The sequence below is a fragment of the Chiloscyllium plagiosum genome, chromosome 11 (genome assembly GCF_004010195.1).
Source record: "Chiloscyllium plagiosum isolate BGI_BamShark_2017 chromosome 11, ASM401019v2, whole genome shotgun sequence".
Classification (NCBI taxonomy): domain Eukaryota; kingdom Metazoa; phylum Chordata; class Chondrichthyes; order Orectolobiformes; family Hemiscylliidae; genus Chiloscyllium; species Chiloscyllium plagiosum.
This window is the reverse complement of record NC_057720.1, coordinates 41,360,220-41,487,219: the sequence shown is the minus strand read 5'-3', so window position 1 is coordinate 41,487,219 and position 127,000 is coordinate 41,360,220. Positions and strand designations below refer to the sequence as shown.

The window sequence follows — 127,000 nt, the reverse complement described above, 5'->3', positions numbered from 1 at the left end:
AATCTTCTTCCCGATCTCTCTGCCCCCAACCCCTCTCCGGCCTATCAGCCTCACCTTAACCTCCTTCCACCCATCGCATTCCCCACACCCCTCCCCCAAGTCCCTCCTCCCAACTTTTATCTTAGCCTGCTTGGCACACCCTCCTCATTCCTGAAGAAGGGCTTATGCTCGAAACGTCGATTCTCCTGCTCCTTGGATGCTGCCTGACCTGCTGCGCTTTTCCAAAAAGTCTCTGGCTATCATCTCTATCTGTACCTCTCATTATCTTGTATACCTCAATTAGGTCCCCTGTCTTCCTTATTTTTTCCAAGAGCTCAGTCAACCTCTCTTCACAAAATAAGCCCTCCATTCCAGGCAGCATCCTGGTAAACCTCCTCTGAACCCTCTCCAAAGCATCCACATATTTCCTATAATAGGGCGACCAGAACTGGACTCAGTATTCCAAGTGTGGTCTAACCAATGTTTTATAGAGCTGCAACAAGACCTCACAGCTCTTAAACTCAATCCCCCTGTTAATGAAGGCCAAAACACCATATGCTTTCTTAACAACCCTGTCCACCTGGGATCTATGTACCTGCACACCAAGATCCCGCTGTTCCTCCACACTGCCAAGAATCCTGTCTTTAATCCTGTACTCAACTTTCAAGTTTGACCTTCCAAAATGCATCACTTCGCATTATCCAGGTTGAACGCCATCTGCCACCTCTCAGCCCATCTCTGCATCCTATCAATGTCACGCTGCAGCCTACAACAGTCCTCTATGCTGTCAATGACACCTCCAACCTTTGTGTCGTCTGCAAACTTGCTAACCCATCCTTCAATCTCCTCATCCAAGTCATTAATAAAAATTACAAAGAGTAGAGGCCCAAGAACAGAGCCCTGTGGAACACCACTCACCACTGACTTCCAGTCAGAATACTTCCTTCCACTACCACTCGCTGTCTTCTGCCGACCAGCCAATTCTGTATCCAGACAGCTAAATTTCCCTGTATCCCATTCCTCCTGACCTTCTGAACGAGCCTACCATGGGGAACCTTATCAAATGTCTTGCTGAAGTCCATATACACCACATCCACTGCTCGACCCTCATCAACTTGTCTAGTAACATCCTCAAAGAACTCAATAAGATTTGTGAGGCATGACCTGCCCCTCACAAAGCCGTGCTGACTGCATTTAATCAAGCCATGCTCTTCCAGATGGTCATAAACCCTATCCCTCAGAATCCTTTCTAACACCGTGCAGATGACAGACGTGAGACTGACTGGTCTGTAATTGCCAGGGATTTCCCTTTTTCCTTTCTTGAAGAGAGGAATTACATTTGCCTCCTCCAGTCCTCAGTTATAACTCCGGTGGAGAGCGAGGGTGCAAAGATCTTTGCAAGCGGCAAAGCAATCACATTTCTCGCTTCCCAAAGCAGCCGAGGACAAATCTGGTCCGGGCCTGGTGACTTGTCAATCTTAATGTTTGTCAAAATTTTTAGCACATCAGCTTCCTCAATCTCTATCCGTTCCAGCATGCACACCTGCTCCTCAATGGTTTTATTCACTACAAAGTCCTTTTCTTTTGTAAAGACAGAAGCAAAAAACTCATTTAGGGCTTCCCCTACCTCCTCAGACACTATACACAAGTTCCCTATGCTATCCCTGATCGGCCCTACTCTTTCTTTGATCAAAGTTTGGGAGAAGATTTGTAGCTCGGGTGCTCGTTGTCATGGTTCTGTTCGCCGAGCTGGGAATTTGTGTTGCAGACGTTTTGTCCCCTGTCTAGGTGACATCCTCAGTGCTTGGGAGCCTCCTGTGAAGCACTTCTGTGATGTTTCCTCTGGCATTTATAGTGGTTTGTCCCTGCCGCTTCCGGTTGTCAGTTCCAGCTGTCCGCTGCAGTGGCCGGTATATTGGGTCCAGGTCGATGTGTTTGTTGATAGAATCTGTGGATGAGTGCCATGCCTCTCGGAATTCCCTGGCTGTTCTCTGTTTGGCTTGTCCTATAATAGTTCTTTGATCATTCTCTTATTCCTCACATACGTGTAAAATGCCTTTGGATTCTCCCTAATCTTTTCTGCCAAGCCTTTTTCTTGCCTCCTCCTGGCTCTCCTCGGACCATTTTTGAACTTCTTCCTCACCTGGCTGTAATCTTCTAGAGCTGAGCAAGACCCTTGCTTCCTCCACCTTACGTAAACTGCCTTCTTTCTTTTGACGAGAAGATCCTCCGCTCTCGTCATCCAAGGTTCCTTTATCTTACCCCTTCTTGCCTGTCTCAGAGGAATACATTTATGCATTCACTCGCAACAACTGTTCCTTAAACAGTCTCCACATGTCTATAGTGCCCTTTTCATGGAGCAATTGCTTCCAGTCCATGCTTGCCAACTCACGTCTGATAGCATCATAGTTTCCTTTTCCCCAATTAAATATCCTCCCATTGTAGCTATGTAGCTATGTAGAATGTGAGGCAGTTGTGGTCACTATCACCAAAATGCTCTCCCATCGCAAGATCTGACACCTGCCCGGCTCATTGCCGAGCACCAAATCCAAAATGGCCTCTCCCCTCATCAGCCTGTCAACGTACTGAGTTAGGAAACTCTCCTGAACACACTTTACAAAAACAGCTCCTTCCAAACCATCTGCTCGAAGGAGGTTCTAATCAATATTGGAAAAGTTAAACTCACCCATTACAACAACCCTACTACATTCACACTTTTCCAAAATCTGCTGACCTATGCTTTCTTCAATCTCCCTGCTGCTATGGGGGGCGGGGGGGGGGGGGCTATAGTAAACCCCTAATGAGGTGACTGCTCCCTTACTGTTCCTAATTTCCACCCATACTGACTCAGTAGGCAGACCCTCCTCAACAATGGTAACTGCTGTAGCTGTGATACCCTCTCTGATTAGCAGTGCTACAGCCCCTCCTCTTTTTTCCCACCTCCCTATTCGTTTTAAATGTTCTAAACCCTGGAACATCCAGCAACCATTCCTGCCCCTGAGAAACCCAAGTCTCTGTTATGGCCACAACATCATAGCACCAGGTACTGATCCATGCTCTAAGCTCATCACTTTTATTCCTGATACTCCTTGCATTAAAGCAAACACACTTTAACTGATCCCTTGGTTCTTTCCCAGGAAATTCCTTCCCACTGGCTGCGCTACCTCTTGCTATTGCCTCATCTCCATCAACTCTCACCACTGATATATAGCTCAGGTTCCCACCCCCCTGCCATACTAGTTTAAACTTTCACGCAGCTTTGTCAAGGTTACTGTGGGTCACCCACCATATATAATGAGGCTCCACGCAAGAGTCTGGAGAGTCTTGTTTTAACCCTGGGGTCAGCGCTTCTGCAGTACGTAGATAATTGCTTAATAGCAGCACCAATAGAGGAACAATGTGAGAAAGATACCCTTGCGTTGCTCTGCCATTTGGCTAGGGAAGGGTACAAAGCTAGTCTCGCAAATCTACAATTTGTGCTCCAACAAGTGAAGCTCTTAGGTCACTTAATATCTGAACAAGGGAAGGCCATTGGTCAGGACAGAGTTCAAGCAATCCAGCAAATTCCAAAGCCTCACATGAAGAAACAATTGCTATCCTTTTTGGGCATGTGCTCCTACTGGAGAATGTTTATCCCACATTACGCAACCCTTGAGGCACCCCTAAATGACATAGCCCATGGCAAAGGGTTGCAGAGCCGGAGTCTGCTGCAGTGGACCCCAGAAGCTGAGGATGCCTTTGTTGAATTGAAAAGGCGCTCCAAACTACAGCTACACTGGGGATTCCAAATCCAAACAAACCTTTTGTACAAACAGTAGATGAAAAGTCTGGGTGCATGACATCTGTGCTGTTGCAGGATCATGGGGGAAAATTGAGGCCGGTAGCTTATTTTTCGGCTAAACTAGACCCCTTAGCGGCAGGATTGCCTAAATGCCTGCGAGCCTTGGCCGCAGCTGAAAAGGCTATTGTAGCGTCCAGGGCTACAGTCGGCTATGGTGAATTAACCCTACTGGTCCCACATTTGGTATCCTTACTGCTTTCAAACAGAAGACAGCACACATGTCGACAGCACATTGGCTCAGATGTAATAGTGTTATTGGAGATGCCTAACATTACAATAAAGCGATGTAACGACCTTAACCCTGCTAGCCTTCTCCCCACAGAAGGAGACGGAGACCCACATGACTGTGTCGCTGTAACTAATGAAATTTGTAGCCCTAGACCAGACTTGCAGGATTCACCACTTAAGAATCCATATGGAGTTTTTTGTGGATGGGTCAGCATTCAGGAGCAAGGAGACAGGCCAGAATTGCGTTGGGTATGCTGTAGTAACTACCCACGAGGTAGTCAGAGCGGGATCACTCCCTTCTCATCTGTCAGCACAAGCAGCGGAGCTGATTGCCTTGACTGAGGCATGTAAATTGGCTAAGGGAAAGACAGTGAATATTTACACTGATAGCAGATACGCATTCAGGGTTGTGCATGATTTTGGAACCCTGTGGAAACACAGGGGCTTCTTGACTTCCACGGGAAAGCCCATCACACACCGTGGCCTGATTTCTGACCTCCTGGAAGCGGTCCTATTACCTAAATCAATCGCTGTGTGTAAATGTGAAGCCCACACAAAAAAAACGATTCAGTTTCTCAAGGCAATGCAAAGGCAGATGCAGCGGCAAGGACGGCAGCCCAGCAGCCGCCAAGTGACCAAATGGATATGTTTTCCAAATGTTTGGAAGCGTTCCCCATGTCCAAACAGGATGCCAGTGCAGTAGCGAAGGCTTTGCTAACTGAAATAATTCCGAGATCGGGCATCCCTGAGAGGTTTAGTAGCGACAATGGGACACCATTTGTCAATAATGCCCTACAGCAGATTAGTGATTACTTGGGAATAAACATGAGACAACACTCTGCCTACCACCCAGCGAGTGGTGGGGCAGTGGAAAGAGAGAATGGTACCCTAAAAAATAAATTGACAAAATGCTGTGAGGAAGTAGGGGTGACATGGACAAAGGCACTTCCAATTGTGCTAATGTATATGAGATCTCGAAGGAGATTGATTTTTAAAATTTTAAATCTAATATACATAAAGCATGCGATTAGCCATATCAGAAACTGGGTAAAATCATTAAATTATGTGGTCACATTTGGAACAATAGAACTTGAGTTCGACAGTGCATTCCTTCCATCTTGATCATAACAGCCATCAATTTGAACACTGCAAACAAACAAGAAGCTGATACTGAACAGATCATTGAACAGAACAGTCTCAATCAAAGTACAAAACAAGTTTAAGTATAGACTAAGACACTGAGGATGACCCCTTTCTCTTTCTCAAAATAATGGCACGATCTATTACATGCACCTAAGAGACCAGATAGGATCTCAGTTTAACATCTCATCCAACACAAGTAAATGATTAAATGCATTTATTTAGTTGCTGTCTTTCATGTAAAAAGATGGTAGCAGGTTTTTCTCTTATTGCCTAAGGGTGCAGAATCACACCGATGGAATTTATAGCAGCAAATTGAGCACAGAGGATTGTGTGCCTGTAACATAGACCATCCAATTAAATAAATAAGAGGAGAATTCTCTCATCCATTCTTACTCTATGGGCTCTTTCCATGATCACCATCTTCAGCCATGCACTGTATAAAGAAAATGTGCTGCATATAGATTAAATGATTTCAGAGCTCAGTCTTCTTTCTGTGTTACTTTGCTTTGAAGTCTGCTGCAGTCTTGTAGGCTCAGAAAATACTATGACGTGATGTTTAGGTGATGTGAAAGTTTAGAACTTGACCTTCAAAGATTCTTTTTATTATGTTATAAATTTAAGGATTTTTCTCTTCCAATGGTTTTAAAAGAAAAAGCAAATCGCTTACTATAAAGTTTAGTCACTATATGGTATGATAAGACTGAATAAACTACTGCATAGATACATAATTCTTTTATCTCAGTTTTATGCATCTTCCAAGGCTAATTAATTGACACTACAAGTATAGTTTTCTACTCACTCGAGTCCCACATGATGAAGTTGATTGTGAATGCCACTATTGTTCACATCCAAAAACTGAAAAAAAGCACTGAAATTAGTGTAATCTCAATGGTTATTTCCAGCAATGCAGTGGCCTTGAAGCAAAAGGATCCAGTGTGACACACCTTCCCATATATCCTGTATCTTGTTTTGTGTCGGTGAAAAACATCAAGAATAATTCTTCAAAGATTGTTCTGATAAGGCCAGGGAGCAACTGATTGAGTAACCTGTATTCTAAGTTGCTCATAAATAATCATCATAAATAAATGTTGCTATTTTAACAATGTCGAGCTAAGGTGAAGTACCACCTTTTCTTACATATCATTGCTAGCTGCCAGGAAGTTATCATGACCTGCATAAAACCCCATTCTAAAGAACTGGGAACCTAAGAGTTTGGATCCTTTTTGATCTGACTTACTGACAGATATTCCAGGAGTTGACTCTGTCTTGTCTACTTGCCAGGAATTTAATACTGCCAATATACTAGCAGCCTATCATGGAAATGTTGGCCATTTAAATGTGCAGCATTTTCTGTTCATCTGCTGTACCTTTTTTTAATGATGATTGACGTTTGAGTAATACTGTAGAATCACAAACAAAAAAAAAGTGCATTTGATGTTGTCATGGCTGTGCCAGTTTTTTGAAAGAGTTATTTAATTAATGCTGCTCTCTTGCACTTTTCCCATAGCCCCGTTTCTCAATTTCAGGTAGGTACCCAACAAATTTTCAAAAGTTGCTATTGAATCTGCTTTCAGGCAATTCAGCATAAGTTATTATAATACACTGCACCTAAAAATAAAATATCATCATCTCTCCTCCACCACTCCACCATTTGCTAAAACGGTGTGCTCTTAATTACTGATCCCCCTTACAGTGGAACCAGTTGCTGGCTAACTTGATCACAAATCCTCAAAACTTTGAATACTTTTATTAAATATCCCCTTAGCCTGCTTTGCTCTAAGAAGACTATTTTAAATGATGCAGCATGAAAATTGCATCTGGCTGAAGACTACTAGCTATACGTTATTGGTCTAAAAACTGGATTGTAATGTACCTCATTTACATTTTCCTAGTCATTTTGGACTCAGTGGTTCAGGGCTATGCTGTTCTTTCATTTCAAGGCAACGTTTCTGTAATGCTGAGCATCAGGATCTCATATTCTGAATGTGTTGCTCTTTTAGATTATGTTCCAACAGTTGGTTATAAATGCAGTGTCCACTTAACACTGTGTATAACTAAGGTCATGGCAACTTGAGGTTTTACTGAATACTGCACAGGATAAATCTTTTCTTTGTGGTTTAAAATTTGCAGGAGGGTTTACCCTGTTTCATAACACATTTGGGGGCTTATGTCCGTGATTTGAAGTGGTTTAGATAGATTTGAATAGATTTGGGGGTACGAAAAATCCCAACAGATTTAGAAATAAAAGCAAATTACTGTGGATGCTGGAATCTTTGACATCTCCGATCAGCTTTGACAAAGGGTCAGTTAGACTCGAAACGTCAGCTCTTTTCTCTCCTTACAGATGTTGTCAGACTTGCTGAGATTGTCCAGCATTTTCTGTTTTTTGCCAACAGATCTAAACACTTGCAGATTAGTGTCCTAGATCTTTAAATAAAATGTAGATGAGGCAATGTGTTTAATTTCAGTGACTTGTGGTTGGTTAAATTAAAAGTGAGAGAAATGGCTCTTAAAATTGCTAAAGAGGTTCTGGGATTTGACGACTATTCTTAAATTTACCAAGAAAGTTTAGAAGGAAAGAAAAAGGCCATACTTTTGGAATTAGCAAGTAAGTTAGATTTGGGTTTCACCAAGGACAAAAGTAAAGCTGAAATTGTAAAGGTGTTACTCAAACACTTAGGTGTGTCAGAGAAACAGACAAGTGCTGTAGAGGTAGAAAAACTTAAATTACAATTGCTGAAAATTGAGTTAGAAGGCAAACAAAGGGAGAGAGGGAAAGACAGAGAGAAGAAAGACAGAGAGAAGGTTCTTAGCTGAGCAAAGAGAGATAGAGAGAGAAGAAAGGGAGAGAGAAAGAGAGAGAATTTGAACTTGAGAAATTGCAACTTAGTCAGCAAAGCCAAATTAACAGGATGGAGATTAAAAGAGAAGGTAGTGATATATATAAATATGTCAAAACTCTGCCACATTTTGATGAGAGAGATGTTGAAGCCTTCTTTATTTCATTTGAAAAATTGGCTAAGTAGATGGAGTGGTCCAAGGATTTATAGGTAATGCTAGTTCAGACTAAACTGGTAGGCAGAGCGAGTGACATATTTGCCCCGTTGTCAGATGAGGGGGTCAAGAGATTATGAAGAGGTTAAACAGGCTATTTTAAGTGCTTATGAATTGGTACCAGAAGCATATAGCGGTTCAGAAACACAAGAAAGGAACTAGGTCAGACTTATGTTAAGTTCGAAAGAATTAAACATGGTCATTTTGATCAATGGGTGCATGCTTTGAAAATAGATAGGACATTTGAGGATCTAAGAGAGATTATTCTGCTGGATGACTTTAAAAACTCACTTCCAGAAATGGTAAGAATTCACATGGAGGAACAGAAAATTCAAGAAGTGAGAAGGACAGCAGAATAATCAGATGAGTACATGTTGGTGCATAAGACCAGCTACTGGCCAGAATTTCGTCCTGTGAGGGATAGAAGTTGGGAGAAGGGGTGATCCAATACAACTGTACCAAGAGTAGAGAGCACTGGTAAGATTTTACCACTGGATAAAAAAGAAGCCCAAGAGGGTGGAAAGGAGGTGAAAGGCCTCAGGTGTTTCCACTGTGGTAAAGAGGGACACGTAAAGAGACAGTGCTGGTCATTAAAGAAAGGCACTGTGGGAAAAGATATGGTAAAAGAAGCTAAGCCAATGGCATTAGTGAAGGTAGTAAAGGAGACCCCAAGAAGAGCCGAGGAGCTGCAGGTAATTGCACAGCCTAGGCAGGGGCTGGGTATGGAGTAAGTACCCGACCTCTGCAAAGAATTCATCTCTGTGAGTAAAGTTTACTTAGAAAGAACAGGGGGAGAAGGACAAGAAGTTATAATTTTGAGAGATATAGGATCTAACCATACGCTGATAGTAAGGGGTGAGCGAATATAAACTCTTTCTGATCTGTTACCCGAGTGTGTGGCAATTTGTGGGATAGATGGACAGAAATTTAGCGTTCCCCTATGTAAGATCGGATGGGAGTGCCAACTCAAGACTGGGGAAATTACAATGGGAGTGATTGACAGTATAAGTTCCAGGAATTCAGTTTGTTCTTGGGAATGACTTGGCAGGATCCAAGGTGGGAGTGACACCCCTTGTTGTGGAGAAGTCCAAGGAAGACCAAGAAACTGAGGAGTTAAAACAGAAACATCCTGGTATTTTCCCAGACTGTGTGGCAACCAGATCCCACTACCATAAGTCACAGCACGAAGCGAAAAGTAAAGAGAAAGATGAAAGAGTTGAGATTCAGTTAGTGGACACCCTGTTTGACATAATGGTGCAGGAAAAGCCTGAACAGACAGAGGGTCAGACAGAAGTGTTTAGTCTTGAAGGGCTAAGAGACTTGCAGCAGCAAGACAAGACGATAAAAGATATATCTGTGGATGCGTACTCAGAAAAGGAGGCAGAGAATATTCCGGAGGGTTATTATTTAAAAGACAGAATCCTAAGGCAGAAATGGAGACCACGGCAGGTTAGTGCAGAGGAGAAATGGCTGAAGTGCACCAGATTGTGTTGCCGGTAGCATACAGACAGGAAATGTTACGGGTAGCAGATGAACTACCTGTAGGAGGTCACCTTGGGGTACGAAAGACTCAGGCTAAGGTACAAAAACATTTTTATTGGCCTCGAATGCACAAGATGTGGTTAACTTTTGCCATACGTGCCATATATGCCAAATGGTAGGTAAGCCATGAGCGGTAATAAACTTTGTTGCCAATTCCCACATTTGAAGAACCTTTCATGCAGGTTATAATTGATTGTGTGAGCCCCCTCCTGAGAACTAAAAGTGGGAACCAGTACTTGTTAACCATGATGGATGTGTCTACCAGATTTCCAGATGCAACTCCATTATAGAGTATCAAGGCAAAGAGGCTAGTAGAAGAGTTAGTAGCTTTCCTCACACAGTATGGGCTACCCAGAGAGATTCAGTCGGACTCAGGGTCAAATTTTACTGCTAGGCTGTTTAAGGAGGTTATGGATAGCCCTTTAAATCCAGTGCGTATCATCCTGAGTCCCAGTGAGCTTTAAAAAGGTGGCATCAGACTTTGAAGACCATGTTGAGAGCATACTGTCAGGATTACCTAGTGATTGGGATAAAGGTATCCCATTCGTATTGTTTGCCATTAGAGATGCCCCAAATGAATCACTCAGTTTACTCCCTTTGCGTTAATATTTGGTCATGAAGTGAAAGGCCCTTTGAAATTAATTAAAGAAAAATTGACAGGACCAAAGTTGGAGATCTCGCACTTAGACTATATATCGGAGGGGAGGGAGAGATTAAACTGAGTAGGTGAGTTAGCTAAACAGCACCTAAAGAGGGCACAATGTAGAATGAAGCAGGTGGCAGATAAAAGCTCTGAGACTCAGATGTTTTCCCAAGGAGATAACATGTTAGTACTGTTATGAGTGATGGGAGATCCCTTCAAAGCCAGGTTTAGTCGTCCCTATCAAATTAAGAAAAAGTTGAGTCAGGTGAACTATCTAGTAAAGATACCAGATAAAAAAGGTATCAGGTATGTCATATGAACATATTGAAATGGAATTACACTAGAGAGAAAGAATTGGAGAAACAGGTGTTAGTTACTACCCTGCAGAGTGAGGAATCAAATTCAAATGATATGGATTTTGAGGTGCCTCAAAATAGATTTAAAAAAAAAGAAATCCTTGATAAGTGGGATAGATTAGTAAGTTATCTGTCTCAGGAGCATGGAACACAGTTGAAAGATTTGTTACTACAACAGTGCAAGAACGTATGTAAGAATCAGGTCGGGAGAACTAATGCTATTGTACATAAAGTAGAAGTAGGAAATACTGCTCTGATAAAACAACACCACAATCGGCTTAATCCTTTCAAGGCCAGACAGGTCCAGATGGAGGCGGAGGACATGCTTGACGAGAACATCATTGGACAAGCTAAAGCAAGTGGTGTTCGCCGATCGTCTTAGTTCCCAAACCAGTCGGAATTCAATGATTTGTGGACTATTGGAAGGTCAACACCATTACAACATTGGACTTATATCCAATTCCTAGATTGGAGGACTGTATTGAGAAAGTTGGACTTAATGCGTGGTTACTGGCAGGTACCTTTATGAGAGACAGTGGAGAAAAGTTTTTCATTTGTAACCCCAAATGGGCTATATCAGTTTAAAGTGATGCCCTTTGGAATAAAAAACGCACTCGCCACATTCCAAAGACTCATGAACAGAGTTGTGGCTGGGTTAACAAACTGTGCAGTCTGTTTGGACGATGTAGTGATCTTTAGTCAGTCCTGGAAAGATCACATGGTATAGTTGGCAGAGTTCTTTGAACGCCTATGAGAAGCAAAACTGGTGATAAACTTAAATAAAACTGAATTCGCGAAAGCAGAGGTGACGTTCTTAGGACATAAAATCGGACATAGAAGGTTGACCCCACGGAACGCAAAGATGAAAGCCATCGAGGAATTTCCACGACCAACCTCTAAGAAAGAAGTGCTTTGATTCTTAGGACTCAGCGGATCCTATCGGAAGTTTGTTCCAAACTTCAGCAGTGTAGTGGTACCATTAACCAATTTGCTGAACAATAACACAAAGTTTCAGTGGACAGAACCATACCAGGAGGCATTTGACCATTTGAAATCAATATTAACCACCAAATCAGTTTTAGGTACACCAAACTTTTCAAAACCTTTTAAAGTAGTCATCGATGCTAGTGACATTAGAGTTGGAGCTGTACTCCTACAGGAAGATGAGGATGGGATTGAACTGCCAGTTGGTTACTTATCGAAGAAGATCAACATCCAGCAAAGAAAATACTCCACAATTGAAAAGGAACTATTGAGTTTGGTATTGCCCTTACAACATTTTAATGTGTATGCCACGAACAGTATGTCGGAGACAGTTGTGTACCCTGATCACAATCCACTTACATTCTTAGAACCTTTTAAAGATAAGAACATGAGACTAAAGAGTTGGAGTCTAATGTTACAGACTTCTAATTTAAAAACCATACATGATGTGGGTTGGAAGAATGTAATCACAAATGCGTTATCATGGATTTAACTGATAGTGTTCAGATGACATTTGTCTTTATTTAATGTGAGACATATACAGGTATATGGGAAAACATTAAGGTGAACTTATATTAAAGTTATCTGTGGAAATGTGTTTTAAAAGCAGAGGAAAAAGTGAAGCTGTCTTTTCATTATGATGGTTCATTTTTTCTTAACGGGGAGCTGTTATGAAGATGTGGCTGTTCTTTAAGAGTTAAAAGCAGCAGAACTACCGGACATAGCACCAAGTGTTCTTAATAAGGCAACAATGTCACACTTGATCAAACAACTCAATTAACTCGTTGCCTGAAGACAAAAACACATTCAAATTCGGATAATCAGTTAATTATACCCCATAAAATATCAAGCTCCAATCCAGTTTGAATTTAGTATATTGACGATCTTAAAAGCCAATGACACAATCCGATGCTTTGGGGGTATCGGACCGGGGAGAATTGAACAGTTGAGAGGAGAACTGACAAACCGGGCGGCACGGTGGCACAGTGGTTAGCACTGCTGCCTCGCAGCGCCAGAGACCCGGGTTCAATTCCCGACTCAGGCGACTGACTGTGTGGAGTTTGCACGTTCTCCCCGTGTCTGCGTGGGTTTCCTCCGGGGGCTCCGGTTTCCTCCCACAGTCCAAAGATGTGCAAGTCAGGTGAATTGGCCATGCTAAATTGCCCGTAGTGTTAGGTAGAGGGGTAGATGTAGGGGTATGGGTGGGTTACGCTTCGGCGGGTCGGTGTGGACTTGTTGGGCCGAAGGGCCTGTTTCCACAATGTAAGTAATCTAATCTAATCTAATCTAAACAGCCTGCCTGAAAATAGCTCTCTTAAAAGTACCTTTTCAATCAGTAACCTGTGATGCAGAAATTCCTAAGAAGAAAAGAAGACACAGGAAGCTCTGAAGAGAAGAACAAAAGCTACCTGGTTTTGAGATAAGAATTGTGATTTTTAAAATCTCAATTGGGAGTTTTATTGGACTAGTATTATAGAAGGGAAGGTAAAAGATAGTTGAGAGGAAGATATTATAAATAGTGGTTAGTTAATTATTCTCCATTATTTTGGGAAAAGATCTGCCCCTGCCTATCCACACTAGGCCCACACAGGACATAGGAAAGCAAACTTGACCAAACTATACCAGAAACACCCAAAATGCCTCAGCAGGGACCAAACAGGCTGACAAGTGAAACCAGACAGCATTCACAGACAAGGGAATACACTTCCCAAAACACACTAACAATACCAGGTCAACACAGCTGTCCCAAAACCCTGAGGGCAGTCTCATAACACAACAATGCCAAAGCCACACAAAGAACAGGTCAGACAGAGAGGCACCACCAAGGACATTGCTCCCAGGACAGGACAATGGAAGCACCTTACTGGTTCAAATGAGACCTTCTCACCTATGTGCAAAGAGAATTGGAATCTCCTGACCCATTGATACTGTCAGGATGTTGCATTGTATAGGGAATTGTTTTTCAATTATCATCATTGTAACTAGATTACTCCATTTCCAAATACATTGTACCTTTCCCCATTTTAATTAACCTTATTGTACAAGATTCCTATAAAACCTGGCTTCATCCTCAGCTCGAGGAAGAGAATTCACAGCTACCTGGACAGACTGTCTGTGCTTTTTCAGCTTAGTCAATTTCTGTTCCGCGATATCGCGTACTAATAAACTGTTTGTCAATTTCACTTCGAAGTGTGCTTTGTGATCTCTAATTTATTGGGCTATTTTTTCCGACAGCTATACTTTAAGAAATAAAGTTGTTTAATGTTTACTTTAAATAGTTCTTGACCACTCAAATTTTTACAGATTACTGCATGGGATAAATCTTTTCTGTGCTGCTAGTTTTAAATTTTGCAGGAAGGTTTACCCCATGTCGTAACAGATCCCTTTTAAATCTTTCCTTCTCCCCCTTTTATGTCTTGGAGGGCAAAAAGGGGTCATGTGATGGCTTTGGCAAGTAGAGTTAAGGAGAATTCAAAGGGATTTTATAAATGCATTAAGGACAAAAGGGTAACTCGGGAGAGAACAGGGCTTCTCAAAGAACAGCAAGGTAGTCTATATGTGGAGCCACAAGAGATGGGGGAAGATACTAAATGAGTACTTTGCATCAGTGTTTACTGTGGAGATGACATGGAAGATATAGAATGTGGGGAAATAGATGGTGACATCTTGAAAAATGTCCATATTACAGAGGAGAGAATGTCTTGGAATGCATAAAAGTGGATCAATCCCCAGGACCTGATCAGGGGTACCGTAGAACTCTGTGGGAAGCTAGGGAGGTGATTGCTGGGCCTCTTGCTGAGATATATTTATCATCAATAGTCACAGGTGAGGTGCCAGAAGACAGGAGGTTGTCTAACATGGTGCCACTATTTAAGAAAAGTGGTAAGGAAAAGCCAGGGAACTATAGACCGGTGGTGGGCAAATTGTTGGAAGGAATCCTGAGGGATAGGATTTACATGTATTTGCAAAGGCAAGGATTGATTAGGGATACTCAACATGGCTTTGTGCATGGGAAATCATGCCTCATGAACTTGATTGAGTTTTTTGTTACTTCTTCAAAGGATTGATGAGGGCAGAGCAGTGTACGTGATCTATATGGACTTCAGTAAGGTGTTCAACAAGGTTCCTCATGGGAGACAGGTTAGCAAGGTTAGGTCTCATGGAATATAGGGAGAACTAGCCACTTGAATACAAAACTGGCTGGAAGGTAGAAGTCAGAGGGTGGTGGTGGAGGTTTGCTTTTCAGACTGGAGGCCTGTGACCAGTGGTGTGCCACAAGGATCAGTGCTGGGTCCACTTCTTTTCGTCCTATTTATATAAATGATTTTGATGTGAACATAGTAGATTATAGTTAGTAAGTTTGCAGATGACACCAAAATTGGAGGTGTAATGGACAGTGAAGAAGGTTACATCAGAGTACAACAGGATCTTGATCAGATGGGCCAATGGACTGACAAGTGGCAGATGAAGTTTAATTTAGATAAATGTGAGGTGCTGCATTTTGGAAAAGCAAATCTTAGCAGGACTTATACACTTAATGGTAAGGTCCTAGGGAGTGTTGCTGAACAAAGAGACCTTGGAGTGCAGGTTCATAGCTCCTTGAAAGTGGATGATGAAGATGGAGTTTGGTATGCTTTCCTTTATTGATCAGAGCACTGAATATAGGAGTTGGGAGGTCATGTTGCGGCTATACAGCACATTAGTTAGGCCACTTTTGGAATATTCATTATTTAGATGAGGGAACTAAATGTACTGTAGCCAAATTTGCAAATGACATAAAAGTAATGGGCAGGCAAGTGATAAGGGTGACACAAAGAGTTTGCAAAGGGTTATAGATATATTAAGTGATTGTGCAAAACCTTGGCAGAGAGAATATAATGTGAGAGAATGTGAGGTCCTACTACACCAAATGGACATCAGTGATTCAGGAAGGCAGCTCGCTACCACCTTCTCAAGAGTGATAAGGAACAAGCAATAAATGCTGGCTCAATGCCCACATCACATGAGTAAGTAGGAAAACATTATTTCAGAGACAGGGTAATAACAGAAATGAAAATGTGTTGCTGGAAAAGCGCCGCAGGTCAGGCAGCATCCAAGGAGCAAGTGAATTGACGTTTCAGGCATGAGCCCTTCTTCAGGAATCTTCAGGATCTTCAGGAGCAGGAATCTCCTGCTCCTTGGATGCTGCCTGACCTGCTGAGCTTTTCCAGCAACACATTTTCAGCTCTGATCTCCAGCATCTGCAGTCCTCACTTTCTCCTAATAGCAGAAACGTAAAAGGTGAACAATAATTAAATAGTACAATTACTATTAGTTTTTCATGTTTTTATTCATTGTTCCAAATTAATCGTAGGACCATTATTGGCTATAATTTGACAGGCAGCTTTGTTCAATTCTCCCAGATAATGTAGTCCTGCCACCTACTAATACTACTAAACGTAATCTGCTTGCAATCCTTTTCAACAGAGATTGCAACTGGGATAATATTCATTTTATCCTAAGCATTATCAAGGAAGTGAAGAGGCCACTTTCAATTCTTTTAACATAATATATAATTTCCAACACTAACAGGAACTCAGTAATGCAGCTCTAAAGATAACTTTGGCAGTGAATATTTAGTCTGCTACACTGAGGCATCCTTTCTGTCTTGTACATCAGGGTGACAAAGTGACAAAGCTCAATGGTGCAATATTTCTATTAGATTGTACCTTTGACAAAAATAAGTGGATGAAAAAAGGGGTATTAGTAGAAAAGAGCAGAAAGATTAGTAGAAAAGATCAGAAAAAAACTTTGAGGCCAAGTCTCAATAGCAAAGCTGAGAACAGAAATATATACAACCTCATATATTAAAATAAAGTCAGCCAAATGTAACCCCTTAGTGTCTGGCTCTGCACTCATTGACCTAATCTTTCCCTCTTTCTATGTGGTGGTTCCCTGTCACAGGATTCTGGGAAGAAGAAAGTTGCTGGTCTTTGACTGAGGGTATGTGTAATGTTCGTGGAGACCATGATTTTTGGAAAAGCACAAAGTACTGGAAAAACTCAATAGGTCTGGCAGCATCTGTGAAGAAAGAAACAGAGTTAACATTTTGAGTCTGATATGACTTCTTCAGAAAGAGAAATAGTGATGTAAAGTAGGTGTAAATTAAGGTTTGGAAGGGTGAAAATGAGTCCTCTCAGAGAGCAAAGTAGATAAGACACGACTATGGAGATGGGGATGGGTTTGGGAGAACTTAAGTAAAATGGAGGGCAAATGTCATGAGACTCAAGTAGAAAGATAAGCAGCAGATTAGCATGTTTGCAGGGTTTCAGTTCGAGGCAGGCTAGGAATGAAGCAAAAATGAATGATAACTTAGGGCATATTACTAGAGATGCTGAAAATCATGAGGATAAGAAAATTAGCATTAAACCGCTTTATCTAAATGCTCGTTGTATTCGTAACAAAGCAGATGAATTAACGGCACAAATCATTGTGAATGATTATGATGTAGTAGGCATCACAGAGACATGGTTGCAGGGTGTTCAGGATTGGCAGTTAAACTTTCAAGGATTTACAACTTATTGAAAAGACAGGGAGATGGTCAGAGGGGGTGGGGTTGCCTCGTTAGTTAAGAATAAGACTAAATCTATGGCACTGAATGACATAGGGCCAGATGCTGTTGAATCTGTGTTGGTGGAGTTGAGGAACCACAAAGGCAAAAAAAAAACCATAATGGGAATTATGTGCAGACCACCCAGCAGTGGTCAGGACCAGGGACGCATGATGTACCAGGAAATGGATAGGGCATGTCTGAAAGGCAAGGTCACAGTTATCATGGGGTCTTCATTATGCAGGTGGACTGGGTGAATAATGTTGCTGATGGATCCAAAGAAAGGGAATTCATGGAATGCTTACACGGATGGCTTTTTGAAACAGATTGTAATGGAGCCCACAAAGGAGCAGGCTATCTAGACTTAGTTCTATGTACAGTAATGAGTCAGACTTTATAAAACATCTTTAAGTAAGGGGACACTTAGGAGGCAGCGATCATAATATGGTAGAGTTCAATTTACAGTTTCACAGAGAGAAGGCAAAATCAGATGTAATGGTGTTACAGTTAAATAAAGGTATTACAGGGGCATGAGAGAGGAACTGACGAAAATCGACTGGAAGCAGAGTCTAGTGGGGAAGACAGTAGAGCAACAATGTAATTGAGGACAGAGTACAGAGGTTCGTCCCAAAGAAAAGAAAGATTATCCAGGGAGGGGTTAGACAGCCATGGCCGATGAAGGAAATCAGGAAATGTATCAAAGAGAAGGAGAGAGTCTATAAAGTGGCCAAGAGCACTGGGAAATCAGAAGATTGGGAAGACTACAAAAACAAACAGAGGATAACAAAGAAAGAAATAAGGAAGAAGAGGATCAAATATGAAGATAAGCTAGCCAGTAATATTAGAAATGACAGTAAAGGCCTCTTTCAATACATAAGAAACAGACGAGAGGCAAAAGTAGACATTGGGCCGCTCCAAATTGATGCTGGAAGGCTAATGCTGGGAGATAAGAAAATAGCTAAAGAACTGAATAAGTACTTTGTGTCAGTCTTCACAGGGGAAGACATGAGTAATATCCCAACAACTAAGGAGAGTCAAGGGAGAGAGTTGAGAATGGTAGCCGTTACAAAAGAGAAAGTGCTAGAAAAGCTAAAAGGTCTAAAAATTGATAAATCTCCTGGCCCCGATAGGCTACATCCTAGAGTTCTGAGAGAGGTGGTTGAGAAAATAATGAAGGCGCTGACTGTGATCTTTCAAAAATCACTGGAGTCAGAGAAAGTTCCAGATGATTGGAAGATCACTGTTGTAAACCCCTTGTTCAAGAAAGGATCAAGACAAAAGATGGAAAATTATAGGCCAATTAGCATAACCTCGGTTGTAGGTAAAATTCTAGAACCCATCATTAAGGATGAGATTTCTAAATTCTTGGAAGTGCAGGGTTGGATTAGAACAAGTCAGCATGGATTTAGTAAGGGGAGGTTGTGCCTGACAAACCTGTTGCTATCCATGGCTTTACAACGTTTTGCAGCTATGCACTCTCATTCAGTGGTATCAATTGCTTTTTTAAGCAATTACTTTTTTTGTAACCAGATGTGTGTAGATTGAAAAGTTGAAATAAAAATGTATGAAGATAACTGGCAGGATTTAATCCAGCACACTATGATGGGAATCATGGTGGCTAGGCCGACTCAGTCTGGGGGAGGCCCTGCATTTGTCTCCTAGCAGCAGCAAAAACCACCCCCAAGGAAGTTTGAGGATGGAAAGGGCTGTTGCAGGATTCTTGGCAGCAGTGGCAGGATGTTGACCCAGCTCTTTAATCAGGCCAAATTAATAGCCATTATCCTGAGCTCACTATAATTCAGTGGTGACTCAGGCATTACATGGTAGTGGTGTGGCTTTTTTCACACTTCCCGTAGGCTGTGCAAAAAACTCTGTGCCTGATTGAGGGACCCTGCATTACGAGGTGCAGGCTCCCAATAATCATCCTTCTGCCTACGCTTTTGACGTACCTGTCACCTCCCCCCATCTTCTGTAACACACATCCCGCCTTTGCTCATTTTTAGCTGGAACCCTTCAGTGATGCTGGGTCTCTGATAGTGAATTGCCAGCAGTTGCCATCATTGCCAGTGGCTGACAGCAATATGGGGCTGTAGCCTCAGATTGCCTTGCAGCTCTGTGGGTAAGCAAATTGTATGCTGTCTCTGAGCGCTGACTCCTGGCTGAAGGGTGCAGTAACATCAGACTACCCAATGTGGAACTGACTGAGTATTCCTACTGGTTCTCCTACTAGTCGGTGATATCCCCATTTGGCCAATTCAACCCAAAATACATGTGAAAAGAGAAATGAAAGGTGGCATGACTGGACAAGAGATGAGAGGGACCTAAATCAACAGAGTGGAAAAAAAAAGACAAAATAATGGCCATGAGTGCAGAGAACAGTCAAAATGCATACATGAATGGGGAATTCATGACAGTCAGAGAGATGTATAGCACGGAAACAGACCCTTCGGTCCAACTCAACCATGCCGACCAGAAACCCCAACCTAATCTACTACCATTTGCCAGCACTTAGCCCATATCCCTCAAAATCGTATTCATATACCCATCCAGATGCCTTTTAAATCTTGCAATTGTACCTACCTCCACCACTTTCTCTGGCAGCTCATTCCATATATGCACCACCCTCTGCGTGAAAAGTTTGCCCCTTAGGTCCCTTTTATATCTTTCCCCTCTCACCCTAAACACACACCCTCTAGTTCTGGACTCCCCAACTCCAGGGAAAAGACTTTGTCTATTTATCCTGTCCGTGCCCATCATGATTTTGTAAACCTCTATTAGGTCACCTCCCAGCCTTCGACATTCCAGGTAAAACATGCAAAAGCCTATTCAGCTCTCACTTCTGCTCAAATCCTCCAACCCTGGCAACATCCTTGTAAATCTTTTCTGAATCTTGTCAAGTTTCACAACATCCTTCCAATAGGAAGAAGACCAGAATTGCACGCAATATTCCAACAGTGGTCTAACCAATGTCCGATACAGCTGCAACATGATCTCCCAACTCCTGTACTCAATGCTCTGACTAATAAAGCAAAGCATACCAAACGCCTTCTTCACTATCCTATCTACCTGCGATTCCACTTTCAAGGAGCTATGAACCTGCACTCCAAGGTCTCTTTGTTCAGCAACACTACCGAGGACCTTATCATTAAGTGTATAAGTCCTGCTAAGATTTGCTTTCCCAAAATACAGCACCTCGCATTTTTCTAAATTAAACTCCATCTGCCACTCTTCAGCCCATTGGCCCATCTGATTAAGATCCTGTTGTAATCTGAGGTAATTTTCTTCACTGTCCACTACACCTTCAATTTTGATGTCATCTGCAAACTTACTAACTATACCTCCTATGTTCACATCCAAATCATTTATGTAAATGATGAAAAGTAATGGACCCAAACACCGATCCTTGTGACATTCCACTGGTCACAGGCCTCCAGTCTGAAAAACAACCCTCCACCATCACCCTCTGTCTTCTACCTTTGAGCCAGTTCTGTATCCAAATGGCTAGTTCTCCCTGTAACCCATGAGATCTAATTTTGCTAACCAGTCTCCCATGGGGAACATTGCCGAACGTCCATATAGCTCATGTCCACTGCTCTGCCCTCATCAAACCTCTTTGTTGCTCCTTCAAAAACTCAATCAAGTTTGTGAGACATGATTTTCCACGCACAAAGCCATGTTGACTATCCCTAATCAGTCTTTGCCTTTCCAAATACATGTACATCCTGTCCCTTAGGATGCCCTCCAACAATTTACCCACCAGCAATGTCAGGCTCACTAGTCTATAGTTCCTTGGCTTGTCCTTACCATCTTTCTTAAAGAGTGGCACCACGTTAGCCAACCTCCAGTCTTCCGGCACCTCACCTGTGACTATCAATGATACAAATATCTCAGTAAGAGGCCCAACAATCACTTGCCTAGCTTCCCACAGAGTTCTAGGGTATACCTGATCAGGTCCTGGGGATTTATCCACCGTTATGTGTTTCAAGACATCTAGCACTTCCTCCTCTGTAACATGGACATTTTTCAAGATGTCACTATCTATTTTCCTGCATTCTACATCTTCCATGTCCTTTTCCACAGTGAATACTGATGCAAAATATTTGTTTAGTATCTGCCCCATCTCCTGCAGCTCCACACAAAGGCAGCCTTGCTGATCTTTGAGGAGCCCTATTCTTTCCCGAGTTACCCATTTGTCCTTAACGTATTTGTAAAAACCCTTCTTCACGATCCTATCGTCCTGCCACTCTACTTCAAGGTGCTATGAACCTGCACTCCAAGGTCTCTTTGTTCAGCAACACTACCTAGGACCTTACCATTAAGTGTATAAGTTCTGCTAAGATTTGCTTTCCCAAAATGCAGCACCTCGCATTTATCTAAATTAAATTCCATCTGCCACTCTTCAGCCCATTGGCCTATCTGATCAAGATTCCGTTGTAATGTGAGGTAATCTTCTTCGCTGTCCACTACACCTCCAATTTTGGTGTTGTCTGCAAACTTATTAACTATACCTCTTATGTTCACATCCAAATCATTTATATAAATGACAAAAAGTAGTGGACCAGCACCAATCCTTGTGGCACTCCACTGGTCACAGGCCTCCAGTCTGAAAAACAACCCTCCACCACCATCACCCTCTGACAGGAAAGAACAAAAGGATAAATTTGTAGTCGGCTAGAAGGTGAGAAACTTTGTACATCTAAAATGTTGAGTATTTCCAGTAATTTGCGCTTTTATTTCAGATTTACAACATGTTATTTTGTTTTTGAATTTCTCTCCCCTGCCATGATTTAGCTCACTTCTCAAAATATAATATATTCAAAAAGTGTCATTATGACTAATTAGTCACTTAACCAATCAAATTTCTGCTGCCCAGATATTGTGATGTCATGTAGTTAGCAAGTTTACTGATTAAAGTCAAACAGCAAATGGTAGCAGCACATTAGCTGGAGCTTCAAAGTTTGAACTGATGACAAAGCTTACTCAGGTACTGCTTTGATATAAAGTCATAATATGATTTAGAGTGGGCAGAATTTGATTGTTTAAGCGATAAATGGTGCTGGCAAGTAATATGAGGTAATGAGATTTGAATTTGATTGGCTGATCTCAAAAGCAGTAGTCACATCCAGCAATCTAACCCCAATTTAACTAATTGATTAAGTTACTTCTAAACAATTTGATATATCTCAGGGACATAAAAATGTTGTCCATGAAATTAAGGTTTAAACATCTCAAAAATTAATGACAAATCTTGGCATAAAGGCAGAATTATATCAGCCCTTGAGAATTGGTAAGGAAAGTTATTGGGCCAGTAAGAAAAATAGTGGGCTATTTTGGAATAGTTTCCAGTCAGTGTTCCACAATTGTCCTCAGAGGCTGGTCGTTAATTGCATATCTGGACAGAACGTGAGACTGGTTAGCAAGGTTAGATCTCACGGAATACAGGGAAAACTAGCCATTTGGATACAGAACTGGCTCAAAGGTAGAAGACAGACGGTGGTGGTGGAGAGTTGTTTTCAGACTGGAGGCCTGGGACCAGTGGAGTGCCACAAGGATCAGTGCTGGGTCCTCAACTTTTTGTCATTTACATAAATGATTTGGATGTGAGCATAAGAGGTACAGTTAGTAAGTTTGTAGATGACACCAAAATTGGAGGTGTCGTGGACAGCGAAGAAGGTTACTTCAGATTACAACAGGTTCTTGACCAGATGGGCCAATGAGCTGAGAAGTGGCGAATGGAGTTTAATTCAGATAAATGAGAGGTGCTGCGTTTTGGGAAAGCAAATCTTAGCAGGACTTATACACTTAATGATTAGGTCCTAGGGAGTGTTGCTGAACAAAGAGACCTTGGAGTGCAGGTTCATAGCTCCTTGAAAGTGGAGTCACAGGTAGATAGGATAGTGAAGAAGGCGTTTAGTATGCTTTCTTTTATTGGTCAGAGTATTGAGTACAAGTGTTGGGAGGTCATGTTGTGGCTGTACAGGACATTGGTTAGGCCACTGTTGGAATATTGCATGCAATTCTGGTCTCCTTCCTATCGGAAAGATGTTGTGAAACCTGAAAGGGTTCAGAAAAGATTTACAAGGATGTTGTCAGGGTTGGAGGATTTGAGCTATAGGGAGAGGCTGAACAGGCTGGGGCTGTTTTCCCTGGAGTGTTGGAGGTTGAGGGGTGGCCAGGTTTACAAAATCATGAGGGGCATGGATATGATAAATAGACAAAGTCTTTTCCCTGGGGTTGGGGAGTCCAGAATTGGAGGGCATAGGTTTAGGGTGAGAGGGGAAAGATATAAAAGAGATCCAAGGGGCAACATTTTCAAACAGAGGGTGGTACGTGTATGGAATGAGCTGTGAGAGGAAGTGGTGGAGGCTGGTACAATTGCAAGATTTAAAAGGCATTTGGATGGGTTTACGAATAGGAAGGGTTTGGAGGGATATGGGCTAGGTGCTGGCAGGTGGGACTAGATTGGGTTGGGATATCTGGTCGGCATGGATGGGTTTGGACCGAAGAGTCTGTTTCCATGCTGTTCATCTCTATATGCCCTTATCAGGGCCTTTCAATTTGCTAGTGGCAAATTGAGGAGGCAGCCTCCTAGTGTCAGTCCCGAATGTGGTGGGGTTGGGGGGGGGGGGGGGGGAGGTTATTAAATCAAATGGGGAGGAAAGGTTGTTAATCAGAGAGGGGTCAGTGGACAGGTAAGACAACTCCCGCACCCTTGATTGTAACCCAAGGGGAGTTTCCCTTCCACAACTCAAACCCTGCCTAATTTTAAATTATCTTTATGCCTTACTTATTGTAGGCTGAAGATCCTGCCTGCCTCAGCAATGACCCTTGCTCCTGATGGCACTGCTGAGCTGTCAGCCCTCTGATTGTATCCCAAAGAGGATGGCAGCCAGTTAATTGACTGGTCTGCTACTGTAAGTGTATGTCAGCATCTATGAAAGAAGCTGCCACTCACTAGATTGGCCATAGTATATTTCTCCACCCAATTTTCTCAATTCCTGTCCTAAAGTTACTGATTTAATTGTAGATATAGTATTGCAGTGTATGAGTGAAGATAGTGAGAACTGGCAAATATTTTACTCTATAGATCACCCCAGCCAAATTTACTACTGTGCTCAACTGACATTCACAAAGAGACTCTTTCTAGCTGGGATCACTGCTGAACAATTAGGTGAAGTAACTGAGGCTAACTCCCCTCTGTTGTGTAGGGATTCAGTAAATTCAATGTTCCCACGAATGAATTTTTAAACAAATTCATCATAAATTAGGGGTTGATTGTGGAACATGTTTGAGCTTTTATGTCGAAACTTTACTTGAGCATTAGGGTTTTCAGGAAAAAAAAAGAAAATTGGGGGGAGAAATATACTATGGCCAATCTGGTGAGTGGCAGCTTCTTTCATAGATGCTGACATACACTTACAGTAGCAGACCAGTCCATTAAATGGCTGCCATCCTCTTTGGGATACAATTAGAGGGCTGTCAGCTCAGCAGTGCCATCAGGAGCAATGGTTATGCAATGAATAAACAAAAATGTTTATTTTCGAATTTTCTGCAATTGTGAAGATACATTTTCAAGAACACATTTTATAAAGAACGATCCCAACTGATCCGAATACCGTGACTGCAGTGTCCATTTAAGAAGTATACCATGTGGTGCATTAACTATAAAATAGGATTATTTTAAAGGTTTTTTTCATCAGTTATATGACTTTATGTATTGCCCTATTCTGATGATAGAATGTTTGTACACCAAATTTTTTGTCTTCAAATACCTGTAATTTTGGCCACTCGTTGCTGGATCTTCAACATGCTTATAATTACTTCAAAATGTAAAGCACTGTGTGGTTACATGTTACAATCTGTTTGGTCTTTCAGGTTTATGTTACGCAACTCGTTTCATCTACATTCTCAAGTCTTCCAGATTGTATGGGAAGTACTGGTTTTGTGGAATTTTTTAAAAATGGTCATCCTTTCTGCCATTTGGTACTAGGAATTATCTTGGATTTAGGTATGAGATGATGCAACTTTAAAACTTTTAGCATAAAATTATTTGCTCTGTTATTTTGTGATGACACAGGTCAGCAAGCTGTTACTTTGTAATATAACCAGAAAAGCTTATTTTCTCTGTGTAGATATATTGTTAGCTTTCATCATTTAAATGCCTGTCCTTGACTTTGCACTGGCATGCCAGGTGGATTGGATGAGAAATAGGAAGGTCATTGTGGGGAAGCAGGCAAAATTGATTTAGTTTTATTGCTTTGATTCAGTCTGAAACAAAGGATTACAGTAGAAGAATAAATTGGAAAAATAAACAAAGCAAACACAAACCAATCAGAAACTCAAAGCAAATAAAGGAAATTAGATCCAAAGAGACTAACAAACAAGTTAAATAAAATATAAAGTAACAATAAGAATGTCAAAACAGAACTTTAAAAAGCTAGGAGGTACAATAATTTAAAATAGTGTGAGTTGCAGAATGAATGTAGAAAATATTAAATCACCATAACTTCAGATGATACAATTCAAAATTAGGTATCTGATGTTTGTCAGCTATTGATCATTGGCTACTTCAGACATCTGACGATGCAACAGTGCCATTGATTTTAAGATGACATATACATACAGGTATTTGGTAAAATACCAAGAGACTATTACATGGTCACAAACTTTCAACAGAGGTAGCATTATATTAATTATGGTAATGCAGACTCCACAAGGAAACAAATTCTTACTTTAAAATCCCATACTTAAACTTCTGTAACATAAAAATTAGTTATTTATTGCTTAAAAATAAATATTTTGTCAAAGCTTTTCATCTTGCACTCATCAGGCAACTCACTGTGGTACAGTATAAACATTTTATTCCTTTTACATTGGTATTTCTTGCAAATTGTCCTGATGAGAGTAAAATGAAAAGCTTCAACAAAATGTGCTTTTATTCAGAAATACTCAAGTTTTGTAATACCAAACATTCATTATTCTGGGTATTTAACAATATGGTCAGTGCTATATTTGGCCCGTCAAGATAAAAGATATGCTGGACACTTCCAGGAAAACAACGAGCTAGTGGCAGTTAATTCCAGCTTTCAAGGTAAACTGAAAAACAACAAAATTCATAGTTCTGTTTCTTAGTGTTATTCTTAGTGCACATGTGAGCTGATCTTTGCATCTCTTGTTCCATGTTGCTTTTTCTACCAGACGACTATTCTTTTCAATTCCATTTTTGTGCTAATGATGTGCATTTCCTATTAATCACTAATTTTTTTTTTGTTACAGTTCCAGTATTACTTTTCTGTTTAAAATCTAACAATAGACAAGGTAATAGTGACTCAATGATCCACTGTGGTTTTCGAAAGCGTGTCATAGACCGAGAAGGAACAGTTTCCCCCAAATAATGTTCCAGTGATGTTGATGTCCTAAAATGACAATGGCCAGTATAAGAGGTAATGTAAGCTGTGGCTTGGAAATACATTAACTGTATGGAATAAGGAATGGTATTTGATGAGGAAAGTAATGGAGGAGAAAATAAGGTATGTTTTGACAAGTTTTTTTCCGAAGAAGTATGTCACTTTTAAAATCCTTGTTTTAATGCAAAACACAGAATAATTTCTAGCAGAATCATGGTGATCTTGCTCTGCTTTCTTCTTTATGTGAGAGCACCAACAGAACAAGAAGTTATCTGAGAACCAGTAAGGTTTACTTTGGAAAAGAGAAACTCAACTGAGGGAAAAGTGGGCAACTATTAAAGAGGGAAATCTTCAAAATGGGCTTTCTGGGTAACCAAAGCAACTACCGGCTGAGAAACCAATCCTACTGCTTTAAGGTAGGGCCAACACCACTCCATCTGTTTTTTCCGTTCAATAGGTTGGATCAAAACTGAGTTATACAAAAGGTCCTGCCTCTCTTTGGCATGGAGAACTGGCTAATTTGTACATGGGACATTCCGAGAAAACAGGTTTGATAAAGGTCTCAGCATTGAAAACTTTCCAGTGGCTGTATTGATTGAAACATTTATAATGATATAACAGCTAAGCAGAATTTCACAATAAACCCTAGAATATAAGGCATTTAAGTACTGAAAACTGTTAAGTAATGATATGAGGTTGAATTCTTCATTAGTGCTATCCTGTCTGATGAGCAGTGTGCTGCCCTCTACAGCTGAACATTGACTTTAGTGATTTCAGATCTTTCTTGTATCCCACCATCATCTTTACATAAGGAGATTCTTACAATTTCAGTGAATGTAGACAGTAGATTAATATTGAGGAGTAGAGAGAAACCTTTTGTCAGAACACATTTCTCTTATGGAGGCTGTGATGTTGACCTCAAACATCAATAGATTAATTATCCTGGATTTAATAAAAATAATAGAGGTTATATTAAAAATGTAAAATTGAAAGTAATTCCCAATGAACACACATGCATTGTTAAATATGAAAGTGAAAACGTTGTTTCAGGTTTACTGCTCCCCAAATGCTGAACTTCATTGGTATGTCATTGAGATTCTTGGCAATGAATTTTGTTTACATCATCATGCTGTTGACTTACAATTTCAACTAAACTAGGGCATTTACATTCCAAATTTTTAAGAGTTTGGTACATATTTGTCAAGATTTTGGTCACTGAAAAATTAATTATTTGGTTCACAGATTTCAATTATTGTTGGAAAATTAAAGCAATATTTTAAAACGTTTTCCATCTTGCTCAATCCTATTTTTCTCTTTTGCTTTCTGGTGTATGATTTTACATTGAGTTTAATATCTTAAATGACGCTTCCAGGTCAGCCAATTATTGGCTATGTACAAATACTTCAGTGATTAATTAGGGAGATATACAGTATACATGTCCTGTTCTCACAGAACTAAGGTCCTCTGTGGAGTACGTCCCACTGTTCTAGATTTCTAATCACTGAAAATTCCAATGCAAAATCCGTGGGGAAGTGGGGGTATAGTTAATGAACAACAAGCACTATTCAGACAGGTTACACATAGGATGCCAATTGCAGATGTCAGTGCCTGCAATTTGCAAGTTTAATTCAACTATTAAACTTGCACGGTGGCGCAAGTGGGCAGCACGGTGGCGCAGTGGTTAGCACTGCTGCCTCACAGCGCCAGAGACCCGGGTTCAATTCCCGACTCAGGCGACTGATTGTGTGGAGTTTGCACATTCTCCCAGTGTCTGCGTGGGTTTCCTCCGGGTGCTCCAGTTTCCTCCCACAGTCACAAAGATGTGCGGGTCAGGTGAATTGGCCATACTAAATTGCCCGTAGTGTTAGGTAAGGGGTAAAATGTAGGGGTATGGGTGGGTAGCGCTTTGGCGGGTCGGTGTGGACTTGTTGGGCCGAAGGGCCTGTTTCCACACTAAGTAATCTAATCTAATCTTAACATACCCAGACCCCCTCCAATTGGATCCAACTGCTCTATGCCAACACCAGAAGTACGGAGTCAATCAATAGCTGGGAATCATAAAGATCTGAGCAGTCAGGCAGGGCTGTCCACTCTCTCCTGCTATGTTTGTGTACTGCATAGAACCTTTTGCAGAGTCCATCAGGAAGGATGTGAGCCTGAGAGGGGTAACTGTTCAAGGCAGCAGAGGCCTGCAGGTCAAAGCCCTAATGTACAAGGGTGATGTCACCATTATCGGCTCAGATCTGCTATCAGTGCACAACCTCATGAGCATCTGCAACCAGTTCAAACTGGCCTTGGAAGCCAAGGAAAAAGTTAGGCAAGAGTGAGGCCATATTCTATGAGAACTGAGCCAAACAATCCTTATCCCCTTCACCATCAGGACAGATTACCTGAAGATGCTGGGAATATGGTTCAGAGGGAATGGGGTGTGTGCAAAAACTTGGGAGGAGCGTATTGCTAAGGTGAGGCACAAACTGGCCTTTTAGGAGCACTGCTGCCTCTCCATTGTGGGTAAACACCTGGTAATCAGATGTGAGGTGTTCTGTTTTAGTGCATGGTACTTACATGGCTGTACCCAAAACCTGTGCTGTTACAATTACCCAAACCATCTTCCACTTCATCTGGAGGTCTAAGATTGCCTGTACTCACAGGGATACTATGTACAAAGCTCTAGATAAAGGTTAGGGAAGAACATACCCAATGCTGCCTTCATCCTGATAGCCACCTTCATGTGTAACTGCATCAAGCTGTGCATAGACCCTTGGTATCACTACGCACTACCCAAGTATGACTACGCTCAGAGGTTCTACCTATCCCCTTGTTGCCCCGGAACATTCCAAGTAGTTCTGTACTAGCTGTCCTTCGTGGAGAACTTTGCAAAAGAAAAGCACCTTTGATCACAGGTCCATCAGGCAATGGGTCAAGACCTAGTGTCCTCAAGACCTTGCAGAAAAGTATGGATGCTATTGTGTGGTTCCCCAAGCAGACTGTCAAAGTCATTTGGCACAATGCCTCATCACCAGAACTTTCCAACGACCACCAAGACATTGCTTGGTTGGTGGTGAGAAGGGCACTACCTGTAAGATCCTTCATGGATGCCCTGTTATTCTGCTTCACCACATGCTGCCTTTGAAACAGCTACAGGGTGGTGGAGACTGTCACACATCCCCTTCTGGAATGTGCCTTTGCAAAGGAAGTCTGGAGAGAGATGAAGTATTTCTTGTCGAGGTTCATCCCAAGCAGCTCCATGACGCAGGACTTTGCACTCTATGGTCTGTTCCCCGAATACACACTGAGCCAAACATGGATTGCGCCTAGATGACCATCAATTCATGGAGTCATAGAGTCAAATAACACAGAAACAGACCCCAAACAGTCCTACTCGTCCATGCTGACTTTAACCTAAAACTGAACCAGTCCTATCTGCCTGCACTTGGTCCAAATCCCTCCAAATGTTTGTTATTCACATACTTATCGAAATGTCTTTGAAACATTGTAACCGTACCCACATCCACCACTTCCCCTGGAAGTTAATTTCACACATGAACCACAGTTTTAAAAAAAATTGCCCCATGTCTTTTTAAAATCTTTCTCCTCACTATAAAAATATGCCCCCAGTCTTAAAATCCCCCCACCCTAAGGAAAAGACCATTGCCATTCACTTCATCTGTAAACCTCCATAAGGTCACCCCTCAACCTCTTACACTCCAGTTAAAAAACATCCCAGCCTATCCAGCCTCTTCTTATAACTCCAACCCTCCATTTCTATTAGCATCCTGGTAAATCATTCCTGTACCCTCTCTGGCTTAATAATATCCTTCTTATAACAGGGTGGCCAGAACTGGACACAGTACTTCAGAAGTGGCCTCACCACCATCTTGTACAACCTCAACATAATGTCCCAACTCCTATACTCAAAGATCTGAGCAATAAAGGCAAGTGTGGTAAATGCTATCTACGTGTACCCAAACTTCAAAGAATTACGTACCGAACCTCTAGGTCTCTCTGTTCTACAACACTACCTAAGGCCCTACTTTTAATTGTACAAGTCCTGCCCTTGTTTTACCTAAATGCAATACAACACATTTATCCAAATTAAACTCCAGCTGCCACTCTTCAGCCCATTGACCCAATTGATCAAGATCTTTCTGTAATCTTAGATAACCCCTTTCACTGTCCACTATACCACCAATTTTAGTGTCATCTGCAAACTTACCTGCTATATTCTCATCAAAATTATTTATATAAATGACAAAAGGTGGACCCAGTACTGACCTCAGATGAACACTGCTGGTCACAGGTGTCTAGTCTGGAAAACAACCCTTCCACCATCACCCTTTGTCAAACCAATTTTGTATCCAATTGACAATCCAACTCTCCCTGTGATCAAACTTTACTAATCAGTCTACTATGTGGTACGTTATCAAAGGCTTTACTAAAGTTCACGCAGACAAGGTCTCCTGCTCTACCCTCATTAATTTTTTTGTTTACATCCTCAAAAAAACTCAATCAAGTTTGAGAGACTCAATTTCCCATACTCAAAGTTATACTGACTCTCCATAATCAGTCCTTATCTGTCAGATTCTCCTCCAACAACTTACCCACCATCGATGTCAGACTCACCAGTGACTAGTTCCCAGGCTTCTCCTTACAGCCTTTTTAAAATAAAGATACATCAGCCATTTCGAGTCATTTGATACCTCACCCATATTCATAGCAGACACAAATATTTCTACTCGGGGCTCTGCAATTTCCACCCTAACATCCCAGAGAGCCCTGGAATACACTGGATCAGGTCCCAGAGTTTTATTTACCTTCATGTTTTCTAAGATCTCCAGCACTTCCTCCTCTGTAATGTGAACTGTTTTCAAAATATCAATATTTGCCCAAGTTCTCTAGATTCGGTTTCTTCCTCCACAATAAAAACTGACATAAAATATTTGTTTAGTATCTTTCCCATCTCCTGTGGTTCCATTGATGACCTTGTTGATCTTTAAGAGGCCCTATTCTCTCCCTAGTTGCTCTTTTGCTCTTAATGAATCTATAATGACTAATTCGGAGTAAAAATAAGGTACACCTGCAAAATGACAACTGGGTGATTCCAGTCCCTATCAATTTTCAATTAAGCAATTTAAAAAATACTTATTCTAATTTGGCATAGCTATGATTTTCTCACTTTTTAAAATTAATCTGCAACTTTTCTAAATGCCTACATGCCTATGTCTTTAGTTGCTATGAAAGATGTGTGTCCTATACATCATAATCCCTCTGTTTATCTAGATTAGACAGAGTTAGGTCGCATTGATAAGGTTAAGTTAGACTACTTACAGTGTGGAAACAGGACCTTCGGCCCAACAAGTCCACACCGACCCTGCGAAGAGCAACCCACCCAGACCCATTCCCCTACATTTACCCCTTCACCTAACACGACAGACAATTTAGCATGGCCAATTCACCTAACCTGCACATTTTTGGAATGTGAACCCAGGTCTCTGGCACTGTGAGGCAGCAGTGCTAACCACTCTGCCGTCCATAACCACTATTTTTATCGTGTTTGCAGTATTACATTTTATTTATGCATCGATGCTTTTTCTGAGAGAATGAAGTTGAAGGTGTCAAGCATCATGTCTGATCCAAAGTACTTAAGTACAAAGATTTTTGAGATCTCAGCTGATGAGAACAAATCTAACACCTCACATGTTGACATGAAATGGGTCACTTTAAATTGGAGGAGGATTCTCTAGGTGCCCTAGTCAATACTTATCTCTAGTAGCATCAGAGTTTAAAAAAAGCTCTCACTGCTGACTATGCAGATTGGCTGTCATATTTCCTACATTACAATAGCAAATGTACTTCAAAAATACTTCTTGGCTATAAAGCACTTGTGAGGAGAAAATAAGGACTGAAGATACTGGAGTGTCAGTGTCGAAAAGTGTGGTGCTGGAAAAGCACAGCAGGTCAGGCAGCATCTGAGGAGCAGGAGAGTCAATGTATCACTGGAATTGTGAACTGTGCTTAAAAAAGCAAGTAATTTGCCTTCACTTTAGTGAAAGGTTAAATGATATCTGATCCATGATACTCTCTCATCTTATTTCATAGTTTTTGTTCCCTCCAAGTCTTCTTGGAGTAAGGGCAAACAGCACCTGACATTTAAACTAACTTATGTCCTGTGGGACATAATCTCTCATTTTTTTGGTCATATCTTAAATCTAGGTTCTGCAATCACCAATTCATTGATGAATGGAAATAATTTTTTGCAATTTAACTATTCAAAGCCCTTGGTACCTTTTCTTAATATTGTTGGTCTTAATGAAAAGTCAATTTGTCTAATCTGCCCCCTTGATCATTATCACAGTGAATCTCTTGGGCATCCTCTTCAGAGCCTTGGCTTCTTTGTTAGAAACGCCATCCATTACTACATTCAATATTATAATAATGATTTGTGCTGATCTAGAATTTCCCCTTCGTTTTTGCATTCAATGTATCATTGATCATGTTTAGGATTTAATACATTTTATGCTTCATAAATTTGTCATGCTTCTAAATAATTTCGTAACTGAACCCCATTCACATTTTGCAAAAGCAAACTACTGCATCAGTGGTCTAGAGCTTACAAAAATAACAGAGCAAAACCAAAGACTTTGTATCTGAATGCATATATTTAGAACAAAATAGATGAACTGATAGTGTAATTAGAAAAAAATCAGTACAATCTAGCTAGCTAGCTCATATCTAGCTTGAAAGTGAATTGGTAAATATGGTTAGGAAATCAGTCAGACATGAAGATATATTTCATAATATACAGAATAGGTATATTGGAAAAAGGAAAGAAAATCAGAAGGGAAGGACCCACCATTTGTGGTTAATTAAAAAAGTTAAATACCAAGAAAATTACTAGAAAAACTTTACGGTTATATCCTCTCAAAACTCCAATAGATTTGTCAAGCATGATATTGCTTTTGTAAATCCATGCTGACTCTGTCAAATCCTTACTGGTGTCAAAGCACTGTGATGTTAAATCTTTTATTATGGACCCTAGCACTTTCCCAACTACTAATGTCAGGCTGACTGGTCTATAATTCTCTGTTTTTCCTCTACCTCAGTTGCTAAATAGTGGGACAGCCACCCTCCAATCCATCGGAACTGTTTTAGAGTCTATAGAATTTTGAAAGATGACCACCAGTGCATTCACTAATTCTCAGGCCACTTCCTTAAGTACTCTGGATTGTAGATTAACAAAATGTGGGGATTTATCGACCTTTAATCTCATCAGTTTCCCCAACATGTCCCTATTACTGCTGATTTCCTTCAGTTTCCATCTCATTAGACCAGGAGTTCCTCACCATTTCTGGGATGTTAATTGCACCCTCCTTTGTGAAAAAAAAGGTCCAAAACATATGTTTAATTGGACTGGGTGAGTACATCCCTTGTTTCTGATTGTAAGGGATCCACATTTGTCTCCACTAATTCTTTCCCTTCATGAGCTCCCCCATGCAAACTTTACATGTTTGTATTGCATATTCACCCATAATCCCTTGAAGTAATGCTCCCCAATATATCATGGACAGCTCATACCATCGAAGTTTACTATATTTAAATTCAGGACCCTAGTCACAGAATCAAGTATGTCACTCTTCATCTTAATGAAAAATTCTATCACATTATCATCACTCATCCCCAAGGAGCCTCACACAATTATTCCTTTCTGATTACATAATACCCAATCTAGGATTGCCTAATCTCTGGCTTCAGTTCTCTGCCTATCACTTTCTTATTTCCAATTCAGTCTCTTGTTTTTGCCTTTGTTTCCCTTTCTTCTATCTCCATGTATAGGTTGCCAAGCCCTCTGCCATTTTAGTTTCAACCTTCTCAACTGCACGAGCACATACTCTCCCTCAGACATCAGTTCTGGTCCTGTTCAGTCTGGATAAATAAAAGGTGTGTTCCATTTTTTAACCATCTTCCAATCCATGTTGCACAGTACCCCTAAAATTACTTTTTTTCGGTTTCTCCACTGCAACTTATCCTTTTTTGTTTTGAAACTCCTTTAAAAGGTACCATTACGTCAAAAAAGAATTATATGTAAATTCACAAAACAGAATTAGCCCCTTAAAGATTTGTCCTAACTGTTCTTAACTGACATGTCTTTCTTAGGTTAGTCTTGATATGATTCTATATAGTCATACAGATGTCTCACAAAAAAAACCCTTCAATATGCAATCATCAAAAACAACCACGTAACTATTCTAATCTCGTTTTTCCAATATCTGACCCATTGCATGGTTTGCTGTGGGATTGCAAGTTTATATCTGAATGCTTTTGAAATGTCATGAGAACTTCTGCCCGTATCACACTTACAGGTAGTGTCTTCCGGATTCCCACCACCCTCTGGGTGAAAATAAATTTCCTCACATTCTCTCTAATCCTCCTCCCCTTACTTTAAATCTATGCCCCAAGTCACTGACGCCTTGACCAAGGGGAAAAGTTTCTTCCAATCGCCCTTCAAAATGTTATATATTTCAATCATGTACCCCCCACCCCCTCAGTCTCCTCTGCTTGAAGGAAAACTAATCCAGTCAATTAAATCTTTCTTCCCAACTAAAAAACTCTCCATACCAGGCAACATCTTGGTAAATCTCTGCACCCTCTCCAGTGCTATTACATTCCTCCTATATTGTAGAACCCAGAACTGCACATAATACTATAGCTGTGGTTTAACCAACATTTTATCAGTTCCAGCAACATTATCTTGTTCTTAAACTCTATACCTTAGCTAATAAAGGCAGATATCCCATATACCTTCTTAACCACTTTATCTACCTGTCCTGCTACCTGAAGGGACTGGTATACATGCACACCAAAGTCCACCTGATCCTTGGTGCTTCCCAGCATCTAACAATTCATCATGTATTCTCTTGCATGTTCGATATTGCGACACCCCCTCCTATTTTACCACTTTCCGTGTCTCATCTGAAGACCAGATATCCTTGAATACTTAGCTGCCAATGCTGCCCTTTTCTTAACTATGTCTCAATGAAGAGAAAGTGAGGACTGCAGATGCTGGAGATCAGAGCTGAAAATGTGTTGCTGGAAAAGCGCAGCAGGTCAGGCAGCATCCAAGGAACAGGAGAATCCTGCTCCTGAAGATCCCTGAAGAAGGGCTCATGCCCGAAACGTCGATTCACTTGCTCCTTGGATGCTGCCTGACCTGCTGCGCTTTTCCAGCAACACATTTTCAGCTTACGTCTCAATGAAAACAATTACATCATACCCATGTTTGATTTGTGCCCTCAAGGCATTTGCTTTGTTTAGATTCCTCATAATAAAAATAAATATCATCCAACCTTCACAAACTCTGCTACGCCCTAATTAGCCTATAATTTCTACACCTTCTCAACTCCCATCCAATTTTGGCTGTTCATCTCTCTTACTTACCTTTCTCTCTGGATCCCATCTCGCTGTCCAGTTAGTTTAAAAACTCCCCAACGGCTCGAGTAAACCACTCTCTGAGGCTGCTGGTCTCATTTCCATTCAGGTGCTACCCATCCATCTTGTAAAGGTCCTACCACTAAAAAATAACAGTCCCTGAAATATCTCTCTAGCCATGCATTCATCTAGAATAGCTTCCTATGTCCAAAATCACCAGCAATTAACACCAGAAGTAATCCAGAGGTTACTACCTTTTTGGTCCGGTGTTTTAATCTACTTCCTAGGTCTGTATATTCTGATACAGGACCTCAGCCCTTTTTCTGTGTCATGGTACCAATATCTATCCTCCCCTTTCAGAATGCCTTGCAACTGCTCAATGACATCCTTGATCCTGGAATGAGGAAGTCAATGTACCTGGAGTCTGGACGTAGGTTTGTTCGCTGAGCTGGAAGGTTCGTTTTCAGACATTTCGTCACCATACTAGGTAACATCATCAGAGAGCCTCCGGATGAAGCACTGGTGGTATGGCCCGCTTTCTGTTTGTGTTTTTGGGTTTCCTTGGGTTGGTGATGTCATTTTCTGTTATTTCTTCCCCCCTCAGAGGGTGGCAAATGGAATCCAAGTCAATATGTTTGTTTATAGAGTTCCGGTTGGAATGCCATTTTAAATCAAAGAGACTACATTGAGAAAGCGAATGCACTATTTGAAGATACTAACAAGTGGTGATAGACCCGACCCCACAACTAGACAACCGAATCACAGCCCTACTCAAAAAACTTCAGAAGTTTGAGTAATAAGACCGACTTCCAAAAAATGAAACCAGACGGATCCAACGCACCACACTTCTACAGATGACCCAAAATTCACAAACCATAAGCCCCCCTAATAGTCACGCTACCTGGAACACCAACTTAGATTGTTTTAGTCTTTAGTGTAGCTCCTTGGCCACTTAGTAGAAGACTCACACCACTCTACCCAAGAATTCCTGAAGACCAAAGACACCATGATAGAAGAGGATGAAATAATGCCATTGACGTAACAGCCCTGGCCAAGGAAACACTGACTACACCATTAGAAGAACCAAAGACACATACACCGAACACAACCAATTTCATCAGCAAGGATTATCAAGCTAGTGGACCTATGCCTTACCACCCACTTCATCTTCAACATCAAAACCCACAGACAAACCAACAGAACACCCATGGAATCTCCGATATCAGAGGCAGTAATGCAGAGACTTGAACAAACAGCTCTGCCAACGATACAACCCAAATTTTGGGTCCGCTACGTGGATGATACCTTTGTCATCACTAAACAAAGCTGGAAATGTGTTGCTGGAAAAGCGCAGGAGGTCAGGCAGCATCCAGGGAACAGGGGAATCGACGTTTCGGGCATAAGCCCTTCTTCAGGCTTATGCCCGAAACGTCGATTCTCCTGTTCCCTGGATGCTGCCTGACCTGCTGCGCTTTTCCAGCAACACATTTCCAGCTCTGATCTCCAGCATCTGCAGACCTCACTTTCTCATCACTAAACAAAACAAATTAGAGGAAACCTTCAAGACCATCAATTATACGCTTACTGGCATAAAATTCTCAAAAAAAAGGGAAAACAAACTGCCATTCCTAGATGTCGCAGTAGAGTGAACAGCCAATGGGGAACTTCAAACCAGCGTCTACAGGAAAACACCACAAACGGACCAAATATTGAACGACAGAAGCAATCATCCCAACATCCACAAATGAAGCTGCACTAGATCATAATTTCTATGAGCCACTACACACTGCAACATGGAGGAACTACACAGAGCTGAGGAAAATCACCTTACAGTGTATTCAAAAAGGAGTACCCAATGAACACAGTCCGCTGATTTCTCAGCAACAAACCAAACAAGCAGACAAAACGCATCCAGAAACCCTAGCCACTCTCCCCTACATCAAAGCCATCTCGGAAGTGACTGCCAGACTACTCAGACCTCTTGGCATCATGGTAGCCAACACACTAAAACAGCAGCTAATGAATTTGGAAGACCCTAAACAGACAACTAGCAAAACTAATGACATTTACAAAATATCAAGCAAGAACTGTAACAAACACATAATGGACAAACACATAGAAAACTAACCACCAGGATACATGAACACCACAAAAAGACATGACCTACTCTCACTACTATCTTTACATACAGATGAGGAAGGACACCACTTCGACTGGGACAACACATCCATCCTAGGACAAGCCAAACAGCAACGTGCATGAACATTCCTAGAAGCATGCCATTCCAACCAGAACTCGGTCAACAAACACCTTGACTTGGATCCCATTTACCACTCCCTGAGAAAAAGAACAGGAAATGATGTCACCACAGGAAATGACATCACCAACCCAAGGAAACCCTAACATAAATAGAAAGCAGGCCATACCACTAGTGCTTCATCGGAGGCTCTCTGATGATGTCACCTGAAAATGAAACTTCCAGCTCAGCAGGCAAATGTAGATCCAGAACCTCAACCTGAGCTACAAATCTTCTCAAAACTCGCTAGTACCTGCAGTTACTTTTGCAGCTACCTATCTATTCCCTTCCCCATCCCTATATATAGCCCTGCCATTATCTTCCTCCCCCCTTGTGCAACAAACCAACTCATGGTGCCATAAAGTTTCTCCAAAAGTATCCAAAACAGAATCTCGGTTAGAAAGTGGGGACTTCTGAACCACCTGCCTTCCTCTACTCTGCTTGGCGGTCAATCATGCCTTTTTTTATCTGTTCAGTTTTCACTTATGGCATGACCACCTCTTTGAATATGCCATCTACAACAGGTTCAGCATTGCGGATGCTCTGCAGTGAATTTACCCACAACTCCAGCTTCAAAATGTGGCTAGACACACTTTCTTCACACATTGCCACAAGACAAATGAGCATTTTAAAATAATTAGAATTTGATTAATAAATGTGCATTTTATATACTTCAAAATCTTTTGCTTATTGATAAGAATACTCTGATTGTCTTCAACTTGTAGTTTCTTCTCCCATTGCTCTTTAGAATGAGTTTGCTACTGGAGACTGTTCCAGAAGTACCAATCACAAATTGATTTCACTTTCATCTGACCAACATTCATATGCTAGTTTAGCATAGCATACGGTCTCAAATCACTGTTGAACCCAAATCTGTCCTCAACGTTTGCACAATTTTACTGAGCAGATACATCAATAAAAAAAAATCAACTAAACCAAAACTTGATTTTACTGTCCAAACTTTAATTGCTGTGAAAATTCCTTTTGCTCCTTATGCAATTCCTTTGCTCTGTTTTTGAAAAGTTCAGCTTTTTCATTATTTTTAGGTGTACCCTCTCCTAATTTGTACATTCGACTTGTATTTGCACATGCCCAGATATGCCCTAGATCACATGCTTTCAGAGAATATTTTAGGGCCTTGCCCATATCCTTGGTCACTCCTGATGCTCCCTGGATGTAGATGGTACTTAGGTTGAAACAGCTGGGTGCAAAATTTCCATTGCAAGCTTTGGTGTAGTAATCTCTGGCTTTCACAGAGTCTGGTTTCGTATCGAATACTTGTCCATCATGAGCTAACAATGCAGCGTTATGGCAAGCATCAACTGACTTCTTACCATCTTTTTCACATGATTTAACAAAGCATTCGTAGGCAGTCTTCAGATTTTGTTGTAATCCACCTGAGGTAAAGACAACATTCAGATTTATTCTGAAGATATGTCACTGTTCATAACATAGAAAAACAGTAGTGATGTTTTAGCCAATTCCCCACTAATGTAGTTACCAAAATCAATGTTCATCGATAAGATTAAGATTATATTAAGCAAGATAGTGAGGCAGTGGTTGTAAACATTTATCTTTTGTCAGATTAAGTGTTAATAGGACTTCAGTGAAATGGGATTAATTTTTGTTTTATTTCAAATTGAATTGTGAAAAGCATAATGCCTATGTACTAATTCTGCAGTTATGTTTCATCTTGATCTATATCAGCAACTTCAGCCATAATACACTAATCAAGAGGTATGTTACTGGTGCAGATTGTAATTTTAAATTACAATGATTGGTGGTACAGTATTTTTCTTAAGTGTATGTTTTTTTCAATGGCATGGGTACCAATATTGAACAGACTTGGTGGCAACAATGAACATCAAGCTAATATGAATCAATGAATGCTCAATTTGGTCCCCGTGTCAGCGCAGGAATGTGTTTGTGACTGATGCTGCGGTTTTACAGCATTGCGGTCAAATGTAACCCAGCTGTTCACAATATACATTACCAATTTGGATGAGGAATTGAATGCAATATCTCCAAATCTGCGGATGACACTAAGCTGAGTGGCAGGCTGTGCTGTGAGGATGCTAAAAGGCTGCAGGGTGACTTGGACAGGCTGGCTGAGTGGCCAAATACAATATAATGTGGATAAATGTGAGGTTATCCACTTTGGTGGCAAAAACAGAAAGGCAGATTATCGCAAGGGTTACACCTGGAACATCGACGTCTGCACCTCCTGATGCTGTCTGGCTCGCTGTGTTCTTCCATCCTGCTGCCTGTCTATTATCTGAATGGTGGCAGTTTAGGAAAAGATGATGTGTAACGAGACCTGGGTGTCATGATGAAACAGTTACTTAAGGTTGACATGCAGGTGCAGCAGGTGGTAAAGAAAGCTAATGGTTTGCTGGCCTTCGTAGCAAGAGGATTTGAGTGTAGGAGTAGGGATGTCATCCTGCAGTTACACAGGGCCTTGGTGAGGCCACACCCTGAGTGCTATGTGCAGTTTTGGTCTCCTAGTCCGAGGAAGGATTCTTGCTATTGAGTGAGTCTGGCGAAGGTACACCAGACTGATTCCCGAAATGGCAGGACCGATGTATGAAGAAAGACTGAATCAACTGGGCTTGTTTTCATTGGAATTTAGAAGAATGAGGGGAGAGATCTCAGAAACATATAATATTGTGATGGCACCGGAGAGGCGAGATGCAGAAGAATATTCCTGATGTTGGGAAAGTCCAGAAGTAGGCATCACAGTCTAAGAATAAGGGGTAAGCCATTCAAGACTCAGTTGAGGAAGAATTTCTTTACTCAAAAGTTGTAAGCCTGTGGAATTCTCTCCCACAGAAAAGGTGTTGGTACCAGTTTGTTACATATATTCAAGAGGGAGCTGGACATGGTCCTTGGGGCTAAATGGATCAAGGGGTATGGGGAGAAAGCAGGAATGTAATACTAAAGTTGCATGATCAGCCATGATCACATTAAATGGTGTGATGTAAAATATACCTTGTTAGTTTTACATTAATTAGTAGTATTACTACTTAGCATACTTCTGAACAAAGCGTGACTGTAGCTGTCTACTTCAGCGAGCTTTTCACATTTTTAAAAGAAAACTCAGTGTTATAGACCTCTAGCAAGCTATCATCTGATTTCCAATAACTAGAGGCAACTGTACTCTCAGCTCCTGTACATATTTTAGAAATCTGTAATTGATAGACTGTCAACAATGCTGATGCAAGCAAATCAAAATAGAAATAGAAGGGCGAAAAAAGACACACTGTACCTTTTCCAACTATATAATAAGAGCCAAGTTTATAGCAACTTTCTCCGTGCTGGTTTTCCTCACAGTTGTGTTTCAATACCTGAGCAGCTGCTTCATAATTTTTTTTAATCCCTTCCAAGTAATCAGCAAGCCTTTGACACCCTGACAAAAGTTAAGTGTTAAACTTTATGAAAAAAGTATAGGAAGTCTTTGTTAATTTTAAAAAAACCATACATATACTCCAGCTGTTCTGCTAAGCAACCTTAACAGATTTACTTAAAATGTTTTCAATTAAAAATGGTTAAATAATGTAATATATTGTGATAACCACAAGTGGATTTACTTATTGTAAAACCATTGAAAAATAAGCATCAATTTTAAACAGCCCTCAACTCAGAACATGCACTTCATCTCATTTTGTACTAGTTTTGAGAAAGTGACCTCAGTGTCATTTTTTTCCAATTAGGTTTGTTTTCATCAAATCACTCTACCTGTGTAACATGGAAATTTAAAAAAATTCAATTGTGTAACAGTGAATAGCCAATTGGGAGTATGCCTCTGGCAGCTGGTTGATTTACATTTGCCATCAGAAACTCTCAAGTCTAATGGGGATTTGAAAACTCATCTCAGGAAATGCCACCCAAATTATTTTATAGTTATATACTTCAGAGACTTTGTGAAAACAGTTGAAGAAAAAGATTGCACACAATCATGCTTGGTTTACTTGTACCATGACAATACAATGGACATAAGAACAGCCTTTCAGCCTGTTCCCCACTCATTAAGTAGGTGGAAAGATAAACTCAGTTTGTTTTTAAATGAGAGAAATTTAACTTTAAGTGCAAGTGAGGAAAAACGTGACAGAAAAAGCTCACACACTATTTTTAGCAAGGAAAACAGAAATTACTGGAAAAGCTCAGAAGGTCTGACAGCATCTGTGGAGAGAAATCAGTTAATGTTTCACGTCAAGTGACCCATCAGTTCTGAGGAAGGGTCACTCGACCCAAAATGTCACCTATACTTTCTCTTTACAGATGGTGCCAGACCTGCTAAGCTTTTCCAGCAATTTCTACTCTTGTTTCTGATTTACAGCATCTGTAGATCTTTCAGTTTTTATTTAGTACCATATTATTTTAAGATTTGAATTTAGACCTAGGCATTGCACACACAATCAAGGCAAAGCATATCTATCACGTGGAATAAGCTTAGAGAGGTGCACACAGAAAACATTTCCCATTTTAAATCTATACACTTGTAAATTCCAAAGTCCACACATTCTTAATTAAAATTGCCAATGTAAATCTGGTATTGTAATTGCATTCAGGAGTGACTCGGCAGCACCATCACTGTGTAATAGTGTATTTACAATATAAGGAATTTACATTCACAATTTTATTCTTCATTAGAAATTTCATGTCGTACTTGTAAGGAGCTCACGGGACCTGCACATAAACGAAAGTTTCAAAATAATTGATTGGCTTAATTTTTTTTCATTTAACATGATACTATGACTACATATAGTCCATGCCTTGTACTTGTCATCGAAAATAAGAACTAAAAGCAACACTTTTAAAGAGTCAAGATATGACAATGCTGTTCCTTTTTAAAAAAAGAACACGCTACCTGTCTTGAAAAATAGTGGAAGTAGAATCAAAAATAAGTCGCAAAGAAGATTTGCATATTATTTTAACAGGGCTGTGAGACAAGAACTTTTACATAAGTGGTATAGGTAGGATGGGTCAATTGGTCCCCTCCAGTGCTAAATAATCTTACATATTATCAAATACATTTTTAGAAGCGGCTGATTTAATTCAGTACCTTCCGGATCTTTCTCTCTGTAACACTGATAAGTATACTCGATGCCTAAATTATCCAGAAACTCTCTCACTTCTGCTTCATTCTGGAAATTGATAAGTCCAGCCATCACTCATCAGTCCAGTAGCGCCTGAACTGCCTCCTCGCTTTAACTCCCAAGGTCAAATACCAACACAGGTAAAGCCACCACTTTACCAGCTCAATGCTGGACTACCTGGCAATGAAAACCGGAAATCATTCATTCACTGACAGTGCATCACAAACCACTCCGTTCCGCCGTACCTTGTCCAACCCTCTCCATTTACCGACATCTGTCTCTAAGCATCACCGTCAAACCTCATCGACCAGGGCAAAGGGAACCGCCAATAGCGGCGACCCAATCTGAATGACAACTAATTCAACCAATAGCTCGAACGGATGACCTGGCACTGTGAATGAAGAACAGCGGAGGCTAGCCAATGGGTTTCTAGGGATTGGTAAGGCGGGGTTAAATGTTGCCCTGTCAGCCCTGGAAGTGTTTCCGGGTGGTGATAGGGTCTGGAATTATTTGCATAGCGTATATATAAACAAAATAAACATACAATTCTTGCTGTTGTTTAGAGAAATTTTAAACAAAACAACGCATACTTTCGGCAGTTAGGTTGCGAAAATGACCCGCTCTTCGTAAGGTGCACCGCCTAGTGTGAATAAATCTTTGTCGGGTTGTTGTTTTCTTCCAGTCATGTTCAAGTTTTCATTCCTTCGGAAGCTCCCTTAGTCTCGCGGCCGCCACTTGTCGTCATGGTAAGAGAACGACGTGCAGTTTAAGTTTAACGATTTTCGGAATTTTGAACGTTGCTGCTCGTGACCCGACACCACCCTCAGTCTGGATTAGCTCAGCTCCCTGACAGATGCTTTGATCGGCTTTTTAAAAATTGATGCCTGAAGCGGCTGGGCCACCATGCTAATCGATTCGAAGATCTGTTAGTCGGAAAGGATGTTAGTTTCGTGAAACAATGAATTGAGGACAGTTCACTTGGATAATTAATTATTTTGGTACTCATTTTGTCCAATATTAAAATTATTTTCACAACGCGCACACTCAATTCATTATGTGTGTATCATACATACCTTCCAATTTGCATCTCAGTTTTTCCTTTGGTACCTCAGTAGAAATACATGCGAAAATGAATTTCATTGAATGGTGAGTTAATTTACAACTTTCACTGAATTGGAGTAAAAGTGTACAAATTGCAGCAACAAATACTATTGTAATCCATTCATAGGCCTGTTTGATTCTTGTGATTTAAGCTTTTTCTAGTATTGTACTTAAAACATCACTGTTCATCGGTTTTGTACAATTGTTAATATTCGACATGTTTAACTGGTTTCGCACTATAATTATGAAATCAAAGCCATTTTGTGAATGTGTCAATCATGTAGCTGGCAATAGCAACAGGTTATCTTACCACCAGTCGCAAAACAGTCAACGGTTATGATCGTCTTGCTTATTTCACAGCATTGTTACAGCTCAGAAGGAAGCCATTTGGTCCGTAGTACTACTTCTGAATTAGCGTTTCATTGAGTGCCATTCTCCTGGCTCTTATGCATAACTCTACACATTTTTCCTTTTCAATTACCAGTCGAAGTCCCTCTTGAATACCTCGATTGAACTTGCTCCCACCAGACCAACAGGCAGTGCCTTCTCAGCCACTCGCTAATGATTTTGTTTCTCATACCACTTCCTTTTGCTTCTTTTGCACTTGCATTAAATTTGTGACCTTTGTGTTGGTCCTTTCAATAGTGGGGAACAGTTTTGCCCCATTCTGCCCAGACTCCTGATGATATGTAGCTAAAACAAATCTCCTCTCCAAGAAATTTCACCAACACTGTGATGTATAATTATTTCACATTAATGTATTAGATGGTAAAATGTACAAGAGGATGTGAAATGGTACTTTCTGGCCTTACGGTCGTCTTTTTGTTTCCAATTTGGTTCAGTGTGCTTTTGGTGGGAAAGGATGTAGAAATTGTGGAAAAGGAAAGTGGTAGTAAGTAGATAATATCAGATTGAATTTTGAAATCTGGATGTTTGAACAAGAATTTTACAATTTATAATTTTTCAACTGTGATCAATTTTCTTGTATTAGGATTGAAGAGCTTATTTTGTACATAAAAGTTGAGCAGGTTCTATATAAATTGGAGTTTGGAAGAATTAGTGAGCCTATTGGAAAAATAGCATCTTGAGGGAACTTAACAAGATGGAAACAGGAGGATGTCTCCTCGTCTGAATGTCACTAAAACCAGGGGACAAAATTTAAGACCAAGAGTTCTCCCTTTTAAGACTGCAATGAGATTTGTTTTGAGTTGAACATCTGGATTTCTTTTCTCAAGGGAAGCTGGATCTTTAAATTTAATTAATGGCTGAGTTTGTTTTTTTTTTAGGAGGCAAGGGAATCGCTGTTTGTGAGGTGCAAGCAAGAGAGGAAAAGTTGAGCAGCCTTAAATGGCCAAATAGCTTACTTCTTGTCAAAGGAAGTTATTACTTACCTGTGTACACTTCTGGCATTGCAAGAGTTCAAGTTAGCAGTATTTTAAGCAATTTGAAATGTCTAAATTTAGATAATGGGAAATTGACCAATGGGGGTGTAAGGGAAGTACTACATTGACATTTGTTCACAGTGCTAAGGTTACCTTTTCAAAATGCAGTTTGTGCTCTCACTCCTGCTAAATATAGAGTGTGAATTGGCTCCCAATGCGAAACCGATTCTGAAGCCAGCCAAGGCTGTAATTTTCAGAGAAGCTCACTCCACCTTTAATGTCCTAACTCTGGATTCAAGCCATATTTAGACTATTATTGCAAAGTCAGTATGTATGTATTATTTGTTTTAATTCACCTTTTTGGCCACAAACTGAATTGGACTAGCTATCTCAATACTGTGGCGTCCAAAAGCTAGGAATCCTGTTGTGGGTAATTCTCCTTTTGGGCTTCCAAAGTCTGTCTGCCATCTACAAGAAGCAAGTTGGGAGTGTGATGGAATACTCAAGGTTCTTTAGGCAGCACCTTCCAAGCCCTTGACTATTATTTCACAGAAGGACAGGTGCACAGCAACATCATCAGCTGCAAGTTCTCCTCTAAGCCACTCACCATCTTGATATGGAATATATTACTGTTTCTTCAGTGTTGGGTCAAAATATTGTTGTCCCAATACCAAATGGATTGCAGTGGTTCAAGAAGACAACTCACTACCATCTTCTCAAGGGCATCTGGCAATAGGCACTAAATGTTGGCCCAGCCAGTGGAGTCTGAATTCTTTAAAGTAGCTTCTGAAAACACACTGCATAACATGTCAATGGGTTACATCCTAGATCTATTTTTCCTTTTTAGAATACTTTAAATACTAAGGATCTGAAGTGGTTGTTTAGTCAGGGCAATTGCACATGTTGCTGTCAGCACTTCATGCCATAGAGCATAGTAGTATTCATTATAATTCAGTTTTCATTTTAGGATGTACATCTATTTTAAAAAATCAATGGTACAAGTTTAAAAAAAACATAAAAGAATGTGGATACTAGAAATCAGAAACAAAATCACATTGCTGGAAAATCTCAGCAGGCCTGGTAGCATCTGTGGAGAGAAATCAGAGTTAATGTTTCAGAAGCGTTCTGAAGAAGTGTCACTGGACCCAAAATATTAACTCTGATTTTTCTCTAATGGTATAAATATTGCTTTGAGATTGGCAGTGAGGCTTAGTGTTAATCATTGAGAAAGATTGGTTCAGACAGCAAATTCTAATATTTGCACATGTGCCATTACTAAACATATTAGAATAAGTTGTCTCGTCTATTCACATTTAAGTGTTAAAAAATGGGCTTAATTGTAAGTAGCCAAGTCTTTATTTACTGCTGATCAGCCTCTTTCACATCGAAAAGTAGGACAGCAATTACAAGTAGCCTAATTTCTTGAAATTTTAATTATTGGAGACTTTTTGAAATAAGCTGTACTTTTACAGTTTTCTCCACCTACTGAATGAATTGGATAAATACTGTATTCTAATCATTTTGCATTAATTCTCTCACTTGGAATTTTTCTCTCACTAACTTTCACTGAAATTGGTATTGAATTCTGTATCTTAGAATTCGATACCAACTTCAGTGAAAGTTAGTGAGGGAAAATTCCCACTAACTTTCACTGAAATTGGTTTTGAATTCTAGGATATGGAAGACTTCAAATTATTATCTTGCAATGAATTGTGCCAGATTTTTAGTAGTGTTTTATGTTCATGTTTTATGTGTAGCTCCAGAATATTTTACCGCAATGGCACTGCACAATAGTATAATTGTTTTGGAATGTATGCAGGAACTTTTCTTCGATTTATAAATGCAATTAAAATGTGAAGGATGAACGATGAATATGAAAACTTGCCAATATTGCTTTAGAGTTGAAGGCTTTTTTTTATTTTATAAATCCTGATTTTTTTTATATGACTACCAGCTACCAACCTGCAGCCAGTTTTAATGTCTTCAGTGTGTTCAGTGCAGCTAGTTAGACAAGAAGCCTACATCTGTAGGATTCTGAAGTGTTTAAAATGTGTTATTTAACATTCCGGGAAGATCATATTGCTGAAATCTTAGAGGAAGGTGGTTCATCAGAAGGAGTAATTACAAGTCAGTAATTTATTGTAAAGGTTCTATTATCATGTGAAATGAGAGCCTCAATGGATGTTAATATTATGGGGGACTATGAATGCTTTGGAAGTGTCATATTATGTTTTTTATTATTGGAGTGAGGAGAGGGATTAAAATTCACAGTCCTAAATGTCATAGTTTCTGAAGAGTTTTGTTGTAAGATTTTACAAATTGATGTACTGATTTCATAAATCAAAAAATTCTAATTGATTTTCTTTCTTTTCTATCAACAGGAAGATTTCTCTCCCCTTTCATTAACTGATATATGCTTAGATTTTTTGAGAGTGAACTTGGATAAATTTTGTAGGGAGAGGACAGATGGCTCATTCTGTCTCAAGGAAGCTGTGGTGTTTCCACAAGAACTGGCAGATCGTCTGCTGCAAAAAATGTCATTGAATGGTAAGACAAAATGTCAGTTTACTTTTTATTTCTAAATATCACCTTTAAAAATTCTCAGCTGTAGACTATCTGGCTATGCTGATATTTCAAATTGAGAAATGCCAATATACTCCTTGAGTATATTGGCATTTCACTCAGTTGATTTTAAACTAGCAATGATTTGTGTGTAATAACACCAAGATAAACCTAGTCAAACTTAAGACATGTAGCATATTATTAACATGCTTGCATTACCCTCTGAGACAATCTATGGGCACTCTGGGGTTAGAGTTAAAGGATGTTTGCACAGAGCTCTGAAAATAAATGGATGGTGATTCAATTGGAATTCAGTAATAATTGATGCCACTGTGGCCTGATAAATGTTTCATCAGGAATAAGCCATTTTTATTTTTCCTTTTGTAAGCACACCAGCTGGAGCTCAGGTGAGAGCCTAGTTTTATGGTCAATGCATAAATCAGCTTCTAGATGTAGACTTTATCTATTGTTTTTAATTTTAGATAATTATTTAGTTATTCTCTCGCCCTGTTACACCTTTTATTGTTCATGTGAATTTTATTTTTTTAATTATTCTCAAAGGTAAAATATCAAAAGTGACATATTAAAACACAGTCGTATATGTTGTACCATCGTTTTAAAAATATTCTCTACGAGTTTAGATTAGTACACCAGATAATGGTATGCATTGCAAAAGTAAAGGGACTGTATTTTGCTGGGGAGAGTAATGCTGTGAGGGATGTGAAAAATGCTTCTGTTCTTACTAATCCTGCTTAATAAAACATTTAGCGTGGTGATTTAAAACTGAGCTTTCTTCAACTGTTGTTATTCAAGAAAGTTGGAGAGGACAAAGGGAACCAAAAATAAATGAATCTGATACCAGTTTTCAGAAAATGTTGGAATGTATTATTAAGAGGTATTAACTCATTTAAGAAATTTGAATACTATTGGATAGTCAACATAGACTTACAAAAGGAAATCATGTTTGATTAATTGGGTTTTGAGCATGTGAATAGTAGGAAATAGAAAAGTGAGCCAGTAGAGATAGTGCACTTGGGCCTCCAAAAGACCATCAATAAGGTGTCACATTAAACAAGAGAATGGCTAGTGCAGTTGCAATAATATATTAGTATCAATTGAATACAGGATGTGGCTGAAATGGTGTACAGAGGAACCTTGATTATCTGAATGAGATGGGCGGGCACTATTTTGTTCTGATAATTTGATTATTCGGTTAATTGATTCAATGCCTCTCCTCTAGGGCTCGGAGTTTTCTGAAGTTCCTTTTTCCTTGCTCTGCCTGCCTTACTCCTCCTCTGTCTCAGGGTTTCTTTCTGAGCAGACACACCCTTGTGTGTAAGGGTCCTGCAGCATTGCTGAAGCCTCACTGCCCCCGCCCACACACTCAGATCAGTTCATTGGGATTGACGCAGCCAGCACTTGCTAGGTCCACACCCTATTCAGGAGACTGGACAGCAACACACTGCATGTGAGACCCCCACCCACCCCTGTCTGACCCAGGGCAATTGTCAAATGTGTTGTGTGTGGTATCAGCTCATGTGATGACAAGGGCTGGTGTGTGGGGTCTAGGTAAAGACATGGGAGATGGTTCCTGAAGCTCAAGAATTGTTGAACTTGTTATTGATTTGAGTGAAGTGCCTGTAAAGTGCAACTTCATCTGGAAGTTGTGTTTGGGGTTTTGAATGGTGAGGAGGGAGGAAGTAAACAGGCAGGTGTTGCATGTTCTGTGATTGCAGGGGATGGTATCATACAGTCATGTTGGGAGTGAAGGATGAGTGGACCAGGGTGTCCTGGAGGGAATGGTGCTCGCAGAAGACTGCTGGGAGGGAATGTGTATAAGGATTTGAATGCTCGTGGGATTCTAGGTGAGGATAAGGAAGACCTATCACTATTGTGGGACAGAAGAGGGCTGAAGTGTGGGAGATGGATTGGACCTGGCTGATGGTCCTCTCAGCTAGGTGCTATAAAATCCTTAGTTGTGGGAGGAGGTTTTGGAGGCTCCCTTATTGAAGTTGGCATCATCAGAACATGGAGGAACGAGGAGAATGGAATAGAGTTGTTACAGGAATCCGGATGTAAGGCTACATAGTCCAGGGAACTTTGGGAGTTGGTGAATTTGTAGCAGATATTGGTGGCCAGCCTATGCCCAGAAATGAATGCAGATGTCAAGGAAGGGAAGAGAAAATAGAGATGATGGTGAGAGCGGGTTGGAATTTGGAAGCAAAATCGATGAACTTTAATGATATAGCGAAAGAGTTGGGGGTGGAGGTTGGAGTAGGACTGGAACAAGGAATGTTCCATGCATTCCACAAAGTGACAGACATCATTGTGCAGCAATGAATACCCGGATGGGCCTTATGTTTGACCAGAAGAAAGTGAAAGGAGTTTTTAAAGTTGTTCAGAGTGAGGTTGAGCTCGGCCTGATGGTGGTGAATGGGGATGGCTAAGGCACTTTTTTTCCCTGGAAGAAGCGGAGATTCCTGAGACTTTGTTGATGGGGGATGAGAATGTAAAGAAGCTCTGTCTTGAGTGCTAGATCTGTTTGAAGTCTACAGGAGTAAAGTTCTGTTTTCACAGTTCGGATACTCCATGTTATGTGGCGTTATCACCGTGCTAAATGGGATAATGCCACACAACACAATGGAGGGTAACCTAAGTGTGAAGGTGAAACTTAACCACTGTACACTTTTATGGGAGTTGTGTGTCTGTCTGGCAGGCAGATTGGTGAGCATGTGGTCAAGTATATTTTTATATGGAGTTATGTCCTTCACCAACAACTGCAGACTTTTGTTTAAGACTCTGCTGATTTGGTCTAGGGTTCCACTGAGCCACTTCTGGTGATGGACATTGAAATCCTCTACGCAGAGATAGTCTGTAGACTTGCCAACCTGCATGCTTCCTCAAAGTGGTGTTCAACATGGATGTCTTATTGTAGTCTCAGAATGAGGAAGTTTTGTAGCCCTCGTACAGAGCTTCAGTGATCACATTCAAAGTGTGGTGCTGGAAAAGCACAGTCGGTCAGGCAATATCCAAGGAACAGGAGAGTTGATGTTTCAGGCATAAGCCCTTCATCAGGAATATGGCCTGGTATATAGTGCACAGTTCTGGTCTCTGTTTTATGATAACATACTTACTTGCCCTAGATATATGGTTACTGGGTAAAAGGTGAAGTTTATTGGCCTGAACACTTTGAAGTTAAGAAGAATAAAAGATGTTCTCACTGAAACAGTAAGGGTCTGAAGGGACTCAACAGGGCAGACATGGAGAGATTATTTTCCCTAGTTTTGGAAACCCGGGAACATCATTTGGGATTGGGATGTGGCGAGATCTGTTCACTCAGGTTTGTAAATCTTTGAAATTCTCAGCCCATGGGGATTGTGGATTGTCAGTAGTTGTATATGTTTAAAGCTGAATTGGACAGATTATTTTTTTGGCTCTCTGGAATGAAAGAATATGGAAAGTAGTTGCTGAGGTAGATGACTGACAAGGATAGTATTGATTGTTGGAGTAGGGTCAAGGATAAAAGGGACTTTGCTTTTTCTTTTTTTTTCTTCCTGTCCTTAAAAGTATTGATGGCAGGTGTTGTGAAGAATGCAGATGGTGATATTGCAGAGTATTATCTAAAAGAAGAATGACTGCAGAATTCCAAGATTCAGAGGGACCTAAGTAGTTTAATACATGAATCGCATGTACGCTAGGTACGCTAGTAATTAAGACTAATAGAATGTTATCCTTTATTAGGGGAGGAACTGTGCAGAAAGTAAGGATGTAATGCAAGGCATTTGTGAAATCCACCTCAAATACTGTGGTTTGGTCTCCTTATTTGAGGGTGTTTGCAAGTATGTTGGAGATGCTTCAGTGGAAATTTGCTGGATTGATATCTAAAGAAATGGGTTGCCTTGTGAGGATAAGTTGGTAGGCTGGGCTTGTTACCATTGTAGATTAGAAGAGTGAAGGGTGACTTAATTGAAGTGTATAAATTTGTCTTGATGTGGTGGATGTGGAAAAGGTTTCCTCAGCATGAATCGAGAACCAGGGGATACTGTTTCCAAAATTAAGAGTACCCTTTTTAGGTGCAAGGTAAACTTCATTTTTTCTGAAGCCTGTGAGACTTTGTTGGTCTGTTTCTCAGAAAGTACTGGAGATGGGTAATTGAATATCTTTAAGGTTGAGCAAAGTAGGTTTTTTTTCAGGCAATTAGAACCAAAGGTTACCTGGAGCACATGGGAATGTTGTAGTCTAAACACAAACGTATCAGCCATGATTTTATTGATTTATAGAGCAGGCTTGAAGACTGACTTCTGCTGTTTAATTTTTATGTTCATTTGTACCGCTCCAGGAAGTACTGGATAAGGTTTCATGTAAGAGATGTGAATTTCCACAATGCAATTAGTTGCAGCGATAATTTGCTTCTAATTGCTTGACATATTGAAGTTTGACTTGTGAAGATGTGCATGCTTATCATTGGTTTAAGTGCTTGTACTTTTTTTTTTCTTCTTTCCTCAACCCCTTCTAAGTTGCCTGCACGTCAGAATAGTTGGATGGGATGTGATGGTTTTAATATTGTTGGGAACAGGTAAAAAGAATGTGTGAAGACTGGTTTAGAGGAAAAAGGCATTTGGGCATGAGCTTGATGGCAGTTCAGAACAACTGTTTCTGTCAATCAATCAACGACCAATCAATGTTTTTTTTCTCTCTTCAGATATTTATATCCTCTAATCCTACCTGAGTTTTAAAAAGAAAAGCAATGAAGACCTAAATTTCTCCTCTGAATTCATGTAAAATGCATGTAATCTGCAAAGAAATACAAATCGGTGAAGATCTGTTCCATTTCTGTGTAAAATCAGCTGCTTAACCTTGTTTTAAAACTGTAAAATCTCACCCAGGAGACTTACATAGAACATAGAAGAATACAGCGCAGTACAGGCCCTTCGGCCCTCGATGTTGCGCCGATCCAAGCCCACCTAACCTACACTAGCCCACTATCCTCCGTATGCCTATCCAATGCCCGCTTAAATGCCCATAATGAGGGAGAGTCCACCACTGCTACTGGCAGGGCATTCCATGAACTCACGACTCGCTGAGTAAAGAACCTACCCCTAACATCTGTCCTATACCTACCCTTCCTTAATTTAAAGCTATGCCCCCTTGTAATAGCTGACTCCATACGTGGAAAAAGATTCTCACTTTCGACCCTATTTAAACCCCTAATCATCTTGTACACCTCTATCAAGTCACCTCTAAACCTTCTTTTCTCCAATGAAAACAACCCCAAGTGCCTCAGCCTTTCCTCATATGATCTTTCTACCATACCAGGCAACATCCTGGTAAACCTCCTCTGCACCCGTTCCAGTGCCTCCACATCCTTCCTATAATATGGCGACCAAAACTGCACACAATATTCCAGATGCAGCCGCACCAGAGTCTTATACAACTGCAACATGACCTCAGGACTACGGAACTCAATTCCTCTACCAATAAAAGCCAGTACGCCATATGCCTTCCTCACCCCACTATTTACCTGGGTGGCAACTTTCAAAATAGTTATAGATCAGAGAGACCTCGGGTGTTCAGGTACATCATTCTTCACACACCGTTAAGAAGGCATTTAGCACACGTGCCTTCATGGCTCAGACCTTTGAGTAAGTGAGCTGGGATGTCGTGCTGAGGTTGTACAGGAGGTGAGGTCTCCTCTGCAGTACTGTCTGCAGTTCTGGTCTCCCTGTGAGGCGGAGGATATTTTTTTTGCAGTAGTCTACCATGGGGAACCTTATCAAACGCCTTACTAAAATCCATATACACCACATCTACTGCTTTCCCCTCGTCCCCCTCCTTAGTCACCTTCTCAAAGAATTCAATAAGGTTTGTGAGGCACGACCTGCCCTTCACAAAACCATGCTGACTATCCTTGATCACATTATTCCTATCCAGATGTTCATAAATCCTATCCCTTACAATTCTCTCTAAGATTTTGCCCACAACAGAAGTGAGACTCACTGGCCTATAGTTACTAGACTTATGCTGAAGTCATCATGGTTCATTTTTGGTGCTTATTCTGAGCACTTGATAAGGATAGATTGCAAATGGTTAAAACATTCACAGATGATTGTGTGGACCTATGTACTCTGATCAAGATGACTGTTAATCAGAAATGATTAGTGCTTCTTTATACCAATTAATGTACACTTGAAAGTATTGTTTATCAATCCTTCATTTGTTAAATCTATTGTTTTAGCTGAACTTTTACAACAGCAAATTAATAATAGAGCACCATTGAGAGAAATGGTATGTCAGTGAGGAATGGCATACAAAAGCTTCTTCCAGTCTCATACAGTACATGTGACAGACCTTAAATTTTTTTTTTTTAAAATCATCTTTCGGGTTTGCTGGAAGTGTCTTAGAAGTCAGATAGCTCATTTGTGTTCAATTATGAAATACTGCCTTAAAGTGAAATTGAGTACCCTAACATTGCTGTCAGGAATTTTATCTGCAGCAATAAACTACACAGAATTCGCATTTGTATTGCCTATTTTACTCATTAGCTAACCCTTGTGAGAAATGGAAAATTTTATAACAATGTAGCAAAGGACATTCATTTGAGGCAGGGATTTTCAACAATGTTCAGTTACCTGTCCTGGATTCCATCAACGTTCCCTTTCTACATTGAACACAAAATCCCTTTCAGTTTACTGACTGCCTCTTTCTTTTTATATTCCCATAACAGGTGTGCTTAATGAAAAGACTGTGGGTATCTTCCGCAGGAATGATCTGCTGCGCTTGAAACGTGCTTGTATTCGAAATGCTAAACTATCAGCAGTTGCATTCAGGAAAGCATTCTGTCATCACAAGCTTATTGATCTGGATGCTTCTGGTGTAAATGCAGACATCACGATAACTGACATTGTAAATGCACTGGTCACAAACAAATGGAATCAACAGTACCTGCAGTGTCTTATGTTGAATTCGTTAACATTGTCTCTGGAAGATCCGTATGAGCGATGCTTCAGCCAGTTAACTGGCCTGCGTGTTTTAAGTGTGACCAACGTTCTCTTCTATAATGAGGATCTTGGAGATGTTGCCTCTCTTCCAAGGTTAGAAAGTTTAGACATTTCAAATACTTCTGTTACAGACATCACATCACTTCTGACCTGTAAAGATAGGCTAAAATCCTTGACCATGCACCACCTGAAATGTCTGAAGATGACAACTACACAGATTTTGGAAATTATTAAGGAACTGGCACTGCTGCAACATCTAGACATTTCTGATGATAAGCAGTTTACCTCTGACATTGCACTTCGTTTGCTAGAACTGCCTGGCATACTACCTAATCTCCGATCCTTGGATATTTCTGGCAGGAAGCACATCACCGATAAAGCTGTTCAGGCATTTGTCCAGCATCGGCCTACAATGCAATTCATGGGCTTACTGGCAACTGATGCTGGGTATTCTGACTTTCTTTCTGGAGAAGGGAGCTTAAAGGTTGGTTTTCCTTAATTTTTTCATTAGTAAGGACTTTGTCTCCACACTTGGTTCTGGTGGTTAAACTGTGATTTACAAGGTTTTTTAATTCAAATGTTTTTGCAGAATATTTTGAAAAAATCTTTGGAGTATCTATTGAAGTTGAGAGGAATGTAAGGTGATCGTATTAAAACAAAAAGTTCCTAAGGCAACTTTTCCTGTTGGATTCTGAAATAATGTTTTTCCCCTTGAGGAAGTGTAGAACCAGAGGACATAGTTTATAAATCTGTGAGGGAGAGAAACAAGTATTTTTTTCAATGACCAGTATTTGGGGTATGGAATGTCTGGAAAAGTGGTGGAAGCGGGTTCAATTGAGTCATTCATTCAAGAAGGCTTTGAATGATTTGGATAGTGCAGGAATATGGGGAGGAGATTAGAACCAGTATGCAGGCATGATGGGCTGAATGGCCTCTTTCTGCACTGTTGCAATTTTGTGGTGCAAAGGAGAGCAAAATTTGCAGTGATATATTTAGGTGATTGACCTTCCATGTCTACATATTTAACATCAGCTGACTGCACATCCGTAACCTCTTATAGAATATGGAACATTACAGCGCATTACAGGCCCTTTGTCCCTTGATTTTGCAGCAACCTGTGAAACCAATCTGAAGCCCATCCAGCCTAAACTATTCGATTTTCATCGATTTATGTTTATCCAAAGACCATTTAAATGCCGTGAAAGTTGGCGAGTCTACTACTGTTGCAGGCAGGGCATTACACACCTCTACTACTCTGAGTAAAGAAACTACCTCTGACATTTGTCCTATATCTATCACCCCTCAGTTTAAAGCTATGTCCCCTTGTGCTGGCCATCATCATCTGAGGAATAGGCTCTAATTGTCTACCTAATCTAACCCTCAAATTATCTTCTGTCTCAATGAAGGCACTTCTCCACCTTCTTCTCTCGAACAAAAACAGCCTCAAGTCCCTCAGACTTTGTTTGAAGATCTTTCCTCCATATCAAGCAATATCCTAGTAAATCTCCTCTAAACCCTTTCCAAAGCTACCACATCCTTCCTATAATGTGGTGACCAGAACCGCACGCAATACTCAGTGTGGCAGCACCAGAGTTTCGTACAGTTGTAACATGACCTCATGGCTCCAAAACTCAATCTTGCTACCAATAAAAGCCAAAACAACATTCGTCTTCTTAACAACCCTATCTACCTGGGTGGCAACTTTCATGGACACTAAGATCTCTCTGCCCATCTACACTATGAAGAATCTTAGCATTAGCGCTATGCTCTTTATTCCTGTTGCTCCTTCCAAAGTAGATCACCTCACACTTTTCTGCATTAAACTCCATTTGTCATCTCTCAGCCCAGCTCTGCAGCTTATCTATGACCCTCAGTAAACTGCAACCTCCTTCGGCACTATTCACAACTCCACCTTGGTGTCATCGACAAATTTACTAACCCCCATCCTTCTACACCCTCATCCAGGTTATTTATAAAAATGCCAAACAGCAATGGACCCAAAACAGATCCTTGCAGTATACCACTAGTAACTGAACTCCAGGATGAACATCTCCCATCAATCACCACACTCTCTCTTCTTTCAGCTAGCCAATTTCTGATCCAAACCATCAAATCACCCTTAATCCCTTGCCTCCCTATTTTGTGCAATAGCCTGCCATGAGGAACCTTATCAAATGCCTTACTGAAATCTATATACACCACATCACCCTCCTCCACCTGTTTGGTCATCATCTCAAAGAATTCAATAAGGTTGTGAGGGATGACCTTCCCTTCACAAAACAGTGTTGACTATCCTTAATCAACTTATTCCATTCTAGATGATAAGTCCTATTTCTTATAATCTTTTCCAACACTTTACCCACAACCGAAGTAAGGCTCACTGGCTTATAATTACCAGGGTTGTCTCTACTCCCCTTCTTGAACAAGGGGACAACATTTGCTATCCTCTAGTCTTCTGGCACTATTCCTGTGGGCAATGACAACATAAATATCAAAGCCAAAGGCTCTACAATCTCCTCCATGGCTTTCCAGAGAATCCTAGGATAAATCCCATCCAGCCTAGGGGTTTTATCTATTTTCACACTTTCCAGAATTGCTAACACCTCGTCTTCGTGAACTTTCACTCCGTCTAGTCTAATAGCCTGTATCTCCGTATTGTCCTTGACAATAGCGCTTTTCCTATCTCCTCTGACTCCACACACAACTTCCCACTACTGTCCTTGATTTGCCCTAATCTTACTCTCATCATTCTTTTATTCCTAATTTATACCTATATAAAGCTTTACGTTTTTCCTTGATTCTGCCTGTCAATGATTTCTCATGTCCCCTCCTGGCTTCTCTCCGCCCTCTCTTTAGGTCTTTCCTGGCTAACTTGTCAACTCTCAAGCGTCCTAACATAAACCTTATTCTTCTTCTTGAAGATTCAACTTCCTCAGTAAACCACAGTTGTTCCTGTGCTCAACAACTTCTCCCCTGCCTGACTGGTACTACTTAACAAGATATGCAGTAGCTGTTCCTTGAATAAGCTCCACATTTCAATTGTGCCCATCCCCTGCAGTTTCCTTCCCCATCCTATGCATCCTAAATCTTACCTAATTGCATCATAATTACCTTTTCCCCCAGCTATAACTCTTACCATGCGGTATATGCCTGTCTCTCTCCATCACTAAAGTAGACATAACTGAATTGTGGTCACTATGACTAAAATGCTCACCTACCTCCAAATCTAACACCTGGGTTCATACCCAGTTCCAAATCTGATGTGGCCTAGCCCCTTGTTGGCCTGTTTACATATTGTCAGGAAGCCCTCCTGCACACATTGGACAAAAACTGACCCATCTAAAGTACTTTAACTATAGTACTTCCAGTCGATATTTGGAAAATTAAAGTCCCCCTTAACAACCACCCTGTTACACTCGCTCCTATCCAGAATCATCTTTGCTATCCTTTCCTCTACATCTCTGGAACTATTCGGAGGCCAACAGGGTGACCTTTCCTGTTTCTAACCTGAGCAATACTACTTAGCAATAGATGTGTCCTCAAACATCCTTTCTGCCACGTAATACTGTCCTTGACTAACAATGCCACACCTACCCCTCTTTTAACACCTTCCTTGTTCTTACTGTAGCATCTAAATCCCGGAACCTGCAACTACCATTCCTGTACCTGTTCTTTCCATGTGTCCATAACGTCGATGCTGCAAGTTCACCCACCTTATTCCGGATACTCCTGGCATTGAAGTAGACACACTCCAAACCACCTTCCGGCTTGCCTGTGCACTATTGTGACCTTTTTTAAACCATATTTCTGACCTCTATTACTCTCAACTTCCTCGACACTGGAGCTACAATTTAGGTTCCCAACCCCCCGCTGAGTTAATTTAAACCCTCCCAAAGAGCATTAGCAAATCCCACCCCCGCCCCCATCCCAAAGGGCATTAGCAAATCTGCCGGATCTTGATACCACTGTAGTTCAACTGTAGACCATCCTGTTTGTAGAGGTCCCACCTACCCCAGAATGAGCACCAATTATCCAGGTATTCAAAATCCTCCCTCCTGCACCATCTTTGTAGCCACGTGTTCAACTCCTCTCTCTCCTTATTCCTCGCCTTGCTAGCACATTGCATGGGTAACAAACCAGAAATAACAACTGCTTGTTCTAGTTCTAAGCTTCCACCCTAGCTCCGAATGTCTGCCTTAAATCCCTATCCGTTTTCCTACCTATTTCATTTGTGCTTATGTGGATCAGGACTCTGGGCTGTCCCCCATCCCACTTAAGGATCCTGAAAACATGATCCGAGACATCACAAATCCTGGCACCTGGGATGCAAACACCAACCATGAGTCTTTCGCGTTTCCCCCTAACTATGGAGCCCCCAATCACTAATGCTCTGCTCCTCTTATTGCCCCTGCCCCCTTCCCTTCTGATCAACAGGGACCGACTCTGCCAGAGACCTGAACCCCATGACTTACTCCTGGTAAGTCCCTCCCCCCACCCCAACAGAATCCAAAACCATATTCTTGTGGTTGAGGGGAACAGTCAAAGAGGATCCCTGCACTGCCTGCCAGTTCTCCTTCCATCCCCTGTCATCCACCTGCCTTTTTTTTGGACTGAGGTGAGACAACCTCCCTGTAACTTTTCTCAATAACCCCTTCCATCCCTGAACAATCCGAAGTTCATCCAGCTCTCGCTGCAGTTCCCTAACATGGTTTTCGAGAAACTGAAGTTGGGTGCACTTCCCGTAGAGAAAGTCAGCAGGGACATTAGTGGTGACACTTACCTCCCACATTCTGCTGGACAAACATCCAACTGCCCTAATCGCCATTCCCACTATTATTCTATAATTCCCAAAGAGATAACTGAAAAATAAAATAAGCTAATCACTTTACCAATCCGTTGCACAGAAGCTTTTTTTGGGTTAGAGAAGGATGGGTGGGTAACACTACCTTTTAATAGTGTTTCGGATAAAGCAACCACTCAAATATATTACTTTACCTACCAAGCAGCCCTCTCGTCCTCACTCCCGCTGTAGAAATGGAGGCCCTGACGCTTGAGGTACGCTTTTAAGCAATTATTTACCCAGCAGCCCTCTGGTCCTCACTCCTGCTGTAAAAATGCTATGTTCCCTATCAATTGGTTTCTTAGCATTGGTAGGTGCTAATGGTGATTTTTCACATTCTCTTCCTAAAGGCAGGTTTGAACTCTAACACAGGGAGGCAGGTCTCCCTTCCACCAGAGCTGAAACTGGAATCAAAACTTGTTGCCAGCAATGTGATCCATTTCAGCCACCTGTGCTCAAGGAAGATTTAATTGTTGTGGTAACATGAAACTTTAAACAAAAAAAAGTGTTTTGCTGGAACAAAAGTAAAGGATCCAATTTCATTCCACCATATGACTCACCTGCTCATACTATTTGCCAATGGCAAGTGTTGAAGGGTTTAAAAGCTGATCCTTAACCTGCTTGGCCTTGTTATGAGCGCATCTTCACTGGCCAATAAGCCATTGAGGATGGTTTGAACCTGGAGCTTCTGGCTCAGAGGCAGGGATGCGGTTGGTTCTCTGATATTGCAGCAATGTGATTTCCCTGAGATTTGAAGTCACTGCAAGCTTTTTTAGCAAGATATTCTGGCTCCAAAGTGTTCTCATTCTTGCTTCCTTCCTTCATGAAAATAAAGTAGTCTTGAGTGCTGAGGAATTGAACAATTTTCATTTTTAGAGGCTAAATTGAGCCCATGTTTTGAGTGGATTGATACATTAGTAAATATTCCAGTATAGTGTCTAAATGAAATCGTACTTTTAATGTGCTTTTGCTGCAAAGCATGAATTTTCCCCTATTTTGTGTAATTTTATTTTTGTGGCCTTTTGAGTAAAATCAGGTTAACAGTTCCATATGACTGAATTGTGTGATGCTAGGAACGTAGGCCATGGATTCCACAGGCTGGTACATCGTGGTAAAAGCATATTCCTTCAGTTGTTTGAGTACAGCAATATTGCAATCAGTCCATTCTTGCAAACCTCTCAAACGTGCCCAGATGTGATTTCATAACTAGGTCACATTGCTTCACACACTCAGGATTATGTAGCATTATGCTGACATTCAATTTAAAATTCAGGGTTTCTGGTTGGTGCATTTGTGTACTGAAAGCTACATAAATTAATGTAAAGGTTATGCTCTTTACAGACAAAACATACACACACATGCTGTGTCTAAAGCAAAAAGGTGACAACAATTCTTTGGTCAATTTCTTGGGGCAATGCATTAACCGAGTTACCTGGTTTTGTTTAAAATTTAAATAATTCTTGGCAGTTAAGTCAGCCATTAACTGGGTCATTCTCCGTTGGCGGTACCTTTTTTAAACCTGAGCCCAATTGCCAACTGATCAGCATTCTCCTCTCTCATAATATAAACATTATTTTCCCTTTGCCTTTGAATCTGAGTGAAAATGAAACGCTTTGACAATTCATTTTTTTAGAAATATTAATGTTTTGTGGCTTTCCCATCCAAGATACACATTATTAATATTAAAATCATTGTATGTAAGTGGAAAAATGAACTTCTAATGTTTCCCTTGGTGTGTTTACTGGATATTTGGCATGCAAGCATATTCCAGTACATATGGGCATTGCTAAATACTTAAGTGTATGCTTATTTATTATTAGCAAAAACAGTTGCTATTTGTGTACTAGATAGTCTTTGCAATTAAGATGATTATTGGGATTTGAAGCTCCACTTGGGATCAAATAATACTTCATCGATAAAGTAAATTCATTTTAACCTGTGTGGTCAGGAAGGAGGATAGAATTGGGCATAGATTTGGATGACGACAACAGTACATTCAAGGGCATAGACTTGAAGATCCTTTTTTATAGGTTGATTTGGCGAGCAAAATAATATTCTTCAAAAGAATTCTGCAAAAGTATATATTTTCTTAAAGCTTTTGTTTTAAATTAGATTTTTGAAAGTTAAGCTTTTTAATAAGGGTGGTTCATGCATTTGGACAGATGGCATAACAATGTTTAAAATCCATACTTTGTGATTAAATTGACCAACCTTTTAAAGGTTGTAGTGAGTAGTGTAACTGACTTTAACTGATAAGTCTCAACTTTTGCTGTGTTAATGGGGAGCAGGTTTGAAGGGCAAACTCCTTACTTGTGTTCCTATTTCTTGTGTTTAAATCATTTATCTTTCAGCATTCCCTTTGAAGTTTTTTTTCCATTCTATGCAGCTGTTATGCTAACCCTCTGTATTAATATGGAGAGAATGAGCTCAGTATGATTGCTGTTACTGTAGAATTTAAGCATGGCTGGGGAAGAAAGAAAAGTTATTTCATAAATTTATTTTTGATCTTTTACAACTTTTTTTTTATCCTTGTTATTATATGTGAAAGGTATCAGGAGAAGCAAATGAAGTACAGATTTCTGAAGCTCTTCGTCGATACAGTGAAAGAGCCTTTTTTGTAAGAGAAGCATTATTTCATCTTTTCAGTCTGACACACAGTATGGAAAAACCACAGCCGGAACTACTGAAGGTAAAGTTTATATTTAAACCAACTCTTGACACTGAAATTTTTCCTGTAGGTGAATGATACCTGTTTAAATGACCTGGAAGCCAATCATTAATTATCTTTGTACTTTTGCAATATAATTGAAAGATATTATACTGTGATGATTCCTCATCACTAAGAGTAATGATGCAGTTCATGTGTCAAAAATGGTAGAAGTGGAAAGTTGCATTTCACATGTTTCTGAGAAAATTCTTGCATCTTCCTGTGGTTCAAAATCCATATTTACAAGCCATTGTTGTGCCAATAGCAAAGTAAAATTCATTTCTACCAGATTTGTGGCAGTCATTTGCCATTGACTGTGTATATGTCGGTTTCCTTTGCTGGAAAATGCTTTACATTGTTAATGGGCCACATTTTTCAAGTGGAAAAATAAATCTCTACCATTTAAAGCAAAGTATAAAATTGGCGTTACTTAATGCCAGTCAGTATGATGGATTTCCTTCATGTTCACGGTAAACCAGCACTCCAAGCCCTGATTAATAAAAACAAGTTTTTAAGCATATGATTCTGGAATGCAGACAACACCAGAAAGTAACTTAAAAAAAATTGATTGGCCAGCTGCTGACCATGGTCTTATTGGACAAGATATTTATTACCATTACAGATGTCTATATATCCTCCTATGTAATCTACTGTTATCAGTTGAGTTTATAACCCCTCTGAACAACACTGTTGGAAATGAAATTTGGAAGGCAGGGTACTGTAAAAGTATTCCAAACAGGAAATTGCACATTGCTTTTGGTGGAGGGAGTGCAAGGAGAGTTTTTTAAAAAAGAAAAAGTCATCCTGACCTTCCCATATTTAAATTATTTGGTCATTGTTACAGCTTGTGATGTATTTTGTTCTTATTTTCAGCTTGTGGTCATTGGAATGAAAAACCATTCCACAAACCTGCCAGTTCAGCTAGCTGCTAGCGCATGTGTATTCAATTTGACAAAACAGGATTTAGCAGGTGGAATGCCTGTGCGCCTTTTGACAGAAGTGACTCGTCTCTTACTGAAAGCCATGGAACACTTTCCCAACCATCAACAGGTAAGTGTTGGAGATGAAATATAACAGGATAATTAATGGGCATCACTTCATATTTGCATGCCATTAGCTATTTCACATTTTGCCTTCTGTTAATTCAACCAGTCAAAGCAAATATTGCTTTAGCTTAACAACTGACAAGTTAAGACTGCAGATTATTGACCACCAAATGTGTTTTTTTTTAAAAAAAAAAGCCAAAGACTGAGTCTTCCACAAAATGTTGGCTTGTCCAACTTAATTGAGACATTGAATTTGCGAATATGGACTATACTTTCTGAATGGAATGTCAGTCAGGAAGAAGCCATTTGGGTGGTAACTGGGGAATGTCTTAAATTCATTCCTGGCTTTGTCCTATCTGATTTGCATTTAATCAGTCTAGTCATTTGGCCAGTGTTTAAACAGAAAATTGTTTTGTTAATATTTGTGAAAATGGATTTATTTTTTAGTTGCTGCAGTTTTACTATTGTTCTTTCCACAAGACCGTACTCTTTGTTGAAAGAAAGCGTTTACTTTTTAGGTCAGTGACTTTTCATAACTGGTCAGGAGTTTTCATGAAAGATAGTAGACAGATATTGGTGAACCAGCTGAATATTTCCAGAATTTTCTTCCTTTTAGTTTGATTTGTAGCACCACAATATTATACACTTGTTTTAGACCATACTCTTGTGAATTGAAGAACTAATGTTAGCATTAATATAGTCAAATGTATTTATTGTCTTTCTGATCTTCAATTATTAGTAGCAAGGCTGGATCTTGCTTTTTTTCCCTCCCTTTAGTTTCAAACTTTTTTTTGTGAAGGATTACTGTCACGTAGTCTAAGTACCTCACTAAGTACCTGCCTTGCCTCTATGGTGTCCATCATGTCATTTCTCTCCTATTATCACATGCCGTTTCAGCAGCACTCACCTGATATCTATCTGCATCCATTTTTCTTGAGCCATCTTTGACAGATCACTGTGCATATGGGCAAGTGTTGGCAGCATCATGACACAACAACCAAAAAGTCACGAGACTGACATTTCCTTACATGTACAAACCTAATTTCTCACCCTAGTTGACGTTTAACCACCATACCCCAGATTTTATCTGCTTATAGCTATATCCTGTCTTAACACCCTCAGAATTACTCTGCACTCTATCTAGACTGTGTTCCAGTGACTGAGAAGCTGCAGTATAAGATGGCCTGCCAGTCCTGCAGCCCTCTGATCCCATTCCAACAACTGGCAAAACTTTGTCACACTGACTCAAGACATATGAAGCTTGTGTCAGTACTGCACCTTGATTATCACAGGAAGTGGAGTTAGGTCCAAGAAACACTATCCTCGACAGTGGCCTGATGCTGCTACCGAGCTTTTCCTGACTGTTAGCCATGGTCCTCCTGCATCATCTTAGGTAACCAGTCACACTGACCAAAATGCACCCAATAACAAAGTACAGGACTTTTCGTGCAAATGACCTACAATAGAAATAGAAGGAACAAAAGAATCTCTTGGATTTCAGAAGACTCATCAGTTCCTCCACATGAGAGCTGAGCACATGTCTTCATGCAGTGAGATGTGCTGCATCCTGATAATGAGGCTCACGTCACCACCATCTATTCACTCAGCATGTGCAGCAACTTGAAGATGCTACTATTGGCAGGTAAGTACTGAGGGAGTGCCACAGTGTCAGAGGTCAGCACAATGACCAACCAGTGTCTTCTGGAAGAGAGTGCCTGCAGCACTCAGACCCTTCCTTTCCCGCACTCAAATCAAATGCTCAAATTCTCATGGTGTTCTGTAGACACCATCATTACACTTGCATGACAGGTGTATTATGAGTGGTTCACACAAGACCATTGGAAGTAAATAATGATTTCCCCTTCAGCCATTATAGCATTAACATTACAACCACTTCCTCCTTCGCCCTGCCATTTTGCATAGCCCCATTAATATTTGCTTGCCTGTTAGTGCAAGACTAGGCAGACATGATCCAACTGTGTAGTTGGTTGGAAACAAAACATTGTGTTCTATCAAAATGTATGTCAATTGATCAAGTCTGGAATGTGCCTTTAGAGATTGACAGTCTAAGCTGGAGAGGGAAAAACATTGCTCCATTGAGTATTGGAGACATTCCATGTATCCTGTCATTTCCATCATATTATGCATCTTAGCCAGACAGTGTTTCCCCTTTCAGCTCTTCAGGGCACAAATGTCATTCTGCTTACTGGTGTTTGAAAGACATTTACAAATCATCTTGCATTTTAGCAAGCGCAATACTCCACTAATCAGAATTTTCATATAAACTATATACATTCAGGAAATGTATTCTTGCAGGATCAGATTATAATACCAAACCAATGCTCCCTTCATAGTAAAGTGTCATTGAAGAGACTACCTAGCTGGAGAGATCAAAAAGGAAAATATCTCTACACTGTTCTTAGATCATAGAATTATAGAATCCCTACAATGCAGAAAGAGGCCAGAGGCCTTTCAACCTTTTTGAATCTGCACAAAACCTCTAAAGAGCATCCTACCCAGAACTTCACCTAACCTGGACACTATGGGGCAATTTAGCATGGCCAATCCATATAACCTGTTGTTTCACCATTACTGCCCTCTGACTTTGCAGAATTTATTTCAAATGTCTATTATTGGCAAAGGATTTTTATTGTTAAATGTCTGACCAAGTTTTAACTTCATTGACTGCAAAGTATTTTCACAAGATAAATTTGAAATACATTCTTGTTTTAGCTTCAGAAGAATTGTCTGTTGTCCCTTTGCAGTGACCGTATCCTCCAAGATGTCCCATTTAACAGGTGAGTAATCTTGTCAATGATATTTTACCTTTTTCGATTTTGCAAAAAAGGCATTGCCCTAACCTTTATTAATTAATTTTTATTAGCAGGTTATTAGATCACTTTGATTTTTGTTTTGCCTAGTTTAATTGTATATCAAGATCCAAATTTGTAGTTCTACTTCCTTTTACAGTAACCATTCAGCCTTTTTTAAATTCATTTGTGGGATATGGGCATTGCTGGCTAGCATTCATTGCAAGTAATTAAGTTGTCCTTGAGAAGGTATTGGTTGGCTGCCTTCTTGAATAGCTGCAGTTGCTACACAATATATCTAACAAGGGAATTCCCAGATTCTGACCTTGATAGTGAAGGAATGGTGACTGTATTTCCAAGACAGGATAGTCAGGACTTTGGGAAAGGGTGGAGTTTGCAGGTGGTGGCGTTCCCATGTATTGGTTGCCATTGCCATTCTAGATGGATGTGGTCACGAGTTTGGAATATGTCGTTTAAGGACTTTTAGGCAAATTTCTGCAGTGCATCTTGTAGATCATACAAACTGCTGCTAAGTGTCAGTAATGGAGAGAGTGGATATTTGTGGATGTGGTGTCAATCAAGCAGGTTACTTTATCCTGGTTGGTGTCAGGCTTCTTTTGAGTGTTGTTGGAGTTGCACCCACCCAGGCAAAAGGGGCGAGAAGTATTCCATCATACTGCTGACTTGTGCCTCCTAGAGCATAGGCTTTGGGAGTCAGAGGGTGAATTACTCACTTTATTCCTAGCCTATGACCTGTTTTTGTTGTCGCTGTATTTAGTTTGAGTCCAGTTGAGATTTTCGCTCAATAAGTTGCTCATGGGGAAATCAATGATTTGTGCCCTCTGGTTCTCTCTGCTTCCATCAATTAAATGATTTCCCATTACCTTTTCTGTCCAGACTCCTCATGATTTTGACTAACTATCAAATTGCTCCTCAATCATCCCTTCTCCAAGGAGAACAATCCAAATTTTTCCATGTAATTGAAGTTTCTCAACCATGGAATAACTCATGATTTTTCTGCACATTCTTAATACCTCACGATGACAGAAGGTTAGGCAGCATTGTAGCCAGTGTATATGATAGCATATTTGGGGAAGGGATATTGATAGATTAAGTGAATGGGCAAAACTGCAGTAATAGAGTTAAGTATAAGCAAGTGTGCAGTTATTCATTTTGGACTGAAAATGATAGATCATGGTAGTTTCTGGGTGCTGTAAAGTGGATGTCGGAAGAGACTTGAGGGTTCAGGTATGTAAATCTTTAAAATGTCACAAATAGGTGTGGAAATGAAACAAGAAAACTAATGGATTGCTAGATTTATATCTGGAGGACTGGAGTACAAGAATGCAGAAATTAAGCTGCAGCTGTACAAATGCTGGTTAAACCCCACTTGGAGTACAGTGAGCAGATCTGGGCACTGCACCTTAAGAAGGATATATTGGCCTTGGAGTGAGTACAACTTAGGTTTACAAGATTGATACCTGGACTTCAGGGGTTAAGTTTTATGAGAAGAGATTATACAAATTTCTCCAGAATTTAGAAAGTGGAGGAGTGATCTGATCACAGTCTTCAAGATATTAACAGGAAAAGACAGGGTTGATAAAAATAAACTATTTCCATGGTTGGGGATTCTAGAACTAGGGGGCATAATCTGAGACATCACAACAAGACTGTTCAGGTGAGATGTTAGGAAGCATTTCTGTACACAAAAGGTAGTGGACATTTGAAGTTCTCTTCTACTAACGGCAGTAGATACTGGATCAGTTCTTGACTTTAAACCTGAGATAGATATTGCTTTTTGCTTAACAAAATTTAAGGGATATAGACCAAAGGGAGATATTTGGAGTTGGGCCACTGACCAATCTTATTGAATAGTGGAACAGGTTTGAGGGGCTGAATGACCTACTGCTTTCCATATGTTCCACATTCTTCCTCATGTAGTGCACCGAACTGAAGGCATTATTTGAGTGGAGGTTGACTGACTGAGAATTCTGTACAGATTATTGTGACTTTCTTCAATCTATTTATGTTGCAAAGCATTCTTCTGTCATAATCAAAAACCATAGTGTCTATATACATAGCAGAAGTAAAGCACTTTTACGATTTGAGTGCTGAGTATATTATTGTTGAGAGTCATGTACAATTTTGTAATTCGCATCTACAAGATAAGGAAGAAAAAATGACAAAATTAATAACTACTTGGGGTGAGAGACCATAACATAATAAATAGGAGCCAGAGTAGGCCATTCGATCCTTTAAGCATGTCCTGCTATTCACTGTGATCATGGCTCATCTGATTGTGCTCTTGACTCTACGTTCCTGTTTGACCTTCACAATCCTAAACTCTTAACTTGCTGATTAAAAGCTCTGTCTAACTTGGGTCATTAAATATATTCAGTTGCTGCTGCTTTTTGAAGAAAATTCAAATCTAAAGACCTTCTGAGAGAAGAAATTCTTTATATGTTCCACACTCATAGTAAATGAGATACTCCTTATTTTGAAAATGCCCCCAATTCTAGATGCCACCAGTGGGCTGAATGGCCTTCCTTCCACTCCTATGTCTTATGGTCTTATGATAGGGAAGACGCTAGAGAATATTTTCCATCATTCTTCTAAACTATAGATTTGCACCTTTCTTCACACAACAGCCTCTTCATCCGTGGAATGTTCTTTTGAAATGCCTCCAATGCAAATATATCCCATTTTATGAACTACTACAAGGGCAATTTCACCAATTTCCTGTAGTAACATCTCTCCCTCAATTATAATTCTTCTGCTCATTATAAATGTTAAAATTCTGTTTGCTTTTCCAAACTAATTGCTGGACCTGCATGTTAACCTCTTATCATTCAAGTAGAAGGACGCCCAAGACCCCAGCAATTGCTCTTTAGAGGAATAGAAAAATAGAATATTACTTAATAAAGTGGACAAGCTCATATTTTCCAACACTGAACTATATCTAACAGTTTATTTTTGCTCACTTTTTTTTAACGTATCCATTTTCTTTTGTAGACCCTTGTGGTCATACTTTCATTAGCAAAGTCATGGTTCACATTATAGTAAAATGTGTTCAGAAATTTTAGTTCAGGGGTGCACAGTCAGTTGAGCTTGTCAATCCATAGAAGGTGGAGTCATGGAGGTGGACAAGTGCCTTGGTGGGCCTTCTAACAATTTGCCTCAGTTCTTTTGGGAATTTATCTCAATTGTTTACAAGCGGTTGTGTTCTCAAACACTCACCCCTCACATCTTCCATACTCCATTGCCTCATACCCTTCGTTGTTGCCTTTATAGTCCCATGGCCAGTATCCACCATGGACAGATCTTGAGCCATTTAGTGATTTTAAAGAAAATTTGAGACAGCTTAATACTGCTTTCACCCATACACCATACATCTGTGTCAACCAGTCAGTTTTTAAATTCACCTGGTTAATCTCTCATAAATGCTATCTGAACAGAAGAAGTTTATTTCAAGATAGTTAATCCTTCAATAGCCTCTTTAAATTGACAATCTGTGAACTCTGTATTCCAGTTCTTAAGATTATTGGTTTAAAACTCAGCCAAACATTCATGACAATCACTGTTGAAACTGCATGAACAATGCTAATGCTTTATCTTTTCTACCTTACATGAGATGACCTAACAATCAAAGCAATCCAAAAGTGCAGCTGCAGGCCTTTCATTTTGGTCAAAGAGCAAAGAATTTAATCTTCATATCATAGCAATTAAACAGATGTATATCGTACTTTGAGAGCATTTATGTTTGCTGAGGCCAAAATGGGGGTATGTTTGAACTCTGTACTAAGTTAAATAGCCCTGCTGAGGTAAAGTTTTCCTTCCACTGATGGGAAAATGCAAAGTACCATATTTTGGAAAAAGGGATAGAATTTCTGCATCCAGTGCCCTTGTGCCTTTTTTTAAACTGAGAAAATCCAACTCTTAACTTGCTTTCTGAACTGCCTTTTTCTAATAGCTACCAATTTGGCTGCAATACACTCAAGCCTATCATTCAAGTTGTTAATATAGATTATAAATAGTTGAGGTCCCAGCACTCCTTGTGGCACCCCATTAAAATTACTCCACAGAGGGCAGTATTCCATTACTGTTCTCCTTTATCTTAACATCGACACTGATCCAGCTCCCTAAGAGCCAGGTCTGAATGAACAGGATGTCTAACTCTTTTTTTTTTCTTGACACTCCTGTTTTTATCTATCAGCCAGGTCACCTTGATTGGGGTGTGACAACACCAACGTGAACCCTCTGTTAATTAAACCAAACACCCAGAAAAGCTCACCTTGCCTTGTTATCTTTTAAAATATGAATGACCGAGAACACTCAGATTCCACCAGTTAAAGAAAATAACATCAATTTATTTTTTTAACACCAAAAATGTACATTAAACAACTATTCGCAATTTTAAGCCCCCTTGCTCTTAAATGCTTTTTATCTGTCTCCAACTCTAACAATATACTGTTCCAGTTAGACATTTATTAAAATTACATCAACTATAATTTCAAACATACACCGCTACTGTCATCTTCTGTGTTTTTCTTCTGGCTGAGGATCTCCCTGGGTCATCGTCTTTCTTACTGTGAGTATGTTATATATGAAAAGCTACCTTTTTGATTGTTTCCTAATTTCTTGGAGAGGAGGATGTCTGGCATCCATGCATTTCTGTGTCAATGGCAGTTCTGTTTCTCCAGTTTTCAAAATGTCTGCATTTTTACACCTCCAAGATTGGATCATCTCACTGTTTCAATGTTGGCAAAACAATAAATTCAAAAGCAACTGGGTTTTAGTTTCCTGGGGCATAATGTTTCAACTGATTAGTCAAATTCAAATAGTTGTCAAAACAGCAACCGAAACTCAGGTATGCATTTCACTGCCAGATGTAAATATTTTCAATTTTCCAGAGCACTTTGTCTTGACCATCTAGTCATATACACAGACACTTGTAAGCTCTCAGTTCAAAACAGCTCCCGCTCCTGTACATGTCTTCAACTTGAAAACAGAGGCTATTAATCTGGACCAATCAGGGAACTCCTTGAGGTCCACTTGACCGACCTCATTACACCTGCTAGTTCCATCGAAACAGGGAAAGTAAGAGCAGCAGTAGGCTATTTGACCCTTCAAGCCTGCTCTGCTTTCTGTGTGATCATGGCTGATTATCCAATTCAATAGCCTGTTCCCACTTTCTCCCATATTCTTTAATGCCTTTAGCACAAAGAACAAAATCTATATCCTTAAATATTCAAGGTTTTAATCTAAACCACTTCCTGTGGCATAGAATACTAAAGGCTTACCAGTCTGAATGAAGCAATTTCTCCTTTTTCTCAGTCCTAAATAGCAGTGATCCCTTGTTCTGGACTCCCTGGTCATTGGCAACATCTTTGCTGTCTTTCCTCTGTACACTCCTATTAGAATTTTATAGGTTTTTGAGATTCTTCTTTCTTCTTCTTAATTCCTATGAATATAGTCCTAACTAGTCCAGTCTGCTTCATATGTCTGACCTCCATCCGAAGAATCAGTAAATCTTTGCTGCATTTCCCTCATAGCCAGAGCATCCATCCTCTGGTAAGGAGACCAAACTGCACATAATACTCCAGAAATTGTTACAGTTGTACAGGGGCTCGGTGAAACAAGACATCCCTGCTCCTGTACTGAAATCCTCTCACTATTAAGGCCAACATGCCATTTGCTGCCTTCACTGCCTGTTGCCTGCTTTCAATGACTAGTGTGCAAGGATACCCAGGTCAATAGATTTCCTAATCTATTGCCATTTAGGAAATCCAAAGTGGATAACCTCATCTATATCCACATTATACTTTTATCTTGCACGCATTTGCCTGCTTACTCAACTGGTCTAAATTGCATTGAAGCATCTCTGCAAACAACTGGGATGGCACGGTGGCTCAGTGGTTAGCACTGCTGCCTCACAGCACCAGGGACCCAGGTTCAATTCCAGTCTCTGGCAACTGTCTGTGTGGAATTTGTACATTCTCCCCATGGCTCTGTGTTTCCTCTGGGTACTCAGATTTCCTCCCGCAATCTAAAGATGTGCAGGTTAGGTGAATTGGCTATGCTAAATTGCACATAGCTTTCAGGGATGTGTAGGTTAAGTGCATTAGTCAGGGAAAACGTAAAGTAATAGGGTAGGGGAATGAGGTAAAAACAATGACTGCAGATGCTGGAAACCAGATTCTGGATCAGTGGTGCTGGATGCTGCCTGAATTGCTGTGCTCTTCCAGCACCACTGATCCAGGGTAGGGGAATGAGTCTGGTGGGATCCTCTTCAGAGGGTTGGTGTGGACTTGTTGGGCTGAAGGGCCTGTTTCCACACTTTAGGGATTCTATGATTTTACGATTTTCCTCACAGTTCACCCTCCCACCCAGCTTAGTGTCATCGGCAAACTTGGAGATATCACATTTTCTTCCCTTCAATTTTCTGTGGCAAGGAGATCCAAACGCACTCAACCTCTGACAGAAAATTCCTCCATCTCTTAGCCTTAAATTGACACCATTAATTATGAGAGAATGCCCTCTGTTCCTAGAGTCTGGCATGAGAGGAAATATCCTCAGCATTTACTCCGTTAAGCCCCTTGAGAATCCTATATGTTTCAAGGAGATCTACTCTCCTTCTTCGTAATTTCAATGAGTAGAGCCCCAACCTGTTTAATTTTGTCTCATAAGGCTACCATTCTGGGATTTGTCCTAGTGAGCTGCCTGTAGTGAAATAACACACTAGCAAAGTCTCCCCTTAAGACATCAGTTCTGATCTTTCCTGGGTGCAATCTGTATATCGTGTGCAGGACCTACCTCCCCCAGAAATCTGAAACTCTCCCCTTGTACCATTTGTTCAGCCATGTATTCATCTAATATATCCTCCTATTTCTACTCTGATTAACACATTGCTACTTCTGAGGCCCTAATTTTTAACTTGCTTCCTTGTTCCTTACATTCTGTTTTTAGCACCACTTTTTTTTTTAGAAAAATTGGTATGTTGTTGGTACCAATGAGTGCCATGACCACTGGCTGTTCACCTTCCCAATTCATAATGTCCTATAGCCACACTGAGACATCATTGACCCTAGCACTTGGGAGACAACATGCCAACCCAGAGTCTCATTTTGCAGCCATGAAATTTAGATTAGATGCTCCATAGTGTGGAACAAGCGCTTTGGCCCAACAAGTCCACACTAACCCTCTGAAGAGTAACCAACCCAGACCCATTTCCCTCTGACTAATGCATCTAAACACTATATGAGCAATTTAGCGTGGCCAATTCACCTGACTTGCACATCTTTGGACTGTGGGAGGAAACTGGAGCACCCAGAGGAAACCCATGCAGACACTGGGAGAATGTGCAAACTCCACACAGCCAGTTGCCCGAGGCTAGAATCGAACCTGAGATCCTGGTGCTAACCACTGAGCCACCGTGCTGCCCATAGAATCCCTACAATGTGGAAACAGGCCCTTTGGCCTAACAGGTCCCCACTGACTCTCTGAAGAGTAACACACCCAGACCCTTTCCCCTACCCTATTGGTCTATATTTACCCCTGAATAATGCGCCTAAACTACACATCCTTGAGCACTATGGATGATTTAGGATGACCAATTCACCTAACCTGCACATCTTTGGATTGAGGAGGAAACCCATGCAGACCCTGGGATAATGTGTAAACTTCACACAGTTGCCTGAAGTTGCAATTGAACCCGGCTCCCTGGCACAGTGAGGCAACAGTGCTAACTACTGAGTCATTGTGCTATGTCTATTTATTCCCCTTATGATTTGATCCCCTATTATTATAGCCTTTCTACACTTTTTCTCCTCTCCTGTTCAACACAACCAACTATGGTACAACAAATTTGGCTGTTGCTACTTTGAGTAGATCCCTCCTTTTGCTAGGGAATGGTTTGATTAGATTCCCTGCAGTGTGGAGACAGACCCTTCGGCCCAATAAGTCCACACCGATTATCATGATAGGAGACTCCCACAATGCTTGCCTAGACTTGTTACTGTGCCTGGTGGTCATCCATTTCTCTTTCCCCTGACCTCCCCACTCTTTCTCCACCCCCCCCCCCCCCCCCCCCCAACTAACTAACCTGTGAATTCTTAACCTACAGAGTGACATGCTATTCAAAATCCTCTCTGTCTTGCAGTGTCTCCAGTTGCTTCTACAACTCCAAACTAGGTTTCCAGGAGAAGCTGCTGGAAGTACTTCCTGCACACTTTTTCTGGTCCTAGCACTGGAATTGTCTGACTTCACACACAGCAGAAGGAGAATACTGTTCTCCTTCAATACTTCACTCCTTTATAAACTAGACCCTTTAGGTCTCCCTTAACATTAATCAAATTAATTACTCCAAGACCATTTTTTCTCTGGATGTCTGTATCTGAACTCTTTCATTATGACTTTAGGGTAGTCTTTTGCTTTACAGTTTGCCAAGCTAAAAATAACCATTTATTTTAACTCCGTTCCCTGTTACTTAATTTCTCCTCTTTCTACTATGTAACTTCTCCATGCTCTTATTGTGTAATACATTTTTGTATGGCATATTTTATGTAGTGTTTCTTGGAATTGAAACGCGCCACATTTACTGGTTCCCCTTTGTCCATCCTGCTTGTTTCATCCTCAGAGTTATAATAAATCTGTCATACACTTGGTAAAGTTCAGATTTGAGACTGCCCAGGGAATCCCTTGTGAATTCAACCTGTAAGCCTCTCATGGCTCATCCCAGAGATCGTACTCTTTGGTGATCTGGAATAAAAAAAACTCTTACAGACAGTTTTTAGTTTTAATCCCCTTTTACTTATTAATAACATCACTGTTAAAACATAACACATATAAGCTAAACTAACTGCATTCTAATAATCTAGGAGAGTAGAACATCAGTTCTTTAAGAGCCCTGGCAGGCTACTCTGTTGTACTATCTCAAATAGACTACCTTTATACACACGTTTACAAAGGCTGTACTATCACAAACACCAAGTTAATAAAAGCACGGCATGTTCTGAACTGGACAGATAATGGTGAAGGACAATAATTCAAGAAAGAAGTTAATTCATATAGAGTTTCATTTTGAGGTAAGATTCAAACATTGTTATTAATTCACAAAGGAACAGCCGTAATGTTATCACTCGGTGTCCTGTTTATACAGATTCACTGATGTTAAGGCAAATGTTCTTAATTGTCTTACCCTCCCTGCCTGTCTCTTTTCTCGTGTGCAGCAAATGTGTTCGATGTTTCAAAATTACATTTTAGTCTAAATGTTTAAGGACAAGTTTTAAGGCTCAATACTTTCTCATTCCCTCCTCTTGTCATTTCATGACACACTATTTTCCTTTCACAAAACTGACTGTGTTATGATCTTCTACATGTCCTGCTATTAACTCTTTTTAATAATGGATTCTAGTCTTTTCTCATTTAGCAAATGCTCGGCTAAATACCTCCTAGATTTTTTTTTTCTTGAATAGCGATGTTACATTTGGAGGTTCCCAATCCTTTTTAGAACTTTTATACAATCTAGTGAATTTACAGAAAATTGCAACTATGTATTCACTATCTCTATCACCACTTTTTAAGGTCTAAAGATTCAGGACATCCGGTCCAGTTCAAGCTTCCTTTTGCCTCTTGATTTTTTTTGTTTAAACTATTGCATGACATGTTTTATTTGATTCTTGTCCTAATGATAAAATACGATATATTTCAGAGTCTGCCTTTTTCCTGATTCCTATTATAAGTTTTCTAGTGTTGTCCTCTGAGATCGAAGCTGACTTTGGTTGGTCTCTCTTATGCACTTGATGCCCTCACTGTCTGTTTTTTTAACATGCTGATTGTTCATTCTAACCTTTTGTTTTTCTTCAGCATTCTTGGCTGTAATGTGTTCTTAATCTACTGCAACATTGTATGCATTTTCTTTGAATTTGAAATTGTCCTTAATTTTCTTAGTTATATCCATGGATTTGACATGGATAAAAATCTTGTGGAATATATATTCCATCAAGAAAGAAATAGTTGGGAGTTGTGAAAAATTTCCTTAAATGTTCTACGTTGCTTCTTTACCATCTTGCCTTTCCTATTTTATTCTCTTCATGCCTTTTATAACTTCCTTTGTTATATCTCACCCTCCAACTTTTTAAAACAAAATTGGTCATGTGATAGGGGATTTATTGCCCATTCCTAAAAGTCACCAACTTTATTGTAGATCTGGTGTCTCACGTAGACCAGGCCTGGTAAAGATACCAGTTTGCCTACCTCAAGGACATTGACAAATGAGATGCTTTGTTTTAAATTGCAATGGTTACATTGATACCATTATACTAGCTTTTTGTTCTGAATTTTATTGAATTTAAATTTCTTTATCTTCCGTGGTGGGATTTGAACCTGTCCTTATCTTGGGGTTCTGGATTACTCATCCAGTGACATTGCGATGGTATCCCCTAACTAAATATGGCAAAACAATCATTTATGACTGAACTTGCCTATAAAATTCTTTTTACTATGCGATCATTTAATCCTTTCTTATTGCACATTAACAGCCTGTTCCCTTGTTTGTTCCTGATCATATTGCTCGAAGAAATGGTCCTGACTGCACTCTACAAACTCCTCCTCAAAGCTACTTTCTGCCAATTTGATTCTTTCACTAAGAAATTGAAAATTGCCTATCATTATTGTAATACTTTTCTTATAAGCCAAATGACTTGTTGATTTATGTTCTGATTTGTAGCTACTGTTAGGGGTATCACCCAAATTGATTCTACACAGTGATCCTAAAGCCAAGTTCACTTTTTACTTCAATAGCGATCTAATCATAGAATACTACAGTATGAAAGCAGGCCATTACACACTGACCTTCAGAGTGTCCCACCCAGAACTAGCCACCCAACTCCCCAGCCCATCCTAGTAACCCTACACTTCCCATGGCTAAATTACCTGGACTGCACATTCCTGGACACTATGGGAAATTAAGAATGGCCAATCCACCAAATCTGGATTGCTATGCTTGGGATTTATAGGCCAGCTATCTGGGGCTACATGTTACTTCAAGGCTATAAGTTGGCAATCTTGTCTAATATCCTCATCTAGAGTGAACTAGAAAGACTCTGAGACTATGCCTGGAGTACCGTGCACACTACTGGTTAATATGAGAATGTGTACAGGGGAAAAGCAGGCAGGGAAAGAGTTAAGTTCTGAGTTTTGTGAAACAAGAGGTTTAGCTGAGCGTGACTCAGATCAGACCAGAACTTGCGGTTAACAGTGGGGTGCTGGAGGCAAGGGTAATAGGTTAACAAGGTGGAAAAGCAGTCATTATGTAGAGCCATTTAACAATATTGGAAGCATTCAGTATGCAAGGTCAGCTAACAAGGGGGAAAGTATCCTTTTGTATGAATCCGGTTAACAAGGTTAAGAACCTTCATTGTATAACAGTAAAAGGCCTGGTATCTACTATCGATACTTTGTTGTTTGTAATGGTCACCCAATTAATATGTATGTGGCCTTATCTGGATGCTCCTTCCTGTAAAATGACTATATAGTTCATTGACTATATAATTCGAGAGAAGACTGGGAACCCATGTCCCTGTGCACATGGGCGATCTCGCTCTCGCTCTCACCCTCACCCCCTCTCCAGGCACTGGAGAGAAAGGAAGGTAAAACTACTGTGTCTCAGTGTTTTGCTTCAACTGAAGGGGGAACGGGAATGATGAGCATACTTGCAGAAGGATGTTAATGCATTGGAAGCACTTCAGAGAAGGTTTATTAGACTAATATCTGGAGTAAGTGGATAGCTTTATGAAGAAAGGTGTGACAGGCTAAGGTGCATTCTCTGGAGTTTAGTATCACAAGTGACTTGCTTGAAACCTAGAGAACCCTGAATGACCAGGTAAGAATGTTTCCTCTTGGAGGAGAATGTGGAACTAGGGGTCATAAATTTAAAAATTAGGAATCGTGTGTAAGAGCGATACAAGGAAAATTTTTTTGAGTGCTGAGAATCTTTGGAATTCCCTTCCTCAAAAGGCAATAGATGCGGAATCTTTGGAATGTAGAATTGAGGTTAAAATCTGATAAGCCATGATCATCATAAATGGCAGAGTAATGCTCAAAGAGCTGAGTCCCCTACTTTTGCTCCTTGTTTCTATTTTTAGACACTGCACAGGGAAGGAAATTCTGAACCCATTTCCTTTCATAATAGGTATCTTGCTTTCTTGGAAACGTTATTCAAATCTCTGCAGACATAAAGCTTCGAGATCAGGGAAACGAGAAAACAAAATGGTTTGAAGCTTGATCATTACTTTTGTTTTTCAAAATGAAGCATTTTGGCTGGCTGTCGAGTAATTTCAAATAATTTTAAAATGACAGTCTGTGAAATAGTTGGAATATTACCCGTGAAATAAGAATTAACATAAGAGATCTGTTTAATAAGTTTATAATTAAATGTTTAAACTTCTTGAGGAATTGTGAACGTATGAGAAAATGGAGACCAGTGGCACTCTTTCCCCCACCACCACCCCCACTTTACAGAGTGAAATAATGAACAGTACAAGAAACTGAGCAAGGAAAGCAGCAGGAAGAAACTGTACAACTGAGGAAAGTTTAAAAAAGAATGTGCTGTGTGATCACCACAAAAATGTGGAGTATGTACTGTAGCTGTACCTTTTTAAAAATTTTTGTCATTTGTACAACTCGACCTTGTAATGCTACAATACACTTGCATTTATAAACGTGTAGGCAAAATGTCAATATTGACTTATTTTGGTTTTACAGGTTTGAGGCTGCCAAATTAGTAATGCAATGGCTTTGTAACCATGAAGATCAGAACATGCAAAGGATGGCAGTGGCTATTATCTCTATTTTGGCAGCAAAGGTATATTATGATGTTTGCATTAATAAAGTACAAATTGTTTGTGGAAATTGACCCCCCCCCACCCCAACCCTGTTACTAAACTGCAGTTATCCATTTTCTCTCTCGACATCCGCCATAACTGTCTAAAGCCAAATACTGAGGATCCTAGAAATCTAAAATAACAACAGGAAATGCAAGGAGTTGGTACTATGCCGAATTCCTTTGAAAAAGAATCCATACAACTGGTTGATATCAGTCAAAACTCTGCTCAGAGCAGTTTTATCCAGACACACAGACACTGTCAGTCTGTCTAGCATGTCTCCCACTCCTTGAATAAGGCAACGTTGTAAAGCAAACCTTTTTATTAACTGGCACCTGTGTGGCCAGGAGTGTGCTGGTTGATCAATTATTCCAGTTGATCAAGAGATCCACACAATCTAAGTGTGTTTTTCCATAAGTAATAGAAATGTAATGCAGGGGGTATACACATCATTGCTTTGCTTTATTTATAGCATAACCAACTGATACAACTTTGCATTAAATAAACTTACTGGCAGAGAGCCTTTTCACTCGCACCCTTAACTGACTACTCTGACATTGGGGAAATTGCGATAATACAGTGAAGTTCTGGTATTTGAGGTATATAGTTTTTGCTGGATTATCAAGAGTGTCAGCTAAAACAAAGTTTGCTGTAGTTACAACAGATACAACTCTCAATGAGCTTCAGTAACTTGTTTTCAAAACTGCAAGAATGTGTTCCGGTTTCCTGGGTTTAAAGCAGTTTTGTTTGCCATTTTCTGGTCCAAAATCCTAAATAAAGTGGTCTTAACATAATTTCAATGAATTATACAAGGAAATTTGCAATTTATTGTCATTTTTGCAGCTTTCTACAGAACAAACTGCTCAACTTGGAACAGAGCTCTTCATTGTTAAGGTAACATTACTTTTCCTTATCATTACAATACTAATTTTAAATAAAAATCTTTGATTTCCTACATAATGGGATTACTCTATTCCTTTACACAAATAATATTGCTATAAATTAATGCGTTTTTTGCTTTGTGGTTCTTCAAATCTACCAATACAGGTTCTTCTACACCTTCTGACTCTCCTATTCACTTATTGTTGTCAATTTTAATTTCATTTCTTACTAACAAGGCAATTACAGCTCCTCTGCTTGTCTGTCTGTCCTTTTCAATAGAACATATATCCATGGATATTCAGTTCCCAGTCCTAATCCCTTTGCAGCTACAAGTTTTGATACCCACAACATTGTACTTGCCAACTTCAATCTGACTACAAGCTTGTTTACTTTGTTTCATATGTTGCATGCATTTATGTACAACACCTTCAGTCTTACATTGACTGCCCCCCTTCTCATCGTTGTATCCTTATCTTCTGTGCCTGAAGTTAGATTCCTGACCCTTTCCATACTCTGTCCTACTACTTGTTCTGGACACTGAAAATCTCTCCTCTTTCTCTCCACCACCCCTCTTCTCCTCTTCTTCCACCTCCCCTCACCTCTCTAAGTTTTTCCATAGTTTTCATGCTACTGAACTCAGCACCCCCAGTGTGTAGTTTCAAGCTCTAGCTTGCAATTTGCCAGGACTCCAGTCTCAGCATGCTTTCAGTTGGAGCCGAACAAGATTCCGTCCAAATTCTCAGGTTGGATTCAAAGATCCCATGGTTATATTTTTTTAAAATGAAGAACAGCAGGTCCTTGTGTTTAGGCCAACGTTTATTCCTCTGTTCATATCACAAAACTTTATTACCACACTGCTTGCTGTGAGCAAATTTTCAACTGCATACTATTCATTATAACCATGATCAAACTTCAGAAGTACTCTTTATTACCTGTACAGTATTTTGGGATACCTTGAGCTAATGAGAGGAATAGTATAATTTTTAAAAAAATGCAGATCTGTCTCTTCCAATTTATAAAAGTTGCTCTACACACCAGTATACAATTGGAGAGTTCTAGCTGACCAGATGAGTCACAATGGAGCATCTAAGTGAGAGTTTTAATATTTTGAACTGTTGGCTATCTAGCTGAGAGATTGGTGATTCACTGGAGATTGCAGATCCCTCCTTTATCTGTCTTGCTTTTTTAAATTTTTTTTTACCACTACAAGATTTTTTTTTGCTCATCACAATAGCTACATAAAATGTTTTGGGACTTGAAGGATCATGTTAAAATAATGACCGAAATCGGTGAGTGGCAAAAAATAGCCTCTTCATTCAGCAACTGCAATAACACAAGTTTGAGGTGGTGATAGAATCCTGAAATGCAATTCTTACAATAGCCTCATTACAGACAATTCTTACTTGTATCAAAATTCAATTACTATGAAGTTGCATTGTTTTATAGGACATAAAGGTTTGAGGGGCTTCTATCCTAGGAGACAGGAGATGGTTAAAATATGTGCTTAATGCTGGCTGCTACTTCTGATAGGATTAAGAGTGTCTGTCTGATCTGCTTGTGTAATTAGGAGTGTTAGTCCTTTTTGTCTTTTAAATTAGTAAATGTTAGTAAAACAAACTATGCCTATATGTTCTAATTAAGTTAGAAATTATACCTGCATTTAATAAAAGAATAAAGGGGGCGGCACGATGGCTCAGTGGTTAGCACTGCTGCCTCACAGCACCAGGGTCCCAGGTTCGGGCGACTGTCTGTCTGTGTGGAGTTTGCACGTTCTCCCCGTGTCTGCATGGGTTTCCTCCCACAGTCCAAAGATGTGCAAGTCAGGTGAACTGGCAATGCTAAATTGCCCCTAGTGTTGGGTGCATTAGTCAGAGGGGAAATAGGTCTTGGTGGGTTATTCTTCGGAGGGTCGGTGTGGACTGGTTGGGCCGAAGAGCCTGTTTCCACACTTAGGGAATCTAATCTAAACTGATTACTGCAGCTAGGTTGTGAAGTTTGTTTATTATTTGCTAGTGTGAGTTTCTTTCATTCATGTAATTCCACCTAAGCATTGTTTTAACAGTTAGTTTGTTAACGGGATAATAGCCTAAATAAAAGATATTTAACAAGTACTTACAAATTGGGCAAACTGTTAGTGGTTTTGTAATCTGTTCAGGTCGAAGAGACAGTTGGTAAGGACTGATTAATATTAGTGTTTCGTGGAGACTTGGTGGGGATGGTATTGTTTACAATATTGATGCTGATTCAGAGGTAGCTTTTGATCTAGAAAGGGTTTAAGGTGAATGCGTTGAAAGGGATGTTTTAATTTTAGTCTATATTGTAATAGTAAAATATACTAAAAACATGGTTTTATGAATGAATGAAACCATGTTATAGTAAATAATGGGTTAGTAAAAGGTTGAGTGAATGAATGGGAACCTGGTATTAATGAGTATAGTGAGTTGGTGTGCAAGTTAGTAAGGATAACCTAAAACACTCTCTTTTGGATTACGTACAAATTTTTTTCTGTTTTCTAGAAACTGCTGCATATAGTAGAGCAGAAGACAACCCTGTCACTGGTTGATACAACTTTAAAGTTTACGCTAAGCGCACTTTGGAACTTGACTGATGAATCTCCGACCACCTGCAAGCACTTTATAGAAAATCAGGGCTTAGAATTATTTATGAAAGTACTAGAGGTAATTTTGTTTTTTAAATGTATTATGTAATGATAATATATTATCTCATTTTTGTTGTTTCTTTGCACACTGATCTTTTAATTAAAAGTTGAGCACTTCCATATTGTCTTTGCCTCAACCTGCCACCTTAGTGAGCCATGGTCTCATTGTGGTTAGCTTCTCCTACACATCATACCTAAGATGGCACTGGAGAATGGCAACTTTGTACACTTTACATGGTACCCCTGTACTTGAGTACATGTGACAATAAAACCTAATTCTAATTCTAGATTGCATTGTCTTCAGGTTGTGTATATGAATGACCTGAAGTATTGAATTCCATTGTATGGGTGCTTGTTTATACTGCATCTATAGTATGATTAGATTAGATTCCCTACAGTGTGGAAACAGGCCCTTCAGTCCACACCGACCCTCTGAAGAGTAACCCACCCAGACCCATTTCCCTAACACTATGGGCAATTTAGCATGGCCAATTCACCTAACCTGCACATCTTTGGATTGTGGGAGGAAACCGGAGCACCCGGAGGAAACCCACGCAGACCACTGGGAGAATGTGCTAACTCCATACAGTCAGTTGCCCGAGGCTGGAATTGAACCTGGGACCCTGGTACTGTGCCACCCCTATGGGTAGTTTTGATTCCTCCTACCACAGGAAAGATATTATTAATCCCATTGAGGGACAGTAATGAACATTCACCACACTTATTCCTAGAATGAATGGCGGGACTGACTGATGAAGAGAAATTGGACAAACTGGGCCTGTATTGTCTTGTATTTCAAAGAATGATAGGTGATCTCATTGAAACCTACAGAATAACTGCAGAATAGATAGGGTCGATGCAGGTAATATGTTTTGTGTGGTTGTGAAGTTTGGAACCTGGGTGGGGGTGTGGGGGGAAATGGTATCCATTTATTTTTAAAAATAAGAGGGTGCTATTTAGGACTTTTATTCAGGTGGTCAATCTTGGAAATCCTCTACCCCAGAGGGCTGTGGAGGCTCAGTCAAACTCAGTATATAAGAAAAAAATCAAACTCCGAAGTTGATGTCCCTTTATGCCATTGATAATCAAACATTTCTATGGAAAGTTTATGTGAAAGGCATTGAAATGTTCGATCAATCATGATCTTATGGTGGAGCAGCCATATGGGCTGAATTTCTGTCCCTATGTCACTTTACTTTCTTTGATAAAATGCCTGGTCTCTTCTCCCATACATCATCTCTAATGGTACAGAGCTTGGAAATATACTCTATAGAAATTGCAGGCCCATTGCAAATTCTAATGTTTCTTTTAGGTAGTGATTATTGGTAGCTTCCGATTATTCAAACGTTTGATGCATTAAAGACTAATTTTTGATTGCAGCATGCACTTAGAAGTTACAAGCACGACTGAATCTTGTGTACAATAAAATCTCTTATCAGCTACAGTCATGAAAGTAGTAGCCATAGTGCAATGGGTTAATATTGTAAGATTCCTGTTCACTATAGTCTTATGCCACTATAGTCTTATGTATATTGATAAACTGTGAGCAAAGGCTTCTGTATTCAATTTCCGGTTTCCTTTAGGCTACTTAGAACAAACATTTGAGTGACGCAAACGGTTTCTCCTTGAGAGGCAAGAATTGTATTTTGGCTCCTGTAGGTCAGGGCACTTTTTATTAGTACAGATTGTCATTGGTAGGAGGCACCTAACAATGGCACCTTGCATATGGTATTATTTCAAGTAGAGAAGACTTTTGAGGGATTTACACGGCTATGTCTTTCCTGCAGCTTCATATATGTGGAGTTGCTTACCTATTTTAGATGTTCTAGGGCATGTCTCAATATTTCATTTTAGATTTTTCAAATTGAGGGGCATGGATAATATAAATAGACAAAGTCTTTTCCCTGGGGTCGGGGAGTCCAGAACTAGAAGGCATAGGTTTAGGGTGAGAGGGGAAAGATATGAGACCTAAGAGGCCACTTTTTCACGCAGAGGGTGGTACATGTATGGAATGAGCTGCTGGAGGAAGTAGTGTAGGCTAGTAGAATTGCAACATTTAACAGGCATCTGGATAGGTAAATGAGTAGGAAGGGTTTAGGGGGACATGGACCAGGTGTTGGCAGGTGGGATTAGATTGGGTTGGGATATCTGGATGGGTTGGACCAGAGGGTCTGTTTCTGGACTGTACATCTCTATGTCACTAAATCACAAGAATACATTGATCTTTGGGTAGTACAATGGAATGTTTAACATTCACCGAAGTCAATTTAATGTATTAACTGAAGATCTGCAGATGATTTATTCAACTGAGAGCACCTTCACCACTATTTTTCTAATGTAAGTAGTTTGATAACTGTTTGTGTGCTTCTTGAAAACTCTAATTTGTATCTTCTTACGCATTTTCGGCTGTGTTGAATTAACACAACCAAGGTCTGACATCCCCCAACTGACTGGAGAGTATATGGGATACTCCATGTTTTCTCTTCATTCAGAAGGCAGTGCAAACACCATGTTATATTGTCTTAACTACTGATAATATATATTTCTTCATAATTAAAGATGATTTGTAAAAAAATAAATACAAAATACATGGAGGAAAGAACTGAAAACTGCCCATATTGGTGAAGTGCTCTCTTCAGAATGTGCTATCAGCTTTTCTTAGCTTCATGGAATAGAATCGTTGGATTGGATGCAGCTAGTGACCCTTTTATTCTTGGTAAATCAAAATTCAGTTTCAGAAAGTGTTCTTCGGAATGGAATGTTAAGTGTAAAATATGTGAACACCCAAATGTCAATTACCTGAATTAATAACTCTTGGCCAGACCTTCACTCGCTTATTCTAACTTCTAATGAAGTGAAACAATTTGGAAAAGTTAAGGAAAAAAAATTGTACAGTCTTCTGATACTTCCCTATTCTTATTTTCAGCTAGACTATTAACATGTAACCACAAGTGAAAATTATATTGGTCTAATAAAGCTATACATATAAATATTATTTGAAAGGTAACAAAAGAACAACTACCATTTTAAACTTACTAGTTGGAATCATATCTATCTTTTTGTTTTAAGAATCTTGGTTGGTTCACCATATTTGTGATGACAATGATTTGTTGTTCACACCACCTCTCACTTGTACCTTATTAAATTTTCTGTTTCGGATAGTTATTCACTTTCCTCATGCCATCAACGTTGTTTCTGATAGAACATTCTGTGACCAAATTACAAGTTACTTGAAAATAATTCTCCTAACAGTTCCCTTTGGTATTGTTTTTGAATTTGTCCTGCACCTAACAAATTAACTGATCAGTGGAACATTTACTTCAACAAAAGTTGATTTGAAGTCTGTCATATTTTAAAGCCCTTCACCTCTGGTATTATCATAGTGAATCCCTTCTTGCACATACGTATGTTTCTTTTTCTCCGAAAAGAAAGATGCTTCTGCATTCCATCAGAGATCTAAATAATGATTTTTAAAAGGCATTTTCAATTAATTATAAGATAAATGCTCTTTGATCCAGGAAACTGATGAATGAACACTCAGACTGCTGTAATTTAAATTAATCATGGGTTGTGGGCGTCTGACTGGGCCAGCATTTATTGTCCATCCTAAGTTGCCTCAGGTAGGTGGTGGTGAGCTGCCTTGAACTGCTGCAGTCCATCTACTGTAGGTAGACCCACAATACAATAGGGGAGGGAATTCCAGGATTATTGACCCAGTGACAATGACGGAATGATTATGTTTCCAAGGCAGGATGGGTGAGTGGCTTGGAGGGAAACTTGAGGGTGACTGTTGTTGTTGGTGGTGTTTTTGAAGAAGGGCTTATGCCCGAAACGTCGATTCTCCTGCTCTTTGGATGCTGCCTGTCCTGCTGCACTTTCTCAGCAACACATTTTTCAGCTCTGATCTCCGGCATCTGCAGTCCTCACTTTCTCCTAGTTTTTGTAGAAGTGCCTTGTGAATAGCCTTTGGAGAGTCGGGAGGTGAGTTATTCACTACAGCATTGCTAACGTCTGACCTACTCTTCACAATCTCAAAATTGTTACAGTGCAAAAGAGGTCAGCCTAATGTGCCTGCATTGAATCCATTACCTAGTGCCAATCTTCTGACTTTTCCTCCCACATCCCTAAACACCATTTTTACGGATGTGGGATAAATCCGCATTTGATTTATTCGAATAATCTGGCAAAATCACAAGGTCCCGATGCTTGGCTAAACTGTTATCCGGCATTCGATTGACCAAACGAAATACTCCCCGCCCGTGTCCTTCGGATGATTTGGGTTCCTCTATAATCATCTAATGCTCTCTTGAATGCCTCCAATTTAACCTACTTCCGCTGCATGTCCAGGCATGCTAGTAGCTACTGTATTTGTATAGTTAATCTAGTTCAGTTTATGGTCAATGGTTACCCCAGGATGTTGCTAGAGGTGGATGCAGTGATGGTAACACCATTAAATATCAAGGGACAATGGTTAGGTCCTCTCTTATTGAAGATTCCCGTTGCCTGGCATTTATGAGGTATGATTGTTGCTTGCCACTTGGCAGCCCAAGCCTGATGTTATCCAGGTCTTGGTGCACTTGAGCATTGAATGCTTTAGTGTCTGAAAGGTCACAGATGGTGCTGAACTTTGTGCAGATGTTCAAACCAGTGACCTTCAATGGACTTCCCTCCATGTAGGTAAAAACAATGACTGCAGACGCTGGAAACCAGATTCTGGATTAGTGGTGCTGGAAGAGCACAGCAGTTCAGGCAGCATCCAAGGAGCTTCGAAATCGACATTTCGGGCAAAGCTTTTGCCCGAAACGTCGATTTCAAAGCTCCTTGGATGCTGCCTGAACTGCTGTGCTCTTCTCTCCATGTAAGCAACTGAAGATGGTTGGACCAAAGATCTTATTCTATAGAATTCCTGCTGAGACTCCTGACCTCCTACAACCACAACCGTTTTTCTTTCGTCAGGTATGACTCCTAATCCACAGTGTGTTTTGCCCCCTGGTTCCCATTGACTCCAGTTTTGCAAGTGCTCCTTGATGCCATATTCTGTCAAATGTGGCCTTGATGTCACCCTCTGAAATTCAGCTGTTCATGTTTGAACCAAGGTTGTAACAACAAGGTCAGGAGCTAAGTGGTCCTGTCTGAGCCCAAAAGAGGTATCAATGAATAGGTTATTGCTAAGCAATTGCTGCTTGGTAGGAGTGTTGATAACCCCTTCCATCGCTTTTTACTGAAGGGGCAGTAATTGACTGGGATGGATTTGTCCTGCTTTTTTGTACAGGATGTACCTGGACAATTTTCAGTGTTGTTGGGTAGATGCTCATGTTGTAAAAGTACTAGACCACATCTTGCCCAGCGGGGTGGCAAATTCTGGATTGCAAGTCTTCAGTATCATTGCTGGAACATTATCAGGTCCTGCAGCCATTGTACTATCCAGTGCCTCCAGCTGTTTCTTGATAACATGTGGAATTAATTAAATTGGCTGAAGACTACTACCTCTGATGCTGGGGCTGGATGAAAGAGGCCAAGATGGATCATCTTGTGGAGCACTTGTGGTTGAAGATGGCTGCGAATACTCCATTGATGTGTTAGACTTCCCTATTATTGATGGGATATTTATGAAGCTGCCTCCTCCATTGTGTATAATTTTCAACCACCATTTGTGAAAGAATGTGACAGGACTGCAGAGCTTTGATCTGATGCACTTGTTGTGGAATCACTTAGCTCTGTCCATGGCCTGGTTTGTGGCCTGAGACCATAACCAACTGTACCTAGATAGAGTGCTGATAACTAAACCAAACTGATACTAAATAGAAATTATTGTTACAAACATGTTAAAGACTAAAATGAAATAAAATTCTGCTTGAAAAATTGTTTGAAGAAAATGTCTTTTAGTTTGTTTCCATACCAAATGATACTAGAAACATTAAGCTTAACTCAAATGTGTAAAGCCTCCTAAATATATAGATGCCACTGCAATTTGTTGGATTTCTGCAAATGTGACTTTTAAAAATTAACAGCATGTACTTATTTTGCATGATTAGAGAATCCCAAGTGTTCCAAATAGAGGACTTTTGGAAATAATTAGATTTTGATGAAGTAAATGGTGGAAATTGGTGATGCAATAATTAAAGGCCAATAATTAATAATCTTTTTAGGATAATCACTAAAGACGAAAGCTCAGTCTTTTTAAGAACATGAACATCCCACAGTAGTAGAGACAATGTCTATAAATGGAATTTAAAAGACAAATGGGTGTATTTTTTAACAGGATAGTGTAAATTAGAACAACTGAAAGCTATTGTTATATCAGACAGGCAGCATCAAAGTGGAATTTCCTGTCTTTGTGCTGAAAAATTATATGCTTCATTTTAAACCAATTTATGTACTTGCAACATGTTAACGATTTGCTTTCGTATTTCTAGTCCTTTCCGGGTGAGCCATCCATTCAGCAGAAAGTTCTGGGTTTGTTGGTGAGTAACTTTGGTGTGTTATGATTTGTTTAGAAAAATAAAATGAGGAGTGACATGCTATGATGCAGCATGGTAGAACTTCCCATCGGGTAAATTCCTGTTCATCGGAAGGCAATGAGTGAAGGAAACTTTGCCCATTGTGCACTGAACATTTTGTCAAAACTGTCTTGAAACATTCCTCTATAATTTTGTTTCATTATAGAGGAATGTTTCTGAAATCTCATTTACGTGGAAAATTCAAATCAAAATGTCCTTCAGGGCTTTGTTTGTAAATTGTCAGGTAGCGTGAACTGTTGAGAACCAAGCTGAATACAGAAGGTTTATGAGTGAGGTTAAGAAAGGAAATAAGTGAAATATGTAGGGAGTTTGGGAAAAGGCTGATGGCTAACAATAAAGAAAATCCCAAAGTTTACTGTCAATTCATCAACAGTTAAAGGAGGTGTAAGAGACCAATTGGGAAGTAAGAGGAGGAGTTACATTTAAGAGGCAAAAGACATGCCTGAGATGCTGAATGGATATTTTGTATAAGTCTTTTTACCTCCAAGTTAGATGCTGAGGGCTTAATAACTGAGGATGAAACTCTGTCATTAGAATGATTTTAAAATTAATGAGGGAGTGGTACTGGATTATCTGTTGTTATTTAGAGTTGGTTAAAAACCTGGGATCAGATAAAATGCATCTGAGGATATTGGAAAATATTGAGAGCGGAAATTGCAACGAAACTGACAATTCGGTTTCAACCTTCTTTTTGATTTGGTGGTGTAAGATTGAAGAGTTGCAAACGTTATACCTTGGTTCAAAAACGTTTGTAAAGATTGGCCCAGCAATTGTAAACCAGTCATAGCCCTGTACAGCATGGTCCAACTCGTCCATGCCGACCAGATATCCTAAATTAATCTATTCCTGTTTTCTAGCTTTGGCCTGTACTCCTCTCAACCCTTTATATTCATGTACCCATCCAGATATCCTTTTAAATATTCAGGGTTTACCACCCTTCGCCACTTCCTCTGGCTGCTCATTCTATACTCCCACCATCCTCTACATGAAAACTATGCAGCTTAGGTCCCTTTTAAATCTTTCCCCCCTCACCTTTTAACCTACACCCTGTAGTTTTGGATCCTGCTGCTCTGAGGAAAATACCTTGGCTCTTCACCCTACCCGCGCCCTTCATGATTTTATAAACTTCTATATGGTCACCTCTTAGCTTCCAACATTCCAGAAAAAAATAACCCTAGTCTATTCAGCTTCTCACTATAGCTCAAACCCTCCAACCCTGGCAACATCCTTGTAAATCTTTTCTGAACCCTTTCAAGTTTCACAACATACTTCCTATAGCAAGGAGACCAAAATTGCACACAATATTCCAAAAATGGCCTGATCAATGAACTGCACAGCTGCAATGTGACCTTCTAACTCCTATACTCAATGCACTGACCAATAAAGGCAAGCATACTAAACTCCACTTTCACTATCCTGTCTACCTGAGACTCCACTTTCGAGGAACTATGAACCTGCACTCCAAGGGCTCTGTTCAGCAACGCTCCCCAGGACCTTATTAGGAAGTGTGTAAATCCTGCCCTTATTTGTCTTTCCAAAGTGCACATTTATCTAAACCAAACTCCATCTACCAGTAGTCGGCCCATTGGCCCATCTGATCAAGATCCTATTGTTCTCAGGTAACCTTCTTTGCTGTCCACTACACCTCCAATTTTGTTGCATCTGCAAACTTACTATACCTTCTATGTTCACATCCAAATCATCACATAAGCGACAAAAATTAGTGGACTGAGCACCAATCCTTGTGGCACACTACTGATCACAGGTCTTCAGTCTAAAAAGCAATCCTCCACCACCACCCTTTGTTTCCTTCAAGCCAGATCTATATCCAAATGGCTAGTTAGAACATAGAACATAGAAAAATACAGCGCAGTACAGGCCCTTTGGCCCTTGATGTTGCGCCGATCCAAGCCCACTATCCTCCGTATGCCTATCTAATGCCTGTTTAAATGCCCATAAAGAGGGAGAGTTTACCACTGCTACTGGCAGGGCATTCCATGAACTCATGACTCACTGAGTAAAGAATCTACCCCTAGCATCTGTCCTATACCTACCACCCCTTAATTTAAAGCTATGCCCCCTGTATTCCATGTGAACTAACCTTGCTAACCAGTTTACCATATGGAACCTTGTTGAAAGCGTTACTATAATTTGTATAAGTCACATCCAATCCTCTGCCTTCATCAGTGTTTTTCATTACTTTTTCAAAAATCAACATGGAGGACAGGAAAAAGTTTGTGGCTGTTAAGAGCTACGTTTTTTGAGGTATTTTCTGATTTGGAACTGATTTCCTTGAATTTTTGGAGCAGTAATTACTGCTTTATACTGTTGCATTGATTCAGAACTTTGGTGGGAAGGAAAAAGATCAACAGTATTACTTAAAAATAAAATGGGGCGAGACAGCAGGTATGTTATGGAGAGTAAGAAGAAAGATTAATAAACTTGCACAGCTGATTGTCAGTCAATTTAATTCTGTAGTGGGGAAACTTATAAAACAAGTATTCAAGATTGAATTAATAGCTCCTTTCCTCCCCCCCCCCCCCCCCCCCCCCCCTACCCCCACTCATGTAGAAAAATGTGGAACGATTTGGCATAGTTAGTGCAGATTATTTGAGGTTGAATTGTTCAACTTGCTTGGGTGACTTTAATCATAACAGAGGGTTGATAAGGGGAAGACTTTTGATTTGGTGTACATGCTCGTCAAAATCTATTTGATACAGTGTAACACAGTCTTGAGGAAAGATATAGGTCATGGAATAAAAATGACAGTAGCTAAAAATATTACAAGTGGCTAAAGGATAGTTAATCACAAATTAATAGGTATTTTTCAGGCTGGAAGAAATTTTGGAGTGGAGTTCTCCAAGGATCAGTATTGGACCCTTTACCCATATAGAAATGATCTAGACTTTGGTATATTGGGGATAATTTCAGAGTTTATGGATGATGCAAAACTTGGAGGATTGTAAACTGTGAGAATGACAGTGGATGTCAAAAAGACATTGATAAATGGGTGGAATGGGCGAATAAGTGCAGATGGAGTTCAGGTTGGAGAAATGGGAGGTGATGTAGTTTTGTGTAGAGAACAAGTATAAAATAAAGGGGTTTATTTCCAAGGATTTTGAGGAGTGGAGCTACCTAGGTATTAATAGACACAAGTCATTGAAGGTGGTAGGATAGGTGGAGACAGCTGTTAAAAAAGCACAAAGTTCTAGGTTTCATAAATAGAGGCATAGAGTACAGAGCAGGGAGGTAATTAGACACTGTTACACTACAACTGAAGTATTATGCACAGTTCTGGGTGTTAACTACAGATCTGATATGAATATATTGAAGGAAATGCAGAAGAGGCTTTTGAGAATGGTTCCAAAGATATGAAACTTCCAATATGACAAAATATTGGAGAAACTGACCCTTTTCTTTTCCCTTGCAGAGGAGAAGGCTAAGAGGAAATTTGATAGTTTTTCAAAGTCTCTAAGGATCTGGGCAGAGTGGATAGGGTAAACTGATCTAGAATCAGAGGGTATTCTGCAAAAGGAACTAATGCTGAGTGAGAGTGACTTTTTTTTTTCTCAGTGAGTGGTTGGAATCTGAATACATTCAGGAAGTGCAGTTGAGGCAGATTTAATTGAAGCATTCAAGAGTCATAGAGATGTACAGCATTTAAATAGAATCATCCAATGTGCAGGGTTTTGGGGGAAAGGCAGGAGATTGGCATTAAGTTAAAATGCTCAGAAGCAGTGCAGTCGTGAAATGCTGAACGCCCTCCTTCTGCACCATAAACAATTTATGATTTTGATATGTCTGTTTGTTTAAGAATGAATGGTTGGGAAATACCATTGCATGCTTTTCAAGGAAACCTCTAATTCTGCATATTAGAGTGACAAAGTATTAGGTTAAAACCAAAATGCTTTACACTACTTGCTTGTATATTTTGGTAATTGTGGGCAATTATTGCAAAGGCCTGTATTTACCTGAAAACTGTAGAAAAATTTGAAATACAATTCCTCCTGAAAATATTGGAGACGTAGTTGCATTTTGGCCACAGCCATATGTTTCCTCCCCACTGTTGCCTTAAAATAGCACAAGGCTGTGAGCAAAGGAAGAATTTCTTTTTGTGGAACTGGGTTTCAGTAGGGGCGGTGGTAAAAGATCTGTTCAGAGGGTGAGTGATCAAACAAGTTTTGTTTTCATTTTAGAACAACATTGCAGAAGTGAAAGAACTCCACCCTCAGCTGATGAAGAAGAACTTTATTGAGCATATCAGGTAATACTAATTTTGCTGCGAATTGGTTTTAAAATTCTTGATTCTAATCAATACTAGTAGATTCTTCTTGTCACCCAAGGAGATAACTGGTTTCAAGAATGATAGGCACCCTGTAGAATGTATGGTTCCTGCCCAGAATGTTCAAAGTAAGTAGTTCTGTAATACTGTTTTTAAAGTTGCGAACCTGATTACGTTTAAAGTAGGAGGTATGAACACTTTTTTTAAGACATTAAATTGCATACCTCCTTTTAAAATTTGAGCATTTGCATTTCCCATTATGAAGTCAATAATAACTCTGAGACTGTTTTAGTATAGGGTAATTTGACAATTTTTAATTTAGTGAAAATACAATTAAGGGGTTATAAAATATCCTGTATGTGTTTTAAAGATTTGAATATGTTGGGATTGAAATTTGTTATAGGAATGTGACGATTTATTGTTGGGGAAAGTAATTGGAAATATAAATATTTTGGTTATATTGTAGCAATAATTGAGGCTTAAGTTCACAAACTGACCATAACATTCCATTTTTTAAAAAAAGTATTTAAGGCGGTGTGAGCATTGCTGGCCAAGCAGTGTTTATTGCACATCCCTAATTGCACAGAAGACAGTTGAGTCAATCATATTGCTGTCAATCTTGGGTAATATGTAGGCTAGACCAGGTAGACATGGCAGATGGGTTTTCCTTGCAAGATTGAAACCAAATTGGGGAACATGATGGTAGCAATAATATTCTTGAATTTAAAAAAGTAAACATTCCATTATTGCAATGTGTGTATAGCTTGATATACCGGACTATCTGATGTACAAATAACTCCTTCTGCACCTGTTCTACAAGTAAAGGTAGATTTTTGTTTTAAGTACAGCTTACTTGCAGACACGTTATGGCATATATATTCAGGATTCAACTGAAATGGAGGTGAAATGATGATTTGGAAATTAGCTAATTTTTATCTAGCGCTGCGCTAATGCTTACCAAATTGGTTGGGGAAATGGAAAAGTAGCCAATTGCTCCTCCCTCCTATCTGATTAGTGATGTCTGCAGGAGTGTTTGTGTCTTGATGTTTATCAGCTAAAACTGAGGTCCTGCAGTCAAAAATCTAGCACGAATGCTGGTAACTCACATGTGCTGGAGGAGACCTGCTGGTCCCTATGAAACCATAACTCAGCAAGAGTGTGAACCTTTACCACCGTGTCAGTTATTTTGTGCAGATTTGGTTAAAAGATGAAGCTGATTGATCTTTGAATAATCCAATGGAAAATTTGGTATTTTGAACATTTTATGTGATTAATTTTTATCCCATACCGTCAGTTTTTTTTTTGAAAATTTCATAGAATTCCATCAACTTGCATTTATATAGCACCCATATTAAAAAGAACAGCTTCTGGTGCTTCAGGCATAAGAAAGATTCTCATCAACTATGTGGAAACATTATGGGCATGACTGAAGGCTTGGTTAAACATGCAGGATTTGTGAAGGAGAGGGAGAGATTTTGTGAAGAAGGCAAAGATATAAGCCGGATAGCTGCCACACTGGTGTGACTGAAAGACAAAGGGAAGGAGAGGTGTGTAAAAGGATACTGACTGAGACGTGAATGGTTTTTTGCTGTTCGGCGGGAGTACACCAGAGAAGTTTACCAGAGAAATCATGCAGAGATTCAGAGGAGGAACCCATATTGATTTGGCTTGGGGTGATTTGGGCAATGGAAAGTATTTTGGGTCAGTAAGGTTCTAATTTATCAAGGATGATTCCAGGTCTTAAAATTTTTATTATGAAGGAGGTTTACTAAAATTAACAGTTTTTTTTTCCTAATTGGAGAAAAGGTTGAGGAGACATGTGCCTCCTGTGAATAAATTCTGGAATGGGAGGAAAGCACTTTATTCTGTAATTCATTGTTTCTGTTTTAGTGTTTTACTGCACAATAAAGAAGTGGAAGTCAGTTACTTTGCCGCAGGAATAATTGCTCACTTGATATCCCGTGGGCTGCATATCTGGACACTAGATCTTGACCTTCGAGCTTCTCTTCTGGAGCAGCTGGTATGTTTTAAATACATTGATCATTGTATTTTGTAAAACATATTTTCCATTCTAAGGTGATTTTTGTTTTAAACAAATAATCAGACCTTTTCATTTGAGTTGATTCTAATAATCTGGGGGAAGACTTCTCTTTACTATTTAGAATGAAATCATAATTATTGATCTGTAGTTTCATACTGTTATCTTTTTTGGTTTTCCTCATGGTCTGTCCTTGACTCTCTCTCTCTTCTATTTCTTATCTACGTGCTGTGCTTGACATGAAATCTATCTCTGCCTCACCATTACTTCTCTCAACTTTTCCATTGTTTGATTTGTCAGAGCCTGTCTGATATCCAGTATTTTACAGGATTTTCTTCTAACTATATACAGAAAAGACCAAAGCAATTGACTTCGGTCCCCACCAAGAACCTTTATTGTTTTAGTTACTGATTCTGTCACTCCCTGGCCACTATCTGAGGCTGAATCAGATCATTTGCAACTTTACTTCCTGTTTAGACCACATCTGAGCTTTTGACTGCATATTCACTTTGTTGCCAAGAATCTGTATACTTTAATCAATGTAATATCACCTGAATTCTCCCCTTCCCCACTATCACAGTTAATTTATTGCTGAACTTCTTCACTATATCTTTGATCTCTGGATAACTATTCGAATAGCCTCCTGGCTAGCCTTCCATTTTCTACATTATTAAACCTGAAAGCCTCAATTTTATACTGTTGACATCACATTTGCCCATCATCCTTTATGCTTGTTGAGTCAGTATGGTCCAGTATTTGGCTCTTAAGTCTAGTGATGATAGAGCCCTGGGTGGTAGTGTTGAAGCGTGAGACCTCTGGTTTAAGTACATAGTTCTTTGAAAGTTGTCATATGCTTGCCTTCATTTCTCAGACTGAGTGTAGGAATTCTGATATCATGTTGAGATTGTACAGAATGTTGGTGAGATCACTTTCAGAGTACTGTGTACAATTGTAGTCACCCTGCTTTAGAAAGGATATTAAGGAGAGAGTTCAGAAAAGACTTACAGGGATGTTGCCAAGATTGAAGAGTTTGAATTATAAGGAGAGATTGGATAGGCTGGGACTTCTTTTACTGGAGCATAGGAGGTTTTGTAAAGCTTTATAGACGTTTACAAAATCATGAGGAGCATAGATAAAGTGAATAGCAAAGGCCTTACCCTAGGGTAGGGAGTTCAAAACTAGGGTCATATTTTTAAGGTAAGAAGAAGAAAATTTAAAAGGGACCTGAGGTGTAATTTTTTTTCACAGGGTGGTTTGTATGTGAAATAAACTACCAGAGGAGTAATAGATGCAGGTACAGTTACAACATCTTGAAAGACAACTGGACAGGTACATGAATTGGTAGTACAGAGAAAAGAAGGACATGGCCACACACCAGTTGAAAATAGTACAAGAATTTTAGACTAGATTCCCTACAGTGTGGAAACAGGCCCTTCAGCCTAACCAGTCCACACCGACCCTCTGAAGAGTAACCCACCCAGACCCATTCCCTACATTTACCACTGACTAATCCACCTAACACTTTGGGCAATTTAGCATGGCCAATTCACCTGACCTGCACATCTTTGGACTGTGGAAGGAAACCGGAGCACCTGGAGGACACCCACGCAGACACCGGGAGAACGTGCAAACTCCACACAGTCACCAGAGGCTGGAATCAAACCTGGGACCCTGACGCTGTGAGGCAGCAGTGCTAACCACTAAGCCACCGTGCTGCCCTAAATAGGGGAATTCTAGAGTCACAGTGACCAAGTTTCCCAAACTAAGCTAAACTAGTCACACTTGCCTGTGTTTGGCCCATGTCCCTCTTAACTTTTCCTGTTCACACCTGAGTGCTGCGTTCTTCAATGCTGTCCACCCCTGATTTTTAATAATTTCAACATCCACTGCTGTAATCTTCATTGCCATGCCTGAAGTCCTGACATTGCCTTCTTTACTCCTCTACCCCTCTCTTCCCTCTTAAAGACACTTTTTTTTTGATAAAGCTTTTGGCTACTTCACTAATTTCCTGCTTTATGAAGCAGTGTCAATGCATTTGGTTCTTCTGTAAAGCATCTTGAGATGTTTTACTATGAATCTAAGTTGTTCCTATTTATAATACAAAACATTGGGAATAGTTTCCTCCAAAGGTAAGAAATACTTGCTGCTTTTGAGTTTAATGTTTGATTTTGATAAAATGCCTGGATAACTAACTTGATTGAGTTTTTTGAAGAAGTAACTAGGAGGATTGATGAGGGTGGATTAATGGACATGATCTTTATGGATTTCAGTAAGGCATTCGAAAAGGTTCCTCATGGGAGACTGGTGAGCAAGGTTAAATCACATGGAATACAAGGAGAACTAGCCATTTGGATACTGCACTGGCTCGAAGGTAGAAAGCATAGGATGGTAGTGGAGGGTTGCTTTTCAGACTGGAGGCGTGTGACTAGTGGTGTGCCATTAGAATCAACGTTGGGTTCACTGCTTTCCGTCATTTATATAAATGATTTGGATGCAAACAAAGGAAGTACAGTTGGTAAGTTTGCAGATGACACCAAAATTGGAGGTATAGTGGACAACAAAGAAGGTTACCTCAGAGTACAACAGGATCTTGATCAGAAGGACCAATGGGCCGAGGAATGGCAGATGGAGTTTAATTCAGATAAATGTAAGGTGTTGCATTTTGGAAAGGCAAATCGGGACAGGACTTGTACACTTAATGGTAAGGTCCTGGGGAGTGTTACTGAACAAAGATACCTTGGAGTGCAGGTTCATAGCTCCCTGAAAGTGGAGTTACAGGTAGATAGGATAGTGAAGGTGGTGTTTGGTAGGCTTTTCCTTTGGTCGGAGTATTGAGTACAGGAATTGGGAAGTCATGTTGCAGCTGTACAGGACATTGATTAGGCCACTTTTGGAATATTGCGTGCAATTCTGGTCTACTTCCACTCGGAAAGATGTTGTGACACTTGAAAGGGTTCAGAAAAGATTTACAAGCATGTTGCCAGGGTTGGAGAGTTTGAGCTATGGGGAGAGGTTGAACAGGCTTGGGCTGTTTTCCCTGGAGCATCAGAGGCTGAGGGCTGACTCTATTGAGGTTTGTAAAATCATGAGGGGCATGGATATGGTAAATAGACAAAGTCTTTTCCCTGGGGTGGGTGAGTCCAGAACGAGAGGGCATAAGTTTAGGGTGAGAGTGGAAAGATTTAAAAGGGACCTAAGGGGCAACTTTATCATGCAAAGAGTGGTGCAGGTATGGAATGAACTGCCAGAGGAAGTGGTGGTGGCTGATACAATGTTGTTAGTACATTTAAAAGGCATCTGGATGGGTATAGGAGTAGGAAGGGTTAAGAAGGATATGGGCCACGTTCTGACAAATAGGACTAGATTAATTTGGGATATCTGGTCAGCATGGTAGAGTTGGACCGAAGAGTGTGTTTCTGTGCACTATATCTCTGACTCTGTGACTTTGATTTTAAAAAAATTCAATTCATTTTCCTCCTCCACAATTTTAACAAGCTAAACTAAAGATTACTGCTCTATGGTTCAATCATAAAATAAGTTTGGGAACAAATACATTTTGTTACATTCTTTAAGAATAACAACCATACTATCTTTGCATTACAGTGCCAGGATGTTTCTTGAATGCATTTGGTGTCCTTTTCTAGCAACCTGCTGCATTGGTTACTTATTCCTTTTGAAGAAATTCTCCTAATTTCTCCTTTTACAGATGTGAAACTTTTTGCCTTTTAAAACCTTATTATCCCTTGCTGCAATGCTTTCAAATACTTTGGGTAGTATTTCAAATGTACTGTCTCTATCTTGATCGGTTTCAATGTCGGTCCCTTTGTACTACTAATTTGGTTTAAATGGCCTGCTTATGTTGTGATGATAATGGAGCATGGTTCATTAGTTTGTTTGTAATTTGTAATTTCTGCTTCCTCTGACTTGGTGCCTTTTTACTTTAAGTTTATAAACTTAATGGGCTGTATTATGTTGTGGAAATGAAAATTCAGTTTTTTATGGTATTCCACTTCTAAAATTGATAGCATCTTCTGGATGTTACGTAGAAAGTTAAACACAGAAATCCAGGATTTTTGTGATATTATGGTTATCTAAAGGGTATGTTGTTAATACCTACACCCCAAAATGAGGTTTTGGCTTGTGCTATTAGTTTTACTTTGCATATCCTTGGAAAATGTTACATCTTTTGAATGCTGGTGAGTTTAATGTATTCATAATTATTGCTAAAAATTTTCGCTGGGCCTGAGCAAAGTTTTTTTAAAAATTATTAAATTTTAAATATATCAATAAATCTAGTTTCTGTTGTTTAAGATAGAAACTAAAATATCAAACAAACCATTGTTTATGTTTTCTCCCTTAATCTCCTGTGTATCACTGGACCTTTTCTAGGACTTTCCTCCTTGCTTAGTGGTGAGCATATCTGTTTCAGCCTGAACTAAAATCCAGCTCATGAGTATTTGTTGTTAAATGGATCATTTTTAGTGATCTTCTGGTACTAAAATAGTCACTTAATTTCTTATGTTTTAAAATGTGAATGTTAACTGTGGGAAGCTATTAATACCTGTATCCGGTCTCTTGAACTTCTAAATCTGCTCGGTATTGCACTTTTCCATGAATAATTTGATTGTCAGCTAAAAGTGCACTTCAACATGGGGTTGGAGGGGAAAGAGCAGGAAATTGTCATGATTGAGGTTTAGAACTTATTAAATATGGTAGACAAAATGTTGTATTTAACAAACTACGTGGAGAGTTTAATTCTAATGTCCATTTTACTGTTTCCTTTCCAGTTAGGATCAGCACAAGTGTTGGGTAAATTCTGACATAAAACAGCTTTAGAGTGAGAATTTCCTTTTAATGTTATAGCAGTAGCAGCACACGAATTATGGTGATAGCAGTAGTAACTGTTTTGTATACTTCTGTCACCAGAAGCAAGGAATGGGTGAACACCATAATTTTTTTTAGTATTAAAAAGCAGCTTGTTTTCACCCTTGTTAATTGGATTTCAACTCTCAAAGAAGAGAACTGACTGTTAATCAGCTTAATATGTACAAAGACAACCCATTCTGTTAATCTTATTTAAAGTGGAAGTCATAAAAAATCTAGTTTGAACTGCTGTTGATGGAATAAGAAAATGACTTACTCCCTTTAATGAAGTGGTCTCATAAGTATCCCACTGATTGCTTTAAATTGTTCATTTGCAGCATGAGAGCCATCTTAACACACACGTCCTTTTTTCTTTTGTTTAATAATTCCATTTGAATTTATGGCTGGCTTTTTTTCTTATGGTGGCACACGTGTGTTTATGATTTAAGCTTTTAAGCTTCAATTCAGCTAAGTAATTCAGACAACTTGAACTCCAGCACATTTGCTAGAGTGATTTATTCTGTAGTTACTCACTATTTATAGTATAGAAACACCTTTTGAGTGAGCTCATGTGGTGCAATGTTTTAGTGTCCCTACCTTTTGGGCCAGAAGATCTGAATTCAAGTCCCACCTGCCCCAGTTGTATTATGTCTGAGCAGAATTTGTTTTCTGCTGTGGTTCTGTTCGCCGAGCTGGAAGTTTTTGTTGCAAACGTTTCGTCCCCTGTCTCGGTGACATCCTCAGTGCTTGGGAGCCTCCTGTGAAGCGCTTCTGTGGTGTTTCCTCCGGCATTTATAATGGCCTGTCCCTGCTGCTTCCGGTTGTCAGTTTCAGCTGTCTGCTGTAGTGGCCAGTATATTGGGTCCAGGTCTATGTGTTTGTTGATGGAGTTTGTGGATGAGTGCCATGCTTCTAGGAATTCCCTGGCTGTTCTTTGTTTGGCTTGCCCTATAATGGTAGTGTTGTCCCAGTCGAATTCATGTTGCTTGTCGTCTACGTGTGTGGCTACTAGGGATAGCTGGTCATCCACAAACTCCATCAACAAACACATCGACCTGGACCCAATATACCGGCCACTACAGCGGACAGCTGAAACTGACAACCGGAAGCGGCAGGGACAGGCCACTATAAATGCCGGAGGAAACACCACAGAAGCGCTTCACAGGAGGCTCCCAAGCACTGAGGATGTCACCTAGACAGGGGACGAAACGTTTGCAACAAAAACTTCCAGCTCAGCGAACAGAACCACAGCAATGAGCACCCGAGCTACAAATCTTCTCACAAACCTTGAAGAATTTGTTTTTTTTAATAATAAATCTACTAACACCTTTTATGCTCTAGTAATTTTCAAAGCGCTCTTATTTTGCTTTATTTATTCAAAGGCAGTTGGCTAACTTTAGTTTTTCTTTCTTAAGCATACTAACTTCCAAAGAATCATTATTTTGCTTTATTTATCCAAAGACAGTTGACTAACTTTCTCCTCTTCTTTTCAGCATTCTGTCATTCTAAATTGGCCAACTCCAGATTGTGAAATGGTAGCTTATAGGTATGTTCATGATTTTGAAAGTGTACTTTGTGATGGTTTCCTGTCCCTGCTCCATAATGGACGCAGCTGAGAGATTTGAAGATAATTTATAAAATTTTCTATGTTTCAAATCTTTATTGCAATCAATTACCTGTAGTCATTTTACAGATTGTTAGCCTTTCTTGGTAGCAATCTTGTCCCTTGAATGAGAAGGTTGTGGTTTTGAGCCTCACTGTTGAGAAACTTGACACATCCTGCAGTGTCAAAGTGCTGTATGTTGAATGAGACACTAAATGTTAAAGAAGGCACTAAAATAGCTTACTTATTTAGCTCATTGTTTGAGAATACTTGCTGTATAAATATTGGTTACTACGTTTATACATTTGTGAGAAAAAAGTGCACTAACAATGTATAGTGCAGCGCTTTGGGCATGCTAAAGTTATAAAAGGTACTGTATAAATAATTTATTCCTTTAGCATTGCTGGAGAATTTTTATTAATTTTTTTGGGGTAAATCAGATTCAAAAGTGAAAAATGTGTGAACTAAGATATGGATGTTAAATAAGCTTTTATACAAGGAGAATGGAAAAGATCATTTTATGAAAGTGACCAGATTCAACAGTTCCATTTAAATTTAATTTGCCTCAGTTTTGTGAATATATTGGAATTTAAGCTCATTACAAATGTGCTTTTTCCTTTCTGCTAACATTGTGAATATTTATTTCCAGGTCATTCAGTCCCTTTTTTCCATTGTTGGAGTGCTCTGATACACCAGGAGTACAGATTTGGGCTGTCTGGGCAATGCAACATGTCTGTAGCAAAAATGGTAGGTGTTAATGGTGGACAAAGTGCAGTATTATTTCTGTTCACATGCTTGAGCAGGATTAATTGGTGTGTTTCTCCATAAAATTTAGATTTATGAAGTGAACCATTCTCTCTTTTTATTTCTAGCTTCTTTTGTTTTTCAGAAATTCTTTATGAAGTTTAATTGGAATAACAATAATTAATTGACTTTTTGTTCTTCATTGTTAGTTAATGAGATGCTCCATTTCTCTCTCGCCACAGTTCATAACAAGATTAGTGGATGTATTGGTGATCTTCTTCCAAAATTCTATAGATTCTCGAATGTTTCCGAAGATTGGAAGGTAGTAAATGTCACCCCACTACTTTAAAGAGTGGGTGAAATACACAATGGGGGCTGCAGATCTGTTGCAGGGAACATGCTAGAATCCAATATAAAGCTTTGGATAATATTGGTCTGGTTGGGCATTGTCAGCATGAATTTGTGAATGGAGGTCCTGTTCAATGAATGTATTAGTTGTTTTTGAGGATGTTACAAATTGAATTGATACAAGGGAGTCAGTGGATGTAGGCTTTCAAAGTTTTTGATAAAGTTCCCAACAGTAATTTGGTTAACAAAATTTAAAGCATACTGGATATGATATAATGATATATGATAGCATGGATTAAGAATCAACTAACAGGCAGACGCAGTAGAAATAAACAGTTCATTCTGACATTGGCAGGCTATGATCAAGGGGGTTCTACAGGGATCAGACCTTTGTTGGATTGCACCTGGATTTCTGTGTATTATGTTTTGGTCCTCTTAGCTTAGGATATTCTTGCAATAGAAGGCAACAAAGGTTCACAAGCCCATTCCTGGAACAGTGAGACTGACCTATAAAGACAGATTGGAGAAATTGGGGATGTATTCTCCAGAGTTCAAGGAATGAGAAATGCTGTCATTGAAACTTAAAAATACTTGGAGATATACAGGATAGATGTAGTCAAAATGTTTTGCTTGTTTGGGGAAACTGGGGACACAATTTTGCTATGTGGGAAGATATTTCAGACTCTGAGATGAAATTATTTTACTAAATGTTATGAGCTCTTGAATTGTTTATTCTTGTGGGCTGTGGAAGCTCAGTCACAATTTTAATAGTGCGTGATACACAGGAAACTAAATGATCTGACCCCATCAGTTTCCCAAAGGCTTTGTGCAGTTAAAATTGTGCTGTGGAATTTTGAGTCCACCTGGAATCTGTTAATTGTCTCTCATATAATCACTGCCAGAATATATTGTTTTAATTTCATCAAGTTTGAGTCAAGAGTGACGTCCAATTTTTGTTTTTTATTTTGCTCTGTCCTACAGCTCCCAGGTACTGTAGCATGCTAATTGAAGAGAGCGGAATGCAAAAATTGTACAGCATTAAGGAACACCCCCAAGTTTCACCAGATGTTCTGCGTATTGTTAATAGCATTATTGAAACTTTGGAAAAGTATATCATGCGCCACGGGAAATTGGTCTCCAGCCAGAAAAAGCCACAAACTAAGCACAGTATGGTCTAAGCAGAAGTTTTGGACAGATTGTATGAGTAAGTTTTTTTTTTAAAATAGTTTGGTAACTTCCGATTATTGATGAATAAAAGAAACTAAGTTTTTAGTGTTGCTCATCTGGACAGCTGCAAGAATGCTAACATTGAAAGGCAGTAACAATTTATATCTCACGTGAAAGTGGTGCTGATTGGTTCACAAGTTGACTTTGGTGACCATAAGACAAAGGAGCAGAAATTAGGCCATTATGCCCGTAGATTCTACTCTGCCATTCATCGTGGCTAATAATTTTCTCAACCGTATTCTGCCTTCTCCCCATAACCTTTTGATCCCCATAACAATCGAGACCTATCTATCTGTCTTAAATATACTCAATGACCTGGCCTCCACAGCTTTCTGTGGCAATGAATTTCAAAGATTCACCATTGTCTGGCTGAAGAAGTTTCTTTTCATCTTCATGCTAAAGGATCTTCCCTTTCACTCCAAGGCTGCGCCTTCGGGTCTTAATCTCCTGCTAATGAAAAGATTTTTCCCAACATCCACTGTATCTGGGCCTTTTAGTATTCTGTAAGTTTCAATTAGATCCCCCCCACCCTCCCGCCCTATCCTTCTAAACTCCATAGAGTACAGACCCAGAGTCCTCAAGCATTTTGTGTGTTAAGCCTTTCATTCCTGGGATCTTTCTGATGAACCTCTCCTGGACCCACTCCAGGGCCAGAATATCCTTCCTGTGATATGGGACTCCAAATTGCTCACAATATTTTAGATTTGGTCGACTAGAGCTTTATAAAGTCTCAGAAATACATCCCTGCTTTTATATTCTAGTCTTCTCAAAATAAATGCCAACATAGTATTTGCCTTCCTAACTACCAACTCAACCTGCAGGTTAACCTTCAGAGAATCCTGGACTAGGACTCCCAAGTCCCTTTGCACTTAAGATTTCTGAAATTTCTCCCCCTTTAGAAAATAGAAAATATTCTTCCTACCAAAGTGCATGACCTCACACTTTCCCATATTATATTCTATCTGCCTTTTCTTTGCCTACTTTCTTAAGCTGTCTAAATCCTTTTTGCAGCCTCCACACCTCCTTAATACTACCTATCTCTCCACCTGTCTCTCCACCTCCAAACTTAGCCAGAGTTCCCTCAGTTCCTTCATCTAGATCATTAATGTGAAAAGTTGTAGTCCAAACACTGATCCTTATGGAACACTATAAGTCACCATCTTGAGAAGGACCCTTTTATCCCCACTCTCTTTCTGCCAAACAGCCAAGCTTCTATCCATGCTAGTGCCTCGCCTGTAACACATTGGGCTCTTAGCTTAGCAGCCTCCAGTGTGGCACCTTGTCAACGGCCCCCTGGAGATCCATTGACTCTTGGTCTAACCTGCTTGTTACCACCTCAAAGAATTCTAACGGATTTGTCAGGCATGACCTCCCATTGATGAAACCATGCTGACTTTGCCCTATTTTACCATACACTTCCAAGTATTCAGAAATCTCTTCCTTCACAACCGACTCCAAAATCTTACCAGTGACCAAAGTCCGGCTAATGTGAGTGTAATTTCCCGTCTTTTGCCTTACTCCCTCCTTAAACAGGAGGTTTTATTAATGATTTTGCAGTCTTCTTGGATTCTCCCCGACTCCTGTGATTCCTGAAAGATCACCACTAATGCCTCCACTATTTCTCCGGCTATCTGCTTAAGAACTCTGGGGTGTGATCCATCTGGTCCAAGTAATTTATCCATCTTCAGACTTGTCTGTTTTTCTAGCACCTTCTCACTACACTCACCTCTGTCTCCTGACTGTCTCGAATGTTTGGGATATTGCTCTAGTGTCTTCCATCGTGAAGACTGATGCAAAATACTTATTCAGTTCCTCAGTCATTTCTTTTGTTCCCCATTACTTCTTCCCCAGTATCATTTTCCAGTGACCCAGTGTACAGTTTTGCCTCCTCTTTGCTCTTTTATATATCTAAAGAAACTCTTGCAATCTTTTATATTATTGGCTAGCTTACCCTCACATTTAATCTTCTCCCTCTTTATTTCTTTTAGTTGTCCTGTCTTGGTCTTTGTAGGCTTCCCAATCCCCTAGCTTCCCACTGCCCTTCGTCACATTATATACTCTGTCCTTTACTTTTATACTGTCCTTGACTTCCCTTGTCAGCCATGGTCACTTCGTCCTCCCTTTAGTATGCTCCCTCTTCCTAGGGATGAATTTTTGCTGTGTCTCCTGAATTATTGTACCATGAAGAATGCACTAGGGAATCGATGGTCCCTCCCATGCATTTGTTTCAAAGGCATAACGACTGGGCATATTCTGTTTGCTTATAGGTATGTATATATATCTATCAAACATAAATGAGCCACAATGTGAGCCTTACTGATATGTCTGAAATATAAATATTTTTTTGATTTTTGAGATGGGGCTGTTGCTGTATTTCCAGCATTTGCTCTCCATTTCTATTTGTCCATTGAATTGAGTGGCTTTCATGGTCAGTTAGGAGTCAACCATATTTGTGTACTGGAGTCACATGTAGTACTCCAGGTAAGGATACAAGAGTACCTTTTTTTTTTAAAAAAAAGTGAAACCAATGTATTTTTTTGATCATCAATGATCATTTCAGGTTCAATGTCACTGAGAATAGCTTCCAATTCCAAATTTTATTTTAATTTAAATTGCACCAGCTATTTTGGTGAGATTTAATCCCATGAGCCCAGGTAGTATTAACCCAGGGCCTCTGGATTCCTGGGTTAGTGACATCACCACCATATCCACTCCATTCTTAATACATTTGGGATTATTCAGTAAGTGCTGTTCCATTATTGATTCACATCTAACTAGTGAGAATTTTGCAAATACAGACTTGCAGTTCCCTGGTACTTCCTTTGTGATTGTACCTCATCAGTTCAGGTTCAACTTGCCAACCAAGCAACATCCTTTACTCCAAATTGTTGCTCTCTTTTGAACTTTGTCATTTCTGTACCTATCCTAACGAGTTCACCACAAAAAGCTTCAACCTTTTTTATGCAATACTAAGGTTTGGAAACTTTAAACTCTCTATTCTCTACAATAATGTTATCTCATCTAATTTTAATGGGGGGGGGGGGGGGAAGAGAGAAGAGATTTGTAACATGGATTTTGATGGACCTTTGAATAAATAGGTAGCATAAGACACATGAAACCCCTCTGAATGTACCGTATGTCTGAATAATAAACAATGCTATTGGTAAAGACTTCAAAATATAATTAATATGTTATAAAGATGACAAGTTTTATAAAAAGTGACACCATTTTGCAGCGCACAAGGTGGTCCACTGTGCACATGTTGGTTGTTTGCTACATTGGAAACAAACTGACTTCCCTTCTCATGTTAACATGTCTTTTTTCTCTGCTTCAGTATTTTCTCTTTAGTGGTCTAAAAGACAAATCAATCCTGCTTTAAAGATTTTCTTTTATATCACCCTTTCTTAATTTTCCTGGTGATTTAAAAAGAAATTCTTCATCTACGTTTTCTAAGGTTCCAGTTTCCATTCTGTAACTGAATTACCTCAGAACCCTTAATTCTTGTGCTCTTTTTCCCAATTTAAATGTTCTACTAACACCATGGTGCTTAAGTGCACAGTCTTTCAGGCAGTCATATTTAAAAGTTTACATATATATTCAACTTCTCATTTATGCTTTTTTTTCTCATTTGGCTTCCATTTAAACAATTTTAATTTCTAGTCCTTTGTGTCTTTTCCTTCTCCCTCATGTCTGGGGTGCATTTAAGAATGGTCCTCAGTTGGAGGGAAGTTTTAAAGTTCAGGTCTGTCTGCAGCAGACTTGAAAAGTGTTTGCTTAGGATACTTGTATTATAAAGATTTTTGTATTATTTAATGGATTACCTTTTTAAAATGCCTAGAAAACTTAAGTTAAAAATCACACAACACCAGGTTATAGTCCAACAGGTTTAATTGGAAGCACGCTAGCTTTCAGAGCGACACTCCTTCATCAGGCGATAGTGGAGGGCTCGATCGTAACACAGAATTTATAGCAAACATTTACAGTGTGAAAACTTAATGTTGCTTCTCATAAGTGAATATTGAAGAGGAATCTGTCCATATACCTTGTTAAATGCTTGTTATTTGCATTAGAATGTTGAGTTGGACCAGGTCTTGTGGAAAGAACAAACTAGATATGTAACCCATATGTTCAGGTCCTTTTTATCTTGCTGGTTTGGCAGTTGCTAGGACCTGCATGCTGCATCTAAATGAAGATTGCGTACTGAACTCTAATACTTTGTAGCTTTCGATTGGGTTCTTGCTACGTTCCAGCTGAATGCTACACTTGATTTGAGTTTAGCTCTCCATTTTATTTTAGCACTCAGATGGTACTAGTGTAAATTTCCTTGCTGTTTGTGGCTTAATAATAGGCATTCACTGTACTATTGGAAAAATAAATCAATATATTTGAGGTGAAATTTCAGTAAATATGTCAAAACTGATTCCTACAACATTGTTGATAACTTTGCAAAATTAATTAATGGTGGCAGCAAGGACTAGGCAGAATGATGGTTTCTTTAAAATGTACCCATCCGATTCTGGGGTCCAGTATTAGTGTTGTGCAATATGTGGAAGTGAATACTATAGTGAAACATTAACAAGTCTCAAATTAATATGCATTTACTTCTTCAAACAGGTGGAGGATGTTCAGCGCGTAACCTTTTTTATTTTCTGAAGACTATGAAGAGAATTTCCTTGATTGAAACTGTCTGCTGTTAAACATTTCTATAAGCTATTCTAAGTGCAGGAAGAATTTATCACAGTGGAGTGTTGGTGTAGTCTGTGGTATTGTCTTGTTCTACCAGAAGCAGCTGATGCTTGAATAAGTGCTGCTGATGAAATGTTTACTTAATCTGGATGTCACTCATATACCTTCTTTGCAAAGAATAAATCCATGTTTAGAACAGCTGAACTGTGATTAGCTTAAATGTATTTGATCCCCACTTACTTTTAAAAATATTTTGTATGAAATGTTGATGACTCCTTCAGGGGAAATTGGCATTTGAAATTGCCAATTTGTATTAATGCTTGTTTTGTTCGTCTTATTGCTTGTACAGATAAATGTATCATTGGTTTTAAGATTTTCGGCTCAGAGGGACTCTTGCCATCAATACCTCATATTTTAAAAACCATTCTATTAAAAGAATTGATTTTGCATTGTTCTATTTTTAAATGGTGTTTTTTTTTTTTTTACAGCAACTGGTATTTGGTGTCAGCCTAACAAATGTTACTATCCCACATCTACCCCAGTGAATGCACAAACCTGACTTGAATTCCATGAGCCTCATTTGTTATGGTTTATGCTTGGGTAGGATCTGTCTCTAAAGAACCTTGTAAAATAGGCCAAGGCTAAATTAAAGTTTCCAGCTATCCCGTTACAGATCCTTTGCTGGGAAACTGCTAAATTTTTATGGGCATATTGGGTCAGAGTCATTCCTATTTATAAATTGTAATGTTCTGTGAATATCCATTTGTAATACATTACAGCCAAGAAAAATGCATTCTCACACCATTTGGGAGGGAGCAGGCTGTCAAAAAAAGTCTGAAATGACCAGATCACTGAAGGAGCTCTATCCAGTTCTGCCACAAATGGCTGAATGGCTACCACTTGTGCTGTAATACTTCTATGATTCTGTAATTTTGATTTCTTCCTCCAGTTTTTTTTTTAAAAGAGTCAGCGGAGCTGGATGTGAGAAACTAAGTCATATATGTTCATAATTTAATGCGAAAAGAATTCAAACATTCTTTTACCAGGTAGTCTGAGAGGGGATCCTGATCTCTATAATTTCTGACTCCCACATTTGCAGTGTGTGTAAATGGTCCCACTTCATTTCAATACCATGATTACCTTTTTTCCTTCAATCTACTACTATCCTATCAAAATATTCTTTCAGCTCCCTTTTTACAAGGGGTTGACCACACCATTCTTTATTCAGCATTGTCTTTGTAACTCAGCTCGTCTTGGCAGCCTTTTATTTATTCCATTTGAAGTTGGAGCATCTCTAGTAGTTGCTTTCACCTACTATTTCTGCCTGTAGCCCTTGTGTACTAAGCTTTTGAATGGATGATGGTACAGTTGTCTTGATTCTGCTTGGAGGAGAAAGTGAGGTCTGCAGATGCTGGAGATCAGAGATGGAAATGTGTTGCTGGAAAAGCGCAGCAGGTCAGGCAGCATCTAGGGAACAGGAGAATAGACGTTTCGGGCATTAGCCCTTCTTCAGGAATGAGGAAAGTTGGTCCAGCAGGCTAAGATAAAAGATAGGGGGGAGGGGCGTCGGAAATGTGATAGGTGGAAAGAGGGCAAGGTGAGGGTGATAGGTCAGACTGGGGTGGGGGTGGAGAGGTCGGGAAGAAGATTGCAGGTTAGGAAGGCGGTGCTGAATTTGATGGATTTGACTGAGACAGGCTGGGGGGAGGGGAAATGAGGAAACTGGTGAAATCCGAGTTCATCCCTTGTGGTTGGAGGGTTCCTAGCCGGAAGATGAGGCGTTCTTCCTCCAACCGTCGTTTCGCTGTGGTCTGACGATGGAGGAGTCCAAAGACCTGCATATCCTTGGTGGAGTGGGAGGGGGAATTGAAATGTTGAGCTACAGGGTGGTTGGGTTGGTTGGTCCGGGTGTCCCAGAGGTGTTCCCTGAAACGCTCCGCAAGTAGGCGGCCCGTCTCCCCAATATAGAGGATTCTGCTTGCCTTGGTCTTGTCAGTTCGCTTGATCAACATTCAGAATCTGAATGTGCTTCAGCATTCCATACTCATCACTGATTGATTCTGACTCCTATTCTTTGTCTGAACTATAATGTTCAGAAAGTTTTCCCTTTTTCAGTGCTGAACTGAATTTTCAATCTCCATATCATCATCAACCAGGACACACTGCATTAGTTGTTAGGTCTTAACTCCACTGAAACTTGCTCATCCAAAAATCCACTGCTTCTGGCATACAAGAATGAGTCCTGAGCCCATTGATGTCCAATGCACACAATTTTAAATTTACCTTTTGTGGTTAAATCTGACATTGGCTGTAATTTTCCCAATTGATTATCCCCAGAAACCGGTCTCTATTATTGGTAACTACTGTTAACCACTTAGGCCCTAAATGTTAAAATTCCCTTGCTAAACCTATTGCCATTTATTTTGTTTTTCATTCTTTTCCCCATGCAGCCTGCCACATCTGGGTGTTTCTTGACCATTTTCCACACTGACATAAATGTAAGTTGTTCTTTCCATCCAGCATAGCTTTGGTGAGATTTCATAATATTTTGCAACGCTGCAGAAACAGATTTTGTTCTTCTCACTAGTTCTGTTCTGGTCATGGTAGATGACGATATCCATTTCTGTTCTTCTGTTGATGAGAACCTTGAACCAAATATTGGCAGCTAGTTGAGCATGAATAGCATCTTGAAGCGCAGTTTAATCATTTCCTCATTCAATAGCCACACACATTACTTTTACAGCAGGAATTACTAGGTATGACCTGCTAACAATACAAATCACAGATTAAACCAGCTATTCTGCAGTCTTGTATGCTGCTGATGCCACATAGGTATAGACAGTATCTTATGGGTTGGTGGATATTTCGTTGATTAGAACCCTGCAGAAGGGCTCATCTTGTATTGTAATTGTATGATGTAGTATCCTATCAGTATACAATTAAAGGTTTGCTGTGGTTTCCTCATCAGATTTAATAGACAACTTTAGATTTTAATACAATATTTGGAAAAAAAAACTAATTTTACTAATATAGTAAGCAGTTGAGATCCATGCTATGGTCAATGATTTCACATGATCAAAGTCTTTTTTCCAAAGCCATAACTTGTACTATTGTGATTGCTTGCTTGTAGCAGTTTTTGGATCTTGAAAGATAATTGTAATACTAACTTAGAATTTAAAGAACTGCTAATTTGTTTTTATTGGCTTTACTCTAAACACAGTTTGAAACATTGCACTGCTGTCAAGCACTCTGCCTCAAATGAAGTAATTGGAGTCAAAATAGCTGTTTTGTTTTCAGAGAAATAAGAGCAAACTAACAAGCAGCATGGAAAAATCAACCTAGCAAAAACCAGCAGGAGACCACCTATTTAGTCAGAGTCGTGCAGAGGTACACTTGAAAGAGTAGTGTAGTACCAGGGTTGCTACCTTCTGATGTACTCGTCACTGGGACAGCATTCATTTTTACTATAATTCAATGTTAAATGACAGTTGAAAACATTATTCTGGATGCAACTGGGACTACAAATTTTATTATATGGTGTGGAAATCATGTGAAAAATTCAGTAACCTTTATATCTTTTGTCAAAAAGTTTGTAAAAGTTCAGTACTTAAGCAATTCTGTGGTTGTTGTTTGTACATAGGATAAGATATACTATGCATCTCAGATGTGGGACTTGCCATTTCATTATTCTCCAATAAAATGTGGTAATCGTTTTTCTTTAAATGCTGCCATCCCCTCCAAACGGTCTTTTGTAGGAATAACCTGTATTTGCAGAAAGTACAATTACCTTACCAAAATATTTCAGATGCAGCTTCTAAAGCATTCATTTAAAAGAAAGTAATTGTTCTAAAAAATAGCAGAATCACCATACCTGAGCATAACACATTTCTTCAATTGCCATTCCTGATCCAAGATCGACCTGTGTGGGTTTAGAAATAATATTTGAAATGGGAAGGCTAATATTGTTTTAATTGGAAGTAGAAAATAAAATTGCAAGTTAATTTGATAGTTCTTTACTTTTGAACAACTGACTTTATTTCAAAGACCTCCTCTTTTTATCCCCCTCTGCCCAGGCATCAATGAATTTAATACTCGACATGACGTCGAACACTTCTGCCGCCTCCAAGCCCACTTTTACAATCAGGACTCCCACCCACCTTCCGAGGACCCCTTTGCCCACCTCCTGGCCTATTACCTGTCCTCGATCTCTTCATTTCCAACTGCAGCTGAGACATTAACCACCTCAACCTGTTTACCCCCACTCCAACCTCTCACCCTCTCAACGCACAGCCCTCCACTCCCTCTGCTCCAATCCCAACCCCACCATCAAACCAGCAGATAAAAGGGATGCAGTGGTAGTTTGGCGCACTGACCTCTACACTGCTGAAGCCAGATGCCAACTCTAAGACCCCTCCTTCTACTGCCCCCTCGACCATGACTCCACCCCCTCGACCATAACTCCACCCCCTATCACTAAACCATCATCTCATAGACCATACAGAACCTCAGCACATCTCCCAACCTCCTAGTCCAGGAACCCTGCACCACCCGATTCTACCTCCTTCCCAAGATCCACAAGCCTGACCACTCTGGCCGACCCATTGTTTCAGCATGCTCCTGCCCCACCAACCTCATCTGTACCTACCTCGGCACTGTCCTATTTCCCCCCTAGTCCAGAAACTCCCCACATACTTTTAAGACACCACCCACACCCTCCACCTCCTCAAAGACTTCCATTTCCCTGGCCGCCAACACCTCATTTCACCATGGATTTCCAATCCCTCTACACCTCCATCCGCCATGACCAGGGCCTCCAAGCCCTCTATTTCTTCCTCTCCCGACATCCCCAACAGTACCCTTCCACCGATACTCATTCGTTTGGCTGAACTGGTCCTCACCCATAACAATTTGTCCTTCGAATCCTCCCATTTCCTCCAGACCAAAGGGGTAGCCATGGGCACCCATATGGGCCCCAGCTATGCCTGTCTCTTTGTTGGCTACGTAGAACAGTCCATTTTCCGCAGTTACCCTGGCACCACTCCCCACCTCTTCCTCTGCTACATTGATGACTGCATTGGGCCACCTCATGCTCCCGTGAGGAGGTTGAGCAATTCATCAATTTCACCAACACATTCCACCTCTACCTTAAATTTACTTGGACCATCTGTGACACCTCCCTCCTCTTCCTGGACCTCTCCATCTCCATTGATGACTGACTTGACACTGACTTTTTTTTTTTTTACAAACCCACCACGCCCACAGCAATGTAGATTACACCTCTTCCCACCCTACCTCCTGCAAAAATGCCATTCCATATTCCCAAATCCTCCGCCTCCACTGTGTCTGCTCCCAGGAGGACCAGTTCCACCACAGAACACACCAGATGGCCTCCTCCTTTAGAGACTGCAATTTCCCTTCCGACGTGGTTAAAGATGCCCTCCAACGCATCTCGTCCACATCCCACACCTCCGCCCTCAGACCCCACCCCTCCAACCGTAACAAGGACAGAACGCCCCTGGTGCTCACCTTCCACCCTACCAACCTTCGCATAAACCAAATCATCCGCCGACATTTCCGCCACCTCCAAACAGACCCCACCACCAGGGATATATCTCCCTCCCCACCCCTCTCCGCCTTCCGCAAAGAACGTTCCCTCCGTGACTACCTGGTCAGGTCCACGCCCCCCAACGAACCACCGTCCCGTCGTGGCACACTCCCTTGCCACTGCAGGAATTGCAAAACCTGCGCCCATGGACTTCACCAGTTTCCACATTTCCCCTTCCCCGACTTCACCCCAGTTCCAACCTTCCAGCTCAGCACCATCCCCATGACCTGTCCTTCCTTTTCACCTATCCACTCCACCCTCCTCTCTGACCTATCACTTCCATCTCCACCCCCATTCATCTATTGTACTCTATGCTATTTTCTTCCCACCCCCATCCAACTCTCATTTATCTCTCCACTCTGCCTCTATTCCTGATGAAGGGCTTTTGCCCAAAACATCGATTTTCTTGCTCCTCGGATGCTGCCTGACCTGTGCTTTTCCAGCCCCACTCTAATCTTTATTTCAATTATAATCCTACATTTTTTATTTAGTCATAGAGATGTGCAGCATGGAAACAGACCCTTCGGTCCAACCCGTCCATACCGACCAGATATCCCAACCCAATCTAGTCCCACCTGCCAGCACCTGGCCCATATCCCTCCAAACCCTTCCTATTCATATACGCCTCTAAATGCCTCTTAAATGGTGCAATTGTACCAGCCTCCTCCACATCCTCTGGCAGCTCATTCCAAACACTTGCTACCCTCTGCGTGAAAAAGTTGCCCCTTAAGTCTCTTTTATATCTTTCCCCTCTCACCCTAAACCTATACCCTCTAGTTCTGGACTCCCTGACCCTAGGGAAAAGACTTAGTCTATTTATCCTATCCATGCCCCTCATAATTTTGTAAACCTCTATCAGGTCACCCCTCAGCCTCCGCTCCAGGGAAAACAGCCCCAGCCTGTTCAGTCTCTCCCTGTAGCTCAGATCCTCCAACCCTGGCAACATCCTTGTAAATCTTTTCTGAAGCCTTTCAAGTTTCACAACATCTTTCTGATAGGAAGGAGACCAGAATTGCACGCACATTCCAACAGTGGCCTAACCAATGTCCTGTACAGCTGCAACATGACCTCCCTTGCACTGACTTTACTGTCAGATTTTGACTCAATACTGGCATGATAATTTCATCAAAAAAATATATTTGGCACTTGAAGCTCATCTGTGTGGTACTGCAACCTATTTGAATTCCAATTTGTCCAATCTAAACTCCCTCAAATGATGGCTTCACTTTCTCATCTAATGGCTTTTTAAAAAATATTTTGTGTCAAGTATTTTCTAAAATAGTATTTGACGTTTGAATTGTGACCTTAGTAACTGCTTGAGTATGAATTATTGGTATTCTGTACCATTTGTGCAAACCATTGTTAATTCAAAAACAAATTTGAACCTCTACCGAGATAATGGTGTACAAATTAAAGACAACAAACTAGCTATTTCAACTTTTAGCCAGCAAATAACTAAGTTGTACAGGTCATAGCTAGCTACACCAACAGTGCTGTTAGGAATGCATTTGAGGTTTTGACCCAGTGAGAGTGAAGGAGTAGGAATGTATTTCTAAGTCTATGGTGTGTGGCTTGGAGGGGAATCTGCAGGGGATGATGTGGTTTTCTAGGTGGTAAAGGCTGTGGAAATAGGTGCTGCCTAAGGACTAAGGAGTCTTGGTGATTTATTGTGGCGCATCTTATAGATAGTGAATACTGAGGATGGTGAATGGGAAGTCAAAAGTGGACTTCTCAAGTGGTGCAGGAACTTCATTCATCCAGGCAAGTGGAGATGTTTCATTGCATTCCTGAGTTTCACTTTGTGGATGATGAATAGAATTTGAGAAGTCAGATGAGCTGTGCTACAGAATTTCCTCTTTTCACCCCACTTACACTTTTGCTACAATACTTATGCATAGTCCAGCTCAAATTGTAATCATGTAACCGTCCAAGGTATTGATTATTAGGGAATATAGCAACAATAATGCCATTGATGGTGTCTCTCTGACTCATGTGTGGCATGAATGTTACTTGGAGAAAGTGAGGACTGCAGATGCTAGAGACCAGAGTTGAAAAATGTGGTGCTGGAAAAACACAGCCGAGGAGCAGGAGAATCGACGTTTCGGGCATAAGCCCTTCTTCAGGAATGAGGCTGGTGTGCCCGCTGCCTGACCTGCTGTGTTTTCCAGCACCACATGAATGTTACTTGCCCCATATTAGCACAAGCTAAAGGTTATACAGGTCATACCGCACTCAGACTCACTGATTTTTGATTCTGAGCTCTTTAGTCACAAACATGGCAGTTTCCATTAAACTCCAAATAAGTGTATTGGTTAAAATGTTTTAAGAATATAAAAAGCATTATACAAAACAGATGTGATTCTTGTTGTATAATGCTTTTTATTGTCCAAAGTGACATACTAGGTGGTGGTGATCAAGTAACTGAAGATTTTTTTTTTCTTTTAATGCCTGTTGACTCTTCATGACTTTAAGGCTGGTGTTCAAAAATCAAAAGTTTCCCAACTGATTGGTTTCTGTCAACTGGGCTTGTTCTTTAATAGGCTTTATTTTGCTCATTTAATTTCATGCCTTATTCTTAAAAACAGCACATCAGATATCTGCAATAGTTAGTCTGTCAATAAACCATCCTGTGAATTAGTTAACACTCATAACTGGGGAAAAAACAGCTTTGTTTAACTATTCCACCAAAAAAAAAAGCTTTTAAATCTTTTCTTTCCTTCAGTCTTTCAATAGCTCAAAAGGTTATTGACGTTGTTTTGGATTAGAAGAAACAACTCCTCCTTTGATTTTATAGCTGGGCCAAATCTTGTATTTGGGCTGGTTTCTGCTCCTACTGCAAAGTTATTCATTCTTTACAAATTAGCCCTCAGCTTGAAGTCAAATGAGATCAGCTAACTAATGAAACAAAGATCACATTCAGGACCCTGTTTCTCATGCCATTGCACTGCACTGAACCAGCAAAGGGCTTGTACATGTTTTCAAGTGTAGAATCTTAAAAAACTGAGGAAAAAAAAAATCAGTGATACAGAAAGGCCAATCCTCAGTAACTGTGAGGGCAGGTGGTAATTCAATGAAGAAGTTTTCTTTGGAGGCCTGATGGATTTTAAACTACTGGGGTTTACTTAAATTGCTCATCAGTTGTTTACCCATTTCAGGCAAAGTGAAGTGTCAGGCATCTGTTGGGGTGTTGCATTACATTGATTATTCTTATTGATTAAATTCACATTATTACATAATACACTTAGCACATTACCTCAATGCCTTTGTTCATTGCCTGCTTTGCCATCCTGAGAGCTACTGGACCCTTTAAACAGGAAAAAAAAATTTACTGTGTGTGTGCAAGGCATAATGTTCAAATGTTTATAAACAGAAACAAAAGCTGTATTCTAATTATTTATTAGCAACACCACCCCACCCTGTGTTACTGATTATACACTTCAATAATGTCTTTGAATCATGCATTGTTTAGTCAAGTTTCCCATGTGTGTTTTATTTACAAACCTGTGGAAGTATAGCTTTGGCCAGATCCAGTGCTTTTTGATAAGCTGCATCCCCCATATCATTTTGACATATGGCACTATTCACTAGGCCCATTGACATTGCTTGTTCGCCATCTATCTGTCGACCAGTGAAAATAAGTTCCTTTGCCAGGCTGATTCCTATAACTCGAGGCAGCCGTTGACTACCGCCTTGAAAATGGAAATAAAGTCTTGAGTAGCTATCACAGCTTAGATCAATAGTTTGGTTATACTAAAATTTCATTTGTTAATATTTACTCATGCAATATGCAACTAATTTCTAACTAACTACAAAATAAATTTTATGTCCAGCATGTATTTCCTACACCACAAACTGTCATGCCTTTGTGTAGCATTCAGGTATTACTTTTAAATACACCCTCTTTCTTAATTCCATCAACACTATCGTGCTTCCAAAGTAAAACAAAATGCTTAGCATAAAAAGCTGCAAGTGTGGAGAGGGTAACATAATATTGTCTGTGACCTTTCTTCAGACCACTTGCTTCAGCTGACAGTTTCTATAAGCTGTAAGGTAGTTAGATATCTAAGAATAAGTCAATTCACTGCAGGAAGCTCAAGCTCCAACTGTCTGAACAGGACAAAACAGACTCAAAGTGGAAAAGGGGAAGAAAGGAACTGGAATTAGCCTAGATTTAGGTTTTATTGTCATTTGTACTCCACTATAGGAGTACAGTGTAACTTAAGTACAAAGGCAGAGACAAAAATAGAAATTGCTGGAAAAGCTCAGCAGGTCTGGCAGCATCAGAACTCTAAGGAAGGGTCACTTGACCCAAAATGTTAACTCCGTGGAGAAAAGATCAGATGCTGACAGACCTGCTGAGCTTTTGCAGCAATTTCTATATTTTTGTCGTGATTTACAGCATTTGTGGTTCTTTTGGTTTTTATTAGGTACAAAGATAGAAAAATAAAGAAATATGTTTAAAAATTTCATGAGTTGGAAAATAAAGAAGGCCAGAAAATAGGAAATATCAAGCTGATAGCAATAAAGAATCACATGGTAAGCAAATTGCTAAAATGAGAGAGCATTATAGAGTCCTACAACATGAAAACTGACCCACTGATTCAACTAGTTCCCAAACTACATTAATCCCACCTGCTTGCATTTGGCCTATATCCATCCAAACCGTTCATATCATGTCCTTATCTAAATATCTTAACTGTTGTATCTGTACCTGCATCCACCACAAACTGAGGTAGTTCATTCCACACACTAATCACTGTGTTTAAAATGTTGCCTCATGTCTTTTTAAAATCTTTCTCCTCTCACCTTAAAAGTATGCCCCCTAGTTTCTAACAAATATCACACAAGAGGAGTGGAGCATGACTCACTTCACCTTTTCCTCTCAGCCAATTTTGTATCCATGTTGCTACTTTTCCTTTTATTCCAAGAGTTATAATTTTTCTCAAGTCTGTTGTGTGGGTTAATACCAAGGACCTTCTGTAAGTTCATGTGCACAACATCAACAGCATTGCCTTAATCAACCATTTCTGTTACGTCTTCCAAATTAAAAACTCCAGCAAGTTAGTTCAACAGGATTTCCCGTTAGAAATTCATGCTGCTGTTCCTAATCAGTACAGCTTTTTCCATGTAAGTATTAATTTGATCCTAAATAATTGTTTTCAGAAGTTATCTCATCAGTTAAAGCTAAACTGACTGGTCTGCAACTATTTTTCAACAGAACAATTCTCCGGTCTTCCGGCACAACTGTGATTATGGCTAATGCCTTTGCAAATTCCACTCTTGCTTCTTTCAAAATTCTTGGTTGCATCTCATCTGGTCTGGGTGCAAAGTCAACTTTAAGAATCAACCAACACTTCCTCCTTATCAAATTTAAACCCTTCGAGTACCAAAATTTCTTCCTCTGTCACTATGACCTGACCTGGGTAGCATTTCCCTCTTTAGTAACAACCAATGTAAAGTATTTACTTAATACCCCAGCCATGGCATCTGGCTCCCAATTGGCTCTAACCTGCCTTGCATCACTCTTACTACTTACATGCCAAGAAAGTCTTTAGGATTTCCTTTCATGCTGGCTGCCTGTCTTTTCTCTCAATTCGTCTTTGCTTCTCCAATATAATTTTTCACAAATTCATACAGTCATAGAGATATACAATATGGAAACAGATCCTTTGGTCCAACCCTTCCATGCTGACCAGATGTCCCAATTCAATCTGGTCCCACCTGCCAGCACCTGGCCCATATCCCTCCAAACCCTTCCTATTCATATATCCATCCAAATGCCTCTTAAATGTTGCAATTGTACTAGCCTCCACTACTTCCTCTGGCAGATCATTCCATACAGGTACCACCCTCTGTGAAGAAGTTGCCCCTTAGGTCTCTTTTATCTCTCACCCTAAACCTATGCCCTCGAGTTCTGGACTCCCCAACCCCAGGGTAGAGACTTTATCTATTTATCCTATCCATGCCCCTCATGATTTTGTAAACCTCTACAAGGTTACCCCTCAGCCTCCGACACTCCAAGAAAAACAGCCCCAGACTGTTCAGCCTCTCCCTATAGCTCAAATCCTCCAACCCAAGCAACATCCTTGTAAATCTTTTCTGAACCTTTTCAAGTTTCACAACATCTTTCCGATAGGAAGGAGACCAGAATTGCACACAATATTCCAACAATGACCTAACCAATGTCCTGTACAGCCATAACATGACCTCCCAACTCCTGTACTCAATACTCTGACCAAGAAAAGAAAGCATACCAAACGCCTTCTTCACTATCTTATCTACCTGCGACTCCATTTTCAAGGGGCTATGAACCTGCACTCCAAGGTCTCTTTGTTCAGCAACACTCCCTAGGACCTTACCATTAAGTGTCTAAGTCCTGCTAAGATTTGCTTTTCCAAAAGGCAGCAACTCTCATTTATCTGAATTAAACTCCATCTGCCACTTCTCAGCCCATTGGCCCATCTGGTAAAGATCCTGTTGTAATCTGAGGTAACCCTCTTCGCTGTCCACTACACCTCCAATTTTGGTGTCATCTGCAAACTTACTAACTGTACCTCTTATGCTCACATCTAAACCATTTATGTAAATGACAAAACGTAGTGGACTCAGCACCGATCCTTGTGGCACTCCACTGGTCACAGACCTCCAGTCTGAAAAACAACCCTCCACCACCACCCTCTGTCTTCTATCTCCCAGTTGAAAAATCGTGTTCTTGCTTCACAACATGTATTTTCAACCTAACATCATCTCTATGACTCTAAAAGTGCACTTTTTCATCTTCATTTCTATCTCTTTTGTCATTCAGACACCTCTGAATTTGTTTCTCATACCTTTCTCTTTTGTGGAAACATACTTTAACAGTATTCAAACCACTTCCTCTTTGAAGGTAGCCCATTGCTAATTTACAGATTTTACTGCCAATCTTGTTTCAGTCTGGAGTTGATTAAAGTGTGGCGCCAGAAAAAGCACAGGCAGACAGCATCTTCGGTTCAGTACCCTACCCGGCTCCTGCCTGAAATGTCGACTCTCCTGCTCCTTGGATGCCGCCTGACCCACTGTGCTTTTTCTAGCACCACACTTTGAGTCAATGAAGTCCAACACCTGCACTATCTCCTTGTTTCAGTCTAGCCAACCTAACTCCGTTCTTGCCCCTTGAAATCAGCTCTCAGCCAATTGATTTTTCTTACCAGTTATTTTCTACAGTCACACTAAACCTTATGATACAATTATCATTGTCTCGTACGTTTTCCCTATTGTCACTTGAGCCACTTAACCAACCGTATTTCCAAAAACCAGGTGCAATGATGCTTCTTATTGGACTGGATGTACACTGCTGGAAATTCTTCTGAACATATTCTAGTACACTTGCTCCCCTCTGTCCCTTGTAAAATGGAAAAATAATTTGTGAGTAGGATCTCACAGGATTCCTGCTGTATCTGCCTGGTGGTCACCCATTCCATTTTGCCACCAGACTCCTAAACTGCAGAGTGCCTCCTCTCTGAACGTGCTACCCACTTGATACTCAGCCTCGCGGATGTGCAGTGACTGCAGTCGTTTCTGCATCTGGTGGCACTTTCTGCACAGGGTCAATGACTTTCAGTAGAGTCTATGACATCTTACACACCAGAGGCCATACATTTCATTCAACCAAAATCCCCTGCTATATCTTTACTTCCCTAGCATTGACTTTATTCTGCTTTGAATTACTTATATAGGCCCTAGCTTTCCCTTATTCCATAAGGCCATAAGATGCAGGAACAGAAGCAGGCCATTCAAGTCCGTTCTGTTATTCAATGAGATTATGCTATTTGATACTATTCAACTCCACCTTTTGCCTTTTCCCCCAAAATGTGATAGACTGATTCTTAATCAGTAAGGGTATGTCAGCCATGAATATATTTAACAACCCAACTCTGACAGCCCTCTGTGGAATGAATTCACAAATGCACTACCTTTTGGGAGAAGAAATTCCTCCTCAGCGGTCTTAACAAGGTAACCTGTTACACTGAATTTATGGCCTCTGACCCAAGACACACACAATGAGAAACAATGTCTCTGCATGCATGCTGTTAAGCTTCCCAACAATCTTTTTTCAATAAGGTTGTCCTCATTCTTCTAAATCCCAATGAAGCTCAACCTACCTTTCCAAGTATGGCTACTTCTTTAGAAATAAAATGTTTTACTAATTTAGAGAAATTCAACCAGCCTCTAATAGCAGTTTTTACCAAACAAACAACTTACTGAGAAAGAAGAAAATAAGCCATTTGTCCCCCATCCTGCACACTTTACATTTTGCAGCAGTCCTTACTTAACCTCTGTCCTTCTCCTGTCCCAAATTTCCACTTTGAATCAAATTCCTAGATTGTACACACTTGGTTTTTTTCTCACTCAGGCAAAGTTCCTTTTCACACTGACCAGCTTTAACTTGCGAAAGTAATCAACACCTTATTGGAGCAAAGGTTTCCACATGAAAGCAAGAAATGCTGGCGATCACAACAGCTCAGGCAGCATCCATGGACGGAAAGCAAGCCAATGTTTTGAGTTCAGATTATTGCTATAATGTTGATTATTCCGATTAGGTAATCACATTTTGATCAGATTGCATTACAGATTTCAGCATCTGCAGTAATTTGCTCCTACATGGATTCCAGGGTGGCTGATTGTGGAGGTATCTATCAGACAGTTGTTTCTTTAATTAGGCTACTTAAAGATTGTTGGCTATAGGTCAGAATCGGACTTTTACTCTAAAATTGAATCATCTATATAAAAGACATACCCACGTCACCAATTCCATTCATCTCCCAAATGCTGTCAAATTAAAATAGATGATTGAAAATGATTTGCCATAAAGGCTAATCACTAAATAATACATCAATCTCTCTGCACCACTTTGTGTTGATCTGCAGCCACAAAGACCAACTCCTGTCATTGCAATGGTGTTCTGCATTTGATGGTATAATTCTTCAGCAGAAAAAATTTGGAGACTTTGATTAGACTCTACAGAAACATTATCTCACCCTCACCTAACTGTTCAAATGGCAGAATATTGCTTTAGAATCCTAACAGCATTTTACTGTTAATTGGATGGTGGTAGGGTTTAGCAGTATTTGTGCTCCATTGCCTTAAGGATTTCTGATTACTTGTAGGTGAGAATTATAGTCATGAATCTCGAAGTGTGGTTGTCCCAAGTTTGGGCATCAGTGGTGATGGAGAAGGGAGGTGGGCACCGGAGGTTACACTTTGCACCCAAATGGTGAAGCCCAAAGCACTAATTATTTGACTTAATATGGCACATACAGTTCAGAATCAACCAAGGTTGGTCCACACTCAGAAATAAAATGTGAAACCATTACCTCATTGGTTGCAGGCAACAGAGGTCTGCTTTGACAAAATGCAACCAATGGAGTGCATATCATCGCCATTTTTATTACTCAAGATGATACAAAATACTCCCAATTTTCAAATACTGTCCACTTCATTATAAGTCTCATTTTATATAGTGAATAAAGTAACTCACCAGCACCTGGAAGAAGACCTCTGGTAACTTCAATAAGGCCCATTTTGGCAGATGATGCTAAAGTTAAAGAAACAAGTGGCAATAAACTGACTGCTCTTTAAAACATCCCCTAAATATTGAGATTTGTAAATTATTGAAAATTGCAATAGGCAACTCAGAGTCATAGAGATGTACAGCATGGAAACAGACCCTTCGGTCCAACCCATCCATGCCAACCAGATATTCCAACCCAATCTAGTCCCACCTGCCAGCACCTGGCCAAATCCCTTCAAACCCTTCCTATTCAAATATCCTTCCAAATGCCTCTTAAATGTTGCAATTGTACCAGCCTCCACCACATCCTCTGACAGCTCATTCCATAAGCGTACCACCCTCTGAAAACGTTGCCCCTTAGGTCTCTTTTATATGTTTCCCCGCTCACCTTAGACCTATGCCCTCTAGTTCTGGACTCCTCGACCCCAGAAAAAAGACTTTGCCTGTTTACCCTATCCATGCCCCTTATAATTTTGTAAACCTCTATAAGGTCACCCCTCAACCTCTGACACTCCAGGGAAAACAGCCCCAACCTGTTCAGCCTCTCCCTATAGCTCAAATCCTCCAACCCTGGCAACATTCTTGTAAATCTTTTCTGAACCCTTTCAAATTTCTCAACATCTTTCCAATAGGAAGGAGACCAGAATTGCATGCAATATTCCAACAGTGGCCTAACCAATGTCCTGTACAGCCGCAACATGACCTCCCAACTCCTGTACTCAACACTCTGACCAATAGAGGAAAGCATACCAAATACCTTCTTCACTATCCTATCTAACTGCGACTCCACTTTCAAGGAGCTATGAACTTCCACTCCAAGGTCTCTTTGTTCAGCAACACTCCCTAGGACCTTACCATTAAGTGTCTCAGTCCTGCTAAGATTTGCTTTCCCAAAATGCAGCACATCGCATTTACCTGAATTAAACTCCATCTGCCACTTCTTAGCCCATTGGCCAATCTGATCAAGATCTGATTGTAATCTGAGGTAACCCTCTTCGCTGTCCACTACATCTCCAATTTTGGTGTCATCTGCAAACTTACTAACTGTACCTCTTATGCTCGCATCCAAATCATTTATGTAAATGACAAAAAGTAAAAGTATAGGACCAAGCATCGATCCTTGTGGCACTCCACTGGTCACAGGCCTCCAGTCTGAAAAACAACCCTCCACCACCACCCTCTGTCTTCTACCTTTGAGCCAGTTCTGTGTCCAAATGGCTAGTTCTCCCTGTATGTCATGAGATCTAACCTTGCTAATCAGTCTCCCATGGGGAACCTTGTCAAACGCCTTACTGAAGTCCATATAGATCACATCTACTGCTCTGCCCTCATCAATCTTCTTTGTTACTTCTTCAAAAAACTCAATCAAGTTTGTGAGAAATGATTTCCCACGCACAAAGCCATGTTGACTATCCCGAATCAGTCCTTGCCTTTCCAAATTCATGTACATCCTGTCCCTCAGGATTCCCTCCAACAACTTGTTCACCACCGACGTCAGACTCTATAGTTCCCTGGCTTGTCCTTACTACCCTTCTTAAACAGTGGCACCACGTTAGCCAACCTCCAGTCTTCTGGCACCTCACCTATGGCTATCAATGATACAAATATCTCTGCAAGAGGCCCAGCAATCACTTCTCTTGCTTCCCACAGAGTTCTAGGGTACACCTGATCAGGTCCTGGGGATTTATCCACTTTTGTGTGTTTCAAGACATCCAGCACTTCTTCCTCTGTCATCTGGACATTTTGCAAAATGTCACCATCTATTTCCCTACAGTCTAAATCTTCCATACCCTTTGCCACAGTAAATACTGATACAAAATACTCATTTAGTATATCCCCCATTTTCTGCGGCTCCACACAAAGGCCACCTTGCTGATCTTTGAGGGGCCCTATTCTCTCCCTAGTTACCCTTATGTCCTTAATGTATTTGTAAAAACTCTCTGGATTCTCCTTAATTCTATTTGCCAAAGCTATTTCATGTCCCCTTTTTGCCTTCCTGATTTCCCTCTTAAGTATACTGCCTTTATACTCTTCTAAGGATTCACTCGATCTATCCTGTCTATACCTGGCATGTGCTTCC

General features: G+C 40.0%; 3 protein-coding genes across 8 annotated transcripts in view; 1 reads left to right on the top strand and 2 right to left on the bottom strand.

Moving 5' to 3' along the window:
- Positions 1–39,431: 39,431 nt before the first annotated feature.
- On the bottom strand, positions 39,432–43,961 carry LOC122554329 (cytochrome c oxidase assembly factor 7). Of its 3 annotated transcripts, XM_043699181.1 has the most exons (4): positions 43,854–43,950; positions 43,552–43,762; positions 41,755–41,895; positions 39,432–39,886 (listed from the first exon to the last, which is right to left on the bottom strand). In XM_043699181.1, the coding sequence occupies exons 2-4, from the start codon at positions 43,655–43,657 to the stop codon at positions 39,438–39,440; spliced, it is 696 nt and encodes a 231-aa protein (XP_043555116.1). In that variant the 5' UTR covers positions 43,658–43,762; positions 43,854–43,950; the 3' UTR covers positions 39,432–39,437. The 3 variants fall into 3 exon arrangements, with proteins under 3 accessions (XP_043555116.1, XP_043555117.1, XP_043555115.1); XM_043699182.1 differs by lacking the exon at positions 43,552–43,762 and having other exon boundaries at positions 43,831–43,961; XM_043699180.1 differs by lacking the exon at positions 43,854–43,950 and having other exon boundaries at positions 43,552–43,821.
- A 95-nt stretch (positions 43,962–44,056) lies between these two features.
- On the top strand, positions 44,057–110,212 carry zyg11 (zyg-11 family member, cell cycle regulator). 3 transcript variants are annotated; one of them, XM_043699173.1, is made up of 16 exons: positions 44,057–44,331; positions 48,450–48,615; positions 55,355–56,112; positions 63,017–63,157; positions 64,049–64,225; positions 66,955–67,019; positions 79,794–79,893; positions 80,756–80,806; positions 83,311–83,472; positions 89,870–89,917; positions 94,171–94,238; positions 96,147–96,276; positions 102,651–102,703; positions 103,410–103,507; positions 104,834–105,056; positions 109,694–110,212. In XM_043699173.1, exons 1-15 carry the CDS (start codon positions 44,329–44,331, stop codon positions 105,028–105,030), a joined length of 2,217 nt encoding a protein of 738 aa, XP_043555108.1. In that variant the 5' UTR covers positions 44,057–44,328; the 3' UTR covers positions 105,031–105,056; positions 109,694–110,212. The 3 variants fall into 3 exon arrangements, with proteins under 3 accessions (XP_043555108.1, XP_043555109.1, XP_043555110.1); XM_043699174.1 differs by lacking the exon at positions 44,057–44,331 and adding an exon at positions 44,395–44,731; XM_043699175.1 differs by lacking the exon at positions 44,057–44,331 and adding an exon at positions 49,019–49,037 and having other exon boundaries at positions 48,598–48,615.
- A 3,053-nt stretch (positions 110,213–113,265) lies between these two features.
- echdc2 (enoyl CoA hydratase domain containing 2) overlaps positions 113,266–127,000 on the bottom strand; it is a 61,497-nt gene continuing 47,762 nt past the window's right edge. For both annotated transcript variants that reach the window (XM_043699179.1, XM_043699177.1), the window contains exons 6-10: positions 124,888–124,944; positions 118,872–119,059; positions 118,624–118,674; positions 113,637–113,684; positions 113,266–113,527 (exon numbers count right to left, since the gene is read on the bottom strand). In XM_043699179.1, the coding sequence (XP_043555114.1) occupies positions 113,450–113,527; positions 113,637–113,684; positions 118,624–118,674; positions 118,872–119,059; positions 124,888–124,944 (422 nt within the window). In that variant the 3' untranslated portion in view covers positions 113,266–113,449. The remainder of the gene's footprint in view (positions 113,528–113,636; positions 113,685–118,623; positions 118,675–118,871; positions 119,060–124,887; positions 124,945–127,000) is intronic.

What these genes read in the sequence shown, in the direction of transcription:
- LOC122554329 (XM_043699181.1), bottom strand. Translation starts at nt 43,657, where the DNA reads ATGGCTGGACTTATCAATTTCCAGAATGAAGCAGAAGTGAGAGAGTTT. An exon ending in CAGAGAGAAAGATCCGGAAG is followed by an intron (nt 41,896 to 43,551) that starts GTACTGAATTAA and finishes AACTTTTGTCAG; the next exon opens with GGTGTCAAAGGCTTGCTGAT. An exon ending in TTATTATATAGTTGGAAAAG is followed by an intron (nt 39,887 to 41,754) that starts GTACAGTGTGTC and finishes TCTTTACCTCAG; the next exon opens with GTGGATTACAACAAAATCTG.
- zyg11 (XM_043699173.1), top strand. An exon ending in CACAGCCGGAACTACTGAAG is followed by an intron (nt 63,158 to 64,048) that starts GTAAAGTTTATA and finishes TCTTATTTTCAG; the next exon opens with CTTGTGGTCATTGGAATGAA. An exon ending in TATTTATGAAAGTACTAGAG is followed by an intron (nt 83,473 to 89,869) that starts GTAATTTTGTTT and finishes TCGTATTTCTAG; the next exon opens with TCCTTTCCGGGTGAGCCATC.